The sequence below is a fragment of the Apodemus sylvaticus genome, chromosome 22 (genome assembly GCF_947179515.1).
Source record: "Apodemus sylvaticus chromosome 22, mApoSyl1.1, whole genome shotgun sequence".
Taxonomy (NCBI): Eukaryota; Metazoa; Chordata; class Mammalia; order Rodentia; family Muridae; genus Apodemus; species Apodemus sylvaticus.
Window position 1 is genome coordinate 46,864,241 of NC_067493.1, and position 119,557 is coordinate 46,983,797.

Genomic DNA, 119,557 nt, shown 5'->3' on the forward strand with positions numbered 1-119,557 from the left:
GGAGGGGAGGTATACTCAGTGGTTAAGAGCTTTGGCTGCTCTTCCAGAGGTCCTGAGTTCAATTCCCAGCACCTTCACGGTAGCTCATGACTGTCTATGACTGTAGTCTTGTGGGATCTGATGCCCTCTGCTGGTGTACAGACATACAGGCATAACTCGATATACAAAAACAAAAAAAAACAAAAAACAAAAAACAAAAAAAACCAAAAAAACATAAATAAGCCTTTTAAAAAAAAGACCTGGGAGGCAGAGGCAGGCAGTCCTCTGAGTTCTTGGACAGCCAGGTCTACAGAGAGAAGAAAGTCTGTCTCAAATTCCTCCCCTTCCCCCCCCCACACCCACCCACGCACACACACACACAACACACACGGAAAAAAAAAAGACGAGACCATGCCTAATGATATAATCATAAAAGAAGAAATGGAGGTTGGATGCGGTGGTGGTGCATGCCCATCATGAGACACTGAGATAGGACTGCCTTAGGTTCGTCATGAGTCAGGACCACACAGAAAGATTTGTTTTTCTTATCATAAATACGTGGATAGACCTCCTGCGATATATCTAAAGGCAAAGAAAGTAAAGTGTGACACGGGTAAGAAATTCAAGGATCGAGGCAATGTAACTTAAAGGAACCAAGTCGCTTCTAAACATGCACTGCGGGTCTCTGAATTCTGTGAGGCTGAGGCTGGGAATCTACGGTTTTTTTGTTTTTTTTTTTTAAACAACCACGCAGCACCCCGAGGGTCACAACAGAAGTTTACATTTTCCAGTTTTCTGAAGGCTCCTTAGAAAAAGAAGTCTCAGGCTCCGCCTCCACGGGTCCCGGCCCCGCCTCTACGTCTCCGTTCAGACCCCGCCCATAGCCCCGCCCAGTCCCCCCACCTTCTCCCGCAGACTAGCTTGGCCGGGCGAGCCCTTTCCCGTGATGCCTAGCACTCGGATGTGACTGTTGCCTGGCAACAGACGGGCCTTGATCCCTGGCGCGGGATCCTCTGCTAGGCCATGGGGTCGCGGGGTCTCCCGCCGCTCCTGCTGCTGCTTCTAAACTGCTGCACCTCTTCGAGCACCCAGGTCGTTGCCACCCCGGCTGCGGCCACCCCGGCAGTGACGAAGGAGGCGCTCAATTCCACCGAGGCCACCCCCACCACTCTCCGGCCCTCCCAGTCGCCTAGGACCCCGGGAACTCCCAGGGCACCGGAGCGCTCCGGCCCCAGGCCCACCCCGGTGACGGACGGTGCGTACAAAGTGCTAACTCCCTGGAGCGGGTTCACCAGTGAGAACATACGGAAAACGATAACCGCTCAAAGTTCTTCCCTGTCGTTACCCTGAGCGGGAGACGGGATTTCTGGCACACAAACGCGGAACGCCGGGCTGAGTTACTCCCTTTTCCACATAATTTTGGACAGCTGGAGTGGAGTGCTAGATAGAAACCTTCAGAATGAGTTGTAGGCAGTACTTGTAGAAGAAAGAGTGCTAAGTGGATCTTAAGTCCTCTCTACCCAGACACACGGACATGAGCATCCCAGCGCTGTTTAGGTTACTGAGAGCTCAGCAGACTTTTACAGAGTGATTAAGTGCATTTTAGACATTTTTCCCGCTAAGTGGAGTTATTAAGTACATCTGCTTTATCCTACCTACTTACCTCTAAGGAACTCAAGCTTTGGCAAAAATTCCTGGTTGTAATTTTAAACACATGAGGCAGTGGGCCTAATTACTCAGTTAAGGGATTGTGGCGTTCTTTTAGTGAGCATGCACAGTTGTCCGTGGCTAGTGCCTAGAGAGGACCTTGTCTAGAAGGAGCAAATTTGTCTTTCGGACTCAGAAAGCATCTTGCATTTATCAATAAAACTTCCTTTTCCTTTTGTGCCTTTCCAGAGCATGTTATAACATTGTTTTGGAGGTGGGGTGGGGGTGGGGATGTTCTAAAACTTAAAAAAAATATATTTTTATGTGTATTTATTTGTATATGTGTTGGGGGGGGTGGATGTGTATTGATGCCCTTGGAGAACAGAAGAGGGTCTCAGTGCCCCTGGAGCTGGAGTTGGTTTGAGAGCTGCCTGACTTGGGTACTGGGAACAGAAGTTGGGTCCTGTACTCAAGACCCAAACTCCAATCTCTCCAGCCTACTCTAGAACCAGTCCAGTCTCCTGCCTTCCCCTTCCTGATACCTTCCTGTTGCTGGGATCTCCAGGTGAGAGCCTCACAGCATGTCACCTGTCTCTAGAGCTTTGTTTTGTTTTGTTTTAACCGTTCATACCTACAAATAAGACTTCAGATCAGCATTTGGCTAAAATTCTTTGAAGTCCGGGATTGTTGCCACCCCCAAAAGGAAACAAAACCATTACTGTTAAGATTCAGGCCAGGGGGCTGGGCGCTGGTGGTGCATGCCTGTAATCCCAGCACTCTGGGAGGCAGAGGCAGGCAGATTTCCGAGTTTGAGGCCAGCCTGGTCTACAGAGTGAGTTCCAGGACAGCCAGGGCTATACAGAGAAAACCTGTCTCAAAAAACCCAAATCCAAAAAACAAAACAAAACAAAACAAACAAACAAACAAACAAAAAAGATTCAGGCCAGGGGGCTGGAGAGATGGCTCAGTGGTTAAGAGCTTAGACTGCTCTACAAGAGGTCCTGAGTTCAATTCCCAGTAACCAGATGGTGGCTCACAACCATCTGTAATGGGATCCGATGCCCTCTTCTGGAGTGTCTGAAGACAGTTACAGTGTACTCATATAAAGAAAATAAATAAATCTTAAGAAAAAAAAAATTCAAGCCAGGTGGTGGTGGTGGTATACATCTTTAATCCTGGGGGGGGTGTGTGGCACAGAGGCAGGTGGGTCTCTGAGTTCGAGGCCAGCCTGATCTACAAAGTTAGTTCCAGGATAGCCAGGGCTATATAGAGAATCTCTGTCTCAAAGGAAAAAACAACAACAACAAACAGCAAACAAAGATTAAGTGACACCTTAATTTAGCTGGGGAAACGGAGGAACCATGGTGGTACACACCCGTGATCCTGCATCTTCGGCACAGAGGTGGGAGAATTGGGAGACCTGACCCAAATGAGCCTCTATTTCAGGAAGTAAAGAGTGAACAGAACAAGAAAAATTGTCAAAGCCCTGGCCTTATTTCCTCCCTCCTCACAGTCATCCGTGCCATGAATTCAGTTTACCATTTTCATGCTCTGCTATTATTTGTTGTTTGTATGTTGTGGTTTTTGAGACTTATAATGATGGGTGTTTTGCCTGCTTGTGTATCTGTATGCCCTCTATGTGCCTGGTACCTGCAGAGGCCAGAAGAGGGCATGACATCCCCAGGAACCAGAGTTACCGATGGCTGCGAGCTGTCACGTGGGTTCTAGAAACCAAAGTGAGATCCTCTGCAGGAGCAGCCAGTGCTCTTGATAAGCCAGCTTCTTTCCAGGCTCCCTGTTATTTCTTTGAGAGGGTTTTCTCCACTGACAGAGGCAGAATGAGTAGGGCAGCAAAGTCAGGAATACACTGAAACAGCCTATCAAGTAGACCCAGCCCTCCGGGAGGACGCCGTCTCTTCTGCTCTGATGGAGGTTCTGCCTGTTAAGTGGGGTAGATGGAGTCCTGAGGAGTCACAGTGGCTGTCAGGGTTGGGTGCGTGTCCCTACCTTTCCTCCATGTTATAGTATCCTGTCATCAGTGCATTACCCTATATTGTAAAATTTTAAATTAAAAAAAAAAAAAAAGGACATCGTAAGCCAAATTAGGAACATTTGGTGATTGGTCAGGATCTCATGACCTTAGCTGAGCTTCAAAGCAACTGGCTGCACGTGAGGAAAGGAACGAGGTCGCCAACATCCTTCCTGGGAATCTGCTCTGAAGGAGGAGTGTTAGCATCTGCAGCCACCTTAGAGAGACACTGGGCTGGGGTACACACAGTGACTTAGAGAGACAATGGGCTGGGGTACACACAGTGACTTAGAGAGACACTGGGCTGGGTACACACAGTGACTTAGAGAGACACTGGGCTGGGTACTCACAGTGACTTAGAGAGACACTGGGCTGGGTACTCACAGTGACTTAGATACTAGGCTGGGTACTCACAGTGACTTAGACACTGGGCTGGGTACTCACAGTGACTTAGATACTATGCTGGGTACTCACAGTGACTTAGACACTGGGCTGGGTACTCACAGTGACTTAGACACTGGGCTGGGGTACACACAGTGACTTAGAGAGACACTGGGCTGGGGTACACACAGTGACTTAGAGAGACACTGGGCTGGGTACTCACAGTGACTTAGAGAGACACTGGGCTGGGTACTCACAGTGACTTAGATACTAGGCTGGGGTACTCACAGTGACTTAGACACTGGGCTGGGGTACTCACAGTGACTTAGAGAGACACTGGGCTGGGTACTCACAGTGACTTAGACACTGAGCTGGGGTACACACAGTGACTTAGACACTGGGCTGGGGTACATACAGTGACTTAGACACTGGGCTGGGGTACACACAGTGACTTAGATACTGGGCTGGGTACTCACAGTGACTTAGATACTGGGCTGGGTACTCACAGTGACTTATACACTGGGCTGGGGTACTCACAGTGACTTATGTCCACGAGCAACTTTTCCCCCAGGAGGAACCGGCTGCTTTTGTGACACTGAGTTCCGGAATCCTTTGGTGGCCGGGAGCAGTGACAGCCTAATTACCCCCTGACCCCCACTCTCCTATTTCGTAGTTGCTGCTCTGTGTGTCTGTGACCTGCTTCCAGCACAGTGTGATGTCAACTGCTGCTGCGACCCTGACTGCAGCCCCACCGATTTCAGCGTCTTCTCTGCCTGCTCCGTTGCAGTTGTCACGTAAGCATATGTCAGGGAGGCTTGATGGCAGTCTGGCCAGGATAGTACAATCTGAGGACAGGATTTGTGTTCCACACCCTTCAGACACAGCTCTGTGTTGTCAGAAGCGGTTGCTTGTACCCGTGTAGCCGCTCGACAGTATGGGCAACGGAGGGGCGTGTGTAGCCTCTAGGGTGTTAGCAAGGTTGGAAATTAATGTTTGAGCTGTGCATAGATAGTGTCACCTGTCTGTACCTGTGAAATAGTCTCATACAGCCTAGGGGGTGTGTGTGTGTGTAGTGTAGTGTATGCATGCATATATACATGTGTGTGCTTGTCTTTGCGTGCATGCATGTTGGCTGATGGAAAACATGGGACTGTTCATTTATTGCTTTCCATCTTCATTTTTTTTATTTTTTTTATTTTTGGTTTTTCGAGACAGGGTTTCTCTGTGTAGCCCTAGCTGTCCTGGAACTCACTGTGTAGACCAGGCTGGCCTCGAACTCAGAAATCCGCCTGCCTCTGCCTCCCAGAGTGCTGGGATTACAGGCGTGCGCCACCACCGGATATCATGCTTTTTAAAAAAAAAAAAAAAATGATGCTTCTGAAGCAAGCTCTTCGCCCACTAAGCCACCTCCCCCAGCCCCGCATCAGCTCTTTCTGTGGACTTTATTAAAGCAGGGCGCTTCGTGTGCACCTCTCTGGCTGTAAACAAAAGGAGGCTTCTCCATTCGTGATGCTTGGGAAATGGCAGAGGGGGCCGCTCCCATGCGAGTGCCAGACAGAGGAGATGTGATCAGTTCCGAGTGATCTCGGCTTGTTTCTCAGAGGTTTTTGTAACAAAACAGCCCCGTGGAAAGGTTTATGCATCCTGCATCCAGGATGGAGCCAGCTCACTGCAGCCAGAGCTGACTGAATTGCAGGACAGCCGCCTGACTGCTTAGTCCTTTTGGAGACACAATGGACTCTTCCCTTGAGAAACCATTTTATCAGCCCAGTGGGGAAACTGAGTTCCCCTCAAGCCTTGTGAAACAGGCTGGGGGCACATGCTGGCGCCGCTTCTTTTCCGGCTCTAGGACCAGGGCAGAGTCTGCTCGTCCTGGGACTACAAGCCCCGCCAGCCCTGCGAGAATGTAGGTTTTGAATTCAAGTGCAGTTTATTAAAATATGGTAATATGATTTTTTTGAGATTTATTTATTATTATATCTACGTACACTGTAGCTGTCTTCAGACGTACCCAAAGAGGGCACCGGATCTCATTACAGATGGTTGTGGCTACCATATGGTTGCTGGGATTTGAACTTAGGACCTTCGGAAGAGCAGTCAGTGCTCTTAACCACTGAGCCATCTCTCCAGCCCTTGATTTTTTTTTTTTAATTTATTTATTATTATATGTAAGTACACTGTAGCTGTCTTCAAACACACCAGAAAAGGGCGTCAGATCTCATTTCGGATGGTTGTGAGCCATCATGTGTTTGCTGGGATTTGAACTCAGGCCCTTCAGAAGAGCAGTCAGTGCTCTTAACCCTGAGCCATCTCTCCAGCCCCGATTTTTTTTTTTTTTTTTTTTTTTAAAGACAAGGTTCCCCTGTGTAGCCTAGAACTTATATAGAGACCAGGCTGGCCTTGAACTCACAGATACCCATCTGTCCCTGCCTCTGAGTGCTGCGATTAAAGATGTGTACTACCATGTCTTTTGTTATTTTTATTTAATTATGTGTATGCACATGAGTATAGTGGCCTGCCAAGGCCAGGGAAGGTGATAGATCCTGGGCCTGGAGAAGGGGGTGTTAGATCCTGGGCCTGGAGAAGGGGGTGTTAGATCCTGGGCCTGGAGAAGGGGGTGTTAGATCCTGGGCCTGGAGAAGGGGGTGTTAGATCCTGGGCCTGGAGAAGGGGGTGTTAGATCCTGGGCCTGGAGAAGGGGGTGTTAGATCCTGGGCCTGGAGAAGGGGGTGTTAGATCCTGGGCCTGCAGTTGGAGGAGACTGGGAGCTGCCAACATGGGTCCTCCGAACCAGATTCAGGTCTCCTTCCAAAGCAGGACACACTTTTAACTGACTGACAAGGCATCTCTCTAGCCCTTTAAATTTTTGAGACAGGGTTTCTCTATGTAGCCGTGGCTGTTGTGTAACACCAGGCAGGTAGTGAACTCAGATATCCGCCTCTGCCTCCCCAGTGCTGGGATTAATAATACTTAGTCCCTGTACAACTTTTTTTGTTTTGTTTTTTTGTTTTGTTTTTTAAAGACAGGGTTTCTCTGTATAGCCCTGACTGTCCTGGGACTCACTCTGTAGACCAGGCTGGCCTCGAACTCAGAAATCCGCCTGCCTCTGCTTCCCAGAGTGCTGGGATTACAGGCGTGTGGGCGACTTCGATTTTCTTTAAATTAGTTTTGTTTGTGTTACTCTCCCTCCCCCACCAAAGGAACCAGGTTAAACTCAACTCTCCTGTAGCTATAGCTCTTTGGGAGGCCTGAGGTAGGGGGATCTCCTGAGTCCTGGTGTTGGGAACTAGCCAGGGTGGTTACAGGGAGACCTCATGTCTAAAAAAGGAAGAAAAGGCAGATTAAGTCTCAGTCCTGGTTAGTAGAGTGCCTTATTGTGCAGGCTTCAGTTTGTAAAGGTTTTGTCGTGTCTGTAACTGCCACCACACACCCTGTCTGTAGTATGCCTTGGAATTTGCTGGTGAGCATCCTGAGTGAGTCTGTCCCCATCAGATGGGACCGTGGTGAGTGCAGTCTCTCATCGCTGCAGTCAGTGACTTCCGGCTCCTGCCATGCAGTGGCCTTCATTAAACTGGCTTGACTGGCTGGGACACTGCTTAGTGGTAGAGCACAGGACTAGCGTGCACAGGGCTCTAGGGTGTGAGTGTGTGTGTGTGTGTGTGTGTGTACTAGGTTAATAGAGTTCTGGTTTCACTTCCACTGCAGACAGTCACCAAGCTAGGACCCCGAGGCTCTTGGCCCCTGCTTTGTCCCGGCCCTTTTCTGCAGGGCAGGAGGTCGCAGGATGGAGCAGGGCCTGGCACAGGCCAGGCAGGTTCTCTGTACTTAGCAGCCACCCCGTAGCCAAGTTTGCTGGTGCCTTTTATTTTTTTGGTCTTTTGAGAGGTAGGGCTTCTCTCTGTAGCCCTGACTGTCCTGGATCTTGCTCTGTAGACCGGGCTGGCCTCAAACTCAGAAATCCACCTGCCTCTGCCTCCCAAGTGCTGGAATTAAAGGTGTGCACCACTGCACCACCACTGCCAGGCTCCATACAATTTTTAAGAGCTTCCTGTTGGAAGCTCTGAGGGAGCCGAGTAAATGAGGCAGGGCCCTGAGGAACACCAAGGAAAGAGGTCACCTCAGCTTGGCCAGGGAAGGCTTTCTAGAAAAGATGGTCTGAGCTATGTTGTGTCCTAAAGGTCACCCACACGTTGGCAGCAGAGGTTGGGGACAGACCTTATAGCTAGGGCGCAAGCCCAACAGGTAGCTGAGGTAGAGAGGATAGGGAAGAGAGCAGGGCAGGGTGGCTCAGTGGGTAAAGACACTTCCTGATGGCCTGAACTTGATCTCTAGGATGTACATAGAAGGGGGAGAACTGACCCTGTAAATTGTTCTCTGACTTCCACACATGTGGGATGGAAAAACATAAACACACACTTGTGCACACATATACACATACACACACACACACATAATAACACTCAAAGCAAACTTCCTAGTATGTTTTTATATTTATTTGTGTGTGTGTGTGTGTGCATGCTCTTATGCACATCTCTGTGTGTCTGTGTGTGTCATGGGCAGCACATACATGCAGTGCCTGCAGAAGCCAGATGAGACCATCCAGACCCCTGGAGCTGGAGTTCCAGGCGTGAGCCGCCTGATCCGAGTTCTGGAAACTGAACCTAGGTTCTCTTTGAGAGCAGTAGACACGTAACCACTGAGCCATCTCTCCGGCCCTCAGAATGTCACGATCTCAACGCTGTCCAACACGCTACTCCACACCCAGCAGGCTTCCTTTTAACAGTGTTGTTGCTGTGGTGATGGTGGTGCTTTGAGACAGGGTCTCACTGTGTGGCTCTGACTGGTGTGGAACTGGCTGCATAGACCTGAACTCCTAGACTCAGTTGTCCCCACTCCCCTGGGGCTGGGATTAAGCTGTGCACTGCCACAGCAGGCAGAAGCAGAGCCTCAGGGCCACTGCTGGGCTCACAAGTGAAGCCAAATGGAGTCTCTTGTGACGTGACACCTTCACCAGTGTCCCTGCAGTTCTTACTTCTGTGGTGAAGGCATCTGGGAGATTTAGGATGATCTGGCTTAGTGTGGCCTGAAAACTTGCTGTTGCTTTCTTTAACTTTCAGGGGTGACCGGCAGTTTTGTAGTCAGAAGGCAGCCTTCTACTCGATGAATTTGACAGCAGACCCGCCTCACCGTGACTTTAAACTCACTGATCAGATCAACCCTTCCATCTTCTGCGTCCATATTTCAAACTGTAAGTATTTGAATTTGATAGCTTTTATGAAGCTCTGTTTTTCTTTTACACGTTACTGTGTGGAAGAACACCTCCTCACTCAGCTCCATTTAAGACGCCCATCTTCTGTGTTGGCCGTGTGAAGAATTCAGGCCCTAGTCTGGTTTACAGGTAACTTTATAGATCCCAGGCACACTCGCTGGCTTCAAGTATTTGCTCTGTAACTGTCTTAATCTTACATTGACTTCAAAGATGTTTATGTCACATAGTCAGAGGGATCCAAGTTGTGTGTGTGTGTATACATGTGTATGCATGCACGTTTATTTCCTTTTTTTTTTTTTTGGATTTGGTTTTTTCGAGACAGGGTTTCTCTGTGTAGCCCTGGCAGTCCTGAAACTCACTCTGTAGACCAGGCTGGCCTCGAACTCAGAAATCCGCCTGCCTCTGCCTCCCAGAGTGCTGGGGTTACAGGCGTGCACCACCACTGCCCTGCGCACGTTTATTTCCTAGTAGAGTAATGGTTAAAAATTAGTCTCATCTTTAAATGTTCCTGTGGTTTCCATTTCCTTTCTCTTTTTTTATTTTTACTAAGGAGATTTGCATGAATACAGGATCTCTATTTTTAACCCGGGCAGTCAGCTCAGGCTAGTGTCTTGGTCCACAGTGCTCCTGAACATGTGCTGTTCTCTCACTCATGGCCCTGGCAGCAAACGTCATCATCTCGTTTCCGTGTCTTCCCATGTTTAGGGTTTGTTCCCTCATGACTAAAGACCTGGGGGAATGTGCTTATCCAGAGTGACAGGTGACAGTGATGTCTAAGCCATGACAGCAGCCCAGTGGGTATGGAGCCTACGTCTTCCTCCCCTGTGTCACAGCACAGGAAGTGGCCGCCAGGAGATGAATATTATTTTTCTGACAGCCACCCACAGAGAGTGTCCCCTAGAGTGGGGAAGAGGCAGACTGTGGTCCGTGCGCTGGACAGTGAGCAGCCTGACCCGTGGCCTCTGCTGCGTTGTTCCCCGTGGGCCTTCATTCCATGCAGCCTGGCGAGTGCTCCTGCTGCTCCGTTGGTTTTTCATGGCAGGCTCTCCCCATGGATCCCTCGCTGGCCTAGGACTCCGCACGCAGACCAGGGTGTTCTCAAACTCATGGTGATTAGGAATCCTGTTCATTTACCAGGCCTCGCGAAACCCGGGAGAGGCAGATGGAGAAGAAAGCATTTAAAATCAAATGTGTGTACGTGCGTGCCTGTGTGTGTGTGTGTGAGGTGTGTGTGTGTGGTGTGTGTGTGTAGTGTGTGTGTGTGAGGTGTGTGTGTAGTGTGTGTGTGTAGGTTAGAGGGTGACTTGTTCAGAGGCAGTTCTCTTTACTCTCCATAAGTCCTAGGGATCCAACTGAAGTTGTGATGTCTGGTGGCAAGCGCCTTCCCCTGTCAGCCATCTAGACAGCCCTGAAAGACCGTTTTCTTGTAGGAGTTTTATTGCTACTAACAGTGGTTTCCAAAGTTGAGATGTCACAGACTCTGTACATTCCTGCTGATTTCCAACGCTTTGTCTACAGACAAGCCTGCGCTGTCTTTTGCTAATCCGGAAGTGCCCGATGAAAACAATTTCGACAGACTGATGGGAACATCAGGTGGCTTCACACTGAGGGCCGAGTCGGCTGTTCCTCCCACAGCCGCATCAGATGGCGCACAGCCCACTAAATACGAGGTGAGCCAACAACCTGATGGCTGTTGTACATACATCCCGAGATACTCTACCTTAGACGCTGATTTCAGTACCAACATATGAAGCCAAACTGCTGCCCTTGGGACATACACGAGACCTGGAGAGTCGATGCTACTCCTCTCTGTCAAAGATCGTGAGAATTCAAGCCAATGTTCAGATTCTGAACTCAGGATATGAGATCAGTTCTGCACTGAATTTTGTCTCTGCAGAATTTTCTGTTCTTCTGAACCCTAGAGCTTGCAGTGGGCTGATTGCAGCCTGCCTCTGGCACAGAGAGCGGGCTCTCTGCACTCCAGGTACTCATCTCAGAGTGCTATTTAGTTTTACGGAATTAGGCACCTGCAGGCTATTTTCTATCCCTTCATTAGCGAGCGCAGAAACTGTGACTGGCTAACGTTGAGTGTGCTTCAACTTTAAAAGCTGGACTTGCTGGTACCACCTACAATCCCAGCCTGGGAGGTGGAGGAGCAGGAGCTCAAATTTACAGCAGCTTGAGCTGCATGAGACCCTGCCTCCTCAGGACAGAACAGAGGGAGGCTGGGATAACTAGTGGTTAAGCACTTGAGCCACAGGCATGAAGGCAGGAGTTCAAATCTCCACTCTCCATGTAAATGCCGATGGGAGTGTGGTGGCCTGCCTGTCATCTCAACATTAGAGGATGGATATGGGATCGTCAGGAGCAAGCTAGCTACAGACTAGCTCTACCTGCAAGCTAAGGCTTGATGGAGACCTGTGTCACTGAATACAGTGGGCGAAAGAATGAGGATGATGTCTGACGTCAGCCTCAGGCCTGCACTTGCATGTGCATCCATGTGTCCATGCAGTCACACACGGGCGTGTCCGTGCACAGACAGACAGTCACTTCACACACAAAGCAGAAAATGAAGGAAGAACACCTTTTCGGAGGCATCCGTCCTCTGAGGAGGAAGGCACAGTGACCAGTAGTTGTGTGGGAGGTCATGGAGGAGCCTCAGGCGACACAGAGGCCTGGTTGGAACCCATGCTTACTGAGTCAGTTCCACGGCTCACTGCCCCCAGAATCCACATTGCAATGGTCATGAAAAGGTTGGCGCCTGCTCACCCTGGTCTGTACTTGTATCTACAGACCGTGGATATAATCATAGAACCGGCGATCAGAGCTAGAAACATTGTTCTAGGAAACGTTTTTTCTGTCACAAACTTTGTGTCTTCCCATGTCGATGTGAAGATTGGTTACATTCCTTGGGCATCCCCCGCATGCCAGGCACCAGGTAGGGCTTTCTGGCATTACTGCCCTGCCTGGGCAGGCCGCACTGCTGTCCCGTTTTACTGAGAGAAGCAGCTGCAGGCAAATGGCCTGTGGACTCCGGGTCAGAGCATCTTGATAAGTCTACCTCGGTCACTCGTGTGGTCCTACCACTCCAGACCTGGCAGTGGTGGGGATCGGAGCCAGGCCCAACCCCCAATGACCCCAGCCCCTGGCCTCAGCCCCGGCCCCCAGCCCCAGCCCCCCTGTACCTTGTAACTTTTCGTCATTGAACTCAAGTCCCACAGTATAGTTCAGCTGGTCCTTGAAATGATAATCTTGTGTCTCTGTCTCTGGAGTGGAAGATTAACCCCAGCCACTAGCCATCTTTTTTTTTTTTTTTTTTTTGGTTTTTTTGGATTTGGTTTTTTCAAGACAGGGTTTCTCTGTGTAGCCCTAGCTGTCCTGGAACTCACTCTGTAGACCAGGCTGGCCTCGAACTCAGAAATCCGCCTGCCTCTGCCTCCCAGAGTGCTGGGATTACAGGCGTGCGCCACCACCGCTCAGCTTTTTTTTTTTAAAGTAAAAATGTTGATGCTTTTAGTAGCAACATTTTGGAGGCAAGAGATCTCTGAGTTCAAGGCCAGCCTAGTTTACAGAACTAGTTTCAGGATAGCCAGGGCCACACAGAGAAATCCTGTCTTGAAAAACCAAAATAATAATTATGTTTTTATGCTTATTTATTTTTGAGACAGGGTCTCACTATGCAGCTTTGGCTGTCTGACCTAGACCTCACTACGTAGACCAGTGTGGCTGGGAAATCAGAGTCCTGTCTGCCTCTGTCTTTGAGTGCTGGGATTAGAAGTGTGTGCCGCTATGCTGGTGTAATTATGTTTGTGGGGGAGGGCGTGTGCAAGTGAGCACAGTGTCTGTGGAGACCAGGAGAAGGAGATGGGTCCCAGAGAGGTGGAGTTGCAGGTGGTTGTAAGCTGTCTGATGTGGTTGTTGGAAACTGAATTGGGTCTTCTGCAAGAGCAGTATGTGCCCTTAACCATTCAACTACCCACCTCTCTTGCCCCCCCATCCTTTCTTTGCAGACAAGAGCTTCCAGTTTCTGTTGTAAACAGAGAGACCTTGTTTCAAAAACTAAACAAAGAGCAATTGAGGAAGACAACCAGATGACCTCTGACCTCCATGGCCCCTCCCCATTCACAGACACATACAGTCTTATAGGATTTTAATGAGTGTCATAACTGCCATTTCAATGAACAGTGATTTATTCACATCTGTGCTCAGCCATCTGATTCCAGTCCACAGAGGTAAACACTACATCAGCTTCCCGTCATATGCCAAGGAGTATTCCATAATGAAATAGACAACAGTATGGTGATGCATGCACCACACACAGGCACACACACATACATACACACACACACACACACACAGGTGCACATGTTCTTCTAAGCCTCTATTTATTTACTTGAGATAGGATCTCACTGTGTAACTCTGGTTCCCCCAGAACTAACTCCCTGTGTGGACCATGCTGGCCTCTAATTTCCAGACATCTGCCTGCCTCGGCCTCCCAAGGAGAGGGCGCAGTGAGGCCTGGGCTCCAGCCTTGACCCGCCACGCCTACACAAGCAGCTTCATGCCCAGCCTCGGAGGCCAAGCCCTGAGGGAGCACAGAGCTAGCTTGGGCAACACAGTTAGACTTCACCTCAACAAATACATAAAACTTGAGAGGTTAGAGCAGTGGCTCTCAACCTTCCAAGTGACACGACTCTCTAATCAGTTCCTCGTGTTGCCATCACCCCCAGCATAGCATCATGTCTGTTGCTACATCATAACTGTCATTTTGCTACTGTTATAAATTGTAATGGAAATATCTGATATTCAGGAATGACCACTGTGAAAGGTCATTCAGCCCCCAAGTTGAGGACCACTGGTTTAAGCCTCTTCCAGACAGCTCAGCTGGTTCCAGCTTCTTCCAGGCCTGGCCTGAGAGTCTCTTTGCATCTCTGTTGTGATACTGTTGAGTGTCAGCTTTGATTGCTTGCTCTTGGCAGGGAGGGGCCTACTGAAGCTGTGCAGCTCCAGGGACTTCCTGAAGCTCCCTTGAGTCCTTTACCTTCCTGCTTAAGGAATTGTCCTGCAGTGGGATGTTTCAGTCTCGGAGAAAACTGTTACATAACAGTTTTGGCTGTGTAGCCCAAACTGGCCCAGGACTATGCAGACAAGGCTGCCCTCCAACTCACAAAGATCCATCTGCCTCTGACTCCTGAGTGCTGGGATTAAAGGTATGGGTACCAGCTGGGCGGTGGTGGCACATGCCTGTAATCCCAGCACTCTGGGAGGCAGAGGCAGGCGGATTTCTGAGTTCTAGGCCAGCCTGGTCTACAGAGTAAGTTTTAGGACAGCCAGGGCTATACAGAGAAACCCTGTTTCGAAAAAACCAAATCCAAACAACAACAACAACAACAAAAAAGGTGTGGGCTACCATAAAATTTATTTTTAAAAGGTGTATGTGAGGATGTGATTGACAGCTGAGAATGAGCCCCCCCCCCAGCACTGTGTTCCCAGACCCACAGCTATATGTGGGCCCTGTGTGGCAGGGACTATGTGTCCCCACTGCCCGGCACTGTGGGCGCTGCCAGCGTGTCCAGCGCATGCTGAAGGAGCCCTTATCTAACCTGTGTGCGTCTCTGTGTGCTGTGTTTGCAGTACGGAGCTCCTCTGCGGACTGCGGGCACATCTTCAGGGTCATTTCTGAAACTGCCTTCACCGCTCACGTCATCGCTGTGTGCAGATCAGAACCCTGCGGGTAAGAGGGCGCTGCTGCTCCTCCTGTTGGCCACGTAAGCTTGCCAGTTAGACAGCTCTAAACCCAGAGATTCTCCAGGTAGAATGCCTCAAAGGTCGCACCTGAGGAGTCCTCTCTACCAGGTCAGTGAGTGCCTGAACGCTGCCTAGTGAGCACCTGCGATTGCAGCTCCTGTTTCAGGCTCCACAGCCCCACAGCCACTGATGGAGCACGTCCGAGCCGAGCGAGCGCTGCTCACTGCTCTGCAGGAGGCTGGGTCCTGTAGTGAACTTCCACCCAGGGGCCAGTGACAGGGCTCAGCAGGTGAAGGAGCTTGCCACCAAGCCTGGCATACCGAGTGTCTCTCTGAGACGCAGGCCACAGAGGGAGAGAATTGGTTACCGTGGGTTATCCTCTGCCTTCCACACCTACCCACAAGTCAAATGTAATTAAAACAAAACGTGAAATTGTTTCTGCACTACCCTTGAGGCCATGCTAAAAGCCCTGCTTTGTTTCAGAGTGGAAATGGTGAGGTGTTTAGTTTCTTTTTTATTGTTGTTGATTTTTGGGATTTGTTTTTGTTTTGAATATTTTGGTTGTGAGTCTAGCCTTCAACAGCTAAGCCATCATCTGTCTACCCCCCCACTCCGTTTTTTAGTTTTTTGAGACGTTGTCTATTTAGCCCCAGCTTGTCCAGAACTCAATACACAGATCAGGCTGTCTTGAAATGATCCACTGCCTCTGCACCCACTCTGCCATCCCCGAGTCAGAGTTAAAGTCACACTCCATCCTGCCCAGATCTTGTTTGTTCTGAGTCGCGGTCTCTCAGTCTCTCTCAGCCTGCTCCTTCCACCGCACCTCCCCAGTTCTGGGATGCCAAGCCCCACGCCTGCCTGCAGAGCACGTCTTGGGCTGACTCGCACAGTGAGAACACTGAGATCATGGTGCCTGGGTAAAAGCCACTCCTTCCAAGAGGTCAGAGAAGCCATGGACCCCGGCCTGGGCTACAGAAGGCCAAAGCCATGGCTCTCGAGCCGTCAGCCAGCTGTGAGCCACTGTGAAGAGCAGCTGGGCAACAAGGAGCTTCTGCTGGGAAGACATAGGTCAGCGTCAGTAAAGGCAGCTGACGTCTGGAAGGCGGGCAGGCCACAACCCCTCCCTTGGAAGATGGAGGAAGGACCACCAGTGTGAGGCCAGGCTAGGCTACATAGTGAGACCTTGTCTCAAGAGCAAACAAGCCAAGCTCAGAGCCATTCTACTTTTCCGATTGACAAAGCTCAAAAAGTTTGAGGCTGTGGAGACATACTCTCCTGCAGTAGTTGGTGGAACAGTTGGTCACAGCCCGCCAAAGGCAGCGTGACATATGGATCAAAATTACCAGAGCTCCTGAAGGAAGGCTTGGCCCACACGCAGGAGCCCTGTGCAGATTGTGACAGCACCAGCCAAGGCAGAGACAACTGCTGTGGCCATTAGCCGGGAACTGGGGAGTAATTATGCTGCATCCGCAGAGAGCGCTAATTATCCCTTCAGGACTGCTGGAAGGGCTTCAGGGCGGGGCATGGCTCATGGAAAAATGTGCAGAACAGTGTGGCGTGTGCCTCCAGGTCCAAAAGGGGAAACCGGTTGTTTAAAAAATAACCTTTTACGCATGTGTTTTTTTATTTGCATGGTATTTCTGAAAGCTTCAGGGGACAGTCACGTGTCCCCTCTGAGGCAGAGCCCTGGGCGGGGCACAGAACTAGAAGGAGATGCTCTGTTCTGCATCTTCTGGCATTTTGTATTTAGAATATTTTGTGCCTGTATTTCCTAGTTGAAACCTACTTTTCATTTGATTTATAGCTTGTTTGCCTTTTTAAAAAAAAAGAATTATTTATTAAATGTGAGTACACCTTAGCTGTCTTCAGACACACCAGAAGAGGGCATCAGATCTCATTACAGGTGGCTGTGAGCCACCATGTGGTTGCTGGGATTTGAACTCAGGACTTTTGGAAGAGCAGTCAGTGCTCTTACCTGCTGAGCCATCTCTCCAGCCCTGATTTTGCCTTTTCTACATGACTGTTTTCAGTTCCCATTCTTGAACTGAACATGTTCTGTATATCCCTCCCCCACCCCTCCCCCCTCACTCCCTTCCCCCACCCCCTGTCCCCCTATCCCCTGTCCCCCCATCCCCTGTGTGTGACCTCTTCCAGCATTCCTGGTGAACCAGGCCTTCGAATGCAGCCGAAGGGTGGACATAGACCAGTGTGAAGGAATGGAAGCCCTCAGCATGGCTCATTACAGTAGCCCTGCCATTCTGAGGGTAAGAATCATCTGGAAGCAGAACTGACTGTCCCTTTAAGCGGTAGTATGAGCTCCACATGCCCTGGCCCTGTGGCATCAGAGGCCACTCAGGTGACCTGTATGACGTTTGTATGTAGCACGACTGTGCCTTGTTTCCATTCAGTTTAACATTTCCTTCATTTCCCTGAGAGCAGCTGAGCAGGGCCAGGGCTGCTCACAGTGTTAGAGTCCGTCCAGTGTGACACTGACCATGCGGACACCATAAAAAGGGGCTCCCAGGAGCAGCAGGGAGGGGAAGTGCATGTCCACCTGGAGACGGGGGCCATCAGGAAAGGTCTAGCATGGGCTGGGGTCACCCAAGTCCCAAGGAAAGGGCTATTCTCCTTAGAGCTGGTGACAGAGCTGGAACAGTGAGCGAGGCCTGCTTGCCAGGGAGGGCTGCAGAGAGGAGGAGGTGACTCAGCCGTGGCCCCTCCTGGGTTCTATGTTCTTATCAGGGTTGTGCGAGGATAGGGCCCCGGGCTGCCATAGTCAGAGCGGTTTGTCCTCCTCAGTCCTTCGTGTTTCCTAAGCTGGTCCTCCAGGGTTAGGGCTGACGGGCGGGACAGTGACAGCAAGGCAGGCATGCCTCGGCAGGGCTGCTGCTGAGGGAGCGCGAGATGGTCGAGGGTTACCACAGAAAAAGAAGCGTGGTCTAGAGTGGAGGGTCTGCTGTCATGTCGGTGGCATCGCGAATGATGAAGGTGGCCTTTAGCTGAAGTCTGAAAAGGCTGTGGAAACTCGTCTGTTTGTTGTACCTAACTTAGCTGTGCTTTATTTTTGTCTAGGTACCTAATTCAACGACACAGGTAAAAGCATAAAGCTTCCCTGTCTGTCTCTGTCTCTGTCTCTCTGTGTGTGTGTGTGTGTGTGTGTGTGAGAGAGAGAGAGAGAGAGAGAGAGAGAGGGAAAGAGAGAGAGAGAGAGAGAGAGAGAGAGAGAGAGAGAGAGAGGGATTTATTGGGGATGGGGTGGGGATACGTACATATGTTGTTGGCCAGAGATCAACTGCAGATATCACATCCCTCAAATTAAATGAGTTTATTTTTTAAGGTTTATTTTTTCCCAGGCCTAGGAGCACATGGCTTTACCCCCAACACTTGGAAGGCAGAGGCAGGCAGCTGTCTGTGAGCTCAAGGCCAGTATGGTCCACAGAGAATCCCAGGCCAGAAGTGCACCACGAAGATCGAAGATCGTGTTCTCAAACAAAACAAAACAAAAATGTGACACATCCTCTAAAAGGCGCCTTGTTTGAACCATTTCAGACTGGCTCCGCCCACACGCTGTTTAGCACCCAGCGGTCTTTTGATTTTAACAAGCGCTGGTTAAGTCACAGCCCAGGGTTCCCCACTTGACTCAGGCTGTTGAGGTGCCTTGGTGGCATAGACAGTTGTGCAGACTAGATTTCCTTTTTCCTGTCACCCATGTCCCCATGCTGTCTCCTGTGAGAGCTAGTGATTTTGACCTGGGAGGGCAGTTGTAGGGTTGCCTTGGTCATAGGAGCAGGTGTGTAAGGGCTGCATCTTTATTTCTAAAGTAAACACTTGCCACTGTAAATTATAAACAGTTCAGTATAAGTTAAAGACAGCTTAATTAATGAGCAGGTGCTTTTGGGTACCTTCCCAAATAGTGGCTTCCAAAAATTGACCTGGAGAGTCCTTGTCACAAGCATCCTGCCTGTCCTCAGGGGTCCTTGTTGCTTTGTCACTCTTCTGGTGCTGGTCACAATCTAGGCTCCCTGATTCTATTTAGAAAGTTTGTCTGGCTCTGTCCTTCCTGGATCCTACTGTCTGGTCAGCCACTGTGTGTGAGCTGCCTAGACAGGACTGCAGGCTGCATCTCCTGAGGCCGTGGTTTGCTCTGGGAAGCTGGGCTTCTGCTTGTGAAACTAAGACTGAGTTTAGAGGTGTGGACTCTATGCTTTGGTGTTAAGCATGGTGTGAGTGTGTGTGTGTGTGTGTGTGTGTTTATGCATGCGCAGTTGGTCATGCCGTGGAATTGTGCCTTTGTAGTGTGTCATGCAGTCTCCCCCTTCTTTGGTCCTGGGTTGTGAGCCCTGTTCTCCCACTTGCTGGCGACTCTGTCAATCTGACCAATGCTGTAGCCTTTAGTGTCATCACAAGGTTGTGCCAGCGTCTCTGCAGTCTAACCCCAGGAGGTTTCTATCACTCTTAAGAATTCCAATATCGGGCTGGAGAGATGGCTCAGTGGTTAAGAGCACTAACAGCTTTTCCGAAGGTCCTGAGTTCAATTCCCAGCAACCATGTGGTGGCTCACAACCATCTGTAATGGGCATCTGATGCCCTTGTCTGGTGTGTCTGAAAACAGTGACAGTTTTCAAAATGAAATAAATCTTTAAAAAAAAAAAAAAGGAATTCTACTAGGCGTCACTGTATCGCATCGGTTCTCAGTTCTGCTCCAGTCCCTGATAACCACGTTGGATTCTGTGCATTTGCCTGTGTGGGCATTCCATATTGAGTAGGATCTGCAGTATACGTGGCCTTTGGTGGTTGGTTTCTTTTCTTTTCTTTCCTTTTTTTTCTCTAAGACAGTACAATATACTTACATATAATAAATAAATAATCTTAAAAAAAAGATTTATTTATTTATTAATGAGTACACTGTAGCTGTCTCCAGACACACCAGAAGAGGGCGTCAGATCCCCTTACAGATGGTTGTGAGCCACCATCTGGTTGCTGGGATTTGAACTCAGGACCTCTGAAAGAGCAGTCCATGCTCTTAACTGCTGAGCCATCTCTCCAGCTCCTGGTGTCTGATTTCTTACACTTGATGTTTTCAAGATTCACCCATGCAGTGGCATGTTTGGGGATTTGGTTTCTATGTGTGAGTAATGTCCCTAGTGCAGGTGGACACTTGACACTGGTCCATTTCTCAGCTGATGGACTTTTGGGTTATTTCTGTGTCTATGATAAATAGGCATTTTAGAACGCACTTTGTGAGTTTCCTTTGAATGTGTGTGTATGTGAATATCTACACTCTTGCAAAAGTGAATTTACAGCGTGCACATTGTATGGCAGTGTGTGTGACCTGTGTTCTGCATTGGTTGTCACTAAGTGTTCATTTGAGGCTCTGGGCACTGTAATAGGGTCACCTGTGCTGTATGTCACACACGTGGTAGCCTCATATCCAAGGATACTTTTTCTCTCAGGTCTCCATCAAGATCCAATCTGTAATGTATCAGTCTCTGAATCACACACTGACCCGGTTAGAAGGCCATGGTGTCCTGCGGCCATCTCTGGTCAGCACTGGGCAGGATCGACTCTGCAGCAACGTTGTCCTCCAGGTAGGCATCCAGTGTGCCTGTGCAGTCCTGGCCCAACTGCCCGACTCCAGCCTGTGGGGTGCAGGGGCACCGCATACTTTCCAGAGGGGACTGTGGTCCATTCTGTGCTGACACTTTTCTTGGTCTGGCCTCTAGTAGCTTCTGCTGCTCTGCTCTGTGTCTGAGGGTATGTCTTTCATGTCTTCATAAATCTAACACGTCGTTAGAATGCATCTACATTTTCTTGTCAATGGTAGAAAGATGGCGCAGTAGAGTAAGAGTGTTCCACAAGCTTGAAGACCTGAGTTCAAATCCCCAGCACCCATGTAAAAAGCCAGGCATGGCTACTGCACCAGCATTGGGGACAGAGACAGGCGGATCCCAGAGTACACTGCTCAGCCAGCCTCGCTGAGACAGAGCTGGTGTTCAATGAGAGTCGATGCCTCAAGGCAACATGGCGGAGTTACAGAAGACACCCAGTGTCATTCTATGGCCTCTGTTTGTGCACGCATGGACACACACACTCACTCACGTACATGCACCACACATACAATTTATTGTCCCCACCATATACTTGATTGGACTCATTTCTTCTGCAGAAATAGACTGTTCCCATAGTTTGAGTAAGCTGATCTGAAATGTCAAAAACCTGGGCACAGAGAGGCTGAGGTGACCACTGGGATGCTAAGGGGACATGAGTGATGTGATTGGACAGCAGGCTTGGGGGCGTGGCTTTTCTGTGGCTGCTTCATCAGAGTTGGTGACATGGCTGCTGGGCCTCATTCTGACTCAGGTGCAATACAGTGTGCTGTACACGGCCGCAGGACAGATCCAGGAGGCCGGCCTCTCCCTCGTTCTGGGGACACTGAGCAGCACAGTGAGTCTCCTGCAGCAGAAGTTTGAGATTGACTTTGTTCAGGTGAGTTTGAGAGTCCTGCTTGGATGCCGGAGTGAGGAAAGCCTGCCTTCTGCGGGCAGGGGCAGCACCGGCAGTCTAGAGGCATGACCCAGCTCCCAGCCTGCACTGCAGTAGCATGTGGGGTTTGCCTGGAAGCCGGGTGCTGTCCCGGGCCCTGCAGGCTCAGAGTGCTGCTCCCCCACTCTCCGGGATCTATTTATACTTGAGCACAAAGGGAGCTGAGAGGAGCACTGTGTTCCCCCGCTCTTACCTGAATAGTGTGGCACAGGTCATCACCTTGTCTTTCAGCACGGCAGCAAGCCCGTTCCTCTCAGCGGCAACCCTGGTTACAGGGTGGGCTTCCCGCTGGCCGCCGGCTTTCAGCCGCAGAAGGGGTATCCTTTTGAGGGGTCTGTAGAGAAGGTCACCTTCCTGTCTGCATGGGTGGACTGCACTTCCATTTGTTGCCAGGGGGCTGTGGGCAGCCTGTGGGAAGCGGGTACCTCCTGACTGGCCACTCCAGGCCACTGAGATGTGGTGTGGCTGGGCTTCAGTAGAACAGAACCTGGGGCTTTGGGGGAGGCCACAGTGCATTTAAAAGGACAGCTAGACTCGTGTACTTGTGTTTTTGTGTTTTTAAGGAAGTGGCTCTTGCTGTGTCCCGAAGCTCACGATGTGGACAGGGCTGGCCTTGAACTCACTCAGAGCCTTTGCCTTGCCTCCTGAGTGCTGGGATCAAAGGTCACTTTTTGGCATTGCTTCAAATCTCAGGCTGGTTATAGCCTGGCCTTGAGGTCCTCCTGTCTCAGCCTTGTGACCACAGGCATGTGCCGCCATACCTGGCCGGTTCACATTTAAACAGAGACTCCTAAGCAAACTGAGTATGGATAGGAAATATGAATTATTTGTTTTTTGCATTGGTGAGGATTTAAATCAGGTCTTGATATACGAGACCGAGCTGTTCCCCAGCCCACTTCCTACACTTCATTTTGAAACACGGTTCCAGGAAGTTGGTCTCAAATGTGCTTGTAGTTGAGGCGGTGCTCAAAAGTGCAGCCCTCCTTAGCCTTTGGAGGGGTTTGATTATGGCTGCCTGCCTGCCCGCCACAGCTGGCTGGAGTTAGTTTTGAAGGTGAGCCAATCAGGGAAGAGATTTACTGGCGTGTTTTGCGTTTCGCCGCATCCTGGTGACAGGCCAGGGGCCCTGGAGGAGCTTGGTCTCACTCCTGTCTCATGGCACGCATGACGCCATTTTCTCCCTAGACAATCTGGCTGCTCTGGAACTGTTGACTGTCCCTTAACAGCCTGTGAATGTCTGGGATTATTCAGACAACGAACAGACAAGGCCAGTTTACTATTCTTCGCAGCACAGGCGAGCAGGATTGCCTTGCTGGTGAGGGGCTCCGGGCCCCCGTGCTGTTTGGCTACAATGTGCAGTCCGGCTGCCAGCTCAGGTGAGTGGCTGTGGCAGAGAGCACGCCCTTCGATTTTAACCATGTCCTGCACAAGCAGCGCAGCCCTTCCCGCCTCTTTGGGGGTGACTCCGTTACTAGTCTGAGTGTTTGCTCAGATCTCAGTGTCACTTCCTAAGAGTTCCACCGAACACTCTGCCACAGAATGCCAGGATGCAGGAGGCCAGGATAAGCCCTGGCCAAGCCTCCTGTGGAACGTGGTGTTCCAGCACCCTTCAGGAGGACAGGAAAGCCACCGTGTTGTCCGGCTTTTGCCCATGGCACAGTGTTCAGAGAGAGAGAGAGATGGTGGAACGCAGGTAGGGAAGCTGCTTCTGGCCATCTCCATGACCAGGTGTCCCAAAGTCAGGGCCGTGGCAACAGCTGAAGGAAGGAAGGATAGAGTGTCAAGGCTGGCACGTCTTGGAGGTCGTCACTCCTCCCTCCATTGCCTCTGTTTCCTTCCCTAAGGTTGACAGGCACCATCCCATGTCCGCTTCTGGCACAGAAGATGCAGGACCTGCTGAGAGGCCAGGCCTTCCCCGACTATGTGGCTGGGTTTGGGAACTCCCGGGCCCAGGATGTGCAGGACTGGGTGCCTGTGCACTTCGTCACCTACTCCTCCAACATGAAGGTACGCAGGGAGGGAGGGAGGGAGAGGAGGGCTGTAAGCCAGCTAGGTAGGTTCCCAGCCCTCGCTCTTCCTCGCCATGCCTTTGATCAGTCCTTTTCGAGCCTCCGTTTACTCCCTGTGATCTGGAAACTGAAAGGACCAGAATCAGCATCGGACACCCCAAGACCACAGTCTCAGGACAAAGGAGATTATGTCCCAGGGGGACAAAGGGCAGGGAATCAGAGACAAAGACAGGAGAATTGGGGGGGGGGGAGGGAGAAGGGAGAAGGAGCTAGGGGTGTGATATTTCCCTGCCGCCTGCCAACCGCCTCTGGACAGAGGAGACAGACAAGACCCATAGGCAAGTGGAAATTTATGAGGGATGAAGCGTTTCTGGTTAATTAGGGCAGCCCAGGGGGCTTTTGATTGCTGGGCTTCAGAACTTTGATAGCTGGACCTTGGTAGTCAGCATCAGGAGGAGGAAGAGGCCAAATGGGGGAAGACCTTGGTGGCTGGCTTATATTAGATGTAATCCAGTGGTTTAACAAGGCAGAGGGAGGGAGAAGAGGAAGGCCTGCCTGATGGCTCGCCATGCAGGCCTCCAGGAGCCCTCCAGGAACGATGGCACCCACCACTCAGGGCTGTCCAGAGGTGGTTTATCTAGCTGTTGATAGAACACAGTGGTCACTCCATAAATTGGAAGCACAAGTGACCACCGCAGTCGAACATGGTTTAGAAATCCCCTAGCCCAAAAATGTGACATCTAAATCTGAAACTTCTTTAGTGGCCTCATGTGGTAGCTACGGTCAAACCTTGGACTCACTGAAATATCTCCGGCCTGTCTGGGTGAGACGGACTTGAACAGTGGATTTCCTGTTCAGCCTCATAAATTTCTCAGTCATCGTGACTGTGCAAATATCCCCAAACCCAGGACATCAGGCCTCCAGATCTTCCTGCTGTCCTCCAGCCCAGGATGGTCAGCTTGGATGGCAGTGATGCCGAGAGCCTCCCTCCGGTGTTTGGTGACCTGAGGGACATGGGCTGTGGCCTCCTGGCTCCACTACTCCCATTCCGTGCCCTCTGAGCTATAATGGCAGTCCACCCCCACATGAGCTTTTTCAATTCCAAAGTTCCCCAAAGAGTTTAATGGAAGCTGACATCCCACAAATAGCTTCCTGGTCATGTGACTCCTCTGCCCACCTCCTCCTTTTGTCTTAGCAGCAAAGCGTGGGCCGTCCCCAGCGAGGTGTGCTCCATGCTCCCCTAATTCCCTGCTATTCCTTGTCACAGCTGCTTCAGGCCTCTCATTATCTGCTCTGTATATTTATAAGGAGTGGCTCGGGGAGAGGAACCTCACCAGATCCCTTCCCAAGGCCCACTTAACCCTGGGCTCAGCCTCCCTCCCTCCCGGAACCTGGGGCATGGCTCTGAGCTTCCTGGCACTAGGAAAGACACCAGTCGGTTAGTGCCGGGGAAGCAGGCCCAGGGCCTCTGCTGTTCACACCGCTGCACCTGCAGCAGTTCCTAGCAACGGGATATTGGCAAGCCAGTTCAGGGACAAGGTTTCTAAATGGCACTTATAAGCTAAGGAATCCTGTGACTGCTTTTGGCAGTCTCCAGTTTAACAGGTCTGCTAGCTTTTTGAACCAGGACATAATTTAGAAGAATATATGTGGAAACTGAAACATCCAGGCAAGTACTGTAGCATAGGGGCCCTCATGTGCCCTCATGAGCCAGCTGCAGCTCCAAAAGTCCATGAAGATGATGCACTATTTCCTTTGTTTTGTTGTTTGAGACAGGGTCTCTGTGTAGCCCTGGCTGTCGCTATGTAGACCGGCCTCAAACTCAGGTGGTGGGAATAAAGGTGTGTGCCATCACTGCCTGTGCTGTTACCTTCGACAACATACAGACACTGACTCCCTCCAGCTGTAGACCAGGCTGGCCTCACACTCAGATCTGCCTGCTTCTACCTCCCAGCTATGTTTGTAAGATAAAAGGCATGTGTGCTGGTGCGTGCACGTATGTGCACCACGTGGAGCCTGGTTCTGCCGAGGCTAGAGGAGCCTGTTGGGTCTCCGAGAACTGGAGTTACGGGTGGTTGTAGGGCCTGAACCCAGGAGGTCCTGTAAGAGCAGCCAGAGCTCTTACCTGCAGCGCCATCTCTCCAGCTCAAGATGGATCTCCATCGCTAGATGGTGGACTTCCATGAAAGAATACTTGTATTTCCTGTTTGCACTTTAACATGAGATGCAGGCAGGTTATCTTTTCACTGTTAAACTCTGTCTTTCCTGCTGACCCCAGCCAGTGTCCAGAAATATCTCTGATATGGATGAGGGCTGGTCAAGGCCCCAAGGGTCCCACCACTGGGTAGTGGGACTTCACAACTCCACCACGCATGACTCTGGCTTTGGGGATAGGAGGGGCTGGTGGAGCACCATCTGCAGCCCGGATGCTTTAGTAACTCAGGCTCTGAAGTTGCCTGTACCTGAATGTGCATGGCACGCTCACCCTAGTGCTCCAAGCATTCTGTAACTCGGAAACATTTTAGAGTTAAAATGCCCAGAGTTAGTTGTGTAATATTCTGGTTTCATCTAGTTTTCTCTTGCAGGGCTCTTGCCAGCTTCCTGTGGCTTTGGGTATCGAAGTGAAATGGACTAAGTATGGGTCCCTGCTGAACCCCCAGGCCAGGATCGTGAACGTCACCGCCCAACTCCTCTCAATTCCCGAGGTAGGTGGGCTAGCAGAGGCCTCCATGGGCTGGGTGTGGTCGGAGGGGGGGGAATTGGCCCATTCTTTTTTTTTCCCCCAAGACAGGGTTTCTCTGTGTAGCCCTGGCTGTCCTGGATCTCTTTTCTTAGACCAGGCTGTCCTGGAACTCAGAGCTCCACCAGCCTCTGCTTTGTGAGTGCTGGGATTAAAGGTGCGCCAGCACACAGACCAGCCATAGGCCCGCTCTTAACCTGGGACAACCCACAGCCTCACAGCGAAGGAAATAAGCCACAGCACAATAAAGGGGGGCAGATGAAGACAGAGGGCCCGCTGGCAGCAAGGGGGCCGGGAAAGGTTTATTACTTGGGATGAAAGATTCTCATTTCTCCCTGGATTTCAGTTCCTTTACAGCGGGGGCTGGGCTTGAGCGGGTCATCCTCACGTCACAGCTCCCACGTGCTGCTGTGCCCTCTGGGTCTTCCCATGTAGCCCAGGCTGGTCTCAAACTGACCCTCAGCCTCAGGCTCCTGAGCATCAACGGGCATGTGCCATTATGCCCAACTTGGTTTTGAGCCCTAAAACAACCCATTGTCATTCTTTAACTTGTGCTTAGAGGAAAAGGCTGAAGGCTGACAGGGTTTATTTGCAGTCACGATTCTTGTGACCACTGAACCATGGTTGCTGTTGCTGGACCAGTGTAATCTGTAGCAGGGTGCTCCTCAGCCGCAGGGTACTCCTCAGCCGCAGGGTACTCCTCAGCCGCAGGGTGCTCCTCAGCCGCAGGGTGCTCCTCAGCCGCAGGGTACTCCTCAGTTGCATGGTGCCTTAGGGACTCCACACACCTGCCAGGCTCAGGCTGGCCATGAGGGCAGGTGAGTGAGGAAGACGGTGAGTGAGAGTGTCAGCTGTCTTTTCCTTACAGCCCCTCCCAGGGCCCGAGAGGACCATCGTCATTTCCACTGCAGTGACATTTGTGGATGTGTCAGCCCCTGCTGAGGCAGGCTTCCGAGCCCCACCCACCATCAACGCTAGGCTGCCCTTCAGCTTCTTCTTCCCATTTGTGTGATGAAGTGGCTCCCGCAGGAGTGAGTACCATCCTGACGACGACGACGGGCTTCCCTTCCGAGCACCAGACCAGAGCACGGAGAGCCGTCTCGGTGCATCGTCCCTGGTCTAGAGAGGTGTCTTCAGAATGCCCGTCAACATTTGAGAAGTGCAAACCAGCAAGAGGCTGTGCAAAACTGTGTGCCACAAGGGGACTGTACCCCAAGATCATGCTAATTACAGGGCAGTCTTGGGGCCCTGCCAGGCGCTAGCTGTATAACTGGTGGGCTGGTGTGGGCTGACACCAAGGAGAGACTGTGGTGGGCGAGCCCCGGGGAAGGAGAGCGCTTATTTTATACATTAATTGTACAGTAATTGAAAAAGATGCTGGTGGGTGCAGAGCCGGTTTGAAGCTGCTGGCTCAGCTGGATATGGCAGAGGAGGGGCTGGGTACCATGATGGCCCCCCAGGGAATGCAGCAGGAACAGCTGGGGACCGACCTTCTAGTAAAGGTTTTCTGGAATGGGCTGGCCCAGGGCACCAGCTCTAGGTCCTTTCAGGATGTGCATCAAGTTGGTTTTACGAGCCCTGCTTCCTGATCATTTTTGAGCAGTAGAAATGAGAGAAGGTTGATGTGATGATTTCTTAGCTGCAGGCATAGGGCATGGATGACAAGGAGGCAGTAGTGCCAGTGAAGATGTGTCCCTGGCATCCAGGGGTGCAGGCCAAGGCAGAGATGGGGACTGGAGTTCGCACCACACACTTGCTGTCTGGCCACAGTCCAGCTACTGTAGGTGGGGCATCTGGAAGGCTAGTTCAGGTCCCCCAGAAGTCCATTCTGTCTCAACAGCTTGTTGAGTCGCTCGATTTCTTGTTCCTGTTGTAAAAGCAGACACATACTGGGTGGCGACCTTCTGAGCCACACTGCCCAAGGCCCTAGGCTACAGACAGCTAAAAGCTACCAGCAATGGCATTCTGGCTGCGGAGGGGAGCTAGTGGCTTCCAGAAGGGCCCTGGGCAGTAATAGCAGGAGCAAGGTGCCCAGAGGAGGGGCTGACCTGGCTCTTGGAGGCTGTGTTGAAGCTGAAAAGACCGAGGGGGGAGGGAGCTACAGATGTGGGGCCCTCGTGGGTGGGAGGGGGCTACAGGTGTGGGACCTGTGTGGGCTGGAGTGGGGGCTACAGGTGTGGGGCCTGTGTGGGCTGGAGTGGGGGCTACAGGCGTGGGGTCCGCGTGGGCTGGAGGGGGCCCATTGAGTCTCACCTTCTCCGAGCAGCTGAATTCCAGATGCTGGATCTTGGTGGCCAGCTGGATGTTGATCTGCTTTAACCTTAGAATCTGCCTTTCAGAGCGTGTCTTCACAGAGATAATTATGCCTACAAGGGAGAGAGGCTTGGTGGCACAACAGCTGAAGTTAAACGGGAGAGGGAGGGGACCGGGCTGAGGCAGGTGGGCATCAAAGGACAACGCCTGGGAAGTCTGTCTTTCCTTTCACCATGTGGGTCCAACGGCTTAAACTCAGGTCGTCAAGCCTAGCAGGAGGTGTCAGCCCCACGATGACGACTTGTACTCTGAGTCACACATACACTTGGAGCATGTAGAGACAACGGTCAGTGCGCAGCCTTAGCCAGGAAGGCAAGGTTGCTGCTTCTGAGCTCAGGAGTAGGCAGCAAGGCAGTATCCCCGGGGCCGCACGGGTGCAGTCTCTACAGGCTAGCCGTGCTCCTGTTCCTCAAGGGCACATGTCCCTAGCAGTACCAGAAAGTTGCTTGTCTTCCTGGTCAGAGTCCAGAGTGTAGAGATAAAAAGGCCAGAAGTTAAAGCAGGGACCCCCGTGCTGTAGCAGGCTCTGCCCCGCTGGCTTGGGAGGCCTTGCAGGGCTCCAGTGACCCACAGCTCCTGACCCGGTGGCGGTGCTGCCCCTCAGGTGCAGACCCAGAGGGGCCCAGGCGCGTGGCAGTTACCTGCCCTAGCTGCAGCGGGAGGCTTCCAGCCCCTTGAGGCCCAAGGCGCCCCTTCAGGGACCCCACTCTCTGTGCATTTAATAAATCCTTTACATCTGTCTTCTTGGTAAATTCATTTAAACCCTATGTGTTCCTAGCATGTCACCTGTGTCTCCACGGGACACAAAGGAATGTTCCTTGTTTGCTTTTCTCCCCAGCACTAAACTTGTGTACTGGTGGCCACCTGCCATCCCAGAGCCCCTGCAAGCCCTGACAAACTGAGTGGGCTGTGGGGCACGAGGTACCAGCTCCACAGAGGACACACCCACCCCAAATCCTGGGCCCCATTGCCGCCCTCTCACCCCAGGTTTCCCAAGCCTGCCTCAGCATCGAGGTTCCCTGAGTTCTCTGCAGCAGACCTGGGGGACAGCTCTAGGTGACAGCTGTGGTTCCTGACAGGGCTGAACAGCTCCAGCTGCTGGCCAGACACAGGCGCCCGGACAGCAAGCGCTTGTGCCTAGACTTAGAGCAGGGCTTCCCTGGGTGGCCTCTCTAGAGACAGAAGCCTGGAGATGCTAGTGAGTGCAGCAGGGGGTCACTTGGGGCCTGGCCTGTGCTGCCTGACCCTGGGGTAGGGAAATCAGCCCAGAGTGCTGCCCTGGGCACAAGTCCCACGCTTCCCTCACCACCGACTGGTAACCATGAAAACCTGGGCAGAGTGGGAAATGGCTTTTGAGCAATCACAGTTTGCGGCTAAAGGTAACACTTGTCACCAAGTATTACCATTATACATTTCTCCCGATACCCAAGAGGCAGCAGCCACGACACTGACTGGGGATGAGATCCCGGGTATCTTCTGGTGACTACTGCCACAACCCCAGGACCCACCCTAGCGCCCACACCCCCTGCACCCTGGGAGCAGAGGAGACGCACCGTTGATGATCCGGACCACCCTCCAGAGCCGAAGCAGGATCAGCAGGCCCAGAGCTTCAAAGTGGTGGTTCTTAAACAGGAGGATGAGGTCAATGACGAAGGACACCACCACCACAATGGTATCCAGGATCTCAAACTTGTGGTGGAAGAACTCCAAGCGGAAGACGAAGATTTTAAAGAAAATCTCCAACATGAAGAAGACCAGGATGGCAAAGCTCATGTAGTGGAACGCCTGCAGGGACAGAGAGCAAGGAACAGTGTCACAAGGTAGCCTCTGGCCACACTCGCCTGGTCACCAGAGAGGACTCGGGGCTGAGGCCAAGTGACACCATCACAGACAAGGTCTCCACCCTTTAAAGATAATTAGGCGGTGCCACACCAAAACATCTCTGGCCAGGCCTGGCTATCATCCCAGCACTTGGGAAGCTGAGGCAGGAGGATCAAAAATAGTCGAAGACTTCCCTGGGCTACAGAGTAAAACTGTCTGAATTATTAAAGTAAAAATGGCTCCGGGGCAGCCGCTCGATGGTTCGAGTCCGCGCCTGGTCCATACCTTGACTGCGTAGTCCTCCTCATCCGGCTTGATCTTGAAGTCCAGAAAGAGCTCGGCCAGCACCAGGAGGGTGTCCAGGATCACCAGGCAGATGATGACAACCTGGAGGGAAGGAACCCTGGGAGTGCCCTGTGGCGAGCCTGGGGTCCCACAGTCTGCCACTCCCTGTCCCTTGGTCACCAGTCTGTTTCTCCTGTCCTAGCTCTCAAAGCAAAGGCCAGTCAGTAAGTTATTTGACACACCCTGGCCTTGGGACTCTGAGTTCCAGAAGGGACCTCCCCTCCCTGCAAAGGCCTCCAGTCCTCAGGGAGTGGGTTGACTAAGCAAGCTCATCCTAGTGTGCAAGGGGGGGGAGGGGGGGTGTTCCTGGAGAGTGGAAGGATGGGGGTGGGGTTGTGACCTGCTGGAATGGGGGGAAGGGCAGGTGACAGACTGGGGTGGAGGGGGGTTAGGTTTTTTTCTTTGTGTGTGTAGCCTTGGCTGGCCTGGAGTGGAGGTTTCCACGTAGACCAGGCTGGTCTTGAACTCACAAAGATCTGACTACCTCTACCTCCTGCCTCCTGATTGCTAGGATTCAAAGTGTGCACCACAACACATGGCCTGACCTTACATTTTGAGTCTTTCACTGGCATGGGCTCACTAGGCTGGCCAGCCAGCGGGCCCTACAGGTCCTCATGGCTTCCCTCAGGGCTGCCACAATGGGTTATTCTTTTTTTTTAAAGATTTATTTATTTTATGTATGTGAGTACACAGTAGCTGTCTTCAGACACACCCATTACAGATAATTGTGAGCCACCATGTGGGTGCTGGGAATTGAACTCAGGACCTCTGGAAGAACAGTCAGTGCTTTTATCCTCTGAGCCATCTCTCCAGGCCTATTCTGTCTTTTTTTTAAAGCCTGGGTTTCTGGCCCAGAGAGTGGGTTCCTCTTCCTTGTAGAGCAAACACTTCCCTCATAGAACCATTTTCCCAGCCTGTTTTTTGTTTTGTTTTTACTTCTTGGTTCTTTTAGAGCTAGAAGAATCAGCACATTCTCACGCTCTAAAGCCAAAGCGTAGCCATCCTGAGCACAGGCTCGCCACAGTCACCAAACAGCATGAAGCACGTGGAAGAGCTAGGAGTGTTAGCGCTGAGTGCAGGCATGGCCCCAGGTACACTGTAGCCTGGGGATCTGGTGGGGCAGCACGGACCATGACAAGAGTACGCGAAGCCAGCTACTGGGGGATACGCCACAGAGAGAGTCACTTTCCAGTGATTAGTTTTACATCATGCCTCTGGCACCTCACGTTAGAAGTGAGAAAGAGGGGCTGGAGAGGTGGCTCACAACCATCCGTAACAAGATCTGACTCCCTGGAGTGTCTGAAGACAGCTACAGTGTACTTACATATAATAAATAAATAAATCTTTTTTAAAAAAGTGAGAGAGACCAAGAAAAGACCCTTGTCCTCTGTGAACTGATGCCCCTCCACGGCTGCTGTGTGTGGCAAGGGAGGTCACATCCCTTTGTTAATCCACATCCTGTCCTGTGGGATGCCGACTGCAGGGTTCCATTAGCCTGGTCACGGCGCCCCCACACAGCCTGTGCACAGCAGCCCCTGCCTCAGTGAGCATCCTTGCTGCTTTCTCCACAGGACCCTTGTACCCCTTCTCCACCCCTACTCAGGCCACAGTTTCTTTCTATACCAGGCCCATGACCAGCTTAGGCCCTGGCTTGAAACATGTCCTTCCACCCACGGGACCTACTATGCCGCTCAGCCTTGAGTGTCACATGATGGTCACCAAGTACCTCGACTCCCAATTTCTGCCTGCAAGGACATCTAGCAAGCTAAGCATTTGTCTGTCATCCACAGTAAGTGGGACACTGTCCCCTCAAACCATAAATACCTTTATGAGAGTCAGACCCAAGCCTGGCAGGCAGAGTGGTAGGGATGAGTCCCTTCCAGAGGCAGGGACAGGCAGGGGGTGGGGGTGGGGGGCCTCTGCGGCTCCCTTTACAGCTGGAAGGAAGCAGACTCTCCATTTGCTCTAAAATTGCAGGTTTGGGATTTCAACCGCAACAACATAATACCACGTTTCCTGCCACAGCCGCAGAGGGGCTGGCAAGATGCAAGGGAGGCTGGGCTGTCAGCTCACTTTAGGTGGGAGAAAAGACAAACATTTTTTTCCCTCCCTGAGAACAGTATTCTTGGTGAGACTGAGACGGCCTCTCTCTGCTTCCAGAAGGGACTTGGACTCTGATGCCCAGAGTGCCCCCCCAAAGTGTTTCCCTGCAGTACCAGACCCACCAGGAGCTGTGACCGCCCCTATTCTTCTTCTTTGGCCTCGGGCATTCTGGAGGCAGCCCTGCTTCTAGAACATTTCCTGCCCACCTCAGCAGAGACAGAAGCTGGCCCTTGTTCACGGCGCTGGAGAGCTGGCTCAGTGGTTACGAATGCTCACTGCTCTTAAGTGGACCTGGGTTCAGTTCCTAGGACCCCCATCAGGTGACTTACAACCCCCCGGAGCTCGAGCTCCAGGGACCAGATACCCCTGACCTCCGAGGGCTCCCGCACCCAAATGGGGCACGCAGACACAGATAAATAAATGAAAAGCCTTTTTGAAAAAAATTGCCCTTCACAGTGTTGGAACAGTTGGCTTCTGGAGAGTTCAGTGAGAGCCAGGTGTGTGTGTGTGTGTGTGTGTGTGTGTTTGCATACATGTAAAAATCAGAGGTCCACATTTGTGTCTGATGTGTTTATAAAAAGATAGAGGGGGGATATGGTCTATGGAGGTATGGTGAGGTATAAGGGAAGGGGTGTATCTCGGAGGGCCTATTCCAAAACATCCCTTCCCCCTGAGGGACCAGCCACAAGATGGTATAGTATAGAACAGAGTTTATTCAGGATGTGGGGAGGGGAGTTGAGAGGGTATAGAGGCAGAGAAAGAGGGAGGAGAGGGGAGGGGAGGGGAGGAAGAGAAGAGAGGAGGCCAGTCATGAGCACGTGAGAGAGGGGGGAGGGGAATGGGAAGAGAGGGGAACAAGGAGGCAAGAGACCAAGAGGGCCAGCAGCCCCTTTTCCGGTGGGTCAGGCCTACCTGGCTGTTGTTGCCAGGTAACCGTGGGGTGGAGCTTAGTCAGACTGCTAACAGTGGCTACGGTTACTGTCTCCATTTAATTCTTTGAGACAGAATCTCTCATGGAACCTGGGTCTCCCCAACTGGCCAGTGAGCCCCAAGGGACCTCCTCTGTCTACCTCCCGGTGCTGGGATTCCTACCATGTACTGACACATCCTACATGTTCCCTGGGGCCTGGGGAACCGAACTCAGGCCCTCAGGTTTGTACAACCAGCACTCCCCCCCCCAACCACCTCCCCAGCCTCCCCAGCCCCACATGTGCTCGGGTCTGAGGGTCAGGCATGGTGATGAGCTTACAGGGCAGGGGACCCTCATGCGTCTCTCCTGGTGTACTTTGAGCATACACACAGGCCAGTTCTTCACAATGAAAATAACTAGTGGAAAGTTACCGTTCACAGGTTGCCGTGAAGATCTGTGGCCGTGGGTACAGTCACAAGGCTGTGCAGCCGCCACCACCCCAAAAGGAAATCCCATCTTCCTCAAGCAGCCGCCCCTCTCTCCTTTCCTCTCTCCCATAGCCTCCCATCTGTCTGCCCGGTTGTGTGTTCAGCTATCCAGCGTCACACATAACTGGGACCTTCCCTGCTTGGCCTGTCACTCCGGTCGGTTGTGTGCATCTGCAAGTCCTTCTTTGTCACGCCCAAGTCATACCCTCTGGAGGGACAGGCCACAGAACCACCCCTCCCCCACTGTTAACACAGGTCAGACCACGGAGCCTGGCCCATGCCCCGTGCTCAGGAAGCCCCTGTGGGATGCAGGGGTGACAGCGGCAGAGGGGACTCCCACCTTAGAGACCTGGCGACCTCACTCTCTTACCTACCTGAAACCTGTGGGAACTGAAGAGTTTCCTCAGCCTGCTCCTGAAATCCAGGGACGGCCTGGGCGTGGAGACAGAGCCAGCCTCAGCATCTGCGCCCACTGCGCTGCCCTCGCCCTCCGCCGACGCGGGCGCCGGCTCCTCCTCCTCCTCTTCATTCTCCCACTTCTTGTAGTTGACGTTCCACGTGTGGTAGTCGTCCCCAACCACTGTGAAGTGCTTCAAGAACCGGCTCATCCTCTTGGCGGGAGCCACCTTGGCTCTGCGAGTGACAGCCTAGAGGGGCAGGACAGAGCAAGCACTGGGATGGGGAGCGGGGCCCAAACCAGGCCCCCAGGATGCTCAGAGCAGCCTAGCCCGGATCAAAAAGGTGGGCCACTTATTTTTGGAACTTAGTATCTCAGTGTACAAGAGACAACAGGAAACCCCAATCCCACCAGACATGTCCCTGCGGTCTGGCTGGCCGTCACCAACGGCACTACAGCCTGGTCTCAGAATAAGGCCCACGTGTAAACGCCAGAAAAGCTATGCACTCTCAGAAAGAAAGAGCTGGTGTGAGCAGAGGAAGAAGTGTCCGAAAGTAAAAGTAATTACAGTTTCACAGAGAACTCCGAGAAGCCGGCTCTGCTCTCCACAGACCACTCCTGGACGCACAGGCAGAAAAAGAAGTTCTTCCCAAGGATAACCAGCGTGGTGCCACACACCTGTCATCCCGGCAACCAGCAGGTGAAGAGTTCGAGGCCAGCCTGGGCTACACAGTAAGACCCTATCTCAATAATAACAATATGGGCTATCCCAGTATACACTCAGCCTGCATGATTCATCTGCCTTGAAAAAAGAACAATGTAGCAACTTAATGTGATTTGCTTTGGATGTCCCGTGTAAACAGCTTTTACAACCTAAGCCAGCACATAGCTGTCATCTTAAGGGTTCTTCCACGCCCACAGCAATGCATGTGTATTCTTTGCTGAAAGCAGCCTTCTACAGTGAATGTCCGTTCACGGACACTGGTTGATAGACAGTGACGTTCCTATTACTGCTGTTGCCTGTGTCAGTTGGGGGTCGGTGGGAGCCAGTAACTTAATCCTTATAAAATTCTAGATAAGATGTAAAGTATCCCATCCCTTCCCCATATGATGTTTGTGTTGCTGTTCGATTGAAGACAGAAATCCTTTGTGGGGAACAGACATGGTCACCCAGTACATACACGTGGTCACACACCAGACAGAATACACAAAAGTTACACACAGTCACTCTCGGGAACAGACAAGTTCACATGACAGCCTCCTCAGGAAGGCATGGGTCCTCACAGGATAGAAGACGCCGGAAGCATGCAGTGGAAAATTCAAATCTGGACTCCAAGGGAAAGTGCTTGTATTATTTCTTCCCCCAGGTGCTTTTATTCCTTTCCTTAATGTGACAGGGATGTTTTATTGTATAATCGGTAATCGGTAATCATGCAGGTGATTCTGAAAGTTCTGCCTTTAAACTCCGTTCCTATCAGGACCGGCTCCCACATCTCTAGACCCAACATGGCTTCCAGCCGTCTCGCCTGCAGTACTGCAGCAGCCTCCTGCCTCCGCCCCCTTCTACAGGACAGAAAGAACATCCTAACGTCACCGAGACCATGGCAGGCCTTTGCCTGAAGCTTCCGCCACACTCAGTCCCTCTTGTCGGGGTGCTTCCTGTTACACTGGCTGGAGGCTTCCCCAAGCTCAGCTCTTCTAAGAGCCTCTGCCTCATCCCCTGAGTCCACCCTTTCTCCGCCCTGGCTTCTATGTCTTTAGTCCACCATGGTACCAGGAGAAAAGAAGGAGAAGCCCCTCACCCTAGGATCCAGGATGCCTCTCCCGCTGACAGAGTCCTAGGAAATTTCAATGCAACCAACAAGCAGAAATCACCTGCATAAATAAATGCTTTCCTGAAGACATTCTAACTAAGAATGGAAAACTGGGTTCACTTTGAGTTTCAGTATATTAATACTCCTCATTCACCCCAAAATCTATACTGAACCTCAAAATCGCCTTGTGATTTCTTTGCTCTCTCCTTTTTTTTTAATGCTTCTGTATTATCCTGGCTTTTCCTTCTGATTTCAAGGGCTCGGAGGACACCGGCAGGTACAGCGGCTGCCGCACAAGCCTGATGACCTGAGTTTGGATCTCAGAACTCAAATTTAAAAAGCCAAACACAGCAGAACCCATCTGTAATCCCCACACTACAGGGGGAGGGGAGAGGAGAGAGGCTGAACAGCCCGGAAGCCCCGCAGCCCACAATCCTGGAGGACACAGCCCAGGGAGAAACAAGGAAGACCCTACCTCAAGCAAGGCAGAAGGCGAGACGATGTTCTCTGACCTCTACACACACACACAAACACACCTACAAACCGACAGACACACATATCACACACACATACCTACAAACCAACACACAGACACACATATCACACACATCACATACATAGTGATATCCACAAACCAACACATACATCATACACACATCACACACACATACCCCACACACATTACACCCACACCCACATCACACCCACACCCACACATACATCACACACACACACACACCCCACATCACACCCACATCATACACCCACACCCACATCATACACCCACACCTACACCCACATCATACGCCCACACATACCCACACCCACATCATACACCCACACCCACATCACACACCCCCCACACATACATCACACACATGTCACACACATACCCTCCACATCACACCCACACCCACATCATACACACACCCACACACACATCACCCACACACATACACATACACACACATACCCTCCCCTCCACACACACATCATACACACACCCATACACATATCATACACACATACACACACACACATACCCTCCCCTCCACACACACATCATACACACACCCACACACACATCACACACACATACACACACACACATCATACACATACACACACCATCTTGCAGTTCCATTCACAAAAGGGAATTCTTTACGAAAATAAGTAAACCAGAACATATCTTAACTTTTTAAAAAATATTTATTTTATGCATATGAATACACCACCATTTCTCTCTTCAGACACACGGAAGAGGGCATCAGACCCTATTACAGATGGTTGTGAGCCACCATGTGGTTGCTGGGATTTAAACTCAGGACCTCACCTCGGGAAGAGCAGTCAGTGCTCTTAACTGTTGAGCTATCTCTCCAGCCCTTAACTTTTAAACTCATAAATTAGCCAGGCCATGATGCCTTTAACTCTAGCATTCTGGAAGCAGAGGCAGGCATATCTCTGTGAGTTCGAGGCCAGCCTAGTCTGTATTGTGAATTCCAGGACAGCCAGTGATACACGGGGGAACCTTGTCTCAAAAACCAACCAACCAAGCAACCCAAAAACCAAAAACCTTATAAATTACAGTCCTTTTAGGACTGTCACTTAGAAAGCTGGAGAATCTTACAGATAGCCATTGCAGACACCTGCAGGTGACTTTTTCCCTTGAGAAGTCGGTGTTCGTTTCTTGAGGTTGTCTTCCTCCTGACTGTCTGAATACTTAATAAACTCACTCTCTTTGTTTTGCTCTAGCTTGTTCTGGAAAGTGTCCTACCTCATCCTATCTGGCTTTGCCTAAGGGGAGGTACCTGGGTTGGGTCTGGCAAACCCTCTGCCTGCGGGGCACAGAGTCAGGCTGTGTCTCCCTGCTGCCCAGAAGGACATGGGGAAGACCTGGCCCTTGCCTGCTGATTGCCTGTCTGTCCTGTGGGGCTCGTAGCCTGTGGGAAGTAGGACTTCCTGTGCCATCCTGAACAGCTCCAAGTTCAGGACATTGAGCAGTGCCCTGCATGGGGGACACGCTGCAACCCTCCCTCGCATTTATTAAGTGACTAAGTGAACAAAGAAATGTGGCCAGAGGTCCAGAGAGAAGGCTCAGCAATTAAAAGCATTTCCTGTCCTTCCAGGGGCCCTGGGCTTAGCCCTCAGGACCTACGTCAGCTGGCTTACAACTGCCTAGAAGTCCAGCTCCTAGCAGATCCGATGCTTCTTCTCACCTCTCCTGGTAAATTCACATGCATACACATACACACGCATGCACACACGCACGCATGCACTCACATGCACAAACGAGCTCTCACAGGTCAAAATGGCATCAACCATTCCCTCTCAGTCTCCAGTTTATTCCCCGGAGGCGGAGTCTCTCACAAGCTAGAGTTAGGCTGGCACACAGCAAGCCAGGTATCCTCCTGTCTCTGCTTCCATCAGCACTGGCGTCACAGGCGTACACAACCATACTCTACTCCTGCAATGGATGCTGGGAATTCAAACTCCAGTCCTCGTGCTGGTCTCACTGAGCCATCTCCCCAGTCCACAATCAGGACTTTAGACATCTATTCAGTGTGACAAGAGGTGTGACTTGCTGGGACACTGTTTACTCAGCAGGCCTAAGGCCCTGGGTTGGATGCCCAGCATGGGAGGGGAAAGAAAGCCAAAGAAACGGCCAGGGGATGTGGCGAACACCTGTAATCCCAGCACTTGGGAGGCAGAGGCAGGCGGATTTCTAAGTTCGAGGCCAGCCTGGTCTACAGAGTGAGTTCCAGGACAGCCAGGGCTACACAGAGAAACCCTGTCTCGGGGGGGGAAAAAAAAAGAGAGAGAGAGAGAGACCCTGTCTCAAAAGCAAACAAATGAAGCTAGAGAAATGACCTCATGGTCAAGAGCACAGGCTCTTTAAGAAGACCCGAGTCCAGTTCCAAGCACCCACATGGCAACACAACCATCTGTAACTCCAGTCGCCACAAGCCCCTGCACTCACAAACACACACCCACACACAGACTTACACATATGCATATGATTAAAACCACACATGGATGTATGCATATGCATGTAATTAAAAATAAACCCTTTGGGGCTGGAGAGATGACTCTAGTGTTTGGGCACTTGTTGCTCTTCCAGGGGACCTGGGTTCAATTCTTAATACCCACATAATGGCTTACAACCATTTGTAATTCCAGTTATGGGGGTCTGACAGCCTCTGCGGTGCCAGGAGAGCACACAGTGTGCAGACTTATGCACAGGCAAGACACCCAAACACATCTTTTTTCTTTTTGGTTTGGTTTTTCAAGACAGGGTTTCTCTGTGTAGCCCTGGCTGTCCTGGAACTCACTCTGTACACCAGGCTGGCCTGGAACTCAGAAATCCACCTGCCTCTACCTCTCAAGTGCTGGAATTAAAGGCTTGTGCCACTACTGCCCAGGTTTTTGTTTTGCTTTGGCTTTTTTTTTTTTGATATTTTAAAATATTTTTAATAAATAAATAAATAAATACCTCAAAAGCTCTCTGTAGGGCCAGCACAGTGAGTGGCTCAGCAGGTAAAGATACTAGCCACCAAGACTGAGCTCAATTCCTAGAACCCACATGAGGAGAGAACTCACTCTTGTCTTTGATCACCACAGGGGCAGTGCCACACACCCATACACACACACAAACACACACATACACACACACACAGAGAAGTAAATACATGTAATTCAAATGGGTTTTAAAGCTCCGTGTGACACAAGGACGGTGCTTAGAACTTTATGTGGACAATGTGTCAGGAACACAGAGGCAGGAGCATCACACGTGAGGGACGGAATTCTGATTCATGGCCAGGAGCTGGGGCCGCCTCTCTTTCCTCCAAGGTCGGGAAACTAAATAAAACACACGCTGTGTTCCTGATAAAGGAATGGACCCCAAAATCCTCCTGACTTTCTGCCCGGAAGATTTTCTACGGTGCTCAGGGAGTCACAGCTCCCTCCCTTCCTCAGGAATCTCAGGGCAGGGAAACTGAGACACACACACAGAAATGCATTTTCACTGGACCCTAAATGTCCCAGACAGGCTCACAGATGATACAATGTAACTCAGGAAACAAAACAAAACAAACACCTGTTAGGGTCACGTGAGGTGTTGGGGGGGCATATTTGATCACTGTGAACCCTGAGACTGTGTTTACTGGTGGGAAAAAAAACCAGACAAACCTGTTTCTAGTTGTGGTGTGGCTCAGACCAAGAGCTCCGTGTAAACAGAATAGAATAAAGTCAACCACAGGCCACTAGGCAGAGCTGACAACCAGCTGACAGTGAACAGAAGGAAGATAAGATGGAGAAGTTTTAGCAGGACAGGTATGCAGAGACTGGTTACAGAGAAACAACCCAGATAGAGATGAAGGCAGATAAACCAGAGAATGAGAAGGAGGCAGAAGATAAGAGCAGATTGCTAGAGTTAGTTTGAGGCCAAGCAGAGCAATTCAGGGGAAGCTGAGAGAGAAGCCAGTCTGAAGCAGTCAGCTTGGAGAGGCGTTTGAGCCAGAACGGCTGCGTTGAACCAGCCAGCCAGAGTTCAGAAAGAACTAGGAAGGGTGAGCGTATTCAGCAGTCAGTCTCAGAGGCTGAAAACATTCTAGGCCTAGATAAGGTTGTATGGAGGCTTGAGGCTTCCAGGACTAGGGCTCAGCCAGCAGACAGAGGCAGTAAGCCTCAGAGATAACAATTATAACAGGTGAATAAAAACTACTTTTACAGCAAGAGGCTGAAAAGCAGCAGAGACAACTCGAGACTGGTTGAGGGCAGTCTGTTCCCAGCAGCCAGAGAAGTCTTCACAACCTCCAGGCTTCAGAGGGAACTCCAGAAGAGAAACAACAGACTAACTTCATCCCACAGACTCATCCTAAGAAACACACCTTGAAAAGATCAGCCAGGGGGTCATGAGATGGCTCAGCGGTAATGGCAACTGCCGCTAAGCCTGATGATCTGAGTTCAATCCCTATGACCCACATGATAGAAGCTGAGAATTTACATCCACAAGGTATCCTCTGACCTTCCCACGTGTGCTGTGGCGTGTGTGTGTGTGTGTGTGTGTGTGTATGTGTGTGTGTGTCCCTTCATACATGAATAAGTAAGTGTAAAAAATGAAAACGCATAGCTCCATTAAAGAAAGAAATCAGCTGATCCCCAACTAAACGAATAACCCCTATTGAACCAAAGTCAGTACCCCGGCAGGAAAGAGCAGCACAGGCGCCGTACTGTCCAGCGTATGACACCAGCGTATGACACCAGCATTTGACACCAGCATTTGACAGAACTTGGCCCATACCTACTCCAAACTCAAAAGTGGACACACAGAATAGAACTGGCCGCCCGATCAGCCGTAACATATATATCCAAAGACCGAATGGATCTGGGAGCACGGGGGCTCGAGAGGGAGGCTGAGGCAGGAGATTGAAAAGCGAGAAGGAGTGGCTCATGCCTTTAATCCCAGCACTTGGGAGGCTGAGCAGGCAAATTTCTGAGTTTGAGGCCAGCCTGGTCTACAGAGTGAATTCCAGGACAGCCAAGGGCTGCACAGAGAAACACTGTCTCGAAAAAAAACAAAAACAAACAAAAAGGAGGGGGAGAAGAAGGAAGGAAATTTGAGACTAGCCTGGGCTACATCATAACTACATAGGGAGACATTGTCTCAAAAAAAGTAAAAAAAAAAAAAAAAAAAAAAAAAAAAAAAAAAAGGTAGGAAGAAAAGAAGGCAGCAGAGTGTTACAGGTCAGAGGTCAGAGGTCAGTGGAGGACCCTTGCTCAGCCCGTGTGAGGCCCTTCCTTCAATCTTCAGCACTAGAAAAATAAAGACAGTTCATGTGAAGAGAATCTCCACAGAGAAAGAACTAAAAATACCTCAATGGTTACTACTACCACAACATTCATAGGTGTGTGTGTGTGTAGGAAAAATCAGTGGAGAGGCTTAAAGAGCCAGTATGGTAGTGACTGCTTATAACATAGCACTTATAATATGGAGTTAGAGGCACGAAGATCAGGAGTTCAAGGCCAGCCTGGACTACATAGCAAGTTCTAAGCCATTCTGAGCTAGACAAGACCCTGTCAAAAACCAAACAAAGACACAAACAATAAAAAGGTAGAGGAAGGAACCATCAGTGACCTTAGAGACAGAGCAACTGACAACACCCGTGGGGGACCTGGGGAGCCGGCTCGCTCGCTCGCCACACAAGCATGGGGCCCAGTGTAGACGCCCAGAAGCGTCAAAAAGCCACAGACAGCATCACATGCATCATGGCGGCATTCCTGCTACAAGGAGAAAGACGGGACAATCCCTGGATGCTTGGGAGCCAGCTCCCCTGGTGTGCCCACTGAGGAACTCCGAGAGACCCCGTATCAAGGAAGGAGGTGGAAGAAGGTCTCCTGAGCCGGGCATGCGCACTGGAGTACAATAAGTCTTCGTTCACACACAGATGCATGCGCGCGCACACACACAGACACACACACACACACACACACACACTGACTCGAAGAAAACAGAACAAAGCCAGGGAACTCTAACAAGCATCTAACTAACACAGGGGCGGCTCTAGTACCAAGAGATGACAGGGAGATTAAAGAGAAAAAAATCCCAGCGCTTGGGAGGCAGAGGCAGGCGGCTTTCTGAGTTCGAGGCCAGCCTGGTCTACAGAATGAGTTCCAGGACAGCCAGGGCTACACAGAGAAACCCTGTCTCGAAAAACCAAAATAAATAAATAAATAAATAAATAAATAAATAAATAAGAGAGGGAGGGAGAGAGAGAGAAATGGCGTTCAAAAAATACCAGCTGAGGGTGCGACGCGGTGACTTGGTGAGTAAGGATGCTTGTCGTCCAGTCTGATGTCCGAATTAGATCTCTGGGCTCCACACGGCGGGGCGGGAGGGAAGTAACTCTTGTATGTCCTGCACATGCGCGCTGCGGCATACGCACCCCCGGGCACATACACAAACATAACTAAGGCTTTAACGTTTTAAAATGGCTGAAAAAAAAATTAGCCACATGTGGACTGAAGCATGCTGAACTCCATGCCGGAGGACCACGCGAGAGCATGGGTGAAGCCGTGTAGCGCGGTGGTTAGGGTGCTTTGCCGAGCACCTTCTAGGCCCTGGGTTCCATCCACTGCAGCACAAGGAATAAATAACCTGTGTAGTTGGGAGCATACAGGGTGGGGGTGGGGGGAGGGGTGTGTCTGCCCCACCCCCACCCCTGCGGCCACTGCCCTGCCCTGGGTGGCCTTATGTCTCCGCGTTCCAAATTTGGCCAAGAAACACCTCCCACAGCCCCGACAGCTGAGGTGAAGTGGAGGGTGGGGGCCGGGGCTGCCTCCGTTGCCCAAATGCTCTTGATACCTCAGGGGCCGCAGATTTCAGATTTCTTCCAAGGCCGGGAGGCCCAAAGAAAGCGTAAACCAGCGCGTGGGTTCCGGGTAGCAGCTCCATCCCGGGCCCCAGCCTCAGAGGCAGCCATCTCTCTCTCCCTCCTTCTCCTTCCTCTAAAACTCTAGCCCTCCATGTCCTACTGAGGCCTGACTTTGCCATTCTCTACCCAGGCCTGAGAGGTCTAACCTCGATCCTGCCCTCCTCACCTCTGCAATTGCTCCTTTGTGTCCTCCACGGAGGGCAAGGGAAAGACCCAAGGGCCTTCACACAATGGGCACCGACCGCTCTGTGAGGCCCAGCCTCTCTGCTTCCGGGCAGCCCGCCCCCTCACCTCTGACCCTGGAGCCTCCCACTCAAAGCCCTTCAGCCTGGGAGCCCCCAGCCTCACTCTGACTTGGGTTCTGCCAATCACTTCCTCAGAGGGCTCCTCCCTGGGACCCTGAACCAGAGCCAGATTTCTCTCCCAGTTCCACAGCCTTGTCTTCCTCTACTCTTCCTCACAGCCCTCCTGTTACCTAATGGATCACACCTCCGTGTGTAAACACCGCAAGCCAGGAGCTGATGTGTCAATCATTCTGCTGACTGCTGACCTGGGTCCCCCTCCTCCCAGGCCAGCCATGAATTCCCCCAGGAAACACCTCACCCTGCGGGCAGAAGCCACGAGGCTGCGGGGCTCTCTCTACCAAAACCACATACCAGCGTGGGAGAGGCCAGTTTTCTCTCTGAAACTCTCTGACCAGTCAAGAAGCGACTGAGTAACTGGGATGGAAAGACTTGTGGGCACCGGCAGAGCTGAAAAGGATTCTGGTTTTAAGTCAAGGCTGTCGTGCCGGAAGCAGGAAAGTTCCAGAAAAGGGCTGACCACAAGAAAAAGAAGAAAAAAGAAAAAAAAAAAAAAGCCATGTGCCTTGGTTGCTCCATCGTCCCAGCCTCCCACTGCCCGAGAAGATGGCTTCCGAGGACCTGCTGAGCGCCTGCCCAGGCCAGGGCCCTGTGGCCTTAGTGGCAACTCTGTCACCAGTGTGGAAAGTCGTTTCCTCCATCTCCACTTGGTCGCCTGCAGTCGCAGGTTGTCACCTACGGCTGTGCTACTGTCGCCTGCAGACTTCACAGCGGAGGGACTGGCAGACACCTTGGGCAAAGGGCTTGCCATGCAAGTGTACCAACATGAGTTCGAGACCCAGCACCCACATAAAAGCTGGGTGCCGGGGCTGGAAAGACCGCCCAGTGGTTAAGAGCAAGGATTGCTTCTGACGGAGAACCCAGGTTTGATTCCTGACCCCCAGACCCGGTAGCCCCAGTCTCAGGGGATCCAACACGCTCTTCGATACCTGCACACAGGTGCAGACACCCACATACAGAGACAGAATGGTAAAAATAAAGATAAAACATTAAAAACAAAAAAACAGCTGAGATGGTGTCATGAGGTTATAATCCTCAAGGAAGAGTTCTGGGCCAGTGAGAGGCTCTTTTTCAAAAATAAATAAGTAGGAGCTGGAGAGTTGGCTCAGTGGTTAAGAGCATCTGTAAGAGCACATACACACACACACACACACACACGGCAAAGCTCAGACCACCGGGTTCTGAAGTGTCAATCATTCTGCTGACTGCTGACCCTATATAGTAATGGCAGGCACCTCCCCCTGTCCTTCCCCTGCTCAGTCTCCCATGCCTGGCTTCCTTAGCAGCCCAGCCCCAAGCTTGGCCGACTGGAGCCTCCCCACTTCCGGCAGTCCCCACTTCCAGCAGTCTCAGCAGCCCCATGTTCCGGGATGCTTGTGTTAAGTACACTGCCCAGCCTGAGTTGCCTCCATCTCAGTAGTGTGCTGAGACCCAAATTCAGTTCACTTTCCCCCCACATCTGCTCCTCTCGGGGCTCACGGCTCAGCATCACTGCCACCACACCCTGGGAACTGATGGTCCGGCAGGGTCCCCTCCCTCCTATCAACTACCTGCCCTTTCTTTCTTCCTCTGGCCTGGACCTATTCCACCCCCTTGTCGGTGCCAGCTAGGCGGGGTCCTGTCTTTCCCACTGTCCCACCGACACTCTTAGAGAAGAACTGTGGCCTAGCTCTCTGGGTCCCCTTTGTCCTCCCTGCCTTTGTCCGCTCCAGGGTCTCCCGTGTTACCCAAGCACACCTCCCTGGCTCAGGCCTGGGACCAAGCTTACCTATATGTCATCCAGGTCTTAGACCTAGATGTCCCTTCCCCCAGCTGTCCCCACCATCATTAGCTGCCATCACACAGAATCAATTCACTGTACCCCCTGTGCCACCTGGAATAGCTCCATAAAGATTTAATGAGTAGATTAACCACATAATGGAATCAGGGAGTTGCCTCTCCAAGGAAACGAGATGACACGCGGCAGGTGTCACATCAGACAAAGGACTAATGTACATGTGTCTCCTGAGGCTGTCGGTCTCCACAGGGGCCAAACTAGTACCTGTGGGAGGAGGAAGTCCGCATCGCCCCGCAGAGCTGCATCCAACACCACAGCAAAGAGTACTTTGTGAGAAAGGCAGCCGACTTCCTTGCCCCATGTCCCTTTTCCTTCATCTATCTGATTGTTATCCACCATCCTTGACCCATAACTCCCACAAGACCCTTGGCAGCAGTTCCCATCATGCGTGGCTCACTTTACTGTGTTACAGCACATGCTACCTTCCCTCCCATGACAGGCCAGCCCAGCACTGAGGGTCTCAGTGCAGGGGGAAGACGGCAGAGTCAGGCTCAGCCCCAGGGCTGTGTGACTCAGAGACCATGTTCTAGAATGCAGGGTCAAGAGAACCCAGGCAGCTGGTGCCCAGAGAGTCCCTGCCCAGAGCATTAACAGGTGGAATCGTGGAATGCCGCTGGAGCGACAGGCATTGGCCTTCTTTGGCATGGGGGTCTCTGTTGACATTGTCACTAAGATATTGAGATGGAATCACTCGGGATTTACGTTGTCACTGTCCTGAGGAGCTGAAGAGAACCACGGACCAGGTCATATGGAGACAGAGGCAAGGCTCTGATGCCAGCCAAGGAGAGCTAAAGCCACCCCCAGCCACTCTCTTTTGCTGGGACACACAGACACACCACCTGCTCGCTCTCACAGAACCCTGAGGAGTACTCTGGACAGAAGGAACATTGTCTGCATTCCATAGGAGGGGAAATTGAGGCCAGTAGAGGCAAGGACACTGGCCTCTAGTCATTTGTCACAAATCGGTGGCAGGAGACAGGTGTTGCAAAAGAGACCCTGCTACGACAGGCCCCTAGAGAGGGATGCTTTGAAAGAGGCACCATGATGTTTCTTTAGCTGCTTTTTTAAAAACTTATTTTTATTTTCTGTACATCGGTGATTTGACTGCATGTATGTATGTTTGCATGAGGGTTTTGGATCCCCTGAACAGGAGTTACGGACAGTTGTGAGTTGCCACATGGGTGCTGGGAATTGAACCCAGGTCTTCTGGAAGAGCAGCCAGTACTCTTAACCTCTGAGCCATCTCTCTTGCCCTAGCCGTGTGTGTGTGTGTGTGTGTGTGTGTGTGTGTGCTTGTGTGTGTGTGTGTGATCTTATTTTGCTGCCCAGGCTGGCACATGTCACCATGCCTGTCTTTTAAAAAATTTTAGAAAGCTTACCTTCAAGGTGGCTATGGGTCTGCATGGTAGGAAAAAAGAACAAAGTTGCCCTCTGACCATGTGCGTGCGCATGGTCACACATACACACACATATGCACACACATGCACACACATACACATATGCACACAGGTGCACACACATACACATATGCACACACATATACACACATATACACATGCACACATACACATATATACACACATGCACACACACACAGACAACTCTTGAGTCTCTGTGACATGTTGAAAGGGGGAGTGACAAAAGGACTGATTTTAACCTAATTTCTCTTGATTTCAAATTGTTCCCAGCATTCAACCCTACGTGATCTGCGCAAACCCCCTGGGGTCTTGCTACATCAGCCCAAGCAGGAAACATCCTCAGAGTGTTGTTACACACTGCAGCACAGGGTGCAGAGACTGTTCCCTCCAGTGGGGCATGGGCCAGGAAAAGAGGGTGAGGAGAGACTGTCCGACTAATCTGAGCAATTCAACCTGTACTGGCTGCTTTGGTGTCTCAACTTGACGCAGGCTAGAGTCATCAGAGGAAGGAGCCTCACTTGAGGAAAGGCCGCCATGAGATAGATCCAGCTGTAAGGCATTTTCTCATTAGTGATCAGTGGCAGAGGACTCGGCCTCCTGTGGGTTCTATTAGAAAGCAGGCTGCGCCAGCCAGGATGCAGTAGCCCGCTGTGGCCTCTGCACCAGCTCCTGCCTCCAGATCCCAGCCATGCTGGAATTCCTGTTCTCCAAGAATGAACTAAAGATGCAGAAGTGTAAGCCAAACAGATGCTTTCCTCCCCACCTGGCTTTTTGGTCAGGGCATTTTATTGTAGAGACCCTGACTCAGACACACCCCTAAGAACTGCCAGCTGGAGCAAACATGGGAAATAACGGACTCGGGAGCCAGGGCCGGGAAGAGGACGAACCAAACATAATCGACAGGGTGTTCTTGTAAGAACCAAACAGAGTCAACCCAGGAGATCCTCCCTGAAAGACAGAGACATTGTACCATGCTACATACGTGGGTTAGAGCTAGTAGAAATGGCTCAATCTAATGCACACATGTGTAAATGTATATATGTACATGTATATGTAAATGTATATATGTACATGTATATATGTAAGTATATATATGTAAATGTATATATGTACATGTATATGAATGCATTTTATTTTAATTACTCTTATTTTAATTACTTTTAAAAATATTTGTTTTTAGGGGCTGGAGAGATGGCTCAGTGAGTAAGAGCACTGACTGCTCTTCCCAAGGTCCTGAGTTCAAATCCCAGTAGCCGAGCAGTGGTGGCGCACGCCTGTAATCCCAGCACTCAGGGAGGCAGAGGCAGGCGGATTTCTAAGTTCAAGGCCAGCTTGGTCTACAGAGCGAGTTCCAGGACAGCCAGGGCTACAGAGAAACTCTGTCTCGAAAAAACAAAAAAAAACAAAAACAAAAACAAATCCCAGCAACAGGTTGCACGGTGGCTCAGAACCATCTGTAAGGAGATTCAACGCCCTCTTCTGGTGTGTCTGAAGACAGCTACAGTTTACTTAGATATAATAAATAAATAAATCTTTTTTAAAAAATTGAAAAGAATTGTTTTTATTTTTTTTACATTTTATCCCAGGGGTGGAGGGGCACCCCTGTAATCCCAGGGGTGGAGGTGCACCCCTGTAATCCCAGGGGTGGTGGCGCACCCCTGTAATCCCAGCACTTGGAAGCAGAGGCAGGTGGATCTCTGCGATCCAGGCCAACCTGGTCTCCAGAGTGAGTTCCAGGACAGCTGGGACTATACAGAGAAACCCTGTCCTGAACCCCCCCTGCCCCAACAAAAAAATTATGTGCGGTCTATATGTGTGTGCAGTGCCTGCAGAGTCCAGAAGAGGGTGTCAGACCACTTAGGGCTGAGTCCCAGGTGGTTATGAGGCACCCAACATGGTTCTGGGAGCAGAACTCTGGGCTTGTGCAAGAGCGGCAGGTGCTCCTAACCACTGAGCTGGCTCTCCCGGTCCCACTGTAATTTTTTTATAGGGAGAATTTGCTCCTGTGGAGTTGCTATAACAAAAGTCCTTAGCAATGAGCTCACCACATTGAACACAATGAGCTCACGATGAGCTCTAGCCAACCAGGTTTACTCTGTGGCTCATGGCCCATGACCTTGGAGTGCATAGGCTAGGAGAAAAACCTGTCAGGAAAGCTCCCATCTTTGGCTATGTAGCCCAGGATAGCCCCAAATCCCAAATCCTCCTGCCTCTGCCTCCTGAGTTCTGTGATCACCATGCCGTATCTCCATATCCAACTAAGAAAACAGATTTCCCAACTAACCTGAATGAGAGTATTGTAAGGGGTAAAATCAAGGTTTATAGGTACAGTTTTCCCTCTTTAGCAGACAGGGAAACTGAGGCCCTGTCTAAGCATGTCAGTGTGTCAGCTGTGTCTTGTGCCTTCCAGTCCACATACAGGCAGGTAAGTTGACCTCAAGCATGGCCTTTACCCTAATCCTGTGCTCCAGAGCCAATGCACTTCAGCAACTAATGACCCTTGACCTTTGACCTGCCACCTGTGTCTCCAATCATCTGCTGTCCTGGCCCAGATACTACCTTTCCCTTGGAGGGTGACCCTGTTCACAGCTCCCTGCTGCGCCCTGCATCCATGTATGTATATGTGTGTGTGTGTGTGTGTGTGTGTGTACATGTGAAGGCCAGATGTCACTCCTCAGGGACTGTCCACCCTCTCCCCCAACAGGCTTTCTCACTGAACTTGGAGAGTGCAGGCTAGACTGCCTGGGTATGAATCCCGGTGACCTGCTGTGTCCTGCTTCCCCTGAGCCCTGAGATTACAGCATGTGGGAACATTCCCAGCATTCTGTGAGGGTTCTGGGATACACCTCAGGTCCTCATGCATGCTCAGCGTGCGCTTGACCAACAGAGCCATCCCCCAGCCCCAGCCCCATGCATTCATTCTTGCACGTGGGTATGTGGCAGCCCAACTACGACATCATAGGATATGGAGGTCCTCATGACGTCAGGATCCATACTGGATAGCTTTTCCACCCTATTCACTGAGGCAGGCTCACTCAATCAATCCCAGAGCTCCCAATTGACTTGTCCCACTGGTGAGCCAGCTTCCTCTGGGGAATCCCTGTCTCTGCCTTCTGAGACTGGGATCCCACCCAACACACCCACCCAGCATTTGTCTTGCTTTCTGGGGATTCAAACTCAGATCTTCACTTTACACAGCAGGTACTTCAACGCTAAGGCATCTCCTTGCCCCAGCCCCAGCCCCAGCCCCAGCCCCAAACCCAGCCCCAGCCCCAGCCCCAGCCCCAGCCCCAGCCCCAGCCCCAGCCCCAGCCCCAGCCCCAACCCCAGCCCCAGCCCCAACCCCAGCCCCAGCCCCAGCCCCAGCCCCAGCCCCAGCCCCAGCCCCAGCCCCAGCCCCAACCCCAGCCCCAGCCCCAGCCCCAGCCCCAGCCCCAGCCCCAACCCCAGCCCCAGCCCCAGCCCCAGCCCCAGCCCCAGCCCCAGCCCCAGCCCCAACCCCAACCCCAGCCCCAGCCCCAGCCCCAGCCCCAACCCCAACCCCAACCCCAGCCCCAGCCCCAGCCCCAGCCCCAGCCCCAACCCCAGCCCCAGCCCCAGCCCCAGCCCCAGTCCCAACCGCAGCCCCAGCCCCAGCCCCAGCCCCAGCCCCAACCCCAGACCCAGACCCAGACCCAGACCCAGACCCAGACCCAGCCCCAACCCCAGCCCCAGCCCCAGCCCCAACCCCAGCCCCAGCCCCAGCCCCAGCCCCAGCCCCAGCCCCAGCCCCAACCCCAGCCCCAGCCCCAGCCCCACCTGCAGCCAGAGGGCTCTACTGGAAAACAGAGCCTGTCTCAACCTGTACAGAATAGAAAGAGATTAGAGGGCTAGCGGCTGCTCTCCTCCAACCGCCTGCCAGACCTTGATTTCTCAGCATCTCAGAACTTGGACTCCCTAAGGGATGTGGTGGTGTGTGGCCCCACCCTCCTGCTATCCCTTGGGGAGGGGAGTGGCTTTGTAAGTGCCCCTGAGGGGGTCCCCAAAGGACCACCCGCTTCATAAAACCTCTAGGTAGAACCATGCTGCTGGCGCATAGCTGGAATTACCACACTCAGGAGACTGAGGCAGGGGGATTGAAAAAAGACAAGAGCCAACCTCATAACAGTCAAACCCCTCTGGGTGTGGTCTGGTGTCTAACTGGCTTCTCTGGTCCTGAACACATCACCTCATGTCCTGTCACGGTCCGTTGCTGCAGGAAACAGAGTGCCCTGTGTGACCCCTGGGAAGGGCGTCTTGCGTGCGGCCAGCTTCCTATGGTCTCAGCCCAGTGCCTTCCCCTTGACTGGCTTAACCTGGGTTACATAGCTGCTTTCTGCAGCCTTGCCAATAAACTGCTGAACATGGGAGGGTCTGAGGGGCCCTTGCGTAAACCATCTTCAATTTCCCACTACCCTAAATGATAAAGAACAAACCCCGCCCCCCATCCTCACGAGGCTCACCCCTCTTCTTCCTGCTGCAGCTGTGACCACACATCTGGTCTCACCTGCCTCTCCCTGCTTGGCCATTCTGTCTCCCTTCAGCCTGCGTTCCTGGCCTCAAGGCCTTTGCCCAGGCGGCTTTCTCTGGCCTGGATTGTGTAAGCCACTCACTCATGTTGTCATATACCTTTTCTGTCCTCTTTAAGGTTCCCCACAAGTGTCTCACAGATCAGGGGTGCTCCATTGTATACTCAAACATCTCTCCAGCTGCCCACACCCGTGACTGAACACCCCAGGGTGGAGGCTTCACAGACTCCGGCTCACACCGTACTTTCCACACCTGGCCAGGACCGCGGGCTCCACACCTCAGAGGCAGTGCAATGGGTCACACGAACACTGTCACCTATCCAGTGAGAGGCAGGGCTCAGTGAAGCCCCCCCCCCCGCTCCGCAGCACGGGCCGGGGGGTTCTGAGGAATGTCTATTTATAAAATCAGGGAAGTCTGTAAATAGGCGTTGAAGTCTTTCCTTCACTAGGGTGGAGAGGAAGTTTGAGGTTTGCAAAAACAACCTCTGTGCCGGCTGACTGGCTCAGGTGGGGGGGTGAGTGACCAGGTTTACCCAGAGCAACGTTCCTCAGTCACCTCACCTGGGGCGGGTCAGGAGTCCTCTGCTCAGGGGCTGTATGGGCGATGACTTTCACAGGAATGAGGAGATGGAGAATCCTCTGCCATCCCAGACCATCCAGTCCCTCAGGAGCTCTAGACAGAGTCTCCCGAAACAACGCCAACATCCCTACTACATAGGTCCAAACATGCCTCACCAATGTCAAAAAACAGGCACAGAGAGGCCAAGAGACTTGCCAGAAGTCATACAGCTATGGAGAAACGGATCCCAACTGCGATCCAGGCTGCCCAGTGGCGTGTCCCTTGCTTCCTACATGACCCACCGAGAACGTGGCCCAGGCCTCCTGAAGCCCGTGCTGCCGCAGGCCTGTGGCAGAAGCTCTCCAGACAGAGGCGTGCTCTGACACATTAGCCCAGACAGGATCCTTCCTACCGTTCACGTCTCTATTCCGTTTCTAAAGGACCAATGGCGGCCTTGACTAAACAGGCAGGGGAAGCGCTCTGCTCCTTTCCTGACAGGACAAAGCTGCTCAGGGACAGGGAGTAGGATACAAAGCCTACGACCTCAGCCTGGCACCACAAGCTGGGCTGCTTCACAAAGCCAGAGAAACGGTGAGCTGTCCCTCTAGGAAGCCATCACCCAGAGACCAACATGCAGGTGAGGCTTCAGCCACAGAGTCCACCGAAGAAAGACTTCTGGCTCCTCTGTTGCCTTCTGGAAAGTGCCAAGGAACGCAAGGGAGTATGTGAACAGAAAGACGACACCCTCTCCGGCATCTAGTGTGTCTCTAACTGCTTGAAAGAAACTTCAACATGACAGACAGAGCAAAGGTTGCCCACAGAAACAATGTAGGTCCCCCTAAAGACACCTTGGCCATGAATGTCAAGGACAAGTGAGCTGTTGACTGAGGCTGGCACATGCGTGACTGTGAGCCTCCTGTATTAGCTTCTGCTCACACCCTCAGCCTAAGGAGAGCACTTCACATGGCTGGAGAGATGGCTCACCGGTTAAGAACACTGGCTGCTCTTCTAGAGGTTCTGAGTTCAATTCCACATGGTGGCTCACAACCATCTGCAATGAGATCTGATGCCCTTGGGACTGTGTCTGTCCTCCTGTCTGTCTGTCTACTTTTGTTTCAGTCTGGCTCATCCTGAAACTCTTCTCTAAGTCTCAGTCAAGGCTCTGGCTTTCCCTGAGTGCAGCGTCCAGACGGAGAAGAGGACCTCTCAGGGGCCGTGTCCCCGCAACAGCACTGACAGTTCCGCAGAGAGGCCAGCTGTATGTTGGAATGACTGGACCTTATGCACTCCAGGCAAACCTCCAGACCTGAGCCACACCCACATTACCACCTGGTATGTGGCAGTCAAAATCTCAAGAGCTCCTGGGTTCACCAGAAGTGTATCAAGACTGAGAACCTCCACCGAGTTGAACACCTCCAGAGGAAGTGAGCCAGCGGTGTGCCCCACCCTCACCTCTACACACCTGGCTTCCAAGCCTCACAGATGGGCCAGGAGTGTGTGTGTGTGTGTGTGTGTGAATGTGTGTGTGTCCATCTGTGGACTAAGGCTAGCAGGTGGACCACACCCCTTGCTTGTCCTGTCACGGACTTACCAGCCTTTGACAAGTGGCAACTCTCCCCAGGTACCCTGCATAATCCTCACCGCACCTCTGTAGGCTAATGCTATTGCTGCCCTTTCCCAGAACAAGAAACTGAGGGACAGGGAAAGGAAGAAGGAGAAAGAGACTCTAAAGAAATCAGTGTCCAGACAGGTGGTCAAGCCCGTCTCCACAGAATTAGTAGCTGCCCATCAGTTCTGTGCAGTGATACACACTCACTCGCTCCCTGAATATGCCTGTGTTTTTAAAACCTGGAAGGGCCAAGGGCCAGCAACATGGCTCAGCAGGTAAAGGCGATTGCCACCAAGCCCAGGGACCTGAGTTCAATCCCTGGTACCCACCTGTTGGAAGGAGAAAAAGGAGTCCCACAGGTTGTCCTCTGACAAATGCACCATGGTACAATATACGTGAGGGTATGTGCGCGCGCACACACACATATATGTATGTACAATTAAAGAAAAATCCAGGAGTCTGGACAAGTTCTCCTCCTGGCCCCATACCCTGATACAGGCTGGTGAGAGTCCTTTCACACCTTGTAATGCATCCCTGCAACTATCTGACTTTGTTCCAATCCCCAGAGCCATCTGGACTCCCTCCTTCAGCTGTGACTGCTTCCTCTGGGGACACACCTCTGTCTACCTTGGCATTCATGGTGACTAGTACAAAAGTAGGAGCAAACCAAACTGTCACCAGGGGCCAGAGTTTCCAGCACCCCACCACGTCTCTGGCCTCTCACCTCATGTTCCCCATGTCCCTGTAACCTAAGGCTGCAGACAATTTGTCATCTGACTTCATCCCTCTAGTTGTGGGTAGCAGACCCCTGCCTTGCTGGGGGTCCGAGCACCTTCCAGGAGAGCCCAGCAATCTTACCTCGTCCACCTGCTCTTATCTCTAAGTACCCACAGCACTAAGTCTGAGACCACGCCTTTGCACAGTGGGACATCCAGAAATCTTTGCCTGGCCTCTCTTTGCTTCGTTGAATGAGAACGATGACCTCAAACTCAATGTGTGACCGAGGACGATCTTGAATCTCTTAACCCTGACCCCTGCTTTACCGCCAAGTGTTTTGGATTACAGGTGTTCCCCCACCACACCCAGCCAGGCTCTGACCACACGGTTCTTAACACTAGAAGTGTCAGGGTTTGCCAGGCAAACCCTGAAAGAAACAAGAGTCTCCTCTCACAGTGGGAACCTCCAGACGCGATATACCTTTTGGTCCTGGGAAGTCATTTTCCTGTTGTCTCAGGATCCAACAATGAGTGAATCAGAGGCAGACTTGTCAACCTGCTGTCCTGAGGAGACCGCTCGGCAATCTGTCCTCACGGGTCCGTTTGAGCAGCGCCTGAAAATAAAGCCACAAAATGAGTGAGAAGAGATGGGCTGGGAAGATAGTCAAGTGATTAGCCATACTCATAAACACCTGCTTGGGTGCTGGACCCACTTCCGAGCGTTTGTGAGGAGCAGACAGTAGCCACAGAGAAACGGATCAAGAGGCGCACAGCAGAATACTACCCAGCCTGTAACACTAGCAGCACTACAGAGGGGGAGCAACTACAACGGGAAGACAGCTAGATTCACCATGTTGTATGCTGAGCTTGGCATGTGGTACCCCTGATGTAGTATCCCGGCTCTCAGGAGGCTGAGGCAGGAGCATGATGTGTTGAAAGCTAGCCTAGACTGCATCGTGAGGCCTGTCTCAAAATTAAAAATGAAATTTGGAGATAGCAAGATGGCTTAGTGGGAAAAAGTGCCCTCTGGCCTCCACTCATATGCCATGGCATGCAGGCAGGCAGACAGACAGACAGACAGACAGAAACACACACACACATACACACTAGCAGGCCTGGAGCTTGCTGTGTAGATTAGGCTGGTCTTGAACTCACAGAGATCCATCTGCCTCTGCCTCCTTAGTATAGAATTAGAGATGTGTATAACCCCCCCCCCCCAAATTTAAGATTTTTAAAGTTGTGTGTGTACATGTATGTGCATGCATATGTAATACATATTATATATGACTACATATATAATTATATATATGATTATATATATGATTACATATATGATTACATATATATATATATAATATTGTGTGAAAGATTTGTTTTTATTTTTAAAGTGTGTGTGTGTGTGTGATTAAGTATTCTCACAGGCCTGACAAAGGATCCCTTGCCCTGGAGTCCACGTGGTTGTGAGCTGCTCTGCGTGGGTGTCAGGACTCAACCTCAGGTCTTCTGCACTCTCTTTACCACTGAGCTACCTTTCCAGGCCCCTGGCCCCCTTTAAAGGAAATCTTTGGACAATGGTGAGTCTCTTCTTTCTCTTTGGTTCTGGAATGACTATGTGTGATTTTTTTTTTCAAAATTATTTTTAACATAGCTGACAGAGGCACATAGTAAAACTTTACACTAAGGAGAAAGATGTCTGCTGGTAAGTCTCCATCTTCCCTGCACTCCCTTCCCAGAAGCATCTACCCCACGCAGCCTTCTGTGGTTTTCTCCTTCACAGGACAGGCCTCTGCGTACACAAGGGCCTGTGCATACACAAGGGCCTGCGTGCTCACAGAAGGCCTGCTCACACTTTTTCACTTTTTTTTTTTCACCAATGGGAGCGACATGCTGTCTCTCAGAACCACTTATTTCCTCTTGGGGTGGAGTCCGTAGCCTATCAGTCTCCTAGAGCACCCGGGCCCTTTCCCCTTGAACCCAGGAATTTGTCACTTCATGTGGGCGCAGTGACTAAATTCAAGATTGTGTGACAGGAGGCGGCCCAGGTGGGCACACTGTAAGCAGGAGGGTCTGTCTGAGAAGCAGAGGGGCCAGCGAGAAGCAAACATGAAGAAGCCGGGAGGCGCGTCCATGCTGTGTGCCCCCTAGGAACTGCTCGTCAGACCCCACCGGGAGCCTCGGGAAGAAAGGCAGCCTTCAGGGCCTCCCCTTCTGCACCATGGAAGATGCTTTTAGGCTTCTGATCCACAGAACTGTGAGATCATGGCTGGGACTTTTTTAAAACCACCAAATGTATATATATAGTCCCTGCTACAAACCAGGGACACTCACCATCCCCAAGGGACCACGCTGTGGCAGTGAGCTCTAGGCAGAGGTGCTTGCTCTGCTATGATCCTCTGTGGGAATGCAGTGAGGTTACTGGGGGGGCACAATGGGGTTTCCCACCCCTTCCTATCCCAGAACCCCACCACCCACCATGCACCTTGCATCCAATGCGTTCGATGCATTCGTACCTATCCCCTTATGCAAGCCAGACTGACATGGGACATCTTTCTCAATCTCACTACATGTGATTTGGGGGATGGGGCGGGATACACATTCTCTAAATCTGGACCTTGGCAACCCCATGAGATTGGCTGTCAGGAGCCTGGAGGTCCTCTTGTCCCTACCTCACAGAACTGGGATTCTAGCCGTGTGGCGGCACCAACAGCTTTTTATATATGCATACTCCAGCACAGGTGACTGTCAAGAGTGCCAGCAGCTTTGGTGGTGGCTCCTATATAGACGGGAGATGGGCTCAAATGCAACCATCACTACTGCAGGCAAAGAACCGAAGGACCGACAAGATTCATGTAGCTGGTAGGGGCGCGCTTGCTGAACCCAGGACCCACATGGCAGAAGGAGAAAATTGGCTCTGGCAAGCTGTCTTCTGACCTCCGCAAGCACACTGTGACACACACACACACACACACACACACACACACACACACTGCAATTAAACAATCTACCAACCTACAGACACACGTGTCAAAGATTCCTTGATATTCCTTTTGTTTTCAAAGCAGAAACTAACTCATGTACAGAAAAACATTGGCTTGATCAACTGAGGACAGGCAGGGGGATTCTCACGCCTTCCCCAGTAAACTAACCCAACGAATAAAAATGGTAAAGCCCACTGCCTGGGTGGCTATGGAGAAACCTCACAGTGGCTAGAGAGACGTGACCTAGTCAGTCAGCTATCTGGTGACAGGGGCTTCCAAACAGCTGGCTACATCCTTGCCCTGACCACACCATTCCAGAAACCTTCCCAGAGCTCCCTAGCGACTGCGACTGCGACTGCGACTGCGTGGCAGCAGTGTGGGCAGCACAGAGGACGCTGTCACCAACGCCCCAATACCCGAACGGGAGAAGCTGAAGGCCACGCAATCAGGGAGGAAGGGCATGCTGGGGTCTGCAGGGCAGCAGTGGAGAAAGCAGACTGTTGAGCAAGCAGAACTGATAAGTGTGACCCAGGCCTGCGCTCGCTTTGCAAGCAGCAGAGCCAGAGCTGGCTGTGCCTTTCCTCCATGCTGTGCACTGTGCTGGGTTCAGGGACAGCAAAAGGGAAGAAGCCTGGAGATGACAGACACCGGAAGCACAGCCCACGGGGCCGAGGCCACACTCTGCCTGGTGGGGAAACGCAGAACAGAGCAAGGCGGAAAGCTAGGGAGTGGGCAGAGCGACGACAGGAGCAGGGCAGGAGATGTGAATTAAGAATATAATTGTGGTGCACAGCTTTAATCCCAGAACTACTCGGGAGGCACAGGGAGGCAATCTCTGTGAGACCAAGGCTAGCCTGGTCTACAGAGTGAATTCCAGGACAGCCAAGACTACATAGATAAAACCTATCTCAAAAACAGAAGGAGGCCGGGCGGTGGTGGCGCACGCCTGTAATCCCAGCACTTGGGAGGCAGAGGCAGAGGAGGCAGATTTCTGAGTTCGAGGCCAGCCTGGTCTACAGAGTGAGTTCCAGGACAGCCAGGGCAATACAGAGAAACCCTGTCTCGAAAAAAACCAAATCCAAAAAAAAAAAGAAGGAGGAGAAGGAGGAGAAGAAGGAGAAGAAGGAGGAGAAGAAGGAGAAGAAGGAGGAGAAGAAAAAGAAGAAGAAGAAGAAGAAAAAGAAGAAGAAAAAGAAGAAGAAGAAGGAGGAGGAGAAGAAAGAAAAAGAAGAAGAAGAAAAAGAAGAAGAAAAAGAAGAAGAAGAAGAAATAATAATAATAATAATTATTATTATTATTATTATTATCAGGTTGGGGGAGGTCTAGCAGGGCTCTCAGCTTGTGTGAAATACTGAGAAGTTCAGAGTCAAGAGTGAAAGCAGGAGCTTGATGGGGAGAACCAAAGAGGATGGGGCTCTGGGCTTGGGTGTAGTCATGGTGACACAGCATCCAGACCCGAGAGCTCTGTAGGCCAGGACTTGTGACTGGTCTAGATGGAGTGGGAGCTGGGAAGGAAGGATGAAGACACAAGCTACAGGCGGGAGAGCTGGGCAAGGAAGTCTAGGGACACAGTCCGGGCTTCTTCCTTCTTGCCAAACCCGGCCATGGAAGGGCTGTGGGCAGCCCAGCAGCTCTGGCATTGGGTAAGAGTCAGCCTAGAGATTTTCAAAACCCTGCCTTGAGCAGCCTTTCTGCCAGGGGAGTCTTGGAAGCAGAAGCTGCTTTCCCCAACCATGGCCTTACTCAAGAGACCTCAAGCTGCTGGTGGGCAGTCAGGAAATATTGCAAACCTCAGAGCATCCCCGCCAACCTGCTACGAAATGACAGAGCAGCAGAAATGCCCTCAGAGGGGCAAGGCTGAGCAGAGAGGAACACACTCTCCAGTCACCCTGTGCTAGGACCGGGGAGGGGGCGGGCAGAAGGATCGGTAGGCGTCCCCCGATCACCTCAGTATTCCTGGGAGGTAGTAGGTGCCATTCAGAATGCCACAGGGCAGAGGACATGGAGGCAGATTCCCACAGCTAAGGCACGTGGACTTAGAGCAGGGTGGGCACACTGCAGGCCTAGGTGCTGGGAAAGGGTGGGGGCTTCTGAAGGGCAGAAATGCACGCTGCTTCTCAGTCTTACAGTATAGAATAGCGGGGCCCAACCCATCCACCATTCTTATTCCTTGGTACCCCTGAACCCACAGATAGGGGTTCCAATGGTTTCCAGAAGACTCCGCTAAACTGGGTTTCTTCTTGCTGGGTCCTTCTTAGGTCCTGCTCGTAGGAGGCCAGCACTCCCTGCATCCCCTGCTGTCTCTCCCGGTGGCTGTGGCTGTGGGGCTCTGGGATGGGGAACAGGGCTAGGTCTTCACACCCACCTGCTAGTAGTTCACCTCTGCCTCCTTCGCGCAGCTGACTCTCTTCACCTGGAGGAGGGGGACACTGTTACTTCTCCACAAGTCGCACGGATGCTGGGTGTGGCAGAGCCATGGCTGGGGATCCAGGTAACACCCACCAGGAGGGGAGGTGCTTGTCAATGCCCAATTCCCCGGGGAGGATAGCGGGGTGGGCAGTCACAGTTCAAGAAGCAGCCAGGGCCTTGGTCACCCCGCGGTGCCCCCTGGCCTGGTCCTCCCCTCCCCGCACGCCAGAACGGACAAAGGAGCAGCGGGGAATCACGAGGATGGAGGGTGGCCAGGGCTTTCTTCCTCCCTCCCAGGCCCCGCAGCTGGCGAGTGTGCAGGGGCGGGGAGCAGATCGTGGCTGCCCTCAGCTCGAGAGACCACTGAAGTTGGAGGGAAGAGAGGCGCTCGCTCTGGCCTCCCCACCCCCCACCCCCAGCCCCATGCCCGGTACCTGGCAGCTAGCGGCTCAGCTCTGCTCTCCCAGGACAGAGACTCAGGCACACCCCTGCTCCGAAGAGCCCAGGGGGCGGGCCCATGTGTTTGGGGGTGTGGTGTGGCGGGAGTTTCTACAGCTGCCCTAACTTATGCTGCAAACTCAGAGGCCTAGGGAGGCACTAGTGTGCTCCCACACCACAAGGCCAACTCTGAAGCGGCTCTCAAATGACAAAGACCCGGGAATATGCACAGGGTTAGAACTCTCTTCCACTCCCCCCATCCTACCCAACCCCCACCCGGCCACCTCCCCCAAGCACCTCCTCCTCCCTCCCTCTTGCAAAGCTTACTGGAGGAGATGCACTCCCTAGCTGGATTCATGGGCCCAACGGATAGAGCAGCTTAAAGAGAAACTTTTTACTTGCCATGTTCCCAAGAAAGGACGGGCAGAAGAAATGTATCATGAGCTGGTGAAGGAATGACTGGACCCATGCTCTCTGGGCTGGGGAGAGAAACTCAGGAGGGTCACTGAGAGACATGTGTGTGTGTGTGTGTGTGTGTGTGTGTGTGTAAGGGACATGCAGGGAAGGAGTGGGCATCCTAGCATACCTATTCTGACTCACTGCAGCCCAGAAGCCCTGCTCCGTGTAAAGGGAGCCATACTTGAGATTCTTCAGAATGCCAGTCCTTCGTGACTGCTGTGTGTGAACCCCTAAAAGCCGGCTTCCTTAAAGTTCAATGACTTCAGCTTCAGTTCGGCCTGATTAAGCAGGTCATCTGTAACACTTGTCTCCTTGTAAGTGGAGACTTGTGGGCTAGCCTCCCTTCCAGATGCTCAGGGCCCAGCCCCCTTTGTGCGTGCGTAAGGCTGCATCTCCACAGGTTCTGGGATGCTGTGTGGCACTGTCTCTGGTCCACTGGTTTGTACCGCCTCGCCTCTCCTCCGTGCCGGGCACTAGCTAGGTTGTATGGTGGCGGGACTCCTCACAAGTGCTTTGGTATAATAGCCTCATGAAAGTCCCTAAGGTATCACCTGCTGCATTTTGAACGTCAGCCTTCTTGTGTTTCATCAAAAACTTATCTCTCGGGGCTGAGAGATGGCTCAACGGTTAGATCACTCACTGCTCTGGCAAAAGACCCAAGTTTGGGCGGGGCGGTGGTGGCACAGGCCTTTAAGTCTAGCGCTTGGGAGGCAGAGGCAGGTGGATTTCTGAGTTCGAGGCCAGCCTGGTCTACAGGGTGAGTTCCAGGACAGCCAGGGCTACACAGAGAAACCCTGTCTTGAAAAACTAAAAAAAAAAAAAAAAAAAAAAAAAAATTCCAAGTTTGGTTCCCAGCACCCACATGGCAGCTTACACCAACCAGGCCTCTGACGCCCTCTTCTGGCCTCCTCAGACAGTTGCATGCATGAGTGCACATATAGGTCAGTGCACAGGCACACGCAAAAAAATCAAAACTCTCCTCTCTCGGAGCCAGCTAGACAGGGTGAGACGGTTCCTCCTCGTGTCTGTAGGGTGAGGAAGGCTAGGGAGAAGGAACGGGAGTCCCTCCATCTAGTGAACCACCTCAAAGCTGTGGGCTGACATCAGCAGTGCATCCTGTCACAAGTTACAAACAATATAAGACAAGATGTGGCTTCAGCTACTAATCCTCAAGCTCTGGCTGTCTGGCTAACTCTCTGCTCTATGTACCTGTTCCGTTTAGTTTTCAACTTGACACAGCCTGGAATCACTTGGGAAGAGGGTCTCAGTGAAGGACTGGCGACGGTGGGTTGACCTGTAGGCATTGTCTTAAGACCCAGCCCACTGTGGGCGGCATCATTCCCTAGGCAGGCCTCTGTGCTGTCTGAGAGAGGAAAAGGCTCTCTAAGCAGGAATCACGAGTTATTCTCTCTCTGTCCTTGACTGTGGACATGGGCTTTAAGTTCCTGCCTTGATGTCCTCATTATAATAATGGACTCTAACGGGAATTGTGAGCTTTTTGTCAGGGTGTTTGTGACAGAAACAAAGATGAACCGAGGACACCATATAAATTAGTAACTGGTGTTGAAAGCCTGTGACCACCGCTACTTTAAACACTGTATAAGATCCTGGCAAGAAACAAGGAAGTTCAAAGACTGAAAAGCTATCATCTGAAGTCATCGTGAATCCAGAGCTGGGGAATCCCACAGACACGGCAGACAGATGCCTGGGCCTTTGATTGAGCAACTTCTGTCCCATAGAACTCCCACTCTAGTTTGTGGAAGGGTGAGGCCATCCCCTAATTGGCAAGACAGAACAGCTCAAAAAAATTAATTCAGGATCGCATTTCAAGGTAACCTTGTACACTGAGAGAAAAGCATTGCTCTGAAAAGAAGCCTCAGTTTGCAGAAAAGCCCTTCTGAGTTGTGTGGTTGGACGTACGCTGGCTTATTCCCAAGTACGAGGAAGTCCCTGTCGGGTTGTTCCCCCTTCACCCCACCCCCCACCGCATCCTTCACGCTTCTGCCCCAGCTTGTGTGAGAATCCACCACTGTCCACGTGTAGTGGTCCTCCCCTCCCTCCTCCTGAAGCTCAGTGGGTAAAGGGGCTTGCTGCCAAGCCTGATGATCTGAGTTCAAACCCCAGAACAACCACTCTCCTACAAATTACCCTCTAACTTCCACCCACATGCTGAGGCCCACCCACATACACATGCCCGTCACACACGTCCACAAATAATTATAGATACAAATTTTAAATTATAAACAGAATAACCAACCCTGGCTCTGCTTGTTGGGTTGGAGCTGGGGCGGATAATTGGGAGGGGAAATCCCAAGTGCAGGTCAGTCAGCAATGAGCTGTGGGGAGATAGGAAGGAACGGGTGTGGAGGGAGCAATTGGGTGACATCTGGGGGCTGGGTATGGAGGGCACTGTGATTGCCAGTGCTACCCCTGACCATGGGGAGTCAGGAGGGTCTGTGAGGTTCTGTGTGCAATCATGTGATCTGAACAGTCAATGGGCAGAAGTCGGGCAGGTAGTGTGTGTGTATGTGTGTGTGTGTGTGTGTGTGTGTGTGCACATGTGTGCGCGCGGAGGCCAGAGGTCAACCTTGGGTGTTGCCCAGGAGTCCTCCATATTGTCTTTTATGAAAGGGTCTCCCACGGGCCTGGATCTCCCAGTGACGCAAGGCAGCCTGGCTAACGAGGCCTGGGCACCTGCATGTTTCTGCCTCCCCAGAGCTGAGATCACAAACATGCCCTACGGCACCTGGATTCTCTTATATCACCACTGGGGACTGAACTCGGGTCCACAGGTTTTCATGGCCAGCATCTCTGCCAGCTGAACTATATACCCCAGCTCCTTTTATTGCTGTTATGGAGACATAACCTCATGTAACCCAGGCTGGCCTCAATTTCCTAAGGATGCCCTTGAACTCTCCATCCTCCTGCCTCTACCTCCCAAGGGCTACTGCGTCCCGCCCGGGCAGTGGGTCTGAGTCTGCAGCTGGGCTGAGGTGCGTGAGCATCCTTGGTGCACGGTTGGCCTGGCAGACATGGACTGGGCGCTCATCCCCAGGCTGAGCCTGGGGGGGTGGGGGGGGAAGGGGAGCCTGCGGGCAGAGAGGAGGCAGAGAGACAAGGAAAGGCCAAGGACACACAGGGCTCCGGAAGCCAGGACAGGCCATGTCCTGAGCCTCCCTGGGGTCTTCCTGACAGGGCTGGGCAGACGGCCCACGCAGAGGCAGAGGCCCCAGGTTCCCTGAGTCATGCCACCAGGTCCCTGCCTGGTTGTTCTGAGTCAGGATAGAGCAGGCTACCCTTGCTCTGTGGCAGGCTATCCTTCTGCCTCTGTGAATGACCCTGCTCCTGTTTCCAAGGCCTGGGGGCTGAGAGGGGCTCAGTCACTCTTCTACAAGGCCTGGCAGTTGCCTCCCTGCGGTTGGCTGAGGCTGCCCAATCCAGCCACGCTTAGACCTGCATTGGCTGTGGCTCTGCCGTCCCCCTTTCCGGTCTCTTTGGTGGAACGTTCGCATCCACGATGAGTCTTATTTAGTGAAACTGCTCAAGATAGAGAAAGCTTGGGGCTAGCCTGGGCTACTACAACAACAACACAATGGTTTGGCTGTCCTCCCTTCCGGCTGAGATAGACACAGGACTGGTGATGCCGCTGAGCTGTTGAGAGCTCTGCCATTAGTTTTCTTTTTCCTTTTCTTTCTTTCTTTCTTTCTTTCTTTCTTTCTTTCTTTCTTTCTTTCTTTCTTTCTTTCTTTCTTCTTCTTCTTCTTCTTTTTTTTTTTTTGGATTTGGTTTTTTCAAGATGGGTTCTCTGTGTAGCCCTGGCTGTCCTGGAAGTCACTCTGTAGACCAGGCTGGCCTTGAACTCAGAAATCTGCCTGCCTCTGCCTCCCAGAGTGCTGGGATTACAGGTATGCGCCACCACTGCCCGGCTTGGCATTAGTTTTCTGAGGAGGCATCTCCAGGGCAGGACTAGCCTCCAGCCCTCCTCCCTCAGGAGACCCAATGCCTGCTGCAACCCTGTCTCCCCACTTGCTTGCCGAGGTGGCCCGAGTGGCTCAGAGTTGCATGATGGGACGGTGCCAGGGTGTAGGAAGCAGAACCTACTCTGTCACCCACAGCTTGTCCCCACAGGCCCCTCAGTTTCTGGGGCTCCCTTCCTCAGGCCCCAACACAGTGCCAAGGTGCACTTATTAAATAAATCCCAGGGTTCAGCACAGTGACGACCTACACTGTAGACACCCATGTCCTTGCCAGCAGGCTCCGGACAGAGCACTTTATTCTGGAGTCGACAGGGTTGAAGACCCCTCACTGACCCACCGTGGGTCCCCTCTTTGCTGGGCCTAGCCTGGCAGCCACCCGCTCTGAGGCATCTCTCCACGTGGAGCCGGCCCCTCCCAAGAAGAGACCCCCCACACACACACACACACACCCCACACCCACCCACCTCTTCCAGAGCTCAGGGTCACCCCCACCCACTCACCTGCCTCTGCCTGGCCCAGAGGGGCAGTGCCAACACTCCAGAGGGAAGCAGAGCTCTATGTACTCCTGTGACAAACGCCTCCTCAGGATGTAGCATCCATCCATCCACGGAGCACCTGTTGAGTGCCTGCTGCGTGCTAAGCAAGCAGATTGTTTTATTTTCATTTCATTGCCCCGACTCTGCCTTCCTGCTTCAGTAAAGTGGAGACCAAAGTGTCTCTTAAGCCTAGGAGCATGAGGGACACTGAGATGGGCTCAGGGTACCAGTCCGGGGGTAGGGGTGGGGGCCTCAGAAGCCAGCTAAAAGCCCTAGGGCTGTCCCTCAAAGGACATAGCCCTGGTTGTCCCTTACTGTCCCTTGGGCTCTGGCCAGTGACACCATTTCTACACAGTGGGGGCTGTATGGCCTGCGTGCCTGCCATTACCCCCAAGATGTTTGGGATGGGGGAGGGGAGGGCATGCAGCCTCTGCTGGTTAATTCCGGCCGCACGAGGGCATCTGGAGTGGCAGCCTCCTCTCAGGACCTGTTCTGCCAACTGAGGGCTGGCTGGGCTCTGTGTCTGGGGCAGCTCTCCTGGAGTTGCCTGAGGAGGGGTGTCTGAGGGACCGACACTTCACCTTTGACAGCAGTTCCTAACCATTCTGTGAGAGGCTGTAAGATACAAAGAAACTGGTTCGTGTTGTAAACTCAAAAACAAAGTTTGATGGCAGATGACCTGTCTACCAAGAGAATGTGTTCTTTACTATAGCCCTGGCGTGGACAGCTTCAGGTATAGTGTGATCAGGGTCCCGCCATTTCTGTTCTATGCGTTCTGTAATTTTCCTTGGGTTGAGATTGTCTTCGTCAATCGCTACGACGTTGGGCTTGACACCCTGACACAAACCACACCTGCTAGAAAGAGGCCTATGCTCCCACTCCTCGCTTGTCCCAGGACGGTCCAGACACCCTCTGGGTTTCCTTTCCACCCTGTGGCAGGGCAGTGTCGCTGGCCTTGTGGCTCGGGCTCCATTGTGAACGAGGCTGTGCCAGCAGGTCACAGGACTGATCCTAGCCTCTAGTCGTGTACACAGGGAGACAACCGGGCACAACCAGGACAAGCCAGGAGGCCAGCATCCCGACTTCCGGCCTGGGCATCTGAGTGTGAGAACAGGTTACCTCGGCAGCTCAGGGGAAATGGGAACGTGTGAGTCCAGCTCTCACTCTGACTGACCTTGGGGGACAATTCTCATGTCACCTGAGGCTCTTCTTTGTTTGTTTGTTTTTTTGTTGGATTTTTTTTTTTTTTTTTTTTTTTTGGTTTTTTTCGAGACAGGGTTTCTCTGTGTAGCTCTGGCTGTCCTGGAACTCACTCTGTAGACCAGGCTGGCCTCAAACTCAGAGATCCACCTGCCTCTGCCTCCCAGAGTGCTGGAATTACAGGCGTGCTTCGCCACCGCCCGGCTATCTGAGGCTCTTCTGCAAGAAGCTTCAGAATACCCGGAATACCTCTTGGGAAGTTGACCGGTTTCCAAAACTCTCCAGTTTCAATCAAAGGGAAAAGCCTGGTGTGGTGACGCATGCCTTTAATCCCAGCACTCAGGAGGTAGAGGCAGGTGGATCTCTTGTGAGTTTGAGGCCAGCCTGGTCTACACAGTGACTTCTAGGACAGCCAGGGCTACACAGTGAGACCCAGTTTTAAAAACAAATGAGAAAGAACCTCCAAGGCCGTGGGCGCAGAAGGTGCTGCTCTGAGGCAGAAGGCGCTGCTCCGAAAGGCGGCTCACAGGGTAAGAGCACTGAGGGCTCTTTCCAGAGGACGCAGGTTCATTCCCCAGCACCCACACAGCGGCTCACGAGCACTTGCAACTCCAGTTCCAGAGGATCTGATGCCGTCTTCCTGCCTCCTTGAGCATCAGGCACACACGTGGTGCGCAGACATGCATGCAGGCAAAAGACCCAGACATATAAAGCAGAAATAGTAAATCTTGAAAAAGGAAAGGAAAGATGAACGTTTAAAAAGTACATCAAATCCCAGACCACGGACCCTAGCCACGAAGCAACCTTGAATTTAGCACGGGTTTGGCTGAGTGCCAGTCAGGACGTTAACATCCAAGTCGCTGATCGCTGACAGGCCATCCACAGAGAATGCTGAAGCAATCAAAATGGGGCACTGCTGAAACTGAGCGTGGAGACCTGACCTCTTGCTGACCCCAACTAACCTCACCTCACCCTTGTCATCCAAACCAAGCCAAGGAAGCGTGCGACCTTTTATCACTGTTAATAAGAGGGACCAGGAGCAGCTGCCCCCCCTCAACTGGACCAACATTTCATGTGTCGGGAACTGGACATGGACAAGAAAATCAGCCACAAGGAAAGGCTTGAAGAAATAATGTTCTTGGGATCTGCGGGGGCCATGGGTATCCTCCTGACAAAGTAATTAAGATCAAAGATGCCCCACCTGGCCGGCCTGCTGGGCCGACACCTGGCTGCCGTCTGAAGTGTCACCACCCATGGGTTTGCACAGGACCTTCTTGCCTCCTCATACCACCTCTTTCCTGCCTTGGTTAGTGGCCTGTGTGGTGAGCGCCTGGACTTGGGTGTGCTAACTAGTCCTACTAAGGAATACTGACCAGTTGTTAAAGTAGCAATATGTACAGGCAGTGTGGAATGACCGGGTGATTTAATAGTCAGTGTAGGGTTAGACACTGGAGTCGAGCATATAAATGAGCAGGTTGACTCAGTTGCTTATGGCACTGGCTGTCAAAGCTGAGAGATCTGAGTTTGGCCCCAGGGCCTGATATGGCAGAAGACGAGAACTGATTCTTCCATGTTATACCCTGACCCCCACAATGTGCTGTGGAGATGTGTCTCCTCCCAAAAATAGGTGAATGTAAAAAAAAAAAAAACAAAAAACAAAAAAACATTTTACATGTCTAAGTGTGTAAAAAATTATATGAAGAAAAAAAAAAAAGAATCAACCTTTCTCCTTATAAACATACCGAAATGGCAAGCTGTCTCAGGAAGGAAGGTTCAGGCTTCAAGATCTTTGATTGGTGTGTCCCCCCCTTATGCCTTCAGGGAAAAAAAATAATGACGTTAGGAATATAATCTACTGTAGGAAAATAATTAAAAAGCCAGAACATGACTAGGAGGAGAGCAGTGAGCAGGATATTACATTAATAATAATAATAATAATAATAACAACAACAAAACTAAAAGTCAGGACAATTTCCCCGATGCTTGAGTACGAGGTCCCAGGAGACGGTGGCTACTTAAATGGTTATTCTAGGTGAACAGCCACAGCTGGCAGGTCCCCAGGCTGGGCTTTAGGGGGTCCCCTGTCACTCTGTCTGGCAGTTTCAGGCTGTGCCCTCCAGTTTGGCTCCGGCGCATCCTGGAGGCAGGAGGTGGGGCTGGGGTCTGTTGATGCATGAATCCTGGGGAAACCTCTCAGTTCTCTCAGTACTACGTCGGACCTGCTCTTTTTCCCTATTGTTCTCCAAGATCCACACTTCTCTATTTTCTTTTTTCCCAAGACAGGGTTTCTCTGTGTAGCCCTGGCTGTCCTGGAACTCACTCTGTAGACCAGGCTGGCCTCGAACTCAGAGATCCACCTGCCTCTGCCTCCCAAGTGCTGGGATTACAGGCATGCTCCACACACCCAGCTCAAAGGCCATGTTTTTAAAGACTTGGTTTTATTTCATGCGTGTGTTTTGTCTGTCTGTCTGTCTGTGTGCCGTGGGGGGCAGTGTCCATGGGAACCAGAAGAGGACACCTAGACCGGAACTTGAACCCTGGAACTGAAGTTACAGAGAGTTATGAGCTGCCATGTGGGTGCTGGAAATCGAACCTGAATCACCTGTAAGAGTAGCCAGTGCTCTTAGCCACTGAGCCATCTCTCCAGCCACCCCAAAGCCATACTATAAATAAATAAATAAATAAATAATAAATAAATAAATAAATAAAGCAAGCCCAGATGCAGCTGATGTAATAGATTTACAGGTTAATTCCACAACAAATTGGAGGCTCTGGAACCTTCTGCTTGCTCCAGACCCTTCTGTGGCGTTAGGACTGGAGAGATCCAGAAGTGACTGAAGGCATGTCTCCGGAAGACGCAGAGTCCGTAAGCCCCGATTACGACATTGCTGAATGCTGTAGGCGGCCCCAGGAAGCAGCTGGGGATATGGTGAAAAAGAGGGCCAGCGAAAGGGCTCAGCCGGTGAAGGTGCCTGCCGCCAAGCCTGATGACCTGAGTTTGATCCCTGGGACCCACGTGGCAGAAGAAGAGAACAGACTTCTGCAAGTTGTCCTCTGACCTCCAAAATGCATTTTGTGGTGTGCGTGAGAGTGCACACATGAACACACACACACACACACAAACACACTAATTAAACCTTTAAAAATTTCTGGGCAGTCAATAAAAACAGTCATAAAGAATTTAACATCGGGCTGGAAAGATGGCTCAGTGGTTAAGAGCACTGATTGCTCTTACAGAGGTCCTGAGTTCAATTCCCAGCAACCACATGGTGGCTCACAACCATCTATAATGGAATCTGTTGCCCCCGTCTGGTGTGTCTGAAGACAGTAACAGTGTACTTGCATATATAAAATAAATAATTCTTTAAAAAAAAAAAAGAATTTAACATCAAGCTGGGCAGTGGTGGCGCACACCTTTAATCCCAGCACGTGGGAGGCAGAGGCAGGTGGATTTCTGAGTTCGAGGCCAGCCTGGTCTACAGAGTGAGCTCCAGAACAGCCAGGGCTCCACAGAGAAACCCTGTCTCGAAACACTCCCTCCCCCCAAAAAAGGAAAGGAAAATGATGTTGAAAGAAAAACACATCTTCACAAGATTGCTAGCTGCAGAGGAACCCCTGACCGCAGGCAAAGGGAGCTGGAGTTCGGAGCAGTTCCTCCCACGCCATCTTTGGTAAACTCCAGAGAGGAAGTCTGGAGCGCCCAGAGCTTGAGTCATGTCTGTCGCTGAGAAGTTCACTGACTCTAGACCACCTTCGCTGAAGAAGAGGAAAAAGAGAGAGATGTGGCCGAGACTGCCCAGGCCTGTGACAAAGGAAACCCAGCTCCCTGGTGCAACCGAGGCTGCACCTCCTGGTGGCCTCCCCGGAGGGCGCTATCTGCCTGAGGATAGCCCCACAGCTAAGTAGGGCATCCCAGGCAGCCCCCGCATGCTGTGGCCCTGCCAGGAGAGAGGGGGAGGGGTGGATTCTCAAGGCCATAAAAAGGCTGACAGAGGAAAGAGCACAGATGCATGCACAGCTGGAGTCACCACGGGAGATCGCCACCTCCACGGGAGATCGCCGCCTCCAGGGCTCACCGGGCAGGAAGTGCAGAAGTCGGGCCTGTTGGTTCCCGCTGCAAAGCCAGCCCTCAGGAGAGGGAAACAGGAGGATGGCAAACTGCATCCAGGAGGATGTGTCAGCCTGCTGCTAGCAAGACCCCGATTGGAAGGCACACCATAGAAGAAGGTGAACACAGGCCTGAGAGGCAGTGACCTTGTGGCCGCAGCAGCTCCACACCACACCGTTCGCTCCTTGTAAGCAGAACCCGCAAACCGCAAGGCAGGTGGGGTTTTCAAGATTCACTTTTATGCATTTTGGCCTTGTGTGTTGGTCCTTGGCTATGTGCGTGGAAATCAGGTGCCCTAGAAAGCCAGCCAAAGTCTCTGCCTCTCCTGGAATTGGGGTCCCAGAGGGTTGTGAGCTAGTCCCAGGTAGGTGCTGAGAATCGAACCTGAGTCCTCTGAAACAGCAGCTGGTCCACTAACCAGGACGCCATCTCTTGGGCCCGAGAGTATTGTCTCCTGTGTTCTGCTCAGACATTAGCGTGACCCTTTAGACGGTCCTGTCCTGATAGTGATTCTGACACACACGAACCCAGCACCCGGCAATGTGTGGCAGCCAGTGTGTGGCACAGGTGGGTGTCAGATGGACATGTCTGTCTGTCTGTCCGGCTGTCTGTAGTCAGTGCTAAGGCTGCTTAAGTCAGTGAGTGCTGCTTAGCTGAGTACTGCTCTCATTCTGGAAGCAAAAACAAGCAAAACAAAACAAAAAAAGACCCAGCCATTTGATGTTATTCTGTAGACTTTGAAATAAACACATTTTTTTAAAATGAGCATTGGTGTTTTGCCTGCATGCTTGTCTGTGTGAAGGTGTCGGATCCCCTAGAACAGGAGCTAGAGACTGTTGTGAGCCGCCACGCTGATGCTGGGAACTGAACCCGGGTCCTCTGGAAGAGCAGCCAGTGCTGAGCCATCTCTCCAGTCCCTAACACAACTTTTTTTTTAAAAAAATTTATTTATTTTATGTATATGAGTACAATTATAGCTGCCTTCAGACATACCAGAAGAGGGCATCAGACCCCATTACAGATGGTTGTGAGCCACCCTGTGGTTGCTGGAATTTGAACTCAAGACCTCTGGAAGAGCAGTCGGTGCTCTAACCCCTGGGCTATCTCTCCAGCTTTATAAACACAACTTTTTAAGAGTTGTAAGTGACATGGAAAAACCCTTAAAGAAATAATTGTTAAAGAAAACCTCTCAGAGAATACAGAGTATAACTCTTTGTAGAGAACACAAAGATTGGTAATAAATTAACATGTTGGTTAGACACCAACACACAATTAAAAAAGAAGAAACAATTTGAAACTTAAGGTAGAGGAGAACTCTAGAAAGGGGAGAGGAGTGTATAACTGAGCAGGTCACCTGGGGCTCTGAGGTCAGGGGTCCTTAGGTTTTGTCTCTAACTCCACACGGGTGGGTGGGCATACAGGTGTTACTGTACTCTAGATTAAGAAGCAGCAGAAAGGAGGCTGGAGCGATGGCTCAGTGGTTAAAAGCACTGACTGCTCTTCCAGACATCCTGAGTTCAATTCCCAGCAACTACGCGGTGGCTCACAACCATCTGTCATGGGATCTGCTGCCCTCTTCTGGTGTGTCTGAAGACAGCTACAGTGTACTCACATACATAAGATAAATAAGTCTTTTTTAAAAAGAACCTGCAAAAAGACACAAAACATAGCACAGCTGGGCATGGCGGCACACACCTTTACTTTTTTTGTACTTGGAGACAGAGGCAGGTGGGTTTGAGGCTAGCCTGGTCTACATAGTGAGACCCTGTCCCAAAAAAACCAAAGCTAAGCAACTAACCAACCAAAGAAAAGTCAAATCAAACTAAACCAACCAACCAAAACTACTCCAAATACAAACAATACAGTATATAGACATATAGATAGATATACAGTTACCATATATATCATAAAACATCACGCAGTCGGGTGGGCTAACCTCTGATAAACACTGCTTAACCTGCACTCATGGCCTCCAGTGGACGCTTGTATTTCTCTGACAACAGTGGCTTCCATCCTTAGCCATGATGGGTGGGAGCCCGTGTTTTATTCATTTTAAATATGAGCCTTAGGTTGGTCCTGTTTGAAGTGCTCCTCCCTTTGGCCAGTGCCGTCTGCAGTTATGAATACAGATTACTGCCCCTGGTCTCCATTCTACAGAATCGCAAAGCTGAGACTGAGCTCAGCTTAAGTGACATTGACCTGAGCGAGATTATGGATCTAAAAACTAGTTCTAGAGGCTGAAAGATGGGACTGGAGAGATGGCTCAGTGGTTAAGATCACCAATTGTTCTTCCAGAGGTTCTGAGTTCAAATCCCAGCACCCCCATGTTGGCTCACAACCATCCATAAAGAGATCTGACACCCTCTTCTGGTGTGCCTGAAGACAGCTACGGTATACTTACATATAATAAATGAATGAATGAATAAATCTTTTTAAAAAAAAGAAGCTGAAAGATGTCTCAGTGGTTATGACGCTTGCTACCCTGTCATGAGGACAGGAGTTCACATCCCAGCACCCCTGGAACAAGCGAGGTATCTCAGTCATGCCTGTAACCCCATTTTTGAGGGAGGTGGAGGCAGGAGGATCACTGAGACTTGCTGGTTTCTAGCTTGGCTAAGACAGTGCAAGCCCTGGGCTCAAGGAGAGAGAGACCTTGCTTCAAAGGACTAGGCAGAAGTGAATGGTAACAGATAGGGACAGCTCCTGTTCTTTTCTGGCCTCTATGTACCTGTACACATGTGTGCATACAAGCACATGCATGCATGTGAGCACACGCACATGTGCAAACACACACACACTTACACACAAAAGAAATTTTTTTAAAATTAACCAGGTGTGGTGGGTGTGCACACCTTTAGTCCCAGCACTCAGCAAAGCAGAGGCAGGTGGAGCGCTCTTGGTTCAAGGCCAGCCTGGTCTACACTGTGAATTTCAGGCCAGCCGGGGTTACATAAACTCTGTTTCAAAACAAGTAACTAAAAACTTAAAAATAAGCCTGTAATCCCAGCACTCTGGGAGGCAGAGACAGGCAGATTTCTGAGTTCGAGGCCAGCCTAGTCTACAGAGTGAGTTCCAGGACAGCCAGGGCTACACAGAGAAACCCTGTCTCCCCAAAAACATATCCAAACAAACAAACAAACAAAAAAAAACCCCAAAAAAACCAAAACAAAAAAAACCCTTAAAAATAAATTTAAAAGATCCTTCAAGGAGTCAGAGAGATGTCTGGTTAATAGTGCTTCTGTCTGTCTTTTACTGGGGATCTGAGTTCTATCCCGGGCTTCACATGGGGCAGCAAACAGCTGTCTGTAGTTACAGCTGCAGGGTCTTCTTCTGGCCTCTCTTAGCATCTGTACATATCCACACAGACATAGTCACAATTTCTTTTCTTTTTTTCTTTTTTTTTTCTTTGTTTTTTTCGAGACAGGGTTTCTCTGTGTAGCCCTGGCTGTCCTGGAACTCACTCTGTAGACCAGGCTGGCCTCGAACTCAGAAATCCACCTGCCTCTGCCTCCCAGAGTGCTGGGATTACAGGTGTGTGTCACCACGCCTGGCCTATAGCCACAATTTCAAAATAATAGAAATAAATCTTAAGGGGCTGGAGAGATGGCTCAGCGGTTAAGAGCACCAACTGCTCTTCTGAAGGCCCTGAGTTCAAATCCCAGCAACCACATGGGTTGCTGTAATCCTACAGTAATCATACAGAACCATCTGTAATGAGATCTGGTGCCCTCTACTGGCCTGCAGGCATATTTGCAGGCAGAACATTATATACATAATAAATAAATCTTTTAAAAAAAAACAACAAAAAACCAAAAGAGTCTGAAATACGTGAGGCCCTATCTCAAAATAAATAAATAAACAAATAAATCTTAAAGGAGGGAGGACTAGAGACATGGCTCATTTACTGCTCCCCCGGAGGACCTGAGTTCAGTTCCCAGCGTCCATGTTGAGTGGTCCACAACCACCTGTAACTCCAGCTTCAGAGGATGCGATGGATGCCTCTGGACTCTGCAGCCCCTGCACCCATGTGCCCACAATTCCACCCCATGTACATATACTTGGGAATAATAAAAGAATCTTCTTAAAAATACCTTCAAAGGTAAAAACGCAACATTCACAAAACCGTAGTGAGAATTCTGGTTTCTTTAAAAGCCATCCTGTTGTGTGGATGATTTTGTTCTAATCCCAGGTGTAGGGAGTGGGAGGCCACTTCACAGCAGGTGATTATGATCTGTCTCGTGCACCAGCGGGGGCGTGATCTTTGCCAGCTGCAGATGGTTTATGTTTGGAATTTTGGGGTCTCTGGAGAAGGGATGAATATGAGTCCAGAGAGGGGTGTTTGGAAGGGGGCTGCTCCCCCCTTCTGCTCCTGGCTGCTGTTTTTGAGGTCTGTTGAGTGTTCATGAGCAAAGAGATAAGAAGTTAGAGATACCCTGATGATGAAGATTGGGCTTGCCCCAAGGAACTCATCACCCCTAATCGGAAGGACGGAATCTAAAGAGACCTATGCCTCCTTTCCCCTCTAACCTCCGTTCTCTTCTATCTACTATTGGGGGTTTGGAAAGGATTAGGGTGGAATAAGGGTTGGAAGGGAGATAGAAGTATAAAAAACCCAGTAAAAGAGATTAAAAAATATGCCAACACAAAACACCAAAATACACCTTGTATACATGTATGGGAGATAATAGTTAAGATACACGGACACACACACCTGAAACCCATCGAAGCTGGGCTCCCAACTCCATCCAGCCACCCCAGACCACGGTGCCTGCATCTTCACACTGCACAGCTGTGAACCCCTCTGACTGGGGGATGGGGATGGGGTGGGTGAAAACCACAGGCTGTCAACTCCAGCTCTCTTAATCTCAAATGTTGATGCCGGGCACCAGAAAGAAGCTATGTGGTGCCGTGAGGGGAAGGAGGGAAATCCATGCTTGGGAGCAAGTGACTAGTGGCTCGGGTTCAGAATCTGACTCCTCATGGAGCCCCTCTAGCCCCGCTGCTGTCCCCGCCACATAAGTGCACTAACAGGGAAGGCCAAGCCGCCAGGCTGTCCAAGAACATAATGACTAGGCTTTCACTCACTGGCCAGTCCTGAACCGCGTGTGTGGGCTAGGCCTCACCGAGCACACAGTATCTGCCACCGAGTTAATTGGCTGGGAGAGAAAAGGCGGAAGTGTTTTTAAATGGCACCTGGACATGCTTCCCCGTTACATCTTGGCTGAGTGCATAGTACCTGTCCCGGGAGCAGTGTCACGGGCACAGTCAGGAGGAACACATGCCTGAAGCCAGTTTGATGTGTGTGTAGAGCATGCTCCAAAGCTAGCCAGGGCTGCATTGGTAGACTGTTAAAGCCAGGGCCACTGGCTCAGCGAGTGAAGGAAGGGCTTGTTCTTCAAGCTTGGAGACCCGAGTTTGGCTCCTAAGAACCCACCTAAAGATGGATGATGCGTGTATGCAGCAGCGACCAGACCAACGTGGATTATCCTGACCGTCCACACACTACCTGTGAACCCACAGTAAACACACACTTGCGTGCATGTGCGCACACATGCGAGCACACACACACCACACACACACACACACTATTTTCTAAATATTACTGGACTGAGAACTCACAGAGATCTGCTCAACTGCCTCCTGAGTGTTGGGAATAAAAAATGCATCTTTATTATTTTTAAATTAATGTGTATGGGTGGGTTTAACATACATGTCTTGTGTGGATGTTTTGCAGAGTATTGGATGCCCGGGAACTGGAGTTACAACTGTGAACGGGTGGTACTTTTAACTGGTGAGCCCCCCCTCTTCAGCCCCATCTTTAAATTCTCAAGATCTGCCGGGCAGTGGTGGCGCACGCCTGTAATCCCAGCACTTGGGAGGCAGAGGCAGGCGCATTTCTGAGTTCGAAGCCAGCCTGGTCTACAGAGTGAGTTCCAGGACAGCCAGGGCTACACAGAGAAACCCTATCTCGAAAAAAAACCAAAAAAAAAAAAAAAAAAAAAAACCCAAAAAACTCAAGATCTCATGTAGCTCAAAATAAAGGTTCTTGGATTTATCTAGCTTTATTAAGTTTTTTTCACACGCTCACGTCCATAACTTTTTTTTTGTTTGCGTACAAGCACAGGTGGTCCTGAGGGCGCGCACCAGAGGACTCAGGTGCTGTTTGTCTTTGCCACCATGCCCAGCTTTTAGTATTTTTTTTTTCCTTTTTGGCATGGCTTAGCTTGAAACATAACAATTAGGCCAGGCTAGCTGGGATCTGTCCTCCCTTGTGTTGGGGCTACATGCACAGAACACCCACACACACCCCATTTTCTATCTTATTTATTATATGTTAGTAGAGACTGTAACTGTTTTCAGACACTCCAGAAGAGGGCGTCATATCTCATTACGGATGGTTGTGAGCCTCCATGTGGTTACTGGGATTTGAACTCAGGACCTTTGGAAGAGCAGTCAGTGCTCTTATCCACTGAGCCATCTCTCCAGCCCCCCACACCCTATTTTGTTACAAGGGATCTGGGGACCAAGTTGGTGGGTGGCTCACGCAACTGGTGCAGCCATGACGTCATCTGGATCTTCCCAGCAGCTCCTGGCCTTTTGATCATTAAACTGTTTACTTAAAATACCAAACACACTAACTTTTGTACTTTACAAAACTGACAAAAATCAAATTCTCTCATGGACAACACCTACCTATACTTGAAGATCCTTGGAATGCCGGAAGCTGTGGTCCAGCATGCATGGGCCAGAGACACAGGGTGGATTCTTTCCAGTTGAGCTTCCGGCAGAGGCGGCCTGCGAGGGCCAGCTCCCTTTGCTGTGTCTCCTGTCTATAAAGCAACCCCAGTGCCTTGGTGTCTCTCTGGCTGATGCTACTCGAGAGCTTGCTATGTATGGAGCCATGGGTAGTGTTGAGCTAATCCCACCAGGGGAGATTCTAGTTGTTCTGTTGGCCCCGAGGCAGAAAGCTAGTCTGGTGTGTACCAAGACCACACACATCTGGTAAGCAGAACTGAGTTCGGCTGAGTTCCTCTAGGTCACCAAGCCAACCATCTGGCTAGTCCATCAGTGGGTAAAAAATGGATTTCAACTATTTTCTGAGACGAGGCCACCGGCATCTCAAACTGAGCCTTCTCTTTCAATAAAAAATTTAAAACTGGGGCTGGAGAGATGGCCCAGAGGTTAAAAGCACAGGCTGCTCTTCAAGAGGTCCTGAGTCCAATTCCCAGCAAACACGTGGTGGCTCACAACCATCTGTAATGAGATCCGATGCCCTCTTCAGACATGTCACATATATAAAAAATATTTTAATATAAAAAATAGTTTTTTTAAAAGAAATTAAATGTGCCTTGCGTGTAGAATCCCAGAGGCCACAAGAGGGCACTGGACCCTTGGAGCCTAAGCTACAGGAAGTTGTGTGCCCCACCCTGTCGGGGAGCAGGGGTGAGGAGCAAGGGGCCTGCTATTCTCAGTCCTGTGTACCCCTCACTCCCCAGACACCCCTTCCCATCTTCAGGAGCCTGGCCTTTGCCTTCTTCCCGCCAATCCACCCCACGGGCCCTCAACAGTCCACCCCACGTCTCGCAGGCTAACACGACAATCCTCCATGCCTGGCTTGCCCTGATCTACCAGCAGGTATCGTTGCCTGGGCTGGCCCCAGCTGCAACAGGGGCTCTGCTTCCTCCTTCCTGGACGAGCACTGTCCCTGGCCCCATCTCACCTGTTCCATAGGTGTGTGCTGTTTGGAGTGTGTGTGTGTGCTACACATGTATGGTACATTCGCATGTTTACTGTGGATATGAACAGAACGTCACTGTCTCACACCAGTCTCTCCAGGTTTTGACATTCCTTACTTTACCTAGGGGCGCTGTGCCCTGCTCTGTGCCTTTTTATGCAGGTGTCAGGAAGCTTGCTACAAACAATGAGCTCAGAGGAGCCCGGGTCGGTGTAACTCAGCAGGGCCTGTACACTCACAACTGACTTGCCAGGATGGGGGCTCTGCCACTCACCTATCTGGGGAGCCAGAACCTGAGAGAAATGCCCCCCCCCCAGGTTACAGGGGTGCAAGCAGCTAGAGGAAGACTCTGGTAAACAGTCAAAGGCCTCCAGTGTCCCTCCTGTATCAACTTGAAGTTATTTTCTCTGCTCATGGTCCTGACAGAAAGCTAAACCACCTCTTGTGGCTGTTGCCTGTCCAGGCCTCTGACCCACTCGGCTGCTCAGAGCACCTCAGGTTCAGGCTGAGGGAAGCAAGCTTGGAAGGGGAGCGCCGGCCGGTGGGTCAGCAGTCAGGCCAAATCCTATCTTGGCCTCTACTAGCACACAGGGTCCGAGGCGAGACCTCCGCAAGCGACCAGGGCCTAACCTCAGCAGCAAACCTGCCTTCTTACCTGGCCTTTCCCCAGAAGGTCTATGAATGGCAAGTGGCTTCCTCTCAATTCATCACCAGCTTTAATCGACTAAGACAGCAAGAAAGGGGTCTCCGGGGGAGACGGCCCCTCCATACTCCCCCTCCAGCCACACAGCCAAGAGCCCGGCCCCTCCCAAACTGACTGCATATGGAAAGGCAGAAACGGACTCAGTGGGGACGCTGCTGACAGACAGACAGACACGGACAGGTTAACAAGCTTGCATTTAATAAGTCTGAAATCATTCTCAGCACATGGCATTGTACACGGGCATCTGTGGAAACAGGTTCATTTAACAGGTCGTAGTTTAAAAAAGTCATAGATACTGTAAGTTCTGTATAAACCGGTGGACGGCAAGTTAGTTCCTTTTGATTTATAAGCCTCAATGTCACCGCAGAATAAAGAATGTAGCCAAAGAAAGCATTATCGGTCACTCGTATAGGACAGTGTTGTTTCTATAATTTGAAGCTTTCTGAATGGACGGGTTCAGGCCTGATCCAACTGTAAAAAGATTACTCAGTGAATAGACTATATGGGAACTGTACACGTGTCATTAACTTCCATCATTAAGAGCTTACCCAGCACTATACCACTATTGCTAGTTAAAATAACCTGCTTGAGTCCCCACGGAGGCGGCCTGTGCACGCAGCCTCGGGGCCCTGGCCACCTCATGTCCAGGGCGTGCCAATACAGTCCAACAGAAACTTTGGCTTTAGGAAGGAATCACAGACATGGAAGAGAATGGCTTTAATTGTCGTCAGGTGTGCGGGGGAGGGGTGTGCTTCAGAGAGTCTGGCAGGGCGGGCGGCAGGTCAGCCCCGCGGCCACAACTGCAGACACTAGTTTGTACATGACAAGACAGTGCGGGAAAGCAGTCCCTTTCAAACAAACTTGAAAAAAAAATTGTTCACAGTGGTTTGTATCAACAGAATGCATTTATGACAATACATGTACAGACTCACGCACCCTAGGGCTCTCTTTGTCCTAAAGAAAACAAGCATTTACATTATTCATGATTTATACTAAATTAAAAAAAAAGATCAATTGTACACTTTCTCCTCGGACAGGATAAACTGTCAGGGTGTACAGCTTAACACCATCATCAGAGTTGTCCGCAATGGGAATGGAGGTTAAAAACAAAACAAAACAAAAGGCATTCTTGAGAAGGAAGTGCTTCACTTGCTGCTATAACCAGCAAGTGGCAGCAGTAATGGAAATGGAAACGGAAACGGAGGAGGGCCCGACAGGACAGGTCTACCGGGGCAAGCTGACCAGCACGTCACAGTTTAAAAAGGAAGGTTATGTACGCTATGTTACAAGTCCCAACCAGGCAGTGTCAAGTGACAGCTATTTCTTTGCCTGCTTTGTGATCATACCCCGTGGCGGTGTGACAGGTCTCGTGGCGTTGGGCTTCTTTTTCTCTGCAGGCTTTAAAATCTGTGAAGAGGAAAGAGACAAGAACCTTAAGAGCCACACCTGGACCAGCTGTCCTGCTGCCCAAGCCACCCCCAAAGTTCTGAAAACCCCTCTGTAACAACACAGACCCAACTGGTTCGCAAGCACTGTGGTGGACATATGGCAGGATACACACACAGCCAGAATACAGGATTTGGCAAAAACAGTTTCTGCCTGGGCAAAGTGACAAACTCTGGCCTAGATTTTCCCACACCCTTGAAGCTCTGTGGGAAGCACTGCTGTCTGCAGCCTGTGGAGCACTAAGGCCTGCCTCGGGCTTCCACAGCTACACTAACGTTTACAATTGTGTGAGCTTGAAATGGATCAAGCCCACTGTAGGGAGGAAGTGTGAGAACCTGCGGCCAGCCTTTAATCCCTGCACTCGAGAGGCAGAGGCAGGCAGATTTCTGAGTTCAAGGCCAGCCTGGTCTACAGAGTGAGTTCCAGGACAGCCAGGGCTATACAGAGAAATCTCCTGTCTCGAAAAAAACAAGCAAAAAGAAAAAAAAGAAAAAGAATAAAAGAAATGTGAGAAGAGGCCAACACAGGAGATGGTATCATTGCACACGTCGTACATGTTGGCCCTTGGAAGGCAGAGACAAGTGAATTCAAGGCCACCCCCACTCCTTCCACTCACTGACTGTGATACTGTAACACTTCGCTTGTTTTCACCCACTTTTCAACTACACTTAAAGTCAACACTGGGGAAGAGCTTTAGTATTTTCTTCAGGAGGTCAGCAGAGCGGCTGTCTCACCTGGAAGGAGCACATGAGGGTCTCGTCTACGCTCATCATGGCGCCTGCATTGTCAAACTCGCCACAGTAGTTGGGTGCAGAAAACAGAGTGACTAACTGCCTCTTTGCAAAAAACTCATACCCATCTTCAACCACCTGTGGAGAGACAGTGTCAGTGTGAGCGCGGGGCGGGGCCTAAGCCGCTGTTTCCTTCCCCACTGAGCTCGGCTCCTGCCGCTCCCCCCAGAGGCACACTGTGTGGCAAGCCATACCTACCCACCAAAATCAACAAGGAGAATCTGCTCACACACATGCTCTAAGTGTACATGTAAAATTCAAAATCAATACCTGATGGGCTCTACATATAAGATCCAAATCATGCTTATGGAGAAATTTTGCAACCACTTCTGCACCAAATGTGAAGGACACGCCTCTGTCATTTTCACCCCAGCCTAAGACATCTTTATCGGGGTCAGACCACAAAAGATCACAAAGAAGACCTTGATCTGGTACATCAGTTGGTCTCATAATTCGCCGAATCTGCTCCATAGATTGAAGATCTGGTGATAAACCTAGTCGATGAGAAAGGAAACCCCTGAAGGCAAGAGCACCCCCTCTGAAGGCAAGAGCACCCCCGGGCGGGCACTCCTCCTGTGCAGAGAAACCTGGGCTTTTACGGGGTGTTGGGGAAGCCAATGCAGGAAATGTACTATACTGCTGTTGACAGATGTGCAGGGCAGAGACAGTCACCTCAACAGAGCCCTGCGACACCCAACCACCACATCTACACTTGTCCCAATAGACGGCAGCAAGGTGAGCAGAGCAGGCGCCACCATCACCAGGTGCAGTGGCCGGGCACAGGGACAACAATGCTCAGCTGGGAGGCAGCTCCCTCTGGACTCAAATGTCACTGAACAGACAATGTACCCAATGCATGATGGCATGGCGTAGACTACAGCTCAATACACTATGTGGGTTTGGACAGCATCTCACCCCCAAGCCCCCATACCTTTGCAATTTCTTTATTACACCTCACACATGGCACCCACGGAGCAAAGCAAAGCTCTTGGAAGGAGCCGGGTCACAGGTCAGGCGAGCACAAGGCTGAGGGGACGCCACTCGGGCTCATTTGGGATTTAAACGGCATTCTAAGCCCTGCTTCCCTCACACCTGACCCGCACAACCGGGCTATGTCACTGTGAAGGAGCCACGGTACAGTGGCCTGGCCAGGGCCATCGTGCCCAGTTGACTTTTCAGAAGAGGCGGTGGCCGCCTGGGTGAAGGAGCCACATACCTCCATGACAGCAGAATATCTTCTCGTCCACGATGGCTGCTATCGGTAAGCAGTTAAAACAGTCTGTGAACGTTTTCCACAGCTTAATGTTGTATCTTCTTTTACCTGTGAGAACGCAGACGGTCACCCTGCTAGTCTTCATCTGAAACATGCGGGTACCTACAGGCCCTACAGCCTCAGGGGCTGGGGTGCAGCACTCATCTAGAAGCTCCCAAAATATGTCCCAACAGAGTTCTAGACAGGGGTACACCCAGTCTGCCAATTAGTGGGCAGTACCCATTCTATTTAAAGCCTCGTGTGTTTTCTTGACTTTGAGGGAACTTCCACTTCTGAAGGCCACCAAATCCTCATATGCTTTCTTCCTTCAGGTACCTGAGCTCTCAAACTTGCTGCAACCAGACAGAAGCCCCTTTCCGACTTCAGGAGGCCCAGGAGCTCTGGGCATGCAGAGAACTCAATCCAGACACATCTGGTGCTCAGTCCTAACAGTCTGTACTCAATACACTCCTCCCTTGAGCACTGAGGCTAACAGGGTGTCAGAGTGTCCCCTTTAAAAGCACAGTATGAAAATTATGGTTTGAATTCACAATTCATAAGCCTTAACAACTACCAAGTTCTCTTCATTGGCCAAGGACTGCACTAGAGAGCCTCTGCCTCCTGGACCATCCCACACTCAAGTATCAGTATGTTGTGTTTGTCACTACACTAAGACTGTCTTCTTTACTAGAGGACGCAGGAGCATCTAAAGGCCTAGACTACTCCTCTGAGTTCACAGGGCCTAGCAACAGCCTTCCTAAGCCATGCTTTGATGCTGGACAGCCCAACCACCACCACCAGCTGGCAGTCAGATCTTTCCCTCAAGAAGCTTGCATTTCAGCCCTGCAGAGGCCACAGATTCCCTGGATAATTCTGGGAACTTAAATGAACACAGCCAACACTTCCAATTACCTATTGCTAGTGGTAACAACATCAAAGCCTTGACTCCATTCCAAAGCCATCTGGCCCTCCTCAGTCTCTGCTGGACCCAATGTCTGGACAGTCACTAGCGCCTTAGCTGAGGCTGGATGAAGGCTGTGTCTGAGGTGAGAAGACTCCATGCTGACTACACAGGTCCCTGCAGCAGTCTAGGCCACATGGGCAGCGCTAAGCAGCAGCTGCTGCTTTGTGTACCACCTTAGCTAGCACGTGCTAAGCCAATGGACCCCCTAAGCGCCTGCCACCCCAGCCCCAACCCTTTCCTGACAGGAAGAGCCCAGAGGACAGCACAGCAGTCTCAAAGCTCCTGTCATTTTATATGTGTATGAAAACACAAAGCCTCCACCAAGCCAGTTCCCACACTAATTCTAAGGCTTTGGAAGCATTTATCAATGATAAGCTCAAAGTGCAGCTTCTAGACAATCTAGGGTGGGGTGGGGTGGGGTAGGCGCCTAGCCACACCCTCCCAGTCTGGAAGCTCAACTGGAGCCAAGGCTCTGCTCAACATTTCAAGAAAAAGAAGTAAAATGAGATAACCCCAAATAAGAGAATATATAAAGTGTTCTATTAAAATAAAATTGGGGACTGGAGAGATGGCCCAGCGGTTAAGAGCTGTCTGCTCTTTCAAAGGTGCGAGTTCAATTCCCACTAACCACACAGTGGCTCACATGATGATGCCCTCTTCTTAAATAAAAGACAAACAAATTTAAAAAATGAGAAAAGAAAGGGGGTGGGGGCAGTGGGGTGGCACGCCTGGAATCCCAGCACCCCTGAGGCAGCGGGAGGTAGATCTCAAGGCCAGCCTTGTCCACAGAGTGAGTTCCAGGATAGCCAGGGCTACACAGAAACCCTGTGTCAGAAAACCCTAAACAAACAAATAGCAAAGCCAATAGCTGAGAAGGCGCAGCCTGGCAGGCCTGGCTGAGGTGGAGAGCCGACTTCACTCTGGGTCCACTCCTGCTCCTCAGCACCACAGACAGACAGATAGACTCTACATCAAAATGTAGTTTTTAAAGCATTTCTTTCCCCATTATGCATAGTCCAAAAGTTATTGTCCCTTTCCTAAATACAGCTGAACTACAAGAAAACCACAACATACATTTCAAAAACAAACCATTTCACTGCAAGACTCCACTCACATACAAGGCCGGACAGAGCGGACAAGCGCTGCCTGCAACTGTGGCCCTGCTCTCATTTCACAAGCCGCCACTGACCCACATGCTCTCCACAGATACTCTCTATGGAAGCAGTCTAGTCAAAGCTGTGAAAGGCAAAGCAGATGAAACAGGTTCTAGGCACTGCACTAGGAGCAGAGCCGTGTGCCCCATCAGCACCCAGTTCAGGCTGCACTCCCTAAAACCAGGACCCAGCAGGTGCCCGCTGCAGCTCCGACTCTCACAGGCCTGCCGCCTACTGTCTTCCAGCCCCTCCGCCCACCGCCTTCCAGCCCCGCTTCCTTCCAGGCACAGAGTACTTACATTCATCATAAAATCCGTAGATTCTATTGATGCTGGCACACTCATGGTTCCCTCTGAGAAGAAAAAAGTTCTCGGGATACTTGATTTTGTAGGCCAGCAAGAGGCAGATCGTCTCAAGTGACTGTTTGCCCCTGTCCACATAGTCCCCGAGAAACAAATAGTTGCTCTCTGGAGGGAAGCCACCATATTCAAACAGACGGAGCAAATCATAGTACTGCCCATGGATGTCACCTGGAGAAGAGGACATCAGCGTCACGGTCTGCTAAGCTCAGCACGGACAAAACCTTGGCAGAACACCCCTCAAATCTTTATTTCATACGACAATGGCCTCTAACAAGTTCACAGCCAACACTCACGTCCCATGTAGTAGCATATTTAGTTCAATTGACCACGTTAAATTTAAATGCACAGGTCCAGAGCTCCCCCCCCCCCAGATACAGCTAATTAATTTATTTGTGGTAGAGTATCTTGTCTCACCCGCTTCCTGCCCAGTATTGCAGTTCCCTCTTAGATCGCTGAGACTCCAGCTCAGCCTCAGGGACTTATGCCAGCACATCCTTTATAAGTGTCCAGTGAGACACGTCCCCTCACAACACTTGAATTCAAGTCACCCATCTTGGCCATTGACTTTCAACTTCTGCAAGGTCAAAGCCAAGGCCACCTCACTCTAAAGAGGTATGGTTTATCCCAAGTCAGATATGCAATGCGTGCCCACCTAGACTGTGCAACTTTAGAGGATGGCGGCACCTGCTCCTATAGCAGAGTGAGCAGAACTAGACCAGGCCACCCTCCCTCCACCAATGACCATCATCCCTTGGAGAACATCAAGAGCCCTCAGTGTGCCCTCAGCTGAGTAAGGACCACCACACTCACCACATATCTTGAGTGGTGCTTCAAGTTCTAAAAGGATAGGCTGACTGAGGAAGATCTCCCGAGACTTCAGGCACAGTCCCCGGATCTCGTTCTCCTGGAGCTGGACATTCTTGCCTGGCTTGGACCCTCTCACTGTGGAGAGAACAGCAGTCAGGACACAGCCTCACAGAGCAGTCAGGACACAGACTCACAGAGAAATGCTCAACTCAGGACAGCAGTGGCTAGGAGCGGGCACGCCCACAGCAGGCAGCTAATCACTGCCTGTAGCTTCTGGCCTTGGCTGGCACCTGCACTCAAATGCCCAGACCCGAACACAGAAATAACAAAAATGAATCTTTAAAAAAAATGTTAACTTGAGAAGGGGGGAGTGGTGTGATATTATTTAAATTTTTTTTCACCCTCACAATAAGCACCTGTTAGATAGCAGCTGGCTAAGTGTGACAGAAGTCAGTCTTCTGGACAGCCTGCACAGTCTCAACTGGGATCTGAAACTGTCAGACGCGGTCTTCAAGGTCGCCCTGACCCTGCCAGTAACTGCATGTGTCAGAGTCCCCAGGACATACTCCTACCCTGTACCAAGACAGTACCTTCTGCTTCCAGGCCTCTCTACTTTTAGAATGAACTGAAGTTTACAGTGGAAAGGCCACAGTCATGTCACCAAGTCTGTCCTCAGAAATGCCCAGAACATGTTTCCACCAATGATTCTCCAGGACCAAGTACAGCTCCATGGTTGCTAGCTACTTCATGCGGTCTGCGTGTTGTCAGCAACTCACTCAAAATGCTGCAGGGCTCACTGGTTAAGAGCGCCAACTGCTCCTGCAGAGCCCAGCCGCACTCCAACAGCCACATGTCATGTCACAACCGTAACTCTAGTTCTAGGGGATCTAATACCCCTTCTGCCTCCAATGACAGACAGACATACACACTAACACACGTACCATACATACACATACATTTAAAGAAATGCCCTAGAAGCTAGGTAGATGGTCCGGTCGATAAAATCAATTGCCTGGCAAGCATCAGAACTCAGAGTAAAGGGCATGGGGTGTGGGGAGGCAGGCTTGAATGCACACATCTAGAATCTGGGTGCTGGAGCGGGATGGATGTCTACTGAAACAGACAGATCTGGAAAGCCAACTAGCCAGCCTAATCTACCTGCTGAGTCGGTGAGAAATCCTAGCTAAAAGGGAAGGAGGGGAAAAAAGGTCAAATCACTCTTGAAGAATGAATGACATGCCCTGAGGTTGTCCTCTGTCATCTATATCTAAAATGACACCAGTACCTTATGAATATTTTGGAGTGCTTGTAAAGGTAAGGGCCTCCCAGGCATCCAATACAACAACTCCTAGCCCAGCACCAGCCATGCCAACTCCTGAGCCCAGAGCTCTCTGTTCACCGCCTTGGTAAGGTTTGGCCACGGCCCACTCTCCTCAGGAGGCTAGGGTGACAGCAGTGGAGACATCTGTGTGGATTCCGGTTACAAGAGATCAGATAATCATTATGCATTGAAGAACAACTCCAACTGCCAAGGATCTGAACCTCCAGTTCTGAAGTGGCAGCTTCAAGAAAGGGCTGCCACAGGCCCTGCTTGCTGCAAGTCTGGTTGGCACAGGGGGCTGATCACTCTCAGTGTGCTAGAATCTGAGCCTCTGCTTTTCTGTACAGAAGACTAATGAGGTAGGCACTGGAGTTTCCGGTGCCAGACTAAGAAGCCCATTTAAGACCGCATCTGTCCACCATAAACCAGTCAATAGCTTTCTTTTAGCAGAATCCTAACCCTGACTCATCTCACTAGCTTCACTTTTGTTTAACTGCAGGCGTTGTCAATCATTTATCCTGACAGCTAGGTAACAGCAGTCTAAGGGTGCAGGCATACAGCTTTGAGCCTGCAGCAGCAGGGCAATGGCACTCCTCTGGGGGCCTGCTATGTACTGAGCAGAGTCCACTCAAGGCTGCGCAGCTGCCCCTGTGCCCGTGTGTGTGGAAGCCAGCGCCCAGGGAAGCTGCCTTCAGTCTGTCCCGACAGGAACACCCCCAGATTCTCCGAAGGAACAAGGTGATCCATCAGGAATGAAATGGTGTGCAAAGCAACATTAGCTTTTTCAGTGAAAAGACAAGAAAAGGATGAGCCCTCGAAGCAGGAAAACCCGTGAGACAGGACAGGAAAGCCAGCCAGGAACGGACCCCTCAAATCTAACTGGGGTATAAGACAAAGACGCATGCTGGGAACGGCATCACGGGCACGCTATCTTCGCTCCACTTCATTCTCTGGCTACACTGGAGAACCATCAGGGATCCTGCCTCTCCCTCCCCAAGTACTGGGGTAACTAGCCTTAGAAAATAGGTTCTGAGCCTGGTGGTAGTGGCACATGCCTTTAATCCCAGCACTTGGGAGTTCCAGGACAGCCTGGTCTACAGGGAGCACTCCAAGACAGTCCGGGCTACGGAGAGAAACCCCCGATTCAAATAAACCAAACCAAACCAAACCAATAAAGTAGCTTCTGGTGGGGTCAAGTACAGGCTTTGTTTCCTCAGCAATTTTACAGACTAAACGATCCTCCCAGTCCTCCCCTTCAGTTGTCTGGGGTTGGGGTTGGCTCTCTTCTTCTACCGTGTGCTGGTTCCTGAAGCACACATTACCCACCGAGCCCCTCACCAGTCCCCTCTGGGGCCATGGAGCCTAGGCTAAGCAGGCACGACTGATGTTGAGAGGAGGTAGCAAGTCTTCAAGGGAAGGCAGGACAGCAACAAAGGCTTGCAGCACTCAGGGAGGAGCGCGGAGGATCCCTGCCTCACTGTAGAAGCCTGGGCGGCCTGCCCAGCAGGAGACATATTTTTGGTTAGAAGGGAACTCCTGTAAGCTGCTGGTTTCAACAGGAATTTTCACTTGAAATGGGATGAGGCCCATTCTTGTATCTCTGATGAGAATCTCCATATCTGGCTTCTCCTGGTGCAGCCCACAAGCTTGATTTGTTACATACGCACAGGGTTCTACTGAGGACGGCTGGGTGTTGCTAATATTCCTTAGTCTCAAAGCATCCACTGCCATTTTCAGACAGTTTGAGTCCAATTTTTTTTTTAAAGGATTTTTGAGACAAGGTCTTCCTATGTAGCCCTGGCCAGTCTTCAACTCAGGGATCTGCTTGCCTCTTCAATAGGATTAAAGGTGTACGTCACCACAACCAGCTGTTTTTGACACTGGGTTTATGCAGCCCAGGCTAACCCTGAAATTCATGATCCTCTTGCAGCCTCACCCCTCTGCTCTAGCTGAACAACAACACCCTATCTATGTAGCATCCACTGACACAGCACATTCTACAGCTGGCAACATCTGTTCACCCTTCAGGACTGCCCAGACCTCTCTTCAACCGAGGCTGTCCCCCCACATTACACTTTCTCCACTGCTAGCAACACCTGCCAAGGAGCCCCACTGTCACTCAGGCTTGGTCACTGGGACCGAGGCAGGAAGTCGCTATCCATCTTTCCTGTTGCCTATGGCAGGTGGAGTTCGAGGCCAGCCTGGTCTATGGAGAGAGTTCCAGGACAGCCAGGGCTACACAGAGAAAACCTGTCTCAAGAGAGATGGGGGAAAAAAAAAAGGTAGGGGTCAGGGGTGGGGGTCAAAACATGCCCAGAGACTGGGCATGTCATAAGGCTGCCAAATTGGCAAGATCTGCTTTAGCTCTCAGTGCCAAGCAGAATGACTTTCCCACAGTTAACACCAAAGACCTACTGTCTGTCTAACCTTATCCTGTGACTCTTACTGTTGCTAGGTCAGTACTGTTGCATTGTCAGCCCCTTTCCTCCCAACAGCAAAAGAACACGGCTCTACCTCACTGTGTCACCCCGCCCCACCAGCTGGCTGGGGACTCTGCTGTCATGCACACTCAGGACTTTAAGGGTGACATTAATTTCCTCTACATGGGCAACCAGGATGTAGCTAAAAAAGCTCCAACCAGGAAATATCCCAAGGATGTGTCCCATTTCAAGTCAGCCTCTGGACTGTCACTCCTGCAGTCTATCACTCAGCAGTGGGAGGCAGGAGGATCAATGACCTATAACAGGTCATTCTCAGCTATAGAGGAAGTTGGAGGGCAGCGCCAAGTCTTCCCACAGCGGAAGACATCTCAGCATCAGTGCCTTGCACATTGGACCCTTCGAGTTTCTATTTCCTCTAAGTCCTAAAACTACTCAGACCCTTCAGAAACAACGCTGTCAGTAACCCCAGCCCAAGGGGTTACATCATCAGAAGGCAGGACCTTGCCTCCACACACCGACAGACACAATTGTGACCTCAAGGCTAAAGACAAAGATTCCTTCAGACATCTAGCTCAGGGAAATGGGATTTGCCTTACTTCAGTGGGCCTGTGGGGCTTCCTCAGCAGCACGGCAGTTCCCTCCCGACCTTTTCCCCTCGTTTTAGGCTGTGAGTTGTGCCACAAGACCCAGCATAAATCAAAGCAGTGAGACATACAGGCCACTTTTCCCTCCGACACTGAGGTGCACTGACCACCCCACCCCAATCACTGCGGGCACCTCACAGGCCAGCCCCTGGCTTTCCTCTGAGAGGTGGCTGGCTCCTGTGTGTCCCACCTGCCTAGGACTGACCACCAGCCTGGCCTTGTACAGCAAAGGGGCAGTGAAGGCTCTGGGAGTCATACTTACCAAAGTGGGTCTTTGGGGGTGGGGTGGGGTTGGAGAGGAAGGAGATGGTTTCTGTGTGTGTCCTGGAAGACCCTCTGTAGCTTAGGCTGGCCTCAAACTCAGACATCACTCTGCCTCTGCCTCCAAAGTCCTGGGATTAAAGCCCTTTGCCACCCATGCTCTGCCCAAATTAGAATTTTTTTTTTTCCAGACAGGGTTTCTCTGTATAGCCCTGACTGTCCTCATGCACCATCACTGCCCGGCCCCAAATGAGAATTTTTTTAAGACTCAAACACCTACAGATCCAGGAAAGGGTCTTACCCTGCCTGCCAGGTGAAGTATGGGGACATAGACCTGCCTGTGCTGAGGGAGGGAGGGAGGGAGGGAGGGAGGAGGATGCCCCTGTAATGACAGTCTTGCTGTGTGTCCTCTACTCAGTTTAGGACCTGCTTCCAGACCAGCAAGCCCATCACCCGCACTATCTTTCATTTAGGACCCCAGTTCTGCAAACTCTAGCAGGGGCCCTGAGATTCCGCATGCACAAGTCCTTAGAGAATGGATGGGAGGTCTTCAGAGGTGCAAACTGGGAGCACTGTTAGCACTGCCACTTCCACCTTGCACTCTGGCAATGACCTTCCTTTACACAAATATCCTTCTTGCACAATGCCATGTGAAGAAATTAAGACAACTTGCTACTCAAGGAAAAAAACACTAGAGGTTTTAGCACCCCAATTCCCATCTTTCCAGTAAAACAGCAGAGCAGGGTGCTAGGTTCACACACAGCTGGTCTATTTTCTGCTCTAGCATGTAGCTAACACTGTGCTAAGAGTAACACACAGATCTTCAGTCAGTGTGGCTGACCACACAGGGAAACCCACTGCCTTCAGAGTGCTGCAGAGCTGCAGTGCTTAGGAACCAACTCAACTTCCTCTCTGATAGAATCTCTGTAGTTGAGGCTGGCCCCTAAGGAACTCATTAGGTACTAAAAGCTAGCCTTGACCTCCTCACTCCACCTAGGCGCCAGGGACCACAGTAGCCTTGGTTGGCCTGGCACTCACTCTGTAAGGCAGACTGGCTTTCAACTCAGAGATCAAGCTGTCTCTTCTTCTCAGTGCTGGGATTAATGGCATGTGTCGCCATGGCCAGGTTAAAATGTATTTGTAATCCTGTATGTGTGGGTTAGCTGTGTCTCTATGTGCCATCAGAAGGCAGGGGTCTGACCGCTCAGCACCCAGCTAGGTAGGATGAGTGCTCGGAGCAGAGCTTGGATCCTTGGGAGGAGTAATGGACACTCTTAACGGCTAAATTGGCTCTCCAGACCTTGGCTTTTGTTTTGGCTTTCTGTGACAGGGTTTTATTACATATAGTTGACTGGTGTGGAATCTGGTATATAGACCAGGCTGGCCTAACTTGTAGTTCCAAGATTAAGTGTGCTCGATATCACCTTTTATTTTTAAGACTCCTTCTCAACTAGTCCATTCAGCCCTCAAGCTTGGAAGATCTTAAGGAAGGATTCCACATACACCAAGATCTCGCTGCCCAGCAGTCTGCCCTACAATTTCTGAATTCTCATGCCTCACATTCCAGAGCGTTGGGCTAGCAAGGTGCTCTGACTGAAAAGCATCAATTATCAATATGGAGAAACACCTTTATCAAGGAACAAATCATATCTCCTCCTTTCAGAATTAAACCCTTAGTTCTTTTTATACCATTTTATTATGAGCCTGTGTGCAGCAGTTTGAGCGGTTGTGAGGGAGGGAAGGACCACCCGCAGGAGCCTGCTTGTCTCCTGAAGCTCACGTGGGTCCTGAGGAACAATCAGGTCTTCAGGATTAAGGGCAAGCGCCCAAACCTGCTGAGCTATCTCTAGAGATAAAGGTTTTGAAGGCATTATAAAGAAGGCGATCCCAGCATCCTCTGAATTAGAAGCATACACAACCTGAGCAGATCCTGTGGCTTCTGTCAAGCCTTTCCCTAAGTAAGAAACATATAAGCCGGGCAGTGGTGGCGGCGCATACCTTTAGTCCTAGCACTCAGGAGGCAGAGGCAGGCGGATTTCTGAGTTTGAGGCAAGCTTGATCTACAAAGAGAATTCCAGGACAGCCAGGGATACACAGAGAAACCCTGTCTCGAAAAAGAAAAAAAAGAAAAAGAAAAAAGAAACAAATACATATACTATACAGCTAGTTATTCATAATATATTTACATAGTACCTTATTCTGTTACATTCAGACATGATTGTACAGCTTTGAATGCCAGCACTCAGGAGGCAGAGGCAAGCAGATCTCTGAAAATCCAAGCCAGCATGGGCTACAGATTGAGACCCAATCTCTACTAAATTTAAAAAGTAACTATTAAGAAACTATGGGAAGCCAGGTGTGGAAAAAGCTTTTAACCCCAGCACTCTGAATAGCTGAGATAGAGACCAGCCTGGGCTACATAATGAAACTGTCTCATTAAAAAAGTGGGGGGTTGGGGGGGGCTGAAGTGATGATGGCTCAGCAGCTAGGAGTACTTGCTGTTCTTGGAGATAATATGGGTTCCATTTCTAGAACCCACACGGGGTAGCCCATGACCATCTGTAACTCCAGAACCCAAGGACCAAATGCCCTTTTCAGACATTCATAAGCATAAGACATGCATATGATGCATGCACACACAAACACACAATAAAAATTTTTTTAAAGAGGGAGAAAGGAAGCTGGTGAGATGATTTAGTCAGTAGAAAAATCTGCCTTGCAAGCCTGCCTTGCGGTTGATCCCCAGAATCCACAGATACCCAACTACGCTCTAACCTCCACATGTGTGCTTTGGTCTGTATGCATCCACACACATTCCACAGGAAAAAATTAGTAAGTCAGGCTTAGTGTGGCCTATAAAAATCTAGTAGGTGAGAGAGAGGCAGAAGAGTCAGAAGTTTATGGCCAGTTCTGGCTCCTGAGACTCTGTATCTAGGAGGCATGGTGGGTGCTACAGACGCCTTTAATTGGGGGCAGAGGGGGAGGATCTGTGAGTTTGAGGCTAGCCTGGTCTACACTTGAAGCTCCAGTATTGGAGAGACTGTGTCTCAATAAAAACCAAAGCCAAGAAACCCTATCTAAACAAAACATTAAAGAGGGGGAAATGGCCCAATTTTTTAAAAAAAAGTCACTTTTTTTCCTTTTCTTTCAGTAACTTACTTGAAAACATCTACCACCAGAATTAGGCAGCTGTCCACCACTCCAACAGTATTTTAGGAAAATGCAGGGAAAGCAAGCTAGTGTCAAGAGCCCAGATCAAGAAGGTTATCGGATCTCCTCCTCAGCTTTGGCAGATCCGCTATGGGATTTGTGAGGAGCAAGTTCCAGACCTATGTAAAATTTGAACCTCAAAAGTAGGACCCCACTGCAGAGCTCGCGGCCCCCCCCCCAGTCGGACAAAAGGAAAGCTGTATTTTTTTTTAACCTTTACTCAACCACTGGACATCCCGTGTTCCTACTGGGTGAACAGTGAAAGGCGGCAGGTTTCATCTAGGTCCTGGCTACCCGGGGTTTGAAACCTGATTGTTAACTGTATCCTTGGTCCGGCGTGGTCTTTGCAGGTTTTCTCTTGCGAAACACACTTCCAGGATAACAGCACCTACCTGGCAGGTGCTCGCTGAACGCAGCAGCGTCCCCCTGTCCTCGGGACAACAATCTGATGAGCAGAGAGCCACACTGTCACCCAGGCTGGGTCCGTGTGCAGATGCACGTTCAAGGGGAAAAGAGCGCTGGAGGAAGGATGGCTTTGAGGGGGGAGGAAAATGCAGGAGACGGGCTCTCATCGCACTGGGACGTCGCCCTGCCAAGTCACACCGATGAGTTCTTGGACTCCAGATAATGAGAACGTGAAAGGGCAGGAGGGGTGATTTAAAAAAAAAAAAAAAAAGACGGGGTCCCCAAGCCCGGAGGCGCTGTGTGCGCGCCCCAGATCCAAGCGGCTTCCGAGAAAAGAGCGACCTCCATTGGGCCTGGTCCCCACCGGCCCAGCCCGCCACCCGCCCGCGCGCCGCTCACCTTCCAGCAGCCGTTGGATGATACTGTCGATGTTGAGTTTATCGATATCCGCCATCGCCGTCCCGCCGCCGACCCTCCCGCAGCGGCGCCGCCGCCCGCTCGCGCCCGGGTCTCACTCGTCCTCCTTCCTCACGCCACGAGCCCCACGAGCGGTGGTGGCGGCGGCGGTGGCAGCAGCAGCCGCGGCGGGTCCCCCCCCCAGCCGCCCCGCTCCCGGCTTCCTCCTCCTCTCGCCACTGGAACCACGAGAAGAACAAAATGGCCGCCGACTCCTCAGGCCAGCCTCGGGCGGCGCACGGATGCGCGCGCGGGAGTGCAGCGGCCGGGCCGGGACTTCTTTACGGGCCCATAGGGCACGCGGGAGGGGGCGGGGCCGGCTGCGGGAAGGGGCGGGGTTTGGAGCGCAGGGGGTGGAGCCGGGGCAGAGACGGTTGAGCGACACCGCAACCGCGCGCAGGATCCTTCCGCCAAACGGGCGGGGGAAATAGACCCCCCGTGGCGGGAGAGTGAAGTTGCAAAGTTGGCGCGCGCGAGTTGCAGATGTGCATTGACGGTCGGCTACGCGCTGCGAGGGTCACCATCTCCTCCAGGCTCTGCTGCTTTGGGACAGAAGTCGGCCGACCTGGCGGGGTGGGAGTCCGCCGGGGAGTCACCCCTTGGAACCAACCTGCGGTGGGTTCCCCGTGGAGAGAATCATAAAGAGAAGGAGGTTGGAGCGTTGGGGATTCAAATATTCTGGCTTATTGGTGAGCAAGAAGAGCTAGATAACGGCTCCGTGGTAAGAAGGCTTGTCTAGTATGTGTGAGACCTTGAGTTCAATTCCCAGCACCGGCAAGATTCATAGTACTGCAATAAAGTATCTAAGATCCAATATTTGGAAAAAAGAAGCCCCCAAGATAAGCCAAAAATGTTAATCTCTTGTGAATGGTACATTAAAGTAATTTGTGTGTGCTTCTTGTGTGCGCGTCTGCAACTTTACATTTTAGAGGTTGGGAGAATTCTGTAAGAGATGCTACCTATCTTTTGAATTGTCTTTCTTGAACTCAGAAAGTTATATAATAACTGAGAGATTCCCCTGGATTGAGCCCGAGCTGGGTCGAGTGAGTGCGCCGGAGGAGATAAAATGGGAATTTGCACATTTCGCGGGAGGAATGCGGGTTTTAGAGGCTGCTATGCGCCGCAGGCTTCGACACATTCAGCGGCTGCTTGCCTCTAGCTTGCTTCCTCGACCTCCCAAGGACATATCTTGATGGGGGGGGGGGTCCCCAACTCTGCCGCCTCGCAGGCTAGCTGCATATGGAAGAAACGTACACCCACCTGACCCATTTCTCTCTCCCAGGAGCACCCCAGAGTTTACAAAGTTTACCCCAGCCCCCACTCCAGTTCATAGTTCTCAAAGCAAGAGAGATCTGAGAATTCCTTTCCAAGTGTGCCTTGTAAGGTGTTTTCCCCATCCCCATCGAGAGATTCATTTTCTACAAACTCTGTCTTCCCACGGCTGCCGCCGGCGCAGCATGATGTGGGATGCTCCGGTCTAGATCCGTGCCCCTTTCCTGCTGCTGGTCCCAGCAGTCGGGCTTCCGGGTCCTCCCCAGCTCCCCTCAGCCCTCTCTGCTCCACTTTGTCCACTCACCAATTCACTGTCCCAAGCTATTGTTTTGCCCATCATTACACAAATGGTCATTCGGTCATTCGTCACCCCGAGGCAGGCATCTTGACACCCAGGGGTGGATGTCAAGCCCTGCTGTGAATATCTATCTGTGGAGATCAAAGTTGTCAGGATTTTTTCAGGATCTCGGACTCCATGGCGGGGTATCTTCCGGGGGACACCGTAAGACAGATTCACTAATGACGAAAGAATTTAGCCTGTCCGAGGTGGAGCAGGTCGAGCAAGACAGCCGTTCTTTCCCCCTTTCCCCGGGAGATTCATTTAGTGGGATGGGGAGACGGAGGCAAACACTCACCACTCTTACTGGTAGGAGCCAAAGTTGTCTCTTCATGGGAGGCTGTCTAAACAACTCCGTCGTCCTAATGGAGGAAGAGAGCAAAACTACCACAGGTCTTCCTCTGACCTCCGAGCAGACATACATACAAAATCATATGTAGTGAAATATTTTTAATTAAAAAAAAAACTACATCAAAGCTGGGCATAGTTAGATATGGCTTTAATTCCAGCACTGGGGAGGCAGAGGTGGGCAGATCTTTATGAATGTTCCAGGCTGGTCAAACCTAAGAGCAAAACCTTGCCTCAAACGAAACAAAGTCAGCTCATGGAATCCCCAATACAATTCTAGAGATATAGTCCCATTGTTCCCATTTTACAGATAAAGTTAAGCACAGAGAGGCTAGGTTATTTGCTGAAGGCCACTCAGTTGCTAAATTCCAGCGGCAGGACAAGAACTGGGGACAGCCTGAAACAATCTTTTGTTTACTAAATCCCTAAATGGAGCCTTAGGAGCCCAGCAGACCTTGGCACAGGGGGTGTGTGTTACCTCCAGGGAAAGCAATGCAAAGATGTAAACGGTCATGCCCACCCTGTATGTCATAATTTTCTAGATGCCAAGTGGCAGGTATGTCACGCCATCCCTGTGGTGAAGATTGAGGAAAATTACAGACCACACTAGTACAGAGGATAGTCTCTGTCTATCAGGCAACCTGAGGGGACAAGTCCCTTCCAGAGTCCATCTCCATGCCCCCAAGAACTGACTCTCTAGAGAGTCAAGAAGCTCACATTGAGAGCCTGAACTTCCTTCAGGAAGCCATAGCTATCAGAGGAAGACCTTCAACTACCGATCCTCCTGCCTGTACTTCAAGGATGCTAAAGTCCCTGAACCTGCTGAATGCCATGCTGGAGACAGAAAGCAGGGCTTTGGGCATGCTAGGGGGCACTCTTCCAGCAGACCCATATCCCAGCCCCTTTAGGAAATCTGAACATAACAGGTTTTTAGGGACGAAGGCCCATGCCCTTAATCCCAGTCCTTAGGAGGAAACGGCAGAAGGCTCTTGGAACTCAAGGCCAGGCTGGTCTACAATTTGAGTGCCAGGACTGCCAGAGCTACACAGAGAAACCCTATCTGAAAAACAAACTAAAAAAAAAAAAAAAAAAAAGTTGAGTCGGGAGAGACGGCTCAGTGATTAAGAACACTGGCTGGTCTTCCAGAAGACCCAGGTTCAATTCCCAGCACCCACATGGCAACTCACACCTGTCTGTAACTCCAGTTCCAGGGGATCCTGATATTCTCACATCAGAGATGAATGTAGTAAAACCACCAATGTATACACACACACACACACACATTTGTATACATGTGTATGTATGCGCGTAATAGATATACTATATATTTATGCCAGGTGTAGCAATGCCTCTCATTCCCTTAGCAAGCAGGCAGGCAGAGATCTGAGTTCTGTGTAGTCCTCAAAGTTTCTTACACCTGTCTCTGAAAACTTCTAGCTCTGGTTGGCCATAAGCTCGCTGTATATACCAGGCTGGACTCATCGACTCTCAGAGATCCTCCTGCCTCTACTTCCAAAGCGTGCAGGGATTAGGGGCATGAAAGACCACGCCACCCAACCTCTTCTCTCAATTTTATTTATTTATTTATTTACTTATTTATTTATTTATTTATTTATTTAGTTAGTTAGTTAGTTAGTTTTTCGAGACAAGAGTTTCTTGTGTAGCCCTGGCCATCCTGGAACTCATTCTGTAGACCAGGCTGGCCTCGAACTCAGAAATCCGACTGCCTCTGCCTCCCAGAGTGCTGGGATTACAGGCGTGCGCCACCACTGCTTGACTCCAATTTTTTAAATTAACATATACTGGTTAATATTGCTTGTCAGCCTGAGTAGTTTAAGAAGGGCCTGGGGGCGGGGCAGTGGTGGCGCCCATAATCCCAGCACCCTGGGAGGCAGAGGCAGGCGGATTTTTTAGCTCAAGGCCAGCCTGGTCTACAGAGTGAGTTCCAGGACGGCCAGGGCAACACAGAGAAACCCTGTCTCAAAAAAAACAAATCCAAAAAAAAAAAAAAGAAGGGCCTGGGACAAATGAAGTCCCTTTGATGTGTCCTTGAGGCTCTGGGTCGGCTTCTTCTGTACGGCTCTGCTTCCCATCCACAGTGCTGCCTGAGGGGAGGAAAGAGATAAAGACTCAAAAGGAGCCACTAACAACTGCGGGTAGCCACGATCCAGAAAAATCCTGATAAGGAAGTCTGAAATGCGATGGCCTCCTAAACCGTAGACCTGCTGAGGCCGTCTGCAGCCGTGAAGTGGGGTGCTCTCATAAACTAAGGAATCTCCCCCTGCCAGGGGAACTTCCATTCTTCCAGATAAGGCTGCACCATCGTCCTCCACTGGTAATTACAACCTTAAGATCACTGCTGAGGAACAGGCCTGCAGATGGAATCTTCCACCCCACAACTCCCTCTGCCCATAAACCCCCAAGGACACACAGTCCCCTTCCCTCCGAGAGATTGTCACCCTTCATTTTTCAGATTGAAAGTCATTTTTCCTTTTTTTTTTAAAATTCTACAACGCCTCTAAAATCCATCTAACAGGACCCTTCCAAGAGCGTTGCCTTGTGACCGTCCTGTCCTTCAAACTCGGATCCTCCAAGCAAGCCTGGCTGGGAACTGCTCTCCCCCACGGTTCACTCATTTTCAGCCACGGTCTCACCAAGTTTCCCAGGCTGATAGCACTTGTCATCCTTCTGGGTCAGCTGGGATGATAGCCTCCCCCCAGGCCCCCATTAGGTTTGGTTTCTAGAATATTTTCGTCCACCACACAGAAACCTGTTCCATTAGCAATGACCCCGTCTTTCAGCCTCTCTCCTAAGAACTTCCGGTCTGTTTCCTCCCTCCATCTTTTTGTCTTTTCTGGACACCAAATGTCATACAGTAGGTGGTTTTTCCCTTCTGGCTTCTCAGCTATAGACATTGTGGCACATACCGAAGCTTTGTCCCTTTTCAAGGTGAGTGATGATCCTTTGTTTGTTCAATTGTTGATTGACAGGGTCGCGTCCTGTAGGAACCTACAGTCCGAATTTTCGTTTTAAAAGATTTATTTTTATTTTATGCATATGGACCTGCATGCCTAGGGAATGGGGGAGCTGGGGAAGGGTGGGTGGGGAGGGATAGGAAGGAGAAGGCTGGTAGGGGGAGGAGGAGTCGGGTGGGGGAGGGGCGGGAGTTGGGCGTGGCCCAGCGAGTTGAGTACTTGCCTAGCTCAAGCAAAGTCTATTGGCCCATCTGAAGCACCACAGGGGGGAAAAATCCCCTAAAGAACCAGGCATGGTGGTGCAGGCTTGCAATCCTAGTTCTCAGGAAGAAGAGTCAGGAGGATCATAAATTCAAAGTCATCCTTGGTTATATAGTAACTTTGAGGACAGCCTGGGCTACATAAGGCCCCATCTCAAAACACACACAAAAAATTATACTCTGAGATGGTTTCAAACAAAACAAAACAGAAAGAAAGAAAAAAAGAAAAGAAGAGAAGAGAAAAGAAAAGAAAAGAAAGGAAACGTGGAAAAGAAAAGAAAGGAACCGTGAAAAAGAAAATGTCTTAAGATCAAGCACCTCCCGGGTCAGCCCCCTGCCTGTCATTCCAGGCTTTGGGGAATGCCACAGTCCTATGTCCAGACTTTCTCAGCAGTGTGCCACAAACCCATCAGATACTGGCCACAGAGAGAGCAGCCTGGATCTCCAAGGTCCCCAGAGACCCTGTGGTCTGAGTGCTGGCCAGGCCTCTTTTCCAAGAAATATCCATCGATTGAGGTGAAAGCAACAAGACCAGGCAGGTTCGTGCCATGGGTCCTGGGGTAAGTACCCCACACGGTGCCAAGGTAACCGGCTCCATGCCCATCATTCACAGAATCAGAAGAAAGCTTTTGGAGTCTCCTTTGAGCAAAATAATTTCTGCTCATAAAAGTCACAAGTGTATCCATGAATGTGCACTAAGTACATGCAAGCTGCCCTGACACTGGAGAGAACAATTGTGAGCCACTGTATGGACGGTGGGGATCCAACCTGGGTCTTCTCTGAGAGCAACGTGTGTCTTCATCTGCTGAGCCAACTCTCCAGCCCCGACCATGAATTTCTAAGTTTTATATGTGAAGTCTGTGCTAGGGGACAAAACTGAGTGTTTCCCCAACTTTTGTGTTGGGTTTCCTTACTTTCCCAGTGCCTTGGGATGTGGCTGCCTTCTGAGATATTAGTGCCCTTATTAGAACGGTGCCTTAGGGACCAATGAGATGCCTCAGTTGGTAAAGGTGCTTGCCACCAAGCTGTATGACCTGAGTTCAATCCCTGGAACCTACTGGTGGGAGAAGAGAACTGTGTCTCCCACAAGCTGTCCCCTGACTTCCACACTTATAATTTGACGTAGGAGTGTAAACAAGAAAAAGATTTGGTTATGATACAGCTGATACAGACGGATGCACTGGAGACCAGAAGAAGAAGAAGGATGCTGGAATTGTGGTCACCAGCCAACTGAGGAGCAGCCTCGGGAGGAAGTCACTCTGCCCAGCTTTGGCATTGGCCACCTAGAACTGAGGAGCTCATGTCTATGGACGGTGTCTGAGAAGATCCAAAACACAGAGTCAGGAAGCACATTTGGTTTATATTCAAACTCGTGTGTTAACTGTGTTTTCTCCACTGGTTGAAATCCAACCTCACAGTTTTATTTGATTGGCGAGTCTGAGAAGAATTTTTGCACAGGAAATGAAGGAGAAAGGGAGAGAGGTCACTGTTCCAAAGAGAAAGGGGTCATTGCTCCAGGCCTTCAAATTCCTGTCCTATTCCTAGGACAGTGGTCCTGGGTGTAAACAAAAGTTTTCCTGGGTGGGGCAGGGATGCAGACATTTGCAGAAAATTCTATAGCACAGCCTTTGCTACCTTTTGGGTTCTTCTTTCTTCCACTCATCTCCACCCCTTTTTTTCCACCCTTTCAAAGAAAAGAAGAATGGAAAGAGATCCCTGAAAGGGGTCCACTCCACAGGCTTCCTCCTGCTGTTTAGGATCACCAAATTCTTAGGGCAAGTTTGATTGTCCCTGTCAGGATAACTAACTTGTTTCTTCTTTGTACGAGACTACTTAACAAACTTCAACCAACAACTAACAGCCCATCAACTGACCTTTTGGGGCCCTAGCATTTTCATACCCTCTAAAAAGTTCCCAAAATTCCAAATGTTACACAATCTGCAGCTGGCAACATTACCCCGCTGCTAGAGCACAAGGCAACCACAGTCACCTGCTGTGGACAATCTGAAACAGCCCCATATCCCACATCTGCGATTAAACTGAAAACATATTCTTATAATATTTCTGTGGTTTTTAAAGAAACCAAAACTCCAAAATTATCACTACAAAAGTCTTACAAAGTTGGAGGTGAGGTAAAAAGATTTTTAAATCCCTTGTCCTAAACTTAAGTTTTAGGGTATTTGATAGAAAAGACTCAAGGCCCTGGGCAGCCAAAGTCCATGTGCAAATGACCCATTGTGACTGTGTTTCAATAAAACTTTATTTAAAAAGCATAAAACTTTATTTAAAAAGCATGGGACAAGCCTGGGTTTTGAGGAGTGGCTTACTTTCTGTATTTACTGTATTTACTGCTTTTTGTTAGATGCAGTCGACACTGTATGGAGAAATGGTGACAAGTTCCTAATTGATAATTTAATCTTTTTTTTCTTTAAAGGGCTCAGGATGGAAGCAGGGCCTCAAAGATCTCAGGAAAGGGCTCAGTCAGTCAGCGGTAATCACAGGCCTTAGTTGTCTGAAGAAAAACAGACTATGTGACAGGCTGGCCTTGAATCCTCCTGCTTTAGCCTCCCAAGCCACTGGGTCTATAGGTGTTCATCTTCCCCCCACTTAAGCCTAACTTCTTTTTTTTTTAAAAAAAGATTTATTTAATTGTTAAAGTATACTGTGCTGTCTTCAGACACACCAAAAGAGGGCATCAGATCCCATGACAGATGGTTGTGAGCCACCATGTGGTTGCTAAGATTTGAACTCAGGACCTCTGGAAGAGAAGTCAGTGCCCTTAACTGCTGGGCCATCTCTCCAGCCCCAGATTAGGTTATATAAAATGCAGGTTTATTGGGTGAGTTCACTGGCCCAGAGGATCGAGGCCAAGGAAGTCACCATGGGAGAGAGGGTGTTATAGTAAGAGAGAGAGGGCATGATCTGAGAGGGAAGGGGGGAGAGAGGACAGAATTGAAGAGACATGCACCTCAGTTCCTTGTCCCCAGGTGCTAAACCAAACATTTCCCTTCAGGCTTTTCATTTGTTAAGTTTTGACAGTTTTGAGCTGGAAGTGGGAGCACTTGGAATCCCAGCACTTGGGAGGCAGAGGCAGGCAGATTTCTGAGTTTGAGGCCAGCCTGGTCTACAGAGTGAGTTCCAGGACAGCCAGGGCTATATAGAGAAACCCTGTCTTGAAAAACCAAAAAAAGAAGAAAAGAAAAAGAAAGACAGTTTGTATCGATGTCAACGTTGGCCAGCAAGGAAGATGGGGGAAGGGGATAGCTGGCCACTAGTTTCTCACGATCATGCTGGCATTACTGACTTCTGGCTGTATGACTTGGGATCATAAAAAGAGAAAGAGGCTATTAAGATATGTTCTACGGGCGTGTCAGGGAAGGGAGTGGACCCATGGCCAGGTATCCCTTCCCCCTGAGGGACCACGCACAGAGTATAGAATAGAGTTTATTTAGGGAATGGGAGGGAGTTAAGGGGGCAGCAGAGGCAGAGAAAGGCAGAGAGGAATAGAGAAGTAGAGGCCGGCCATGACCTTGTGGAGAGAGGGGGAAGGGAAGAGCCCAAGAGGGCAAGAGAGAAACTAAGAGAGTAAGAGAGACAAGAGAAGAGCGCGAGGGGGGGGGCAAGTGGCCCCTTTTATAGTGGACCTCCTGTTGCCAGGTAACTGTGGGGCAGGGCATACCTGACTGTTGCCAGGTAACTGTGGGGGTGGAGCCCAAAGTACCAACATGACTTGGGCCTTTTGAAGCTTTGTGTCTTCCCCAGTCTGTGGGGATAGTCGTGATACAGGGGAAATGGAAGTTAACCGGGAATTCATGCGGAGCCCCAAGGAGGACTCCTCTGTCAGCAGCATGGAGCCAGTAAATTACGGTTCCCATGGTGACTGTGCTGTCTGAGAACTTGGAAAGATCGGTGGACTTTGCACCCTGGGGCTCCTGATATACTCGGATAGCCAACACACCCCTCGCACAGAGCTGCTTGCCTGTGCTTTCCCTGTGTGTTGGGGAAGCAAGGGCTGAGGGCAGGGCTCTTGGGTGTTTCACTCAGAAAACACTCCTTGGGTCGAGGAGGAGATGGCTCCTGTGGAATAAAATGCTTGGCACACAAACAAGGGCTGGTCCTCGGGATTCACTAAAAGCCGTGCAGACTTAGAGGATGCCTGGAAACCCCAGCCCTTTAGAAGGGGGACATCTCCATGACAAGCTAGGTAGCTAGACTAGATGAACCGGCCAGCTCCATATTCAGAGAGAGACCCTGCCTCGCCTGGGGGGGGGTGGGGAATGGAGTGGCAATGTATTTGACAAATCTACCTTTAGTGTTAATCAGCTTTCCAAACTGCAGCAAAACACCTGCTGATCACTTTGCAAAGGGGTTTACTCGTGCCAAGAAACGATAAGCGAACCCAAAAACCCACCTAAACCTGAAAGTGAGGCCATGCTCAAGCTGCCTTAACTACTGTTTCTAGAAGCTTGTGGAGGGGGGGGGAGGGGAGCTCTAGAAGGATCTGGAAAGTGGCCTTTGGGTATAAGCAAATGAGTTTCCTGGCACTGCACGGCAGTTCACCGTGGCAAGCGTGGGCAAGATCAAAGCAGTCCACGTTTATCTCTGACACCACGGGTATTTTTTCCATTGAAGACTCCTTGATGTTTTGCATGCGTAGGTGAAAGTCAGCAAAGAAAGAGAAAATGGCAAATGAAAAAAAACAGGACAAAGGCAGGGTCTCCACTTAAGACTCTGACATCACCTGCCTGTGTTGGCACTTGCTATCTGCCAAATGTGTGTGTGTTGGCCGCAAACAAAGCTGTGCGACTTTGCAAAAGGCACTTACTTGGCCTCTCTGGACCGCAGCTACCTCAGCTGTAAAGTGATAACAATGGGACCCATGCGTCACAATTGCGAAATGTTAGCGACCTCCCTCGTGACTGTTGCCTGTGCTCTTGGTCCCTGCGGAGGGCAGTGGGAACCCGAGGGGAGACTGATAGGAAACGGGAGAGCGTGATCCTTGTGTGACTCCACACTTTGGTTTACGTGAAGATGAACAAGATCACGGGAACCAAGGTACCAGCAGCACGACAGACTCTGTTCTGAGTGTTTGCTGCCATCTGTAATGTCAGCTCTCTTGAGGATGGGCAGGTAGCACTCCCACTCTGGGGATGAGGCCACTGGGCACAGAGAGAGATGGTAGTTTACTGCGTTGATTTAGGTGTGTTCATACACAGACACACGTGCCACGCACGCCATGGTTCATGTGTGGATGCCAGATGCCCATTGCTGAGAGTCTGTTCTCCTCTGCTGTTGGACCCAGGCCATCAGACATGGCTGCAAACACCTCTACCCACTGAGCCATTGGTCAGCAGTGTAGGTCACACAGTTTCCAGGACCCGCAGGAGGTGTGAGCTCAGCGCTGTGCACCTGTCCCTGGAGCTGGAAGCGGACCCCACTGGCCTGCCCTGCTGGCTGGTTCAGCCCTGATGCTGGGAGTCAGTCTGCAGAAGAGTGGATCTTATGAGCTTGGAACCCCCGTGGGCCTCCTTGCTTGTTTCTCTTACAGTGGGGCCAGGTATTTGGTTGGCTCTCCCAGCAGCCCCTGCCTCCTCTGAGTCTCCTTCCTCTTCTTCACGTCCTCTTTCCCGGCATCCCTCCAGGTCCTATGAAGATCTTGGGACACTCGTGGAAGGTAGCCAAGCTACTTCATCAGCACCAGGCTGGATTGGGTCAGAGAGTGGGAGGCTTCGGGGGCCACCGCCCTCAGAGAGCTGAGAGTGTTCCCGTGCGTCCTCAAGCAGACAGGGGACATCCGGCAGGGGATGGTTTGGGGGGAGGGGGAGGACCAGGAAGCGGTTTGATTATCCAGCTGTTTCAGCCTAAATCTGTTGCACATCTGGTGGCCTAGAAATTGCCCGTGATTTCATAGTCACTGACTTGCTGTCTGGGCTCGAGCTGGGCTCCAGGGAAGAGGAGAGGGGGAGGGGGAGGAGGAGATGGGAGGGAGGAGGGAGAAAGGGAGAGGAGGAGGGGAAGGGGTAGTGGGGAGGGAGGAGGAGTCTCATTTTTTCACCGGGAAAGACAAACTTGTTTGCACAAACGGCCACTGGTTTTCTCCGTTCTGCCAAAACTGGAGTTGGTTTGTGCCAGGCCTTAAGGCAAAGCGCTGATCTCCTCTGAGGAAACAGGGGCCTTGGAGATGCTTTTGACATAGTCATCGCTCCCCAAACCTATTTCACTCCATCCTTATAACAATAGCACATTCTGAGCGGAGCAGAGTGGTTACCGACTTTCCTCTACAAATGCAGAGCAGCTGCAGTTTCTTTGTAACAGGATGTGGGGAAATGTATCCAGCAAGAGCAGGGCCTTTGATGAAGGTTATGGGGCACGGAGAAGATTACCATGTGGCAAAGTTCTCCAACAGGGAAGGAAAATCCCTTGCCCCTCCTACACTGAGCAATCAGGGCAGTAGAGGAGGAGGTCGGCAATCTTAAGGTGAATGAGTTCAATAATAGATTGCTAATGTCTGCTGTGGCAGGGGCAAGCTGGATAGGTTTGCTGTTTCATGTGTGCAGACTCAAACAGCTGTGTGCTGAATATATTTAGACATAGTCCTTGAGGCAGTGAATTGAGAAAGAAGATAGCTCGGAGGTGGTCTTACTTTGATTTGTTGTGGTTTCTGGTGTGTGTGTGTGTGTGTGTGTGTGTGTGTGTGTGTGTATGAGAGAGAGAGAGAGAGAGCGCCTCTTGGAGACTCACGTTGGCCCTGAACTCACAGTGCTGCTGAGGATGACCTTGAATTCCTGACCCTCCTTGAAGGGACTCTAGCCAGCACGAGTGTGGCAAGCATGGCTCTGCCAGGCCTTGCCCTTCTCCCCATTCCTTCTGCCTTGTTAAAAGCCACTAGAGCCCTTTCATTCCTGCCTACACCCCCTCTTAATAAAGGAATTATAGGCATGCACCACCACAACAGGTTTCTTTGGTCCTGGGGGATGGGACTCAGCCTCCCTTGTGCCAGCCAAGCACACTACTGAGCCACACCCCCAGCTCTCTCCGCCATCTTTTTTTCCTCCAGAAAGGGTTTCATTATATAACTGACACTGTCTCTAGCATATGATCCTCCTGTCTCAGCTTCCTGAGTGCTGGGATTCCAAGCAAACACACTCCCCCACAGCTATATACCCTGACTGGTTGTCATTGTCTGTCAGGGTTGGGAATCAAGAGGCCCAGACCTGTTGGCTCACCCTGTCTCAGGATCTACTGCCCATCTGCCTGAGTCAGGCAGAGAGGCAGGCAGGACAGGACTAGCTAATGAGCTGACACAGGGTCTAAATGTACAGAAGTAGGTCACATTAGAAACTGAGTGTGAATGAGGTATAGTGGCACATCATTTTAGCCCCAGCACTTGGGAGGCAGAAGCCAGAACTTACAGGGATCTCTGTAAGTTCAAGGACAGTCTGCTTTACACAATGAATTTGAGGACAGCCAGAACTGCATATTGAGACCCTAACTCAAAACAAAACAAAACAAAACAAAACAAAACAAAAACAAACAAACAAGAAAGAAAGAAAGAAAGAAAGAAAGAAAGAAAGAAAGAAAGAAAGAAAGAAAGAAAGGAAATCCATTGTGGTTTGTTCACAAGCTCTTGGTCCACAGGGTCAAGGGGTTGAACCCTTACTGGGCAGCCTGGCCACAGGGCATGCCAGTGGCCATGGTATATACTCCCAGGAGGGCAAGGTGGGTACTATCTCTTCAGACCTGGGACTCCTAGAGGTGACCAGCCTTGAAGGACTTGAGGTGGGACTCACCCAGGTGCCTCAGCTCTTCCTGAATGACCGTGCTGCAGACACTGCCCAGTCCCAGCGTCTCTGAAGAGGCACGCTGACAGTTGGCATCTCTTTCTGTCAGCTCAATGTGCTCAGCCTCAGTGTTACTGCCTGCTTTCTTCCTGCTGACGTCATTTCTAGGAATAGACACCAATTACCACCCCAAACCCGGTGCGGAGCAGGAGATGAAGTGGCATATGATTTGATTCTGACGTGTGTGAGGATCTGTGCGGTGCCCAGCAGGCACATGCCCCTTTCTGTGATGTTTTTCTAGTCTATCTTTTCGTGCAGATGCCAATCAGCTGGGTCAGCAACATTCAGAAGCTGCTGCTGACACCTTATGAATGGGGCAGTTAAGACCACCTGGGGGGTATTATTCTAAGGGCTGTGAGAGTCAAAGAATTCTGGAAACTGGGTGTTTTTTTTTTTTTTATTCATTACTATTATTATTTTGGTTGTTGGAGACAGAGTTTCTCTGTGTTGCCCTGGGTGTTCTGAAACTCATTGTGTAGACCAGACTAGTGTCAAAATCAGAGATCAGCCTGACTCTGCCTCCTGAATGCTGGGATTAAAGGCACGCACTATCACTGCTGGCCTGGGAAACGTTTTTGTTTCATTTTTAAAGATTGTGTATGCCAGGCAGTGGTGGCACTCGCCTTTAATCCCAGCACTTGGGAGGCAGAGGCAGGCAGATTTCTGAGCTCCTGGCCAGCCTGGTCTACAGAGTGAGTTCCAGGACAGTCAGGACTATACAGAAAAACCCTGTCTCAAAAAAAAACAAAACAAAACAAAAAAAACAAAAAACAAAAAAAAAGATTGTGTGTGTGTGTGTGTCTATGTCTGTGTCTGTGTGTCTGTGTGTGTGCAGTACCATCGGCTACTGGAATCCCAGGCAGTTATGACCCTCTATATCCCTGCTGAGAACCAAACCCCGGTCCAAGCAGCAGGTGCTCTTAACCACCAAGCTATCTCTCTAGGTCCCTCCCCTTCATCTTTATTTTTCCTTTTTGTGACAGGGTCTCTGGTAGCCCAGGCTGGCCTGGCTACCCAGGGACTCCCTGTCTGAAAATAACTCTTATTTTCTAATGAACAGCATATCCTACAAGGGCACACACAGAAGCCTTCTCTTTTTTCTTATCTCTGATAGCATCTGACAAATGGAAGAGCCTGCAGTCTCTTTTACCTGCCAGACCCCTCCATGGCCCTGGCCAGCCTGGCACAGAGGAGACAGGAGGAGGCTCTGACAGGCTTGAGAGGTAGCATTGTCTGACATCTTGCTTCCTCTTTCTGGGTGCTTTGTGTGGCCCCAGGAGCTTTCCCGTCACCATTTCTAGAAGGTTCCCTGGTTTGTTCATATTTTTTCTCTTGTTTCTTTCTCCAAATAGGTCACCAGCTGGCCGCAGAGCTCCCTCCCTAGCCCCACCTCTGTTCTGCATCCTTCCTTCCCTCATACAGACGTCCACTTGTCTGAAGCTGGTGTTACCCCAGGCCTGTGCTCCCACCACCCAGATGACTGCCGGATACTCATTCTTTGCCAACCGGTACTTGAGTCGTTAGACCCGGCTGTCTGGAGGCCTATTAGAGTCTCACAGAGTGTGTATGCCTTGTGGCTGTCATTGCCTCTGCCTTAAGGCTGGGGAAGCAGAGGCTCAGAAAGAGGAGGACAAAGCTGTGCCTTGGTGGAGACTGAAGTGGAACCCAGTGATGTCAGATGTCTTGGTGATGCTCCTGTGCCCTGGGGGCTCCCTGAGTCCTGAGCCAGAGTCTTAGAAGTAAATGCTAAGTGAACTCATGATAGTTGTATGACTGAATGAGAGAGATGGGGAGGGGGAAGGGGAAGAGGAGGGGAGGGTGAGAGATTTCCCCGGGTGAGTCCTGCTTGTTGTTGGGCCCATGTCTATGGGTTCTTCACAAAGTAGAGTGGTGTTGGAGCTAAAGTTTCAAAGAAGACAACCTTCTACACAAATGAGCAACCAGGGAGAAAAACAAAATAAAAAATGAAACAGAAAAACAAAAAAAAAAACCCAACAATAACAACAAAAATACAACAAACAAAAACAAACAAACAAAACAACAATGGATGAACAAGACTCATCAGTTGGGGAAAGGGGATTGTGGCCAAATCTGATGACCTGAGTTTGATTCCCGGAACACTTGTGGTGGAAAGAGAGAACCAACGTCACAAATTGTCCTCTGACTTCATGTGCATGGTGCCCACACAAAATCAATCAATCAATCATCAATCAATATATACATACATAAATGTCATTTTTTTTCTTTCAAATTAAGAGAATAAGACCATGCTGGGCTTTGGGGAGAAAATCTGACAAGAGGAGGCAGTGGGTGGAAGCACAAACAGGTCCATGGTGAGGTGAGGATGGGTTTCTAACGGGTGAATAGCAGAAAGAAACCTGTGGGTTAGAGGAGAGGACTCCGGGCAGGAGGAACAGCGCAGCGCATCCAAAGGTCCTGGGGTTGATCAAGGCAGCTGTGCTGAGAGACTCAAGCTATAAACAGCCCCCAGACCAAACTAAGACCGACCACACGTTATAGACATCGTTCTGACCTTAAAACCTGTAACCTAAGCCCAGGGTGTCAAAGCTACAGGGAGCCGTGCTGTGAGGACCCTGCCATAGCTAATCTTGGAGTCAACTAAGACCCGAACAGCTGGGCACTCCCGGCAAGGATCATTCTTGATCGGAGCTTTAGCGTGGGAAGATCCACCCTAAATCTGGGCCCACATGAAAGGACACAGATGGACAAAAGAAACTAGTTCGCTTTCTCTCCTCTCCTGGCCTTCACTCTTGCTGGAAGTTCACCTGTCCTGTTGCGGAGGCATTCCTTTGCTGGCAGTAAAACCAATTTCCAATGCAGACTGGAGACCAGCTGAGAGATTCAGTCTCCTGGATTGGACAACTAACTACCAGGTTTTTGACCTTGTGGTCAGCCTTTGTTAGACAGCCAAACTATAGCCCCATAAGCCATCCTAATCCATATATACATATATATACATATATATATATATGCATATATATATATACACACACACACATATATACATACATATACACATACATATATACACATATATACACACATATACATATATGTACACACATATGTACATATATGTGTATATAAACACACATATATGTATATATGTGTGTGTGTATAGATACACGTTGTTTCTCAAAAGCAGTGGTTCTCAACCTTCCTAACACTGCGACCCTTTAATACAGTTCCTTTTGCTGTGGTGACCCCCGACCATAAAATTATTTTTGTTGCTACTTCATAACTGCAACTCTGCTACCATGACGAATCAGAATGTAAATATCTGATATGCAGGATATCTCTGATATGCGACCCCCTCAAAGGGGTCTCTGCCCACAGATTGAAAACTCTGACTAATAAAGAACCCTGAGTAATATGGTCTATCACCTTGACAGATCCAGGCAACTTCCTGCCAGTCTTTGTACCTGTCCCAGTTGTATAACACAATGGCTTGTATCAAACCAAGGCCCAGAGAGGTTAATTCACTTGCCCAAGTCACACAGCCTAACACATAGCAGAAGCAGGATTTGCGTATGGGTCTATCAAAGTCTGGCCTGCCTGTCACCTCGATAACACCCATGGCTGAATGACCCAAATACATTTCCTTGAAGAGATACAAAGAAGATGAACTCATGCCTACCACGGCCTTCACAATATCTAGGGTGCAGCAGAGCCTCAGGTGGGGGCTGGGGGGTCAACCTGGGTGTTGGGGAAGGGAGCCGCTGGGAGACTGTCCCCAGCTCAGAAGCACATGGAGAAGCAGAGCCCGGACAGACCCAAGCTGATAGAAGTAACACCCGACTCGGTGAGTCTTAGGCCCGAGGCTAAGAGATCGGAGGACAAGGTTTGAGGGGTGAGAAAACAGGCTTGGGGCCCGGAGAGATGACCTAGTGGACAAAACCACTTGCTCTGAAGGCTTAAGGACCTGAGTTCGAATCCCCAGCACCCACCTAAAGAAGCCAGACATGGTCATGCGTTTCAATAATCAATCCCTGAGGGCCAGAGATGACCCAGAGAGAGAGAGAGAGAGAGAGACAGACAGACAGACAGACAGACACCTCCCCTCCATGAGACATACACATGCACGCAGACAGAAGGAAGTGTAAAAGACTAACCTTGCGTTAAAGATGTTGGATGCGTATAGTAACTGCCTAGCCAGTGGGAGGAGGCCCTGGGGGTCATTCCCAGCACCCAAAGATAGAACCACAAAGAGATGGCAGAAGGCCACTGGCCGTCAAAGGGCCGTCCATTCTCGGGTGGGTCTGGAGCTTCCTGGGAGCCTGCCAGCCACTCTCATTAAGTGACCTCTGACTTGGTCTCAGTGTTTATTTTTCTGGGACATTAAAATCAGTTTATGGTGACCCAGATACGGAGCAGGGCAGGGCAAGGCATGAGATCACAACTCTGTCTCAGTGACCTCTGCATGAAATCAAAGATGTTCCCCAATGCTATCCCATCATTCCCCCTTCCCCCTCCCCGGCCCCATCCCCGCTGGGACTGATTATTAGCGGGTGTGCATGAGTGAATTTCGGGGTCACTGTGGGTAATCGGATCCGGCCAGGCTGAGGCAGGTGACCTGAGTGAGCTCTTGGATAAGGGGATTAATCTAAATCTGTCAGAGAAGACATCTTCTCGAGGCAGCTTGGGAGCCCCCTCTTCACATTCGCAGCTTCCCTAGCAAGTGGAAATCCGAGCCCCTACACTACGGGGTGGGAAACCCCGAATGCAAAGAGCCTGGGGAGGGAGCAGGGAAGCAGGGTGTGTGAGGGGTGAACTGGGCCGCCTTTTGACCTATGCCAGCTGATGTCACTGAATGAAGCCTGGTCCAGTGTGGGCTGGGGATCATGGCTTTGCCTGGTAGTCTGTCCGAGTCGGCCAACTCCGCCTTGGCTCTGATGTTTTAAAGGCACTTTGCATTTTGGTTTTCTCAGTCCCGTAAAATTAATGGTTGGCATGGCTGGCAGACTCCCGTTTCCCCACCAAGATAATGGCTGATGACCCTAGGACCGCAATGGAAGCAGATGATTCCCCAGGCTCTGGCACTGCCCACAAGGGGGTCACTGGGTGGTGGGAGCAGCCGGAAGGCCTCAGATCTTTCAAGAGACTTCCTTGAGGGACGGGTGGCACACTGGTCATTCCTCGGAAAGACTCAGAAATACATCTTCTTCCTCTAGGTGTCTTAGTCAGGGTTTCTATTCCTGCACAAACATCATGACCAAGAAGCAAGTTGGGGAGGAAAGGGTTTATTCAGCTTACACTTCCACATTGCTGTCCATCAATAAAGGAAGTCAGGACTGGAACTCAAGCAGGTCAGGAAGCAGGAGCTGATGCAGAGGCCATGGAGGGATGTTTCTTACTGGCTTGCTTCCCCTGGCTTGCACAGCCTGCTCTCTTATAGAACCCAAGAGCACCAGCCCAGGGATGGCACCACCCACAAGAGGCCCTCACCACTTGATCACTAATTGAGAAAATGCCCCACAGCTGGATCTCATGGAGGCACTTCCCCAACTGAAGCTCCTTTCTCTGTGATAACTCCAGCCTGTGTCAAGTTGACACACGAAACTAGGCCAACTCAGTTTGGCCCTTAATTTGACTTTTTCCAAATTCTTGGCTACCTCCCGAGGTGGGTCATTGTCACCATATTTTCAGAAGAGAAACTGAGGCTCAGGCATGGGAGGTGGGTACCAAGCTGTAGAACCCCAAGTGGGCAGGGACGCAAAGGACGGAATGATCAACAGAGGCTTAAGGGACTGGGGGCCTGGAGCCTCCAGGTGCCATTTGTCACCAAGCCCCGAGCCCTTCACTCGATTTTGCTTTCTCTGCTCCACATGTGGTCCGCGTTTCTCCGCATGGTCCCAAGAAGGCTGCCATAGCTCCAGACATCACAGCCTCTTCAAAGCAGAATCCCAACAAGAAAGAAAGGTGGACCAGTTACTGATCTCCATGGACTCAACCATGTCACGGCGGCTGCAAACAACCACCACTTATTTGATTTTTGGTCTTTCTGCTGCTGTGAGTTTAGCTATTTATTCTGTCCCATGGGCGTTGGCAGGGTGGGGGAGTGTGTGTGTGTGTGTGTGTGTGTGTGTGTGATTTGCTAAACAGTGTGCAGCAAGCAGCTAAGCTGGCCTGGGTTGGGGGTTGAAGGAGGCTTCAGTCGCACTTCTAAGGCCTCACATGGCGTCTCTGGTCCTTGCCAGAAACTGCCCCAGGATCCCCCACAGCTCAGAAAGTTATCTATACAGCTCTGACTCCAGGGAAGGGAGACCCTTTTTCTCTCGGTCAGTGGGACTGTGGGTTTACAGGAAAGGCTTAACTTAGTAGGTCTCCATTGTCCAAACCCTGAGCAGTCCAAAGAAAGGCATGCCCCTGCCGAGGCTCCTGAAAGATAACCCTCCAGCCCTAAGAACAAATACATCGAGGGCCTTCTGGTCTTGTATTTGAGCTGGGTCCCTATTGGATGTGAGACTCAGCAACTAAGGTTGGCAGAGTTTATGCCCATGTGACTAACTCTCAATACAGATCATGGATGCCAAGGCTTGGGGGCATTTTCTTTTCTTTTCTCTCCTGGAACTCACTCTCTAGACCAGGCTGGCCTCGAACTCAGAAATCTACCTGCTTCTGCCTCCCAGGTGCCGGGATTAAAGGCACGTGCCACCACTGCCTGGCTTGGGGTCATTTCCTAACTGTCAGCAATTTGTGTCTCATGCCAAAGCCTTGTGAATCCAGCTCTAGGCCCATTGTCTCCTGGGACTCTGACCCTTGTCTTTAATCTTGCTGAGTTTAGTGTGTGCCTCATCACCGTGATAAGCCAGTGGCCAGCTTCTCTGTGTTCCTTCTGTCTTTCCGAGGGCTGGCTGAGCACAGCTAGTTCCAGCCGCCCTCTTTGGAGATAGAAGGTCTACAATAGAAAAAGATAGCATGAGATTCTAGCCTTCTGGGGTGCTCTGCCTGCCAGGACGCATCCTTCTGTCCTCCCTTGCCTGGAAGCGCGCCCAGCCTTGCTATCACAGGCTGGGTGCGGCTAAATGGTCACGGTAATCTCCCCCTAGGACTGCACCTCCCCAGGAGGAGCTGGTGAGGAAGATAAGCCGGAGGTTTCGAAGGTGATACAGTGAGAGAGCTAGCTTTCCCAGAGGGGGAAACCGAGGCCAAGAGACATCAAGGGTTGTGTCCAAAGTCTTCACAGCGGATGGCACCCCAGGTCCGCATGACTCTAGGTCCTAGACATTCAGGCCATGTTGAGGATGGGAGACAGTGCCAGCCTTGGGAGTAGGCTGGGCCACCAGGGTGTGTCACGGGCCATAGAAGGGAGGGGACACGCCTGATGCTTCCTCCGAGCCCTATACATTCTTAGAGGGCTGGGAAAAAAAGCTTTCTCCTCTATGAGGAGAAGCTGACATTGACCTGAAGAATGTTTATGTCACATTTATTTATTGACTGGGCAGCGGCAAGCGTTCGTCACAGCACACGTGCGGAGGTCGGAGGACAGCATTCTGGAATCTCCGTTCTCTCCTTCTGCCTCCGCCAGCCATTGAACTCAGGCTTGGCAGCAGGGTCCTTACTGGGTGAATCCCACCAGCCTGGCATTGGCTTTGGAAAATAATACAAGGGCTAGCTAGGGCTGAGGGCCTGGGTTTGACTGGTATCACATGTGTAAGAAGCCAGGTGTGGGGGTTGGAGAGATGGCTCAGCGGTTAAGAGCACTGACTGCTCTTCCAGAGGTCCTGAGTTCAAATCCCAGCAACCACATGGTGGCTCACAGCCATCTGTAATGGGATCTGATGCCCTCTTCTGGTGTGTCTGAAGACAGCTACGGTGGAATCTTTAGGGAAAAAAAAAAAAAAAGAAGCCAGGTGTGCCCTGGTGCTGGGGAGTGGGTGGCAGGTAGCTCAGGGGAAAATGTCTCATGTGTGGGATTGGAGCTTTAGCTCTAAGGCCTGGGTTCAATTCTCTGCTCTGAGGGAGGTTTGGGGGAGGGGGAGAGGAAAAGAGAAAATCTTTTAACTGGATGGGTGAAATCACAAATCAGGTTCTTTCTCAGAACCTGCTCTCAGGGGATTTAGGAAGAGGAGGGAGAAGGCATGCGGGCCAGGCCTGAACTGCTCACTGCCTGATTCGTGTGGGTGGCTCACCTTGTGTGCTGCCCCATTCCGCTCCAGCAGACCCTGGTGAGATGGAGAGGCTGGGAAGAAGTGGAGCCCTTTCTATAGCTGGTTCAGGGCCCAGCCCTCCATTAGCAACAAAGAGGGGCAGCAGGAGTTGGGGATCAGGGGTTGGGAGACATTTGTCCCTGCCATTGAGGTCTTGGGCTGAACTCTGTAAACTGACAAGATGTATCCCCTGCTTAATGCTTCTGCAAAGGAGCCTGGGAGCTGTAGTTTTTAAAGTTGTTTTGTTTTTGTTTTTGTTTTTCGAGACAGGGTTTCTCTGTGTAGCCCTGGCTGTCCTGGAACTCTCTCTGTAGACCAGGCTGGCCTCAACTCAGTAATCCGCCTGCCTCTGCCTCCCAGAGTGCTGGGATTACAGGCATGCACCACCACTGCCTGGCTTAATGTTGTTTTAAGTTCTTCCCATGCCATCCCAGGAGAAAAAGAGAAGGGAGGGAGGGGCCTATAGCTCAGTCCCCTTGCGGAGGAGATCAGGGCCACTCGTTCCTTGGGGCAGCCTGCGGCACCTCATCCCTCCTGCCACCTTCAGATGGAGGCCAGGTGTCCCTGGTGTCTGGAGGCCAGGTGTCCCTGGTGTCTGGCAGGGTCATGGACCACAGTGTGCTGCCAAATTGAATTCAATGCTGGCTTTGCTCCAGGACTGGTCCCCATCACTGCCCTCAGGACAGAGTCCCTGCAGTTCAGGACGCAAGAAGGTCACCTGTTTGTCATAGAGAAGGTGGGGAGGGGATGTGATCTGTGGTTGTTAGCTGAGATTTTGGATAAAGCTGGGGTGAATTAGGGGCTCAGCTTGGCTACCCGTCTCAACATGCCGATTAGAGAGAGGCTTGGGCCAAGACACAGACGATGTCTTTGTGTCAGTCAGTGTGGCCACCCTGGGAAGAAGAGATAAAAGGGTTTCGGTGACCTCAGGTTTATCTCCTGATAGAAACTTTCGGTTGGATTAGGGGAAAATTTGGGCTAGGAGCTGACTTGTCTGTGAGTTCTGCTGTTCCTGGTATCTAAGCGGCTGCAGGTTTAGGGTAAGAGGGAGACCTTCAAGTCCCTTTGCCATGGCTGGAGGTGGGGGCGGGGGGGGAGGGGGGGGTGACGGGCGGTCTGGAGCAGTGCATTGTGGGAGCTGACCTTTATGTGCCTCTTCAGTCTCAGTGTTTGCATCTTCAGACTCCCAGGCCCTGAGCTCAGCCAGATGGACAGTGTCCTGAGGGATCAACACGCCAAGGAGACAAGCAGAGGTCTGACCTCAGGAGAGGGGACGGAGGCTTGAAGGTGTGAGCATGGCGTGCTGGCACACATGTTCAGTCTGATCACTCAGGGGCAAGTGGATCTCTGTGTGTTTGAGGCCAGCCTGGTCTACATAGTGAGCTCCAGGATAGCGCAGGCTATGTAGTGAGACCCTGTCTCAAATCACACAAATGAAACTGATAAAGTATCGTACTCTAGCCTGCCTCTTTTTTTTTTTTTTTTTTGGTTTTTTGTTTTTTTGGGTTTTTTTGGATTTGGTTTTTTCGAGACAGGGTTTCTCTGTATAGCTCTGGCTGTCCTGGAACTCGCTCTGTAGACCAGGCTGGCCTCAAACTCAGAAATCTGCCTGCCTCTGCCTCCCAGAGTGCTGGGATTACTGGCGTGCGCCACCATTGCCCGGCTAGCCTGCTTCTCTTAATAGTTACAGCACTGTTCACCCAAAACCCCCTTTAGCTGGCCTGGGGAGGCATACATTTAAAGTCTGGAGGCAGGTGGGTCTCTGTGAGTTCAAAGCCAGCTTGATCTCCATAGTGAGTTCAAGGACAGCCAGAGCTACATAGTAAGACCCCCCCATGAAAGGAAAGGAAAACAGTCAACTCAGTATTGTGGATTAGCGACAAAGTGTCACACCAGCTGCAGGTGACTTCACAGTCTTTTAGTTAGCTCTAGTCCCCAATACCTAAGGGTCATGCCCAGGGTCAAGATGGGCAGGAAGATCTAATTGGAGAAAACTGGGCCAAGCCTTCTTTTCCTGTCCAGTCAGAACGAGAGCAGACTGAGACCACCACGTGCCACTGATGTGCCACTGGGGGGTGGTGAGGGGTGGGGATTGGGGGGGACAGGGGAGGGGATCCTTGGTGGGTGTGGCCTCTGTACCTCTCTTCTCTCACTGAGCATTAGTGCTGGGCTCCAAAGCTGAGCTCTCCTTGGCTTGACCCCTGTTCTAGTGAACTCAGTTGATTTAATTCATACTGTAGTTTGGAAGAGAGGCAGGTATATCAAGAGCAAAGTGGAGAACTTTCTCCAGGGGTGCGAGTGGACAGGGGCCGGGGCTGGGGGTGGGGTGGGGTGAGAAGTGATCAAGGCTCCCACCTACACTTCAGACATGCTCTGCACAATTCCTAAAGACCCCAGAACCCACCGGGTTGGCATCGTGTTCACGGGACTGGCTGGCCATTCTGCACCCACTGTTTCGGGAAGGGATAATCCTGGCCTGTGTGCTTTATCACTAAGCGCCCTGCTAGGTAAGGGTCTTTTAGGATTTAGACAGAAATGACTCTCAGCAGACTCAGGCAGTCCGGAGAGGTCTCCACCGTGGGCAGGAACCATGACTCCAAACCCATTCTTTTGGCTTCCTATAAAAGTCCTGAAGTTGCAGCGCCAGGTTTTTACAAGGTGCTGATGATTGGGAAAGGCGCCCTATACTCAACCTGCACCCTCAGTCAGTATCGGAGGAGCGAGCCAATACCATCTTCCACGGGGCTCCCTCATGCACGCAAGAGGGCTGCCAGCAACCAGTAGAGGCAGTGCGCCCCTTTCCAGGGATGGCAGGGCACTTTCCTCTTCGCTAATCTCTCTCGCTGTGGGAAGCGCCTTTGGTCCCTTTAAGGCGACTGTCAGTAATTATAAGCCCGCCCCTGTGGCAGACTGCAGGAAATGATAATGCCCCAGTTTCCCCCCCACCCCCCCCGCCCTCACGTGGTTTCTCTGTGTAGCCCTGGCTGTCCTGGAACTCACTTTAGTAGAGCAGGCTGGCCTCGAACTCAGAGCCCCTGAATACTGGGATTTAAAGGCATAGATCCGCCCCCTGGTATACCAGTTGGCCTCTTAAATTCCTAATCCAAGCATTGACTGGTGACTGGATTTCATTGATTGATTTGACAATCTGACCGTGATGGAGACTGTCCTGGTGTGTGTATGAGGGCCAGCTGCTCCTGATGGTAGACGTGACTGGTTAGCTGGGTAAACTGGAATCCGCTAAAGGAGATTCGTTTGCATTCATTTGAGTGTGCCTCTGGT

At 50.9% G+C, this 119,557-nt stretch overlaps 3 protein-coding genes and 2 long non-coding RNA genes across 9 annotated transcripts; 2 read left to right on the plus strand and 3 right to left on the minus strand.

Moving 5' to 3' along the window:
* Positions 1-900: 900 nt before the first annotated feature.
* Tctn1 (tectonic family member 1) lies at positions 901-29,399 on the plus strand. Of its 2 annotated transcripts, XM_052168192.1 has the most exons (14): positions 901-1,234; positions 4,710-4,830; positions 9,154-9,284; positions 10,824-10,975; positions 14,940-15,039; positions 17,208-17,317; positions 18,126-18,146; positions 20,507-20,641; positions 21,414-21,539; positions 21,828-21,913; positions 22,832-22,972; positions 23,441-23,603; positions 26,191-26,310; positions 27,214-29,399. In XM_052168192.1, the coding sequence occupies exons 1-14, from the start codon at positions 1,003-1,005 to the stop codon at positions 27,355-27,357; spliced, it is 1,782 nt and encodes a 593-aa protein (XP_052024152.1). In that variant the 5' UTR covers positions 901-1,002; the 3' UTR covers positions 27,358-29,399. The 2 variants fall into 2 exon arrangements, with proteins under 2 accessions (XP_052024152.1, XP_052024153.1); XM_052168193.1 differs by lacking the exons at positions 901-1,234; positions 4,710-4,830; positions 9,154-9,284 and adding an exon at positions 10,226-10,414.
* LOC127672821 (uncharacterized) lies at positions 23,446-26,195 on the minus strand. The gene is made up of 2 exons (XR_007975022.1): positions 25,731-26,195; positions 23,446-23,732 (listed from the first exon to the last, which is right to left on the minus strand). It is a non-coding gene; the product is annotated as an uncharacterized LOC127672821 (long non-coding RNA).
* On the minus strand, positions 27,567-60,926 carry Hvcn1 (hydrogen voltage gated channel 1). 4 transcript variants are annotated; one of them, XM_052168196.1, is made up of 8 exons: positions 60,836-60,926; positions 60,358-60,405; positions 55,496-55,628; positions 34,700-34,972; positions 30,765-30,866; positions 30,212-30,443; positions 28,599-28,711; positions 27,567-28,212 (listed from the first exon to the last, which is right to left on the minus strand). In XM_052168196.1, the coding sequence occupies exons 3-8, from the start codon at positions 55,514-55,516 to the stop codon at positions 28,147-28,149; spliced, it is 807 nt and encodes a 268-aa protein (XP_052024156.1). In that variant the 5' UTR covers positions 55,517-55,628; positions 60,358-60,405; positions 60,836-60,926; the 3' UTR covers positions 27,567-28,146. The 4 variants fall into 4 exon arrangements, with proteins under 4 accessions (XP_052024156.1, XP_052024157.1, XP_052024155.1 ...); XM_052168197.1 differs by lacking the exon at positions 60,836-60,926 and adding an exon at positions 60,495-60,602; XM_052168195.1 differs by lacking the exon at positions 60,836-60,926 and having other exon boundaries at positions 60,358-60,475.
* On the plus strand, positions 34,968-36,626 carry LOC127672820 (uncharacterized). Its single transcript, XR_007975021.1, has 2 exons — positions 34,968-35,454; positions 36,201-36,626. It is a non-coding gene; the product is annotated as an uncharacterized LOC127672820 (long non-coding RNA).
* Positions 60,927-79,738: 18,812 nt separating the features above from the next.
* On the minus strand, positions 79,739-95,319 carry Ppp1cc (protein phosphatase 1 catalytic subunit gamma). Its single transcript, XM_052167487.1, has 8 exons — positions 95,015-95,319; positions 86,337-86,468; positions 85,464-85,694; positions 83,011-83,115; positions 82,065-82,288; positions 81,738-81,872; positions 80,904-80,964; positions 79,739-80,028 (listed from the first exon to the last, which is right to left on the minus strand). The coding sequence occupies exons 1-8, from the start codon at positions 95,067-95,069 to the stop codon at positions 79,958-79,960; spliced, it is 1,014 nt and encodes a 337-aa protein (XP_052023447.1). The 5' UTR covers positions 95,070-95,319; the 3' UTR covers positions 79,739-79,957.
* Between the last annotated feature and the right edge of the window lie 24,238 nt (positions 95,320-119,557).

Coding starts and splice junctions, on each gene's coding strand:
- Tctn1 (XM_052168192.1), top strand. CDS start 1,003: ATGGGGTCGCGGGGTCTCCCGCCGCTCCTGCTGCTGCTTCTAAACTGC. Junction 17,318..18,125: donor GTAGCCCTGCCATTCTGAGG/GTAAGAATCATC, acceptor ATTTTTGTCTAG/GTACCTAATTCAACGACACA. Junction 26,311..27,213: donor AACTCCTCTCAATTCCCGAG/GTAGGTGGGCTA, acceptor TTTTCCTTACAG/CCCCTCCCAGGGCCCGAGAG.
- Hvcn1 (XM_052168194.1), bottom strand. CDS start 43,489: ATGTGCCCGGGGGTGCGTATGCCGCAGCGCGCATGTGCAGGACATACA. Junction 34,973..43,330: donor CCGCGTCGCACCCTCAGCTG/GTATTTTTTGAA, acceptor CTGCCCCTCTAG/GCTGTCACTCGCAGAGCCAA. Junction 28,213..28,598: donor AATTCAGCTGCTCGGAGAAG/GTGAGACTCAAT, acceptor CTTTTACAACAG/GAACAAGAAATCGAGCGACT.
- Ppp1cc (XM_052167487.1), bottom strand. CDS start 95,069: ATGGCGGATATCGATAAACTCAACATCGACAGTATCATCCAACGGCTG. Junction 86,469..95,014: donor CATCCAACGGCTGCTGGAAG/GTGAGCGGCGCG, acceptor TTCTCTCCACAG/TGAGAGGGTCCAAGCCAGGC. Junction 85,695..86,336: donor AGCACCACTCAAGATATGTG/GTGAGTGTGGTG, acceptor CCTCTTCTCCAG/GTGACATCCATGGGCAGTAC.